The sequence below is a fragment of the Lygodium microphyllum genome, chromosome 13 (genome assembly GCF_053477565.2).
Source record: "Lygodium microphyllum isolate KBCC chromosome 13, Lygodium_microphyllum_v1.1.10, whole genome shotgun sequence".
Classification (NCBI taxonomy): domain Eukaryota; kingdom Viridiplantae; phylum Streptophyta; class Polypodiopsida; order Schizaeales; family Lygodiaceae; genus Lygodium; species Lygodium microphyllum.
The window spans coordinates 22,461,817-22,605,995 of NC_141147.1; the positions used below are offsets into that span (position 1 = coordinate 22,461,817).

Consider the following 144,179-nt stretch of genomic DNA (forward strand, 5'->3'; position numbering starts at 1 on the left):
ACCATTTCTCTGCTCCTCAGAAATTAGAAGAGCAATCAACTCCTCAAAATCAGGAAATCTTTCACGGATGGAAATCGATGTTCAGAACTGTGCATAATCCTTTCCTAGACCATTCAAGGTCACAGAAACTAAATCATCATCTTCCACTGGCGACCCAATGGAAGCAAGTGCATCTGCAATCTTCTTCACCTTCATGTGGTAGTCATTGATGCTCATACTTTCTCTTTGCACATTGTGCAACTCTTGCTTGAGCTGCATTTTCCTGGCTTGTGTATTTGTGCTATACATTTTTGATAGAGTATCCCATGCCTCCTTTGGCGTACTTGCATCCTGAATATGCACAACCATAGAGTCTAAAATACTGATAGACAACCAGTACATAACTTTTCTGGCTCTCTCATGCCATCCTTTAAATGCCTGCATTTGCTGTTGATTGGGAACATAAGGAAGAACTGGTTCTTCTTCATTTCCTGCAACGAATTCCCAATATCCTTTTTCCATAAAGAAATTCATCATTCTAAACTTCCATGCTTGGAAGTTGTTCTTGTCAAGCTTTTCAGTGACAATCTGTGAAAGAGAATCAGACGCCATTACAGAACACTGCAAAAAATTCTGTCACTGCAAAAAACACAGCTTCAGCCTCACAAGGGCAAATATGCAAAACTGATGAAAGTGGTATTTGACCACACAGTCACTTCCTAGTGACGATTTTGCATCAACAGGCAACAAGGATGATTATGTAACTCCCAATGTCTCTGCACACAGGCATACGATGCAATTTCTATGGTAACTTTTCACCGACCTGTAGAATAGTAGTCGCACAGCAAAAACATGGCATTTTCTTGAGTGCGTGTGGAAAACTTCCACCTCCAAAATAGGCCCCGAAATGGCCTCAAATAAAAAAAACAGGGCGTCTCAATCTTGCTACACCGCGAAGGGCTTCTTAATCTGAGACATTGCACTCTTGCACTTTCCGGCTGTGCTACCTGCAAAGACTTGCTCACAAACTCGAAAAATGAAAGCAACGCTGGTCCTTTTACTAGAACACCGCAAATTTGGTTTGCTTTCTTGAGCTCCTTACCATGAACTAGGCTCTGATACCATGTCACGATTGTGGGAGAGAAGGAAGGAGTCTCACTTGTAGCTTTCTTGCTTGCACAATGGGGAAATACACACACAGGTGGAGGCTGAAAACAGTTTTTCTCTTCTTAGTTGTGTAAGCCAAAAGAACTCAAGTACAGAGAAACAGAAGAACCCTATATATGGGTCTCAAACCAAACTCAACTAACTAAGGTGGCATACTAACTGAGCCATGAACTAGAGTAGATAAGGATAGCTATCATCAAGCTATTATTCATGGGCGGTGTACCAACCGCATCTGCAGCTAATAAGTCGATGACATAGATACACAACGGTCGCCCTGGCATATCACGAGTGGAGCTTGATATCTCAACAATCTTGACATGCTTAGCCTATGCCATTACTACATGCTAGTTACATTGTTTGGAGCCTATTGCTATTGGAGCTCGGTCTTGGCTTGACCTTGGATTCCCGGAGCTTACTTGAGCTATTTATTGGCTTGCCAAAGTTGTATCTTGGGATGTAATTGATGTCTTATATGCTTATGGATGCTACATACGAATGCTCTACTGCCTACATGTCCGGGATGTACCATTGATGCTTGATATTGGACACTTGTCATTGGTGCTTGTACATGCTTTGTTCGAGCTTTGTTGCTTGATATTTACGACTTTTGTGCCAGTGGGAGCATCTTTGGATGCTTGACAGCCATTGAGCAGGCAGTCTATGCTCTTTGAGCTTTTGAGATTATTTGGGATCTTTTACCCTTCAAGATGATGCATGGTTCATATGTCTTGGTTCCTCTAGTGCTTATGAGCTGACTCTTTGCTTTGGGTCCCTCTCTTTGTGAGCTGACACCTACTTGTGTCAAGTCTTGATAGTGGCAGGAACACTTTGCCCTATTGACTGGGGTGTGCCTACTCACTGGCAGATGTTTGTATGACATGTTTGGGTGTTGGATTCATGCTTATCGACTGTCATATGCCTATTTTATACTTGCATGATGCCAGCTTTGGTCTTGGCAGTATCTGATTGATTTGAGATTCGATTTTGGCACTGTTAGCTCTCATTTACTGAAATTTGTAATTTATTACAGCAAGGATCTATGTATGGACTGACATGGATTTTTCATGCTGAAATATTATGAAATGATGTACTTTCACTAGTACTTGGTGGGCAGCAGCTTTGGTTACAATTTTCTTGCCATTTTCTCTCGATTTTGGTGATTTTTTGGTCATTTTCTACAGTAAATAGTAAGCAGTTTTAAACTGTCTACAGTCTTCCAACCTGCATTATGGTGAGTTCGTCCACTAAATATGCTATTTTCAAGATCACTAAGCTTGATGGTACGAATTAATCTTATTGGAAGAGCCAGATTTGGTAGGTGTTGGTGCAAAAATCGCAGATCAAACCTTTGAGATTGAGCGGGCATCCGCCTGCAACTATGCCAGATGAGGAATGGCTTGAGCTTGATGAGTTATGCAAGTCCACTATTGTATTATCTCTCACAGAACATGTTCACTATAATGTATTTGAGGAAGAACAAAGAGTGCATGGCAGTTGTGGGATCAAATCAAGAATCTATATGACAAGAAAAGTCCAGCGAGTCAAATGTATTGGATGAAGCAGCTTATGGATCTACGCATGAAGAAGAATGTGACCATGTCTGCTCACTTGAGCCAGTTCCATGCTATACTCAAGAACTTAACTTCGCAGGACATCACTTTTGCAGAGGATGTCACTCCTCTTTTCTTGCTTGGTACTCTTAATGAGTCATGGGATGTATTCCGCACTGCATTATGTTCCTCTACTACTACCTTGAAATTATCTGATGTTGAGAGTGCTCTTTTGCAGGAAGAGGTTAACCGTAAGAATTTGGATGCCTCTCGTGTTTCGTATGCTATGACAGTTAGAGGCAGGAATGATGGATATGGAAAGCATGGCAGTGGCAGTGGCAGTGGCCGTGGACAGGATTCTTAGAAATCTTGGTCCAAGTCTCATGGGAAGTCATGTAGCAAATCCCGTGGCAAGAATGCAGATGTTACTTATCACCATTGTAGGAAAAAGGGCCATATTAGGCCACAATGCCATGAACTGTGCAATGAAAGGCGCAAAGATAAGGGGAAAGACAAAGTGTAGGATAGGCCTTCTGATCGTTGCATAGTGCCTGCAAAATCAAGTGTTAAAATTGAAGAAATCAATGTTATGTAGCCTGAGGATGTTGATGATGATGATTATAATCTTGCAGCTTTTTCTAATGCTTCACAGATGACAGAGATACACTCTATGTATGCACAGTGTTGGCTCTTGGACTCAGGTGCGTCCTTTTATGTGACACCTTGCCGAGAGTGGTTTCATTCATACCGTATACTGTTTCAGGTTCTGTGCGCTTGGGTGATGACAGTTCTCTTGATATTGTGGCCATTGGTGATGTTAGGCTGCAATTTCCTTCTAGCAGCAGTTTTGTTATGTAGGATGTATGTCATGTACCTGCTTTGACACGCAGTCTCATGTCAGCTGGACAACTTGATGACGCAGGATATCATGTATGTTTTGGAGACTTTGCATGGAAGATCACTCATGTCAGACTTGTGATTGCGAGAGGTGCCAAGGCTAGCAGCCTATATCCCTTGATTGTATCAGCTCCTTCCCTTGATCATGTTTTGTCTGTGGGTTCTATCCCACATGTATGGCCATATGTCTTTTAAGGGAACGAAAATGCTTTCTGGTTTGCAGTACTTACCGCCCCTTGATTATGCATGTTTTGATTCATGTGAGCATTGTCTTTATGGCAGGCAGACTAGCTCTACGCATAAAAATTCTGGTAGGCAACGCATGAGTGAGCCCTTGGCATTGGTACATTCGGATGTCTGTGGGTCCATGCCTTGTCAGTCTATGGGTGGTGCCAAGTATTTTGTTACTTTCATAGATGATTTTTCATGGAAAGTTTGGGCTTATCCCATTAAGATGAAATCTGATGTCTTGGTTGTGTTTTAGAGATGGCTTGCATTGGTTTGGATATAGGCTAAAATGCCTAAGGACAGATAATGGGGGTGAGTATGTCTCACGTGCTTTTGAGCAGTTATGTGATGAGAGGGGTATTAAGCGTTAGTTGACCACCCCCTACACTCCCCCTCAGAATGGTTTGGCTGAGCAGATGAATAGAACCATCCAGGAGCGTGTACGTAGTATGCTTAGCCACGCAGGCCTACCACCGAGATTTTGGGCTGAGGTAGTTAGTACAACTCTGCATATCATAAACAGATCACCTTCTAGTGGTTTGGATTTTCAGGTTACCAAGGAGGTATGGACTGGAAAACCTCCCTGTTAACCCCAAGTTGAGATGGCAGAAAATGAAGAAAAAAGTGGAAAAAGCATGGAAGAAGAGCAAAGACATGCAGACAACCTCTAGAAGCTAAGCCGAGACCAAAGCCGCAATTTTAAATGAAAGGTGCCTCAAAAAACTTGGAAAACTCTTGTAAAAGAGTGCTAGGATCCCTCCTGTGCCAATTGTAAAATATTAGATGGGCATAAGCTAGAGGCATAAGGCTAGAAGAGGAAAATGGAAAAAAGACCTTGCCACAATGGCCGGTCATGTAAAAAAGGGGATGGGTGCCCATGGGATTTTAAGGTTTGTATATAAAGTTCAAAAAGTGAATGGAAGCTCATTCTTTTGGTGTGTGGCTAATAAGAGCTCTCTTCTTTTTCTCTTTTTCTCTTCTTCTTGCTTGTGTGTGCTCTTGAGAGAGGGAGTGTGAGAGTGTGAGGGAGTGAGTGTGTGGGAGTGAGGGATCAAGAGGGTGAAGCTCTTCACCATCTCCTCTTCTCTTCTTCTCTTCTCTTCTCTTCTCTTCTCTCGCGCGTGCGGTTATGGAGGATGGAGCTTGGAGATGGAGGAGGCTTGAGGATGCTTGAGCTAGCATCAAGAATCGTGGAGCTACCGAGGTGTGCGAGGGAGAAGTCTACTCACATCGGCATCAAGGTAAGCTCACTACACTCATAGGATTGACGGCGTATCGGCTAGGTGAGAGATAGCCATTAGAGCTCGCTTGAAACACTTGAAGCAATAAGCGGTCCGTGGGTCTTGACGGTTGAGTGTGAGCTCCCACTACATTTTGGTTTTGTTGTGGGGACCAATAGATTCAAGCTTGAGCACTTGCGCGCCTCATATCGAGCATCGAAGTAGGGGATTCATCCCCGAAACGGAGCTTGAGATAGGTAGGAAGTTGGGTGTTTTTGATCTTCAAAACAAGTAAGTATTTTGGGATATTTTGGTTGTTTGATGATTGAAAACATGGAGAATTTATTTCAGTTTTTTGCTTTCGATTTTGGTTGCATTTAGCGTAGGTTAGAATTAGGAAATCGAACCGGAGAAGGGTAGGGTTTACTGTTTCAAAACAGGGCAAAATAGGGCAAAAATCGTGCAAAAATGGGTAAAACGCTCACTAGTGATGCCTAAGATCGGCAAGTGAGTGATTGGGGGCATCAACACCACACTTGGGAAGGGTTATAAGAGCCAAGAGGCCAAGGGAGAGCTCATTTGTGCCATTTCACAAAGAGAGAGAGAGAGAGAGAGAGAGAGAGAGAGAGAGAGAGAGCTCCAACCTGCATCGATTCGATCGCATCACCGACACGCTTACCGGCCCGTTCAGGTATATGAATCTCTCCCTCTACTCCCCTAGATAAGATCTGGAAGTGCATGGCCATTGTGCTTGCTTACATATTGTGAATCGATCAGATTTGTGTTCGTGCTGTTTACGTGCGCCGCACTCGGCTCGTCCAAGTGGCCTTTTCTAGGCAGAGTCCCAGAAGCGGCCCTCGGCTCCTGTCACTCGGCCCACTCGGCCCAAACCCTAGTCGGCCCTTGCCCTCGGCCAGTCCGAGGCAAACCATCCGAGTCCACCCATTCGGCCCGTCTGAGTCAAACTTTTGGCCACGTGGCACATTCGGCCTCAGCCTCCAGCCCGTTCGAGCCTCAAATTCGGCCCTCAGCCACTTTCCACATTCGGCCCTCGGCCCAAGTGCCTCGGCCTGTCCGAATCACCTTGTCTGAATTTTCCATTCGGCTATCTGAATCAAAACTGTCTGAGTCAAACCCTGAAATTCGGCCCTCGGCCCTGTGCCTCGGCCGTCCGAGTGACCTACTCGGACCCTGCAATTTGAACCGGTTGGTCAGAGTGCAACTTTTTATCAAATTTTTTAGAAATTTGATCTGACCCGGCTAATACGCAACAGCACAAACTGTCGAGACCCTTCGGGCACTTAGAACTTGATTCTGGCACACGTAATAGGAAAAAATCATAGAGAGTAGCCGCTTAGCGGCTAGAAGTAGGTAGTTATGAGATCCAAGGACTTAGACGGAACCGCTGAGTTGCAAAACCTGACTAACCGAAAACAAACAAGGCGACATACGAGAAAAACCCTAAACCCTGACAAAACGGCCAGAAAATTGATCTACAAGCCTATCAGGCCCGAAACAAGCGAGAGTGTGTAAGACGCCGAGGAATTTCTTGCTGCACTCACATTGAATTTCCGCACTTGAAGTACACTTAAGAAAGCTGAAATCCTGATTGAGCACAAGTGCACGAGAAACGACACATGCACTGAGGAATCATAAATTGAGGTTTACATTCAATAACTAAAGGAACTCACTCAGATAAACCACTCAAGGAACCCATCAATAGGAGAGGACCCAAGACATAAGCAAACCATCAAAGCGCAGATTAGGACCAAGCAAGGGGTGCTAATGACGTGGATTTAACGAGTCTGCTGAACCTGATCGACAGCTTGGTGGAGCAAGACAACTCGACAATGGCAAAGGAAAGCTCAGACCACTGGTCTAATGAGGAACTCGATTTGAACGTCTTCCCAAATGCTATTCAGCTAGTAAGCAGTTACGACGCACAGCCCGGTATGAGCACCGCGGTAGGACAGTAGATGCTATCATCGCAGATCTAGAAGAGGAGAGAAAGCTAGCCTGCAAAGCATTGCAAGGCATGGCCGAATACAATAGGGATCAGTAGGCTAGAAGCCAAAGGCAAAGTACAAAGTTGCGCGAGATGCAGCGAGTGTTGAACTTAGCAGGAAGAAACTGAACAGATCACGAGAGAGCCCTAGAGGGGGACTTGACGTTGAGCGAGCTTCTCATGAACAACTGCTAGATAACACGGCTGCAGAACAAAGTGCCGCAGCACTAGCGACATCGCTACTTGTAGGACTAGGGGCAAACCAAGGCTCAAAGAGCCAGCCCAAAATACCAATCGTTGCCAAGCAACTCGACAAGTACCAACCCCATGATGACCCATATAGCTTTGTTGAGCAGTTTGAGCAAGTCTGCGAAGCCAACGATGTCAATGACCTAACTCAACGCTCGCAAGCGTTTGGGCTTTGCCTAGGCGGCAAGGGTAGGACGTGGTATACGAGCCTGGATGCTATAGAGCAAGCCAACTTCAATGGCCTCAAGGATCTCTTCATCAAGAGATTTGCCGAGCCCGAATACTCTGATAACCTACTAGTATGCTTGATGAACGTCAAGTAGAAAGAGAAGGAGGACATTCGCGACTACGTAACCCATGTGAGGAGTCTCTTCAAGAGAATTCCTCTGGGCGAGCGACTGACTGAAAGAGCAGTTTCGACTGTATTCATCAGCAAAATTTGAGACGAGGAGTTATATAAGGCTTTGGCAGGCAATTCAAGCTTGCAGCGAGACGCGGTAGCTAGAGTGTTTGAGGAAGCCATCAAAGTCAATGATTAGCTGAAAGAGCGGAGCTCTAGGAGCTCGAACGTAGAGGAGACCAACTCGCGAGGTTCAGAGAGAGTGTCAGCCTCTAGTGAGTGATCAATCCCATCATCCCAAGATAAGGGGAAGGCCACCTAGACAGACAACGGCTTGGCTGATGTCAAGATGGAATTAGCTAAGTTGCAAGACATGTTGAGACGACCAACGCACCCGCACGTCCAATGCGTATACTGTGGCAGAAACCACTTACCGACCGAGTATCAAGACCCTAGGTCAAGACCTTGTGCTAACTGCGGTAGGTTTGGCCATGACGTCGCACATTGTAGATTACCAAGAAGACTTCCGTACTCGCAACCCTATGGCCAGCCTTACCTAGCGAACAGGCCGCAGCCATTCTTTAGAAGGGGAGCCCCATTGGCCCTTCCTGTGCCTAACGATATGAAGCTAGCTATTCCTAGGATGGAAATAAATCCTACGGGCATCCCTAGACCGCCTGGTCCTTATGTGACCCATCCACCAAGCGATGCTCCAGTCCACTACGTGGAGGAGCCAAGTGAGGAAGAAACTTACATATACCCTTACGTCTCGCATGACGATGAGGGCAACACTGTCCTCATGGACTATCGACCCGTGTTGGTGATGGCATTAGGAAGAGGACGAGGTAGAGGCCTAGGAGGGCAGACACAAGATCCAATCATCTGTTAGACTTTTGGTCACCTCGGTCATGTCTCATCACGCTATCCTGAAAGAGAGCAGCAAAACAGAGACAAGGCTGACCAAAGGTGCGCAGAGTGTGGAATCACCCATCTATTCATAGATTGCCCAAAGCGAAAGCCATCTTCTAGCTCAGCCAACGTACCATCTGTTCCGTTGGGGCTGTTTGGTGTCGAAAACCTCGATGGGGAGGCCACACCCATCCCATTGCAGGTCATGACCCGAGCCCAAATGAAGCATGCCGACATCTCTCTGCCAAGACCTAGCAATCTTGACGCAGCCTCGATAGGGAAGAAAAGCCGCAGGCGGAAAAAGAAGAGATTGGAAGCTAAAGTTGCACTAAAAATTGAGAGTGCTACGACTCTGCCTATTGGAATGAAGGTTTCAGACGCATAGGCAGAGATTTCAGCCCCTAAGACGGCCAAAAAGGGAAGCGCTAAGGTAGGGGAATACCCGCATCCGAAGCGACAGTTAGAGGCCATAGAAAAGGTGAAGGAATGGGTGAAGGAGGCTCAAGAGCATCTCAAAGATGCTGAGCCCATCATAGAGGACGAGATCGATGATCTCTCCAGTGTAAGCACCCCAATATCACTGCCTCAACCTAAGTCGGTAGAAGCAACCGCACCACAAACAGTGCCACTAAGACCAAGCCTTGATGCTACAGAGCCGCAGATCAGTCACGACCATTGTCCAGGACAATCCAGGTTAGGGGAGAGATGAGTATCCAATGATCTCTTGACCATGCTAGTGACTACCCCTGTAACACTTAGCCTAGGAGATCTGCTTAGGCAGCATCCTACCCTATGGTAAGATCTTAAGCAGTGGGTCGAAGGGTCACGAGAGCAGGTCATGGCAGACCCTCAAGACCATGACGCAGAAACGCAAATACCGAGTTTGACGCTGCACTCTGTGCCTAAATCCTTGCACGTCAATGCCTTCTCGGAAGGTTCTGAGATGCATGCAGTCTTACCGGTCCTAGCCCTAGGCAACACAACAAGAAAGGAAATCGTAGACACGGGAGCTGGGGTTAGTGTGCTTAGCCACGCAATGCTTTAAACTTAGGGGAACCCGCCTGTCGAAACTGCTAGGTTTAATGTCACACTAGCAAACGGTATGAGAGTAAAGCCATTCAGGGTACTTAAGAATTGGCCAGTAAAGATTGCACACGTCCAGTTCTCTGTTGACTTTATAGTCATGAAGGGAGTGGAATACGATATTCTATTAGGCCGACCCTGGATGCGCAATGCTAGAGCCATCGAAGATTGGGGTAACGGCTTGATCTTCCTTGGCAATAGAATGGATGCTGTAAGGATAGAGATGGATACTTGGAAGACCTCACCGATCGACCTAGACGCCATCTCTGCTATGCCCAAGGGTAACACTTAGGTCAAGGAGTCCTATGGGCCCTTGACCAAGTATATCCCATGCCCAAAGGATGAGCGGGATTGGATGCACGTTCTTGCTGCAATCGACCTGCCATTCTCAGACCATGAGGTGTATGAGAAAACCATGAAAACGATCGGCAAGCCTAGCAACACACTCTCCGTACCAGTGTGCATGATGGCAGGAACCCTTTGGGGAAATCCTAAGCCTGTCAACTTCCAAGTCCCAACTAACAAAAGGGAACTCTAGGAGATGATGGAATACTTGACAGACAAGCTAGCTGGCAATTTAGCTGCAAACTTCAAACCACTACAGGATCTCTTAGGTGAATCCAAGTGGCAATGGACCAGAGTGCATGACTTAAACCTCATGTATAACTGGGCCCTACTCCCTGACCAACGACAAAAGGTGTACCAAGCCCCAGGAGAGGACGAGCAGTCTGATGAAGGGGATTCTAACAATGAATACAAAGATTGCCAATCCTTCAGTGATGGAATTGAGGGTGAAGTACATACCGTAGAATATGACACTGAAGGACAAGAAATAGAGCAAATACGAGCAGACTCCAAGCCGCAGAAAGGAAATATCTTTAGGATAGAGCGAGGGGTCATGCGCAGGGAATGTGACCACGCCTGGTTGGAACACGTAGGAGCAATAGACCTTGAATAAGCAGGCTTAGCCCAGCCAGGGACGACACCGGTCCTTAGGACAGAATCACCATCTGAACTGCGTCCACTAGGGGAGACTATCTCTTCTAGCGAGGATGGAGAGTCTGACTCTGAGTCAGATATTAGTTCAGACAGTGATCCAGAAATCCCTAGGCCGCCCATGACTAGATGCACGAAGGGGGACCTACCCGTCCACCTAAGGCGCAGACGGTTAAGGCAGGAAAAGGTAAAACAACCTAGGGATACGCGAATGAAAGAACAGCAAAAACCGCAGGACCTCCCTGAGCGCTTCACGAAATTCAAAATAGGGGATAGGGTAGTAGTTCTATTAGGTGACAAACGTCAAGGAAAAACCAACAAACCGATCGAGGGACCAGCCAAGGTCAAGGAGGTGAATCTAGCCTAGGAAGGGGAAACACCCCAACCAGTCTTCATTGCCGACGACTTGACTGAGGAAGAAGAAATTAGTATTATCGCTCTCTTGCGAGAGTACATAGACGTATTCGCCTGGTCCTTGGAAGAGCTTAAGGGGGTAGATCCGAGTGTCGTGACAACATACCCATGACGCCAGATGCAACGCCGGTCAAGCAGCGACCGTACCCTATGAATCCAAAACACGCTCATGCTGTCAAAGAGAAAATTGACAAGCTGATGAGAGCGGGATTCATTTACAAAATTGAGCACACAGACTGGGTATCACCCATAGTCATCGTGATGAAAAAGAATGGAAAAATCCGAGTGTGTGTCAATTACAAGAAGGTGAACGCTGCTACGAAGAGAGATAACTATCCATTGCCATACACCAAGCACATGCTTGAGAGGGTGGCAGGGAAGGAAGCCTACAGTTTTCTGGACGGCTTCTCAGGGTACAACCAGGTGCAAGTGCATCCTGCAGAGAGGCACAAGACTGCCTTCGACATTGAGTGGGGCGTCTTTGCTTACATACTCATGCCCTTCGGGTTGACTAACGCCCTTGCCACTTTCCAATGCCTCATGTGTACCATCTTTAAGGACATGCTTTGTAAGGAGTTAGAAGTCTTTGTCGATGACCTGTGTGTCCATTCGACCTGGATCGAACACTTAGACAAACTCCGTGCAGTCTTTGAACGGTGTCACTTATATTGTCTCTCCTTGAACCCCTTAAAGTGCCAGTTTTGGGTAAAGCATGGATGCATCTTAGGGCACATAGTGTCGAAGAAAAGCATTGCCACTGACTTCTCGAAAGTCAGGATTATTGTTGACCTTCCACCCCCAATTAATTACAAGGGAGTTCAATGCTTCTTAGGCCATATGGGGTACTATCGGCGGTTTGTATTGAACTATGCGTTGATCGCCAGACCATTGTACAAGCTGCTGATTGTCTTCGAGTGGACCGAGGCATTCCAACGAGCATACAAAGAATTGAAAAAGGCTCTAACCACAGCACCAATCCTACGAGCCCCAGATTGGACCATTACCTTCCACGTGCACATCGATGCTTCTAAGTTTGCCGTGGGGGCAGTGTTGTGCCAACCTGGTGAGCACAACTTAGATTATCTAGTGAGATTTGCTAGCAGACAACTCACTGAGACGGAAATGAACTACTCGACAACAGAAAGAGAGGGATTAGCCATGGTGTTCGCTGTGAAGAAATTCCAGCATTATCTATTGCCCCACACCCTTCATCTTTTTTGTGGACCATCAAGCCTTGCTCTATCTAGTAAACAAACCTTGTGCTATAGGACACATAGCTCGATGGCTCATTTTGCTCTTGGAATTCGATTTCTCCGTGGTTGTGTAGAAAGGAAAATAGCACAAGGCATCGTTGATGAATTACCCGACGCCCATCTATTCCACCTGTCCAGCGAGAGAGATTTATTTAAGGCTGATCTAACGCCATATTGGGCGGATGACATAGTCCAAGTGCTTGAGCACGGACTACCTGAGTGACCAATAGAAAAAGCTTGACTTAGGCGCTTGATCCTTAAGATCCAGCCCTATCAGCTGATTGCAGGCCAACTCTATAGGCTGGGGCAACACGGATTGCTGCGTAGATGCATATGTGAGCATGAGATGCACGATGTACTCTCAGAGGCACACAACGGCATTGCGGGAGGACACTTTAGCGGAGACACGATAGCACGGAAGGTGCTGTAGTCTCAACTATGGTGGCCCATGCTTTTTCGCGATGCCACGTGATTCTTCAAGCATTGTGATGAGCGCCAGCGGACAAAAGTCCTGATTCGCAAGGATCAGATGGAGTTGATCCCAATTATTACTCGATAACCCTTCAAAAAATGGGGAATTGACTTCATAGGACCCATCAGTCCTGCGGCGCAGTACTCACAAGCCAAGTACATCATTGTGGCCACGGATTACCTCACGAAATGGGCAGAGGCAAGAGCCACACATAAAAACGATGCTAGGAAGACTGCCAAGTTCTTATGGGAGCAAGTGATCTCGTGATTCAGCTGCCCCATCAAACTGGTCAATGACCAAGGCACACACTTCATCAACGAAGTGATAGCGCATCTCCTGTCCACCTTTCTCATTATCCATCATAAATCATCGCCATACTACCCTCAGGCAAACGGTCAGGCAGAATCCACGAATAAGATTCTCGTCAATGTCCTGACCAAAGTAGTCTCAATCTCACGTAGTGACTGGGACAACAAACTTATGAGGACTTTGTGGGCTTACCATACAGCTTATAAAACGAGTGTCGGTCAAACCCCATTTAGGCTGACCTATGGAATAGAAGCAATCCTACCCTTAGAATTCTTTGTTCCTAGCCTGAGAACAGCCCTTCAAGAATGATGGGAAGGGAGGGAGGCATGGATGCAATGCCTAGTTGAGCTTGAACACCTATCAGAGACCCGTCTTCTAGCCACCCATGCACTTATATGTGAGAAGGCCCGTCGCAAGAGTTGGTTTGACAAGTATGTCAAGCAACGCGACTTTGAACAGGGCGACTTAGTGCTCCTCTACTCCGTTAAGGGACATAAACAGAAAATGAAATTTTGAGGCCTTCGACCCTTCAAAGTTCGTGCAATCAGCCGCAGAGGCAATGTCGAACTCGAAACCTTAGATGGTGAGGAAATAGGCTTCTTTAATGGCAGTCGTGTCAAGAAGTACTACCCTCCCACCCATCCTTTGCACGAGCCCCTGATGTTAGAACTGCCTGTCAAAGTACGAGTGGCCACAATTACGGAGATTGATGACGAGGATGAGGAAGCCATAGAGCCCACATACCTCCATATAACGGTCACTGCAAAACAAACCTGCGCTTTCAACGCTCTGATCGATGAGGGAACAGACTTCAATGTCCTAACTCACGATCATTGGACCAAATTTGGCACACCACCACTTCAGCCCACGAATACTAAATTAAGCTCGTATGGGGCCCATTCCTACGCACTCCTTGACAAGTGCAAAGTAGCTATTTCTATTGAGTCTGAGACTGTCACAATGATTTTTTACGTATTGCCAAATGCTAAAGACGCAGGCACGGAGTCGCTGCTAGGGCACACTTTCAAAAAGCAAACTCACTGCAATGTTGATTATGAGTCGCAGCACATCCACCTCGCAATAGGCAATGTTCGCATTGTCACAGCTTTCAGCAAGGGTTACGCGACTTCATCATCATCCGCAAAGCCACCGATAGAATTCTCCATGACCAAATCTACGGAGGGGGTATTGCGCGGCTGCCACCTCCCAGAATTCGGGAATCATGGCCCACAGTAGCAAAGCATCAGGCTCAACAGCCTAGATTTCAATGGAAGCCCAAGCAGCCGCAACCGTCGCCTAGGAATCGACACTTCTATCCTCATAAGAACAAAAGCTCTAACCATAGGAAGCCAAGATGCAGTCATAGAAAGCACCGCATGATCAAGCAAAGATGGGTCCCTAAAGCCCTCTTACATGCACAAGGCTACTACGAGGGAAATACCTGGCTGTGGATCACTAAGGCCCACATAGCCAAAGGCACCATTCATACACTACCCTCAAGCTTGATCAAACTGCGTTCCCTAAACCCTCAAAACCACAAGCCGTAGTGCTCTCCTGAACCACAACCATTCGCCTTATCCACGACTAAGCCCAAGAGAGTCCCAGAAGCCTACTGGCCTGAACCGCAGGCTCCTCACAAGAATCATCACCCGCCGAAGTCAATCCACCTCCCCAACTCCAACCTGAATGCAGCAGCCTGTCCGTCGTGGCTGCTCCTAATCCACTCAACATCCAAGCGGCCCAACCACAAAATCACGAATCCTCCCAACCGCCCATCTTCCTTGTCAAAAGTTCTTTTTCTGTCAAACCTCAACCACATGTCGGCCTTACGCCCTCCTATGAACGAAAATCCTTTTTAGCGCTAGCCGTTGACCTCGCTGAGGACACCGGGGATGACGTGGTGGATTGTATTAAAATACTAGATGACACTTTCGTGTCACTCACGCTAAGCTATGACCGCTTGGACTTAGGTCTGCCAACTGAAGTGCAAAATATGCCTTGCTCTTGGAAAACCTTTGAATTTGCGTTCACAAAAGCTTCTCGCTCCGCTGCTGAGTTGCTTAACAGCGAAATCTCCAAGGAGCAAGCCATCAAACAGTGCCTTATCACGTCATACGATCCATGAACCACTTCTGCTATCGCTGACCAAGAAATTGCGGAGTTATCACAACTCACTGATACTGGATCACCCTTCTTGAGGGAGTGGTATGCTCTTAGGATGCAATGGAAAATTAAAGGATGTCGCATAATGACCAACACTAAGCAATGCCGCACCATCAAAATAATAGAGTATGATCCCACTTACGTCGCGGCCACCTCGTATAGAGTGTTAACCACTCTTCGTGGCTGACCCATGGAAGAACACATCAAAGGACACCCCTACCTCGATCGCTTGTTGACTGAGGAAGAGTTACACATTGCTAGCCGTGTCGACTCTAGTGACTTCCTCACATATGTTCTCACATACACCACGCACGTGGGAATTCAACCCTTTGATTTGGACCGCGAAGCTCAATTGGAATACAATCCAAAATTCTATACTTGGCTCCTTCACAAGCAACTCCTACACCACCATGCCGAAAGCCCTTGACCTTTTGACCTCAATCCTAGGAAGGATTCTTCTCAAGTAGGAAGGGGAGGGGGTAAGGTGAAATAAATCAAATGAGAAAGGGGTAAGGTGAAATGAATCAGATGAGAAATGAATCAAAGGGGATAAATCAAAGTAAAATCAATGAAAAACATAAACATGTATTATGAAAAAACGGATGGGGTAGGAAAATGGGCATGAAAACTTTGAAGTAAACGGCAAACAGTTCAAGTCTAAAAAGAAAAATCTACATTGCTTCTTAATGAATTCATTCAAAAAGCATAGAGTTTTTCTTTTCTAGCAATGAGAAAATTAATATGTGGAAAGCACTAATGAAAGTTACGATTTATGGCAGGAGAATAAAATGCTACAGTCAGCAAGACCGTGCCCATCGACTCTCATTCACAGACAAGGAAAGGGAGCAATACCGCATCCATCTAGAGAACCGCACCTTCAGCCAGCTTAAATTTCAAACCATCCACAACATAGAAGCTGTGGTGGCCAAGGAGGAAGCAGCCAGGAGGGTGGTTGAACAATGCAACCTCACGAAGTATCTTGAAAAGTTCTCGCAGGAGCTGGACCACATGAAGTGCGTGGAGTTCCTCAAAACGTACAACCCAGATCGAGAATGTGGTACTGTGACGGTGGGCAGAGGAGAAGATGCAAAGTAGGTACAGGTCCGCTTAGACCCAGCCTTGGTGGAGAAGGCTTTGGGGTTGAAGCCAAAGACGGAGAGGAAACAGTAAAGGGATGTTTATGCCATGCTTAAAATGAAGAAGGAAGATGTGCTCACAAATGATGGCATAAGCATCCACGATATCCCTGATGCAGAAGCCAGGATGCAAGCCAAGCTGATACATGTGCTCTTCTCCAGTCAGCGCTACAATTCATTGATGCATCGAATTAGCGTACATGTGCTGGAGAGTGTAGCAGCCCATACCCTAGACGAAGTAGACTGGAACGGGTACGTGCGAAAAACAATCGACTAGGCAGCCAAAGCATTGGCTCTAGGAAGTGTGCCAGCAGGAGGAGAATCTCCAGCCTCTAAAGCTGCAGAAAGAAAGAAAGCCTCCTCCAAATCCTCCTTCATTAGGTATGGAGGTGTCTTGACTGCGCTCATCCAGGAGGCAGTGAAGGAAGCACAGGATGTAGAAGAAGGAGAAGGAGAAATGCTAGAGAGGTTGCCTCCTCACCAGGACAAGGATAGGTCCACCGATAGAACTGAGACAGAGGAAGAAGGGGAATGACAAACAAGCAAAAAGACAACCAAGAAGCCCAAGAAGAGGACAATGCAGAGAAAGAAGAAGGATGATGAAGGTAGAAAGAAGGAGAGAGAAGACTTGGAAAGGGAAAAGAAAGAGTCCCTAAAAGAGGCCAAGGAGAGAGAGAGGAAGAAGAGACAGGAGGAAGAGAAGGAAAAAGAATAATTACAAAAAGCAAACAAGGCATCGAAATGGGAAGCAGAGGAGAAGAAAAGAAAGAAAAAAGAAGAAAAAGAGAAAAAGAAGGAAGAGCAGAGAAAAGCAAAGGAGGAAAGGAGAAGAAATGCGGATGAGAAAGAGAAAGAACTAAGAAGGAAGGAGGAAGAGAACCTGGCTGACACCACACGCTGGTCCATCGAGCAACAAAGCCGAGCTGATGAATTGGGGAACTGGAGCCCACAGAGAGAAGAAAGGCCAGGGTCTAGCACATAGGTGCCAGAGATCGTGCCACCTGCAGTCACTGAGGGCAAGGGCAAGGCCCCAATTCATCCAATTCCTACCCTCCTGGTGCCTTCCACTGAACCCACCGCCATCACCCCTAGCATCCTAACCCCTGCCGACGTGTCAAATTTCGTGGCATGGATGCAATACTTCATCAACAAAGAGATGGCCCAGGGACAGAGCATAGGAACCACGGCCACATGACAAAAGAGGCCAGCTACTGATGCAGAATCCAGACAAGATCCTAAAAGGCAGAAGGTAGAAGCCTCAACCTCACCCATTCACACAACGATGACGCCATTGGCTAACTACGATGAGTGCGTCGCCGAGCTACTCTCCCAATTGGAGAAAGCTAAGGAGGAACACAACATAGCCATGGCTGAGTTGGCAGTTGAGAAGGAATCAGTAGCCGCCTTCCAGAGCTGGATAAAAGGAGGATGATAGCCATGCAACAAAGGGAGATCGTAGATCTTAAACAAGAAATGAAGGCTAAGAATGACAGGGAGGAGCACTGGAGACAGCAGCTTGAAAATGAAACACAGGAGCTAGTGAAGATGCAAAGAGAGCACAAGCTCCTAATAGTGCAATACCAGGAGCTTGTTATGAAATCTGCTCAGGTTGATGCGCTTGTGGCTGAGCTGAATGCCAGAGATGAGGAGAGAAAACAAGACATAGAGGAGCAGTAAGAGGAAATTGAGCACCTGATAGATCAACTAAACTCTGAAAAAGAAGAGCAACAGAGGCTGGTTAGGGAGTTGGAGGACCAAGAACAGAAACTCATGATACTAACCCTAAAGCAAGGAGAGAGCATGGAAGAAATGAACAAAAGAGCAGAGGAGTGGGCTGTGCACAATGAAAAGAGGGTGAAGACACTAGCACGTCGCCTTGCTCTGGTAGAGAAGGAGAAAATCATTGCAAAGAGCAAGGCAGAAGCCGCCCAAGTGGCCTTCGGTGCCCAACAAAAAGCCTTCCTTGACACCATCATGGACATCACCCGCTCAGTGCAAGGAGAGTCATTGGAGGTGACGCAAAGAAAGCTCAGCATCACACGCAGAGGCTTACATGCTGGATTGCAGATGCCATCCCTATCTACATAGGTTAGGCTGAGCTTGGACAAGCAACGGAAATACCTATTGCTGGCCGGCTTAACCCCCCAGGAAATCGACGCCCTCAGATTCAAAGAGGAAGCACCATAAGGAGAACGGCAGGGGGAGGAAGTAGAACTTGAGATCGACAAGAACCGATTCAGGGAGGATGTAGTCCCACAACCCCCCTCGCCGTAATCTCAAGAGCCATCACAAGAGGACCCATCTCCGGAAAGACAAGCCGCATTTAGGGAAAGACACAGAAAGCTAGTAGAGAAAGCCAGGAAATAGCTGAGAGCCAAACCAGCCGTGTTGCCGTCCGCACCCCTCCCACCTTGCCCTGATAATATCCCCACGGGATTCCACGCAGAACTGGTGCTGTGGGAGATACAAGAACAAGGAAAGGATCCATTCACCTTTAGTTTTCTCCTACCCAGCAGTCTGCGGAGGGTCTTGTTGCTCAAGGTGATGGATGAGGTGATTGCAATTGGTAGCCAGTTGGGGCAAAGATGACTAGAAGAGCGAGACAAAACCTTGACCTCCTAGGGCACAGAAGTGGCTGATTACTGGCATAACAAAGTTTTGCAGTCCCACACATTGTACAGAGCTACAAAAGCCAACCCTTGTGGAGGAGGCGAGTATATGCGACATCAGCATGCTCGCCTGGATGGCGTTTTGTAACACCCTGCCATTCGACTGGAACAACCCCATCTACATGGCATACCCTCGAAGGGTAGGTGTGGATTTTGATGCCACCCTCCACGAGCGATATGACTTCCCTATTATTTATAACTCTAATGTAGTATCCTTTGAGCATGCCCTTCTCTTTACCTTCGAAAGCCTAAATGATTCTATGACACGCTTTCTTGCGGATTTCTCCTCATGCCCTTACCCCGCCTTTGTAACAACATGTAACTATCTTAGGTTACTTAAGCTACTCCTTAAGCAGTACCCGACTCCACAAGAGCGCGGCCTACCTCCCCTCTTCTTTGACCCTAACGCTATTGACAGCTGCGCCATGGCTCGTCTTATGATGAGGGCTATTCTCCTCCCCTCTTTTTGCCTAGCCCTCCTAGAAGATATGAATGACAGCCAATTCACTAGGTGCAATCACCCTTTCCTCTCCACCACTTCTCTCCATGTCCGCATGAATCTGAAAGGATACATGCAAAGCTACCAGTTTTTGAGCAAATCCATCCGACCCCCTTCCCCTCCTCATTCAGATGAAGACAATTAGGCATGGCTGTCATTCCACAACTACAAAAAAAAAAAAAGAGAATAACATGAAAGGAAAAGCACACAAGGACTCACTTGTAGAAGCACATAAACACCACATAGAGCACTATCACTGCACCTAGGGGTTCTCAAGTTAGGCGTGCCCGGTGGCTTCGGTCGGCCGGCTCCGCTCCTAATCCCCTAGCCCTTTTTGCTTCCCCACTTCATGCTTAGGGCACATCAAGGGCAGGACATACCTAGGGAGCTAACACTCGCCTATGGTTAGACCTGTCATCCTAAGGCACTTGCACTGCACCTCCCTTAACACAAATGGGGTCCTCAAGTGTGGGACATCACCTACGCTTGCTTGTGGTTAGACCCACCTCCCCATTCCACTAGCACAAGCACACTGCACTATAACAGTAAGGTAGACACTCCCCTTAGGAAGAGCACCGCACCTTCTCCTTTCAGGCATCACACAAGCAGCAAACCAGCAACTTCGGAGGCCCCTGTCAACCACTCGCTATCCATCCGGCTTCCCCGACAAACATCAGCTTCCACATGCACCTGAATCTACATGTGGCCCTTCCCTTTACACCATCATTGCCCAAGTGCCTACCACTCTACAAGAACACAGAAGTGCCATGGGACTGGCACCCGTCTCGGAGGGGGATAATCTTAACCCCAAGTCGAGATGGTGGAAAATGGCGAAAAATGAAGGAAAAAGCGAAAAAAGCATGGAAAAAGCAAAGACACGCAGGCGACCTCTAGAAGCTAAGCCGAGACCAAAGGCGCAATTTTAAATGAAAGGCACCTAAAAAAACTTGGAAAACTCTTGTAAAAGAGCGCAACGCTCCCTCCTGTGTCAATTGTAAAATATTAGATGGGTATAGGCTAGAGGATAAGGCTAGAAGAGGGAAATGGAAAAAAGACATTGCCACAATGGCGGGTCATGTAAAAAAGGGGATGGGTACCCATGGGATTTTAGGGTTTGTATATAAAGTTCAAAAAGTGAATGGAAGCTCATTCTTTTGGTGTGTGGCTAACAAGAGCTCTCTTCTTCTTCTCTTCTTCTCTTCTTCTTGCTTGTGTGTGCTCTTGAGAGAGGGAGTGTGAGAATGTGAGGGAGTGAGTGTGTAGGAGTGAGGGATCAAGAGGGTGAAGCTCTTCACCATCTCCTCTTCTCTTCTTCTCTTCTCTTCTCTTCTCTTCTCTTGCACGTGCGGCTATGGAGGATGGAGCTTGGAGATGGAGGAGGCTTGAGGATGCTTGAGCTAGCATCAAGAATCGTGGAGCTACCGAGGTGTGCAAGGGAGAAGGCTACTCACATCGGCATCAAGGTAAGCTCACTACACTCGTAGGATCGACAGCGCGTCGGCTAGGTGAGAGATAGCCATTAGAGCTCGCTTGAAACGCTTGAAGCAATAAGCAGTCCGTGGGTCTTGGCAGTTGAGCGTGAGCTCCCACTACACTCCCTCTTATGCGCATCTCCGTATCTTTGGATGTGAGGCATTTTGCCATGTGCCCAGGGACAAGAGAATTAAGCTAGATCCTAAGAGTATCAAATGCATTTTCCTTGGTTATGGGGATGTAGACGAGATGGGTTACCATCTCTGGGATCCGCAGGCACGGAAAGTCATCTGCAGTCATGATGTAGTCTTCCATGAAGACAAGATGCATAGGCAACCTGAGAGAGTTGTTGAGATCCGCAGGGTCATATTTTAGGAGGAGCCGAGAGCTCCCGCATAACCAGTTGGACAGCCTACAGCTGCAGCAGATGCTCATGGTCAGGGTGTTGGACAGGCAGCTGGGTAGGCAGCAAAGCCTGCTATGAGACGGTCTACTAGAGATAGACGTCCACCTGATAGATTTCAGCCCTCGATGCATTATGTCTTGGTTAGAGATGCAGGAGAGCCTTTCACTTATGATGAGGCTATGCGCAGGGGTGACAGTCACTCTTGGGAGAGGGCTATGTAGTCTGAGATAGAATCCTTGCATAAGAATGAGACTTGGGATTTGGTTTCCTTGCCTAAGGGCAAGAAGGCTTTGCCATGCAAGTGGGTGTACGAGCTGAAAAGTACCCCTGGACACCCCAAGCCGGCATACAAGGCTAGATTGGTAGCAAAAGGTTTTAAGCAGGAGCATGGTGTGGACTTTGATGAGGTCTTTTCTCCTATGGTTAAGATGACCACCCTGCACTTAGTCTTGGCTTTGATTGCTCAGCTTGACTTGGATTTATACCAGATGGATGTCAAGACGGCTTTCTTACATGGGGACTTGCATGATGAGATTTATATGGAGCAGCCTAAGGACTTTGCAGAACCTGGCAGGGTGCACCTAGTGTGCAAATTGAAGAAAAGTCTTTATGGCTTGAAATAGGCACCTAGGGAGTGGTATTATAAGTTTGATGCCTTTATGCAGTCACAGGGCTGTAGCAGGAGTTCTATGGATCAATGTCTTTACACGAAGAAAGCTCGTGATGGTTCTTTATTGATTTTGGTATTCTATGTCGATGATATGCTGATAGTAGGGAAAACTCATGATGAGCTAGATGCTCTAAAGGCTCAGCTCAAGAAGAGCTTTGAGATGAAAGATCTAGGACAGGCTGCTCACATACTTGGTATGCGCATTAGACGCGACAGGCTTAGGGACTCCTCTACTTATCACAGAGAGAGTACATTCATAAAGTCCTTGAGCACTTCCGCATGCAGGATGTAAAGCCTATTGGCTATCCAGTGCCTTCTTATGTGAAGGTATCACAAGCTGATTGTCCACAGATAGATGAGCACAGGGCCGAGATGGCCAAGATTCCCTATGCATCCGCAGTGGGCAGTCTTATGTATGCCATGATAGGCACTCGTCCAGATATTGCCTTTGCAGTTGGTGTTGTGGCACGCTATATGGCTACAACTGGAAAGAAGCATTGGGATGCCATGAAGGGTATCATGAGGTACCTGAAGTGGTAGCCAAGATACAGGAGTCGTGGGGTACACTCACTCTGATTATGCAAGACATGTAGACAGTAGGAAGTCCACTTCCGGCTATGTATTCACATATGCTAGAGGTGTTGTTTCTTGGATGTCCAGGGTGTAGAAATGCGTGGCCCTTTCTACTACAGAGGCCGAGTATGTTGCAGTCACTAAGGCTTGCAAGGAGGCCATTTGGTTGGGTCGTTTGGTTGCTGACCTTAGTATTGATGCTATCCCTACACTGCATTCGGATCCTATGAGTGCTATTTAATTAGCCAAGAATCCGGTCTTCCATGTGAAGACGAAACACATTGAGGTGAGGTATCACTTCATATGTGGGGTCGTTGAGGACAAGTCTGTTGATCTATTCGAGATCTCGATTGATCAGAATCCTACAGATCTGCTCATGAAAAGCCTCCCTACAGAGTGCTTTGCCTTCCTCAGGAGGTTGATGGGTGTGGGATGAGATGACATCTTTCCTCATCCTGTTGTACATGTGTACATGTTGTACTGTCTTTTTTTTCTTTTTCTTTTCACTCCTCACTAGGGCAGATTCGTCTTTAAGTGGGAGGTTGTTGGGGGTAAAGGAGCCTTCGCCTAGCCGCCCGTGTATTACTACACTGACAGTCACCGCCACTGCACACTGCAGATGGCGGGTGCCCGTCACCGTCACTTTATTCTTTATTCTTTTAGTGACAGTTTGAATAAAGGAAGGCCCAATCACACATTGTGACTATTGGAGTTCCCATTTCTTGCGTCTCTCTTTCTTACTCTTGCTCTCCCACCATAGCTCTAGAGTGCAAGCTTCGATCCTTCTCACCTTTCAGCAAAAATATCTAATCATACAAGCTTTATTTTTTTAAGCAAGGCTAAGCCCCTAATTCTTTTTGCAAAGTTAAACATGCTGCTCTGAGAGAGAGAGAGAGAGAGATTTGCCTCCTACAGCACTGCCGATGCACCAAAAATGCCGTCCAAGCCCAGAGCCTGCATGCATACCTCCACCTCCAGCACCTGGAAACCCACCCTATCCTGGGCAACTATCTGGTAGCTATGCTTGCCGACTCAGGGAACTCGCATGATACCCGTTGTGTATTCCTCCATGGCCTGCCCTGCCCCATCGAGCACTCCTGGACTTGCCTCATCTTTGCCTACATCAACTGCGGCTGGCCACGCCATGCCTTCCACCTCTAACACCAGATGCCCTTGCATTGTGGACAGCCTAGTTGATTCATGTATGTGGCTTTGCTCAATGCCTACTTTCGGCTCTAGGATGTTGACATGGGTAGGCAAACACACACTGATATCGTCTAGCATGGATTGGATACATAAAGTAATGTGTATGGCACCCTGGTGGGCTCGTATGGGAAATGCCGCTCCCTCACTGAAGCACACCAAGTTTTCAAGAGCCTACCACTTCAAAATGTGGTTTCCTGGACTGCGCTCATTGCAAGATATATTGAACATGGTCTCAATTAGGAAACACTGGATTCTTACAAACAGATGCAACTTGAAGGATTGCATGCAAATGCTGTCACCCATATGTTTACTACTTGATAGCTTGTGCAACCATAGGGATTGTGGAAATAGGCTGAGAGCTACACGTAGAAATCATTCAAAAAGGCTTGGAGCAAGAGTTCCACGTCAACACCACACTGGTGGTGGATATGTATGCCAAATGCAACTTGCTCAAAGAAGCACGCCAGCTATTTGACAGATTGCATGTTAAAGATGCTGTCTTGTGGTCAGCTCTACTTGCAGGATATGTTGAACATGGCCATTGTGAAGAAGCCCTTAGCTATTTTGATCAGATGCAGCTGGAAGGTGTATCAGGATACTGTCACTTTCATTCTCTACTTGAAAGTTTGTGGGACCATTGGAGCCTTGGAAGTGGGCCGGTGATTACATGCCAAAATTTGACTATGGCAGGATTGGAGAATCTCTCAATGAGCAATGCATTAATTGACATGTATGGAAGATGTGGCTCCATAATTGAAGGGTGAAAAGAATTTGATGGGCTTCTAGCTCAAGATGCAGTTTCCTGGATTGTATTGATCGAAGGATATGCTGAAAATGGGATCGATGAAGAGGTATTGAATTGTTTCTAACAAATGCAATTAGAATGTGTCCCTATGGATCTATTGACCACTGGTTCTTGGTATAAAAGCTTGTGGCACTATAGGGGCATTGGAAGTGGACATAGATCTACATGCTGAAGTATGCAGAAAGGGTTGGGGGACAAAGAGCTTTATGTGGGAAACACACTTGTGGATATGTACATGCAATGTAGATTGCTTTCAAAAGCACAACATGTGTTCAATAGGATAGCAAGTCAAGGCGTAGTGTTATGGACCGCTTTAATTGATGCACATATGGAATGTGGTCATTACACACATGCACATCCATTCCATGGTGGCATGTCTTTTGAGGACCATGGCCATCTTGAACATGACTACCATACAAAATTAGTCTGGTAGTAGACCTCACTATGTGGCTCTTACTCGAGTCTATTCTTATAATTTCTCTGTAGACAAGTGAGTTGAACCAAAAGCAAAGATAGTTTCAAACAAGTCATGTGATCCTTCAGACTCATGTAAGGGTTTTCATTCATTAAGTGTCAGCTTAGATGGTCATTATCTAGTAGTTGGTGATCAGAATGGAAATCTTCATGTATATGATCTATAGTCCCTTCAGATTGTAAACTTCAAGGCAAACAATGGTTATTCCTTTACAGACAAGCGAGTTGAACCAAAAGCAAAGACAATTTCAAACGAGTCAAACGATCCTTCAGACTCATGTAAGGGCTTTCATTCATTAAGTGTTAGCTTAGATGGTCATTATCTAGCAGTTGGTGATCGAAATGGCAATCTTCATTTATATGATCCACAGTCCCTTTAGATTGTAAACTTCAAGATGAATAATGGTTGATCAAATGTGTTTATTTTTTCAGTAAGCATCATAGTTAGAATTAAAGGTGCTAGGAAGACACTACTTAACATCATTATTTGACAGGTGGTTGGTGATATTGTATTGGAACTTGTGGTAATACTTGGTAGGAAGCACATGATGCATAGATTCTTACTTTGAGCTTTGGAGATGTGGCCCTCATGGGTGCTGACATTAATGCCATTCAAATTCCCCTTTTCACATTTGGTAGTAGAGACCTTCTTGTATATATATATGATGTTTGCAAGTATTGTGAGACTTGTACATTCATAGTCTGTCATTCCTTTGTCAACACATGGTGGTCATTTAATTCACTTTCAGAGTTAATGTTTGGAGGCATATATTTTTATTGTCTTGTGCTATTGAAGAGTTTGTCTTATAGAGTACTTCTTTGAGCACGCTTGATTTTTGAATTTAGAAACTTTGATATCATCGAGACATTAAATGATCATTTTGCTTCAATCACTGCAATAAAATTTGCTTTGCGGTGGTTTCAAATTGTTGAGCGCTAGTGCAGACAAGTATGGATTCCTCCTAAAGTCATGGTTTTTACTCTAGATTTTAAGATTCTTAGGTCTATTTTGTCTTGGCCCAATTGTAAAACCACTTGCCTGTAGATTAGTGGTGTTTCACAACATAGAGGCAGAATGGGCATCAAGAGTACATGTTATCATCAAGAAATGGCTTCTCGTGTCATAGTTTATGATATGGACATTGATCCATACAACAAGCTAGCAATCACATTGTTGGATAGGTTGGAAGCTATTATAGTAAAATGATATCTGCAAACATGAGATAGCCTAGTTTCTGTGCTAGTCATTTCATTGTACAAGCTCAAGGCTGATTTTTCCAACCTCCTCATCTAATGCTTGATGCTTATGCTTATCATCAAATGTGCAGGTTAGTGATGAAAGTGGTAACTTTATGGAGAGGGAGGATGATTTAGAGAATGATGAAAGCCTACGTGCAAAGATGGAGGAAACTGAGCGAGATGCGGATTGCTCTTGGTGAGTGTGTACAAGGATACTTAATAAGAAATACATGAGTAAACTAATTCAAAAATTGAAATTGTAGATTGTTGTAGACAATGTAGACAACAAATGGTTGGAGACATGCCAATTTTGGTCAGGGACAGGTTGCCCGAATAGTAGTAGACAAAAAAAGGTAGGCTAGGGGGTAGTTGTTGAAGGAGATCCCAACTAACATGTATCCCTTTGTATCCAACCTTGGCAATGATAGCTCATCAATCCTCCATAGCATCCGAATCCTTGTAAATCCTCCTGGATCATGTGGCATCACAACCTCATATGTCGACTTGTACTCGTTACTCTTCTTCATCTGTGTCGTGCTCATCATCCATTAGGTTCTCCACTACATAAGCATCTGTGGGAGCTCACACTCAACTGCCAAGACCCACAAATCGCTTATTGTTTCAAGCGTTCCAAGCCAAGCACTAATGGCTATCTCTCACATAGCCGACACACCATTCATATCTACGGGTGTAGTGAGCTTACTGCCGTGCCGATCAAGTTACCTCCTCTCCCACACACTCTGGTAGCTCCATGATCCAAGTGCAAGCTTCAAGCAAGCTCCAAGCTCCAAGCTCCATTGCCGTGAGCAAGAGAAGAGAAGAGAAGAGAAGAGAAGATGGAGAGCTTCTCCTCCTCGGTCCCTCACCCTCACACACTCACTCCCTCACACTAACACTCTCACACTCCCTCCCTCAAGCACAAGCTCAAGCAAGAAAGAAGAAGAAGAAGAAGAAGAAGAGAGCCACTTTTGGCCACACACAAGAATGAGCTTCTCATTAACTTTTCAACTTTATATACAAAACCCTAAATCCCTTTTGGGCCTTATCCCCTTTTTTACATGGCTGGCCGTGGCCTAGGCCCTTTTTCCCATTGTCCTTCTATCTTTCTAGCTTTCTTTCCAGCGCCCGTCTACATTTACAAATTGTACGGGTGAGAGCCCGGTGCTCCTTAAATTAAATCATGGTGGGCTTACGCTCTTTTACAAAAGGATTGACTTGCGTTTTTCCTTATGCGCCTTTTTTCCTTATTTAGGACTTTTCTACGCTTCTTGTGTTTCTAGATTTTTCTTGGCGCGCCTTCGTCTTTCGTTTCACTTTGCCTTGGCCTTTGTCTTCCAATTTAGCTTTTTCATATTTTCCACCTTGTTCGTCCGACAGTTAACATTACCCCCCTCCTAGACGAGTGCCAGTCCCATGGCACTCACCGTCGTAGGTAGCAGGCTTTGGCATGCACTGAAGATGTGGGTGGAAGGGATATCGATGGTTGCCGTGGAGGAGTGTTGGTGGTAATGTGGAGGAAGGTCATTGGGGACATGTTGGTGGCCTAGGTGGTTGGTGGTAGAGTTGTTGGAGTTGGTAGTAGGGTTGTTATTTGTTGGGGATTGCACTGATGGCCAACACAAGTGTTGGCTTGTTGGGGATTCTGCACATGACGATTCTTGGCGGGCTTGCAGGATGATAAAGGAGAAGAATTTAGAGTTGGGTGTCGATGAAGAGGAAACGACACTTTTGTTGGAGTCTTCAATACCTGCAATTGAAAAACTCTCACAGGTGGTCTCTCCCTAGGGGTAGTGCTAGTCTTCTCTATTGTGCATAAGACATAGTTCAAATAGTTTGGGAGATAGGTCAAACTCTAAGCAAGCTGAGAGTATTGTCCTACACTTGAGGACCCAAACTACGTATATATTTTGGTGCAGATATTATGTGAGTGCTCGTGCATATTTAGATATTATGTAGTTAGAAGACCGCGGGCTAGTTTCTCATAACAATGTGTGGATGAAGCAAAGTTGTCCATGTTGAGAAGAAGTACACGTAAAGGTGTATGAGATATCCTTTGCGTTGTGACTGCGCGACGTAGCATAATTAAACACAGGGACACCGCAATTTCTGTAGGTGGGAGCTATTGGACTTGCTTAATGAGGACGGTGTACTTTTCATGGCCATTCATGCGGTGCTTACTATAATTGGATTGCAATGGTATTAAGGCAGAGTGCATGAGGGAATCTTGCGAATGGGTCAGGGCGACAGGTCTAACCATAGGTGAGACAAGCTCCCTAGGTATGTCCTGCCCTTGATGTGCCTTGAACAATTGTGGGTGATGCTAAAGGGCTTGGGGACTAGGGACAGAGCCAGCCGACCAAGGTCACTGGTGGACGTACCTAATTTGAGGACCCCTAGGTGTTGTGTTGTGATCGTGGGTGCTTCGTATCTTTTTGTTCTTCTTTTCTTTTCTTTTCTTTTTTCCTTTTTCGTTTTTTTTGTGTTCTTTTTTTTTTTTTTTTTTTTGGATTTGCCTGAGTACAACCATTGCAATATGTTGAGGCTATCAGCCTTTCAATGGGTTGGGAAATGTCAAGCTTCAAAGGCTCAAGAAATGGATATTACAGTGATGATTGTGCCCTAGCCTCATTGTTAGAGAAGCAGTCGTTGAGATGGGGAGACACACTTGAGATATTGCAACCCTCTTTGGAACATGCAATGTTGGTACAATTGGGGTAACAGCTGCCATGAGTGCACGGCGTAGAGTGTAACCCAGAAAGAGGAAGTGGTTAAGATCATGCTTTGGGCCATGCGATGTGTGTACTCGCAAGGGTGATTTTCACTTTCGACAGCATGGCTTTGTCATGGCTCTTTGTGAGGTTGGTGGTCTTGCAGTGACTTGGGCATTTAACATGTTCGCAAGAAGACCTACGTCGTCCTGCATCTAGTTGTGACTTCATGAGAGTATATGCAAGTGGCATGCATCAAGTACAATGAACAGATGCAATCATATCAAGATATTACTTTATCAAAATCCTATGATGCTAATTGCGATGCATATTTTGTTGCTTGTTAAAGACGTGGCATATATTAGCAATAGGTAAGGAAAGTGTATATAGGTGGGGAGCCTGCCCCTTTAACCATTTAAAGACAAAAGTTATGGCAGGATGGCCTTTGTTAAGCTACTTATATATCATAGGGGCTACTCTGTTTGCACGAGGCGGGGCGAGTTCGGGTGGTTGGGCGATTGAGGCTATGCCGATGAGGGGCTCCTATAAGGCTGGGCGGGGAAGATGTTGACCGGGACCCGGATGGTATAGTCCCTAGGCCGCAACTGTTTCCAGAATGCTTTTAAACAATGCATCAAATTCTTGCTTGTCTCGAGCTGCCCTCTCCTTTTTCGAGCACCTGGTGCTCGAGCGTCTGGTGGGAGCTTGCACGACTGGTGTTGCCACACCCTGTGTGCTCCCTTGAGCCCTCGTCCTCTTGGCTTGGGGGGTTTTTTGCTTGCGTCCTGGGCGGTGTAGTTTGGGTTCTCTTTTTGGTATGTACCTCTTTAGAGTAGGCACGTAGTGTTCTGGTAGGGGTGCTAATGCCTTATGCTCTTTTCGACAGTTGAGAGCTTCCTTGCATACCAGCTGCACTATGTGGTCCATGACTGCTATCATAGGGGGACCTGCAAAATGCGAACCAAGGATTAGGCCCTGAGGCAGGATAAAATTATTCGCATGGAAGGGATTATACAGTGGGTTATCAAGCGCAAATGATGAGGAGGGGAGAGGTGAGGCATGCAATGTTTATTGTAGAGGGATGGCCCCCATGATGATGTTCATTTTTCCTCTAGCCATTAGCAAATCTTGGCTTATGCTAAGTTGCGTCTGGTTGTCATGGAATGGGGCATGGCTGATCCTTGGAAGGATAGACCGGAAAGGGGAAAAGGTGTATAGAAAAGGACAGTACCCCGTCTACACCATCAGATCTGGAGGCGAGAATGGTCACAAACTTCTAAATGTATGGTGAGAGGAGGACCTGAGGAGCTCAGCCTATCAAACCCAACTCTTCTCCCTACGCTTGACTATCATTGCTTGTGTGTGTTGATATTATCTATAGAAGGTCACAAAATTCATTGTTTATTTATGTATATATTTATGAATCCATGTCACTTTACGAGGATAAAAACCAATTGTAGAACTCCGGACTGTATTGGAATGTGGCACACACATTCAGTACTCGTGGCAGCTTAATCAATAACAATAGATATTTTGCAACATCGAGGAGCATGGCACCTTGTCTGAGTCTACTGGCAACATGAGATGTAACTCCTCCTCAGTGAGAGCCTTATTAGATAGAGAGTTCTCTTGGCTAGTTCGAGCTAAGTCTGTACCTCAAGTGGCAGCTAGCACTCGAAAGGAAGTTGGTGCCAAATAGGTTGGGTCTCTTTGAGACTGCCATTTGTCCAATTGCTCCTCTGAGATTGTCATAATTTGGGCTCCTAGTTCAGCCATTGCAACACGGTTTCCAAACCAACGTTTTTCAAACTAACTTTGACTCTCTGATTGTCACTTAGTTGCTCTTTCTCTAAGAGATTTGGTTGGCAGAGCACGTCATTGAATGTCACAGTTAAGCGTAGCTTGTCGGCTTCCTCATCAGAGATGAGTCTCATGTGTTCATGTAGGAGCCCGTCATAGTGCTCGTCAAGATGTTCTTGCTCTTCCCAGGATAGGGGAAATGGCAAGTATTCCCCAAGCTGCTTCTTGGGGAATGCACCCATGTCCACAAGGACGTAGACACGTGCGAATACTTTGAGTTTAGCATCCAACTCAGTTAAGCATTTTGCGACACTTCTATGTTCAACGAGGGCTTGCTTGGTTGCTATCTCATGCAAGGTTCTGGGACTTTGCCTAGGCTTTAGCATAGCTGGGGGCTCAGGCCTAGATGAGCAAGATTGGTCAACACTAGGATTGCTTATGCTCTCGGGGTTTCCATGTTTCTCTTGAGGCTTTGTTATTGCGTCATGGTTCTCCTTGGATGTGACAGGCATAAATTTGTCACCCTGTTGTGACAACGTTGTATCCACTCTTGATTGATCAATGCAAATTCTGTTGTCAGTGGATTGAGTGTTTCAAGCAACCATTGATGGTAACGACTGCTCTGATTTTTCAGAGCACATGGATGTGTCTGAGGTTTCACCGCTATTAGGAGAGACATCAATGGGTTCATTGGTGGATGGACTCGATGCTTTATTCCTCAGCTCTCCAGTGGTCTTGGTCTCAATGTTCCTGGGGTCCACAACCACCTGTAACTGCTGTTGTTTTTGCTGTTTTCTCCTCTTTTTCTTGGTTAGTGAAGGTGCATAACTTAATGACTTAGGACCCTGAACTAGGTTAGCCGTTGATGTGCTTGGTTGGGCCTTAGCATTCTTTTTCTCTAGTGTATCCTCATGGGACATAGCTGTAGCCTGCTGAATAGCCTCGCTAGGTTATGAGGATACAACTACATCTCTTTTTGGAGAGTCTAGGTCTTCAGTCAATTCCCTTCTGTTTAACTCCTCTAGCCTAGGCTTTAGGCGCTTTGGAAGTGCTAGAGTTGTCAAGGAAGTTGGTTGCGACACCTCCTCCACAGATGAACTACTAAAGACACGTTCTGCAAGGGGCATTGTCACGGCCAAGGGTTGTGACTATTGTGATCCCTGATTGGAAGTAGTAGTAGCTAGTTCAGTGGACTGGCTACGATTGGTGGATTGCGGTGTCAAGTTCTTAGATCGATTAAAAGTGTCATGCCTTTTGTTGCCCTTTGAGCATTCACTTGTGTAGATCGAGCCTCAATTGTTCTAGTCACAATAGATTGCACAGGCATACCCTTGGGCCGAGAGCTACAGGTGGTGCCATGTCCCACCTCTTGGACATTTAGAAGCTTAAATGGAGATAGAGATTGGGATTGAGAGCTGCCCTTGACGATTGGTGTTGTGCTTCTTGTGTCCGTTTGGGAAAAGAGGGTATAGGAGATCTGGGACTCTTAGGTGGACATTGGCTGAACGATTTGCTCGAGGTTGTTAGATGATTGTGCCATTTGCTTTGTTGAGAAATCAGCCTTCTTATGAGTAGCTTTGTGCCTCTGGTGCTCATTATCCTCTTGGGAAGTCAAAAGCTCCTTGAGCACTAGTGGTCTTTGTGCATGCTCAATGGTTACATCTAACATCTGCTTATTGAGTATGCTAGGCCGAGGCTCTTTCTTTCAAACACTCATGTTTGGTTTCTTTCCCGGAGACCTAGAGTTTCTCTTAGATTTCCTCCTATGCTTTGTTGAGAATCTGCCAATCACACCCTATGTATGCCCCTTTGTATGGAACAACTAGGCTAGGAAGATGCAGTTCATTCTAGGAAGAGAGACAGATCCCATAGGCACAGTGATGAAATGTGCTACCAAGCAATCCTATATAATGATGTACTTGACTATCACTTTCATATGATGATAATGCAATAGTACTTGTCTCTTTCTGTCAAGTCTCTGTGTCATTGTCAGTCCTACACAAGATTGTGTTTATGAGTTCAAGTCTCAATCTTGAAACCTAATTCACTTGTGTAACAGTTGTCTTCTTTGTCAATGTCAACATGAGTAGTATCTTCATCTTCCATCCTCCATAGCTTCCGCCTTTGCCATGCTCTAGATCCTGCATTTCTCACATGGTATCAGAGCCCAGTCGGGCATGGCATAACTCCCTTATCTGCTCTCTCAGTCCCTCTTAACCTCAGGTCAACTCAAGTCCAGCTCATGTTTCCATTTCTTACCTCTATCCTCACTGAAGCTTCCATGGCAGGCATAGCGAGCAACTCCCTGTCAACTTGAAGCTCCTGGATCTCTCTCCATAGGTCATATCTGAACCTGCTCTCTTCTAGACATTTGTTCCTTGACTCCCAAGGCTTCTTTCTATCACTTAAGATCTTGACATTGGCCACTCCATAGCTCAGCATTGCTTAAACTGTCAATCTCTGCTCTGTGTCTGCCATAGCCAGACAGGACATACAGCACTTGGAGCTTCTATATCTTACTCTACAGGCCATCTTAGCCCACGATTCCTTCTGGAGAAACATTCCTCTACTCGTGGCAAAGCTCCCTGATACATCACAGTCCAACATTGCTCATCATCGAGCCCAGCATTGCAAAAATCGTGGAAATCTGTATAAACTGCGCCTGTTCACGGAATTCGTCTCTGTGTGTGCAGTACGGGCCGCGATCTGAACGAGGAGGTTAGGGCTTTGGTACAGCATCACATAAGCTACATTTCCATAAAAAAAGTTTTGAAAATGGTCCACCATAGCTCTTGCAATGTTAGAAAAACCAGGCCCCTGTCTCAAAAACCCTAAAATCCACCATAGCCAAAATCCTTCAAACTCAAAAATTCTTCATTTTCTCTCTCCTGACACTCAACCCAAGCCTCTGCCACTTTGATTCACTGATTTGATTAGTCTCCAACAACATTTGTCCATCAAATCAAGGAGGGGAGATCTCTGAAGCACTTAAAGACCCATTGAAGATTTGAAGACCTCTCATAGACTTGAGCTCCAAAGCTTCAACTTCACTTCAAGTTCCAAGTTTCTCAAGTTAACCAAAGTCAGTGCCACACATCAAGGAGGGGACTCAAACAACGGGTTCATCAAGCAAAGGATCGGCATCAAGAATCACCATCTTCAACTCTAGTATCCCTTGATACTTAAGAGTGTTGATTTAACACTATCTTCACTTGTGTTTTTTGACACATTGAAGATCAATTTGGTTGCCACTTACTCACAGATTTAAAGCAGATTCTTGGTCATATCTATGATAACCAAGAAGATTTATATGTGGATACACTTTATGAAAAGTAACATGACTTATCTACACTACATAGAAGATTTTTGTGATCTACTTAGACACGGAGTTGCTCATACTAAAGTACAATCAATGATTCCATCTAAAGTTTTTGAAGACACTCCAGTTACCTTGGCCATCATGAAGAATGAGATGTCTTTTCTTGAGGGGGACAAAGACATGGACATGAAGACTAAAGTTGCAAGCAAAGTCAAAGAAGAACTAGACCAAGAAGACCATAAGATCAAAGAGCAAAGGAAGAAGGACAATAAGAAGATTAGCCATGAAGACCAAAAGACCACATCATTCAAAGCTGAAGAACCAAAGATAAAAGACAAGAAGATTTTCCATGCTGACAAAGAGAAATCATATGCTGAAAAAGACCACAAGGGCCTATCGGTCCTTGTCTCTCATTTTCTGTTTTAAAAGCATTGTACCTGCCTTAATGTTCCTTTCATAAGCTTGGAAAAAACTCCTCATGTAGCCTTGTACTACAACCTCTGTACACTTTGTGAGGCCCCTGTTACAGTCTCTGGATGTCCACCATGTTTATGGTACCCACACTTAGCCTTTTCTGCGACAGCCTCTGGTGTTTTGCCATGTTTATGGTATGCCCACACTTTGCAGGTGCTGCTCTCACTAAAGCCTCTACATACTTTGTACTTTCAGGTTGTGATTGAGGAGGGGTGTTGAGAATCTGCCAATCACACCCTATGTATGCCACTTTGTATGGAACAACTAGGCTAGGAAGATGCAGTTCATTCTAGGAAGAGAGACAGATCCCATAGGCATAGTGATGAAATGTGCTACCAAGCAATCCTATATAATGATGTACTTGACTATCACTTTCATATGATGATAATGCAATAGTACTTGTCTCTTTCTGTCAAGTCTCTGTGTCATTGTCAGTCCTACACAAGATTGTGTTTATGAGTTCAAGTCTCAATCTTGAAACCTACTTCACTTGTGTAACAGTTGTCTTCTTTGTCAATGTCAACATGAGTAGTATCTTCATCTTCCATCCTCCATAGCTTCCGCCTTTGCCATGCTCTAGATCCCGCATTTCTCACATGCTTCGTTGCTTTTGATGCAATTTGGCCTTCAGCTGATAGAGTGGTTTAACAGGGGGTTTTGGTACCCAAATCCATCGGTTACCTACAAAATACCCTTGAGCACGTAGCAATGCTTTGGATATCCATCTCGGCGTTGTATTGGCTCTCCATCGATGCCTTCATCTATAAGGCTTAGGCTTCTTTTGGGGTCTTCTACGATATTTATAAGTTCAAAGCCTGTCCTTGGCATTGGTTCCCGATCTTCTTGTTTCAAGCATGGCCTCACTCACTGGTTCTCGTTGTTCAACCTGTGCTTGTATCAACTCTTCCAACAAGTCCTTGCTCTTGTTAGTAGGCTTGAGTGTTATGTCAGCACCTTCCATGCCTTTCCCTCGAGGTTCAATGAGGTCACCCTTGCTAAAGGTTGTGACTATCCTCACACCTGGTAGTGTCAGGTGTATCCTCTGTGCTACATAGTCGGCCTCACACTTGGTCGCCCTTTTGAAGGGTCTTCCTAGGAGGGTTTCCTTCCCATAATTAGCACTATTTGGAGGAACATGAAATAGGATAGGCAAGCTTTCAGTTTCAATTGTCGCAAGGATTTTGCACTTGCCTATGAGTGCTTGTGGGTGTCCCCCGTAAGGGCTAAGAGTTGCATTAGTTGGTGTGAGCTTTGGTTGGCCTGGTAGGGTCCATGATTCATATGTCAAGATATTAAAATCTGCTACTTCATCAATCAGAGCATCGATAGTATGCTCTCTTTTCGTGGTGAGTTTGACCCTAAGATAAGCAGGTGGTACTATGTCTTCATCTTTCGGGTCTTGGCTTGTAAATTTAAGCCTTTTGACAAATGCCCTTGAGTCCCCAACTACACGACTAGATGTGGATTCTCCATTGATGTCTTGGATCATTAGTGTAGTGCTATTCAAGGAGCATCTATTGTCAGGATTGTTATATCTAGTCATTCTCACTGTTGTAGCTTGATGTTGTTGCTTTCCACTTTGACTAGATGCAGTCCAAATGCAACACGTATGTGTTTTTGCAGTGTGGCCTTTTTGCCCTTGTTGGCTAGATTGGCTCATTGAGGTTCTAGGGTCTTTATTTGTCTCTGTTCGGGTATGGGCTTTTGGTTGCTCTTTTGTAAGTGATAATCCATGCTCGTGTAGAGCCATTGCTACACTAGGGTCTAATTTGAAGGACCTGTCACGGCGTGCATTTTCTCTCCAACCTACTTGGGGGAGGTGCGGAGGGGGTAGAGCCCCCTTTGTGAGGGTCCCTGGGGAGGGGGGGCAATCCCCCCCGGCCCGCAGGGCCATTACAATAAATTCCATGCGTGCTTTGAAGGACTGACTTTGAACTACTTGCTCTAAATTTCAGCCGAGTGATAGATCTATGATATGGTTTCGGCTCTATATGGTCTCTCGGTCAGTTTTAGGGTCTACAGGTTAAATTTTGGACAAATCCAAATTTGGTCCAACAGGTCCAAATTGCAAGGGTCGAACGCTCGATTCGGCTCATCCAAGGGCCAAGGGCTGAATGAGAAAGCGCCGAATGTAACTGGTTCGAATGTCAAATTCGGCCAGTCTGAGTGTGGTTGTCTGAGAGTCCAGTGGCCGAGTGGGCCGAGGATCGAGTCAGGTGGGCCGAGGGTTGAATGGTAAATTCGACCGGGCCAAATGTCAACTTGTTTGTGGGGTTGAGCTGAGTTGGTAGGGTGGAGGGCCGAATTTCAAAGTTGGTCCGAATGGTCAATTCGGACAGGCCGAGCGATGGGTGTCCGAGTTGAGTGGGCCGAGGGCCGAATTTTGACGCATCCGAGTCGAGTGGCCCGAGTCAGGTGGTCCGAGTGGTAGTGGGCTAAGGGCCGATTTTGGGACTCATCCCAGGAATAATCGTCACTTGGACTAGCCAAACGCGGTGCGACTCTGGCTGGTGCAACGATAAATCGCTTGAATCACATGATTCAGGTCATGGCCTATCACACACACCTCCAGATCAAAGCTATGGATGGAGGGGAAGAGTTGTATATACCTGGAATAGCCAATAAACTCCAAAATTCAAATCAGAAACCGAATCAAACCCTCATGCCGTGTTATGACAGCAGAAACCCCGATACTTGTTTTTCTTTTTTTTCTTTGTTTTTTCCTACCCTAATGCACCCAAGTCACAAAGCAAATAATTACCCTACTCCAACATGCTTTTCCAAATCCAAAAACCCAAAAACCTACTTGCTAAGGAGATCAAATACCTCTTCAAACTCCCTTGCTTCCTACCTATCTACCTCAAGCACCGGTTCGGGGAAAACCCTTACTTTGATGCTCGATTCGAAGCATGCAAGTGCTCAAGGCTTGAATCCGTTGGTCACAGCAACGAAACCAAAATGTGGAAGCTCATGCTCAACCTTCAAGACCCACGGACCGCTTATTGTTTCGAGCGTTCCAAGCCAAGCACTAATGGCTACCTCTCACATAGCCGACACGCCATTCATATCTATGGGTGTAGTGAGCTTACCTCTGTGCCGATCGAGTTATCTCCTCTCCTGTGCACTCCAATAGCTCCATGATCCAAGTGCAAGCTTCAAGTAAGCTCCATCCTCAAGCTCCAAGCTCTAAGCTCCATTGCCACGAGCAAGACAAGAGAAGAGAAGAGAAGAGAAGAAGAGAGGAGAAGATGGAGAGCTTCTCCTCCTCGGTCCCTCACCCTCACACACTCACTCCCTCACATTCTCACACTCTCTCCCTCAAGCACAAGCTCAAGCAAGCAAGAAGAAGAAGAAGAAGAAGAAGAAGAAGAAAAAGAAGAAGAAGAGAGCCACTTTTGGCCACACACAAGAATGAGCTTCTCATTCACTTTTCAACTTTATATACAAAACCCTAAATCACTTTTGGGCCTTATTCCCTTTTCTACATGGCCGGCCTTGGCCTAGGCCCTTTTTCCCATTGTCCTTCTATCTTCCTAGCTTCCGTTCCACCACCCGTCTACATTTACAAATTGCACGAGTGAGAGCCCGGTGCTCCTCAAATTAAATCATGATGCACTTGTGCCCTTTTACAAAAGTATTGACTTGCGCTTTTCTTTGTGCACCTTTTTTCCTTATTTAGGACTTTTTTGCGCTTCTTGTGTTTCTAGATTTTTCTTGGCATACCTTCATCTTCCGTTTCACTTTGCCTTGGCCTTTGTCTTTTGCTTTAGCTTTTCCAAATTTTCCACCTTGTTCGTCTGACGGTTAACAGCGTCTTCTGCATCTCTTCTCTTGCATATCCTGATCCTCTTTCCTATCCGTGGTACCCTCATCTTAGTCTCAAACACCTTTGTCAAAGCATATGCCACATGCAATACTTTACATCCATCAAATTCAATCTTATCATGTCCAGAAAACTGTCCTATAGGACCACCCTGCAGAAAACTGCTCGTATCTCTTGAACCATAACTCGGATTACCAAGCTTTAAAAAGAAAAAATGTAGCCCATTGGCAATCTACAACTTTTCGAAAGACACCTGGACCAAATTGTGAAGATTTCAGCCCCTAAAATTTTCGGTGCAATGTACAATTGTTCATTATAGCATGCAGTCCCAGCTAGACATCCACCTTCTCGACTCTATATCTCCTACATATGAACTTAGTTGTCAACCAAACTTTGAAGGACCCTTCCCAAGGTATAAAAGGCCATTCTGGATTCATCGATCACCAATAATCCTCTCCCAATTAAAATAGTTTTAAACATCTTCAATTCACCCTTGTCTGTCCATTACAGTCTCTTATAGCCATATCGCCCTCCTGGGTTAAATATCCACTGGATAGTCAACCAATAAGATATACATACATGGAAGACATCCCCTTTGACTTTAAATTACTTGTATATCACATGAAATATGTCAATATCCATTATCCATGTCATTAATCCACTTAATTTTCTTAGGTCGTATTTCGTTGCATCCCGAATGGTGATATCCTCTATAACCAGTATCAATGTCTCTCTTGTATCTTCTATGATCTATTTAACCTTGACATTATTTGCATTGTCTTTGTCAGTATCCCAACCTACTGTAAATCCCCATGATGGTGTGGCTACAGATTCAACAGTTGTATGGGATCTGTTGAATACCTACATATCGCGATCCTCTTTCCTATCCTTGGTACCCTCATCTCAGTCTCAAACATCTCTGTCAAAGCATATGTCACATGCAATACTTTACGTCCATCATATTCAATCTTATCCTATCTAGAAAACTATCCTATAGGACTACCCTGCAGAAAACTTCTTGTATCTCTTAAACCATAACTTGGATTAGCAAGATTTAAAAAGAAAAAATGTAGCCCCCACTGGCAATCTACAACTTTTCTGAAGATACATGGACCAAATTGTGAAGATTTCATCCCCTAAAATTTTCTACGCAACTTGCAATTGTTCATTACAACATGCAATCCCAGCCAAACATCGATCTTCCCGACTCTATATCTCCTACATATGAACTCAGATGTCAACTAAACTTTGTAGGACCCTTCCCAAGGTATAAGAGGTCATTCCAGATGCATTGGTCACCAATAATCCTCTCCCAATTAAAATAGTTTTAAACATCTTCAATTCAGCCCTGGCTGTCTATTGCAGTCTCCTATAGCCATATCACCCTCCTGGCTCAAACATCCACTGGATAGTCGACCAATAAGGTATACATACATGGAAGAAATCCCCTTTGACTTTAAATAACTTGTATATCACATGAAATATGTCCATATCAAATATCCATGTCATTAATCCACTTAATTTTCTTAGGCCGTATTTCTTTGCATCCCGAATGGTGATATCCTCTGTAACCAGTATCAATGTCTCTCTTGTATCTTCTATGATCTATTTACCCTTGACATTATTTGCATTGTCTTTGTCAATATCCCAACCTATTGTAAATCCCCATGATGGTGTGGCTGCAGATTCAACAGCTGTATGGGATCGGTTGAATACCTACATATCTTGATCCTCTTTTCTATCCTTGGTACGCTCATCTCAGTCTCAAGCATCTCTGTCAAAGCATGTCACATGCAATACTTTACATCCATCAAATTCAATCTTATCATGTCCAAAAAACTGTCCTATAGGACCACCTTGCAGAAAACTGCTCATATCTCTTGAACCATAACTCAGATTACTAAGATTTAAAAAGAAAAAATGTAGCCCATTGGCAATCTACAACTTTTCTGAGGACACCTGGACCAAATTGTGAAGATTTCAGCCACTAAAATTTTCTGCGCAATGTGCAATTGTTCATTACAGCATGCAGTCCCAGCCAAACATCGACCTTCCCAACTCTGTATCTCCTACATATGAACTCAGATGTCAAGTAAACTTTGTAGGACCCTTCCCAAGGTATAAGAGGCCATTCCAGATGCATTGGTCAACAATAATCCTCTCCCAATTAAAATAGTTTTAAACATCTTCAGTTCAGCCATGCCTGCCCATTGTAGTTTCCTATAGCCATAATGCTCTCCTGGGTTACACATCCACTGGATAGTCGACCAATAAGGTATACATACATGGAAGACATCCCCTTTGACTTTAAATAACTTGTATATCACATGAAATATGTCAATATCAAATATCCATGTCATTAATCCACTTAATTTTCTTAGGCCGTATTTCTTTGCATCCCCACTGGTAATATCCTTTGTAACCAGTATCAATGTCTCTCTTGTATCTTCTATGATCTATTTACCCTTGACATTATCTGCATTGTCTTTCTCAGTATCCCAACCTACTGCAAATCCCTATGATGGTGTGGCCGTAGATTAAACAGCTGTATGGGATCAGTTGAATGCCTGCATATCATGATCCTCTTTCCTATCCTTGGTACCCTCATCTCAATCTCAAACATCTCTGTCAAAGCATATGTCACATGCAATACTTTACATCCATTTGATTCAATATTATCCTGTCCAAAAAATTGTCCTATAGGACCACCCTGTAGAAAACTACTCATATCTCTTGAACCATAACTCGGATTACCAAGCTTTAAAAAGAAAAAATGTAGCCCCACTGCAATACACAACTTTTCTAAGACACTTGGACCAAATTGTGAAGATTTCAGCCCCTAAAATTTTATGCGCAACCTGTAACTGTTCATTACTGCATGCAGTCCCAGCCAAACATCGACCTTTTCGATTATGTATCTCCTACATGTGAACTTAGATGTCAACCAAACTTTGTAGGACCCTTCCCAAGGTATAAAAGGCCATTCTAGATGCATCAGTCACCAATAATCCTCTCCCAATTAAAAGAATTTTAAACATCTTTAGTTCAGCCCTGCCTGTCCATCATAGTCTCCTATAGCCATATCGCCCCCCTGGGTTAAGCATCCACTAGATAGTCGACCAATAAGGTATACATACATGCAAGACAACCCCTTTGATTTTAAATAAATTGTATATCACATGGAATATGTCAATATCAAAGATCCACATCATTAATCCACTTAATTTGCTTAGGCCATATTTCTTTGCATCGTGAATGGCGATATCTTTTGTAACCTGTATCAACGTCTCTCTTGTATATTCTATGATCTATTTACCCTTGACATTATTTGCATTGTCTTTGTCAGTATCCCAACCTACTGTAAATCCCCATGATGGTGTGGCCGTAGATTCAACAACTGTATGGGATCGGTTGAATGCCAGAGCTTGCTTCTTTCTCTTTTTGAGATTTGCAAGTTTTGTGCTCATGCATGTTAGATGTATCAGCACCACCACAGAGGTTGGGAAGATATTGGCATCTCTCTTTTGGATATAGAAATTTGGGCATCAATTATCTCTTGATTTGAAGCTACAACATTGACATATGATGTGTTCTACACCAGTCTTCTTACTTCTCGTAGCCTGAAGACTCTCATTTGAGAGAAGCTTGTCCCATTGATGTGTGTTGGGTCTGGGGCTGATTGTTGTAGCCTTGTACCTTCAACCATTGTAGTCACATTGTTCTTTCTCTCTTTTGCATTCTCTCTTTGTCTCCTCCTCTCCATGATCACTTTCCTCTTGTTTTGCGCACTCTCACAAGTTCATACCATCCAACTCATTGGATGGGGGTAGAGAGGGTAGGATTGGCACTTGCTCAGAAGATGCCATCAATGCCAATTAGGGATTGGAAGCCCTTGAAGAATATAGCAGGAAAAAGTGATAGGATGGTGGTCGGTCTGAATCATCTCGAACCACACAATCCCGCAAAGCATACACATCGGCCATTTATGTCCTTTAATTAAGTACTTGAAAGAAAGTAAATAAGATGCTGCCACTGGAGTGAAAGCAACCAATAAGAGGCATCCTCAGAGTAATCTGAGTCCTTCGGGCCATGACACAAAAGAAAGCCGACTTGGGCAAGGTAGATGGGGAGTATCCCATGCCAAAAGAAACACACAATGCTGAGCAGAGAGATGGAGCAGTAAATGCAAAGGGAAACAAGTCTTCAACCTATAAATGTCGCCGGGTTGGTCAAGAACTAGGAGTGCCTCGAAATGGAGTCCTTGCAATAAATGCAAATTTGTCCTATTGCTAGCATGATAGAGAGCCCGCCCAAACTACTGAGGTGCTGCCTAGGTCTGGAAAGACTAACCCAATGTGAAATGTAAAAATAACGATAATCCATCTATCTAAAAAAATAGGCCGCCCACAAAGTGTGCTGCCCAAACTGCTAAGGTGGTGCCCAGTGAGAAGCCTACTAGCCAAGTGCAAAAACACAACACAAAATTGGTTGGAGTGCTGAACCTATTTCCTAGAAGGTTGTTGTTTTGCTAGGCTGTAGGAGGAGACCCTTGTTCTGAAAACATGGCATAAGAAGATGGTTTTCTTGTACAAACACAAGTTTGTCGAGCCTAGTTTGAGGTCACTCTGGATAGCGTTGTCGGAGTGTGTAAGGTTAAAGGTCTATCGCAGGGCTAAAATATAGAGGGTATAGAGATTTTGAGTCCTAGAATAGGATGAAAGAAAGAGAATATAAATATTAGATGAGTCCAAAGACAATAATCAAGGCACAATCCAAAGATCTTGTATCACATGTAGCTCAACAACGCAATGTCATTACATCCATATAATATGCCCAAATCCTGGGCATGAAAACACTTGGGATGCTAGCCCATAACACACTCTGAGACTATGACTTAGATATACTCTAACTTTCATCAATATCTCTACTCCAAAATCAATGACATATGCCTCATATATCCATGCATATAACAAAATCCCTATAGTAAATGTTGGGTGTCATCACTCGAAAGTGCTATCATCCATGAGAAAGCATCAATACATCTGTTGACCCATTATGGGCCTTCAAAATCCATTTTAGCCCTTTCAAACAGATTTATTACAGCAGCATTAAAACATACATATGCTACCCAAAAATCACTCCCAAGCATGTACTTTGGTTATGGCAATCATCTATCAACCATAGAGCACCAATAGCATTCAATGGGAGTCTTTGAACACCATAAATCAATCTGGAAAACCCTATGGACAATGGATACCCCACTGTATACATAGTTTAGACAATAATAAACTATCATAATCTCTCACTTTGAAGCCTCTATGAAATCTCTGGGAGTACTACCATGCATATAACAAAATCCCTGTAGTAAATGATGGATATCATTACCCGGAAGTGCTATTATCCATTAAAAAACATCAATATCTCTATCAACCCATTATGGACCTTCAAAATCCATTTCATCCTTTTTAGAAAAATTCATTACAACAACATTAAAACATACACATTCCTCCCAAAAATCACTCCAAAGCATGTACTTTGGTTCTGGCAATCATCTATCAACCATAGAGCATTAGTATTATTCAATGAGTCTTTGAAGACCATAAATCAATCTAGAAAACCCTATGGACAGTATATATACTCTGCTATACACCTAGTTTAGACAACAGTAAACTATCACAAGCTCTCACTTTGAAGCCTCTATGCAATCTGTAGGAGTATCTGTGATCTGTATGTAATGTCTATGTTTACCCTTTGTATGAAAGATGAGCTATCCCAGCTCAAAGCTTCTAGATTTCTTTTTGTTTTATTTTCTTAATCACGAAGTATATACATATGTTCTGTTAGATATGCTCAATGCCCCACCCTCATAAGGTGCCACCAATGATCCATGGTGCTCAAAGTTGTAAGGCCCCCATTATGAGGAGAAGCCAAATGTGAGCTTGGACATTGGTTGAGTCCTGATTGTATATTAGATGAGGTCTATGTGACCGGATGGTAAAAAGGTAACCATTGTGGGTCTAATCTTTGGGTTGGACGACTAAGTAGTTAAGTTGGTAGCAACTCGAGGTACATTGCATCGAGTTGCGGGGTAAGGGACTTAAAAGGGGCCCCTGGTAGTGCCCCCGGCCTGACAGTAAAGGGAAATTTCCCTAGAATATTCCCTGGCCAACTAGTGGAGGCTCATATGGTAGGTCGGTCATGCTGACCTAACCACCTTCACGGGCTATAAAAGATAAACCCCTTCACAGCCATCGATCATCTATCTTTCAACTAGTCAGAGTTGTTCCAGCTAGCCTTAAGCTCTTCACCTATCTTTTGTCTAGATCACCATCTAAGCTTCACTGTGGAAGCGTACAGGTGGATAGAGCCATCTCTGTATCAAATTTTTGGAGCTAAATAAATTTTCTAATTCTCCTCTTATCTGTTGCTCTCTTATCTGTTGTGTACTCTCTATCTCTATCTCTTTCTCAGATTCTGTTCGCTGCACCGTATAATTTTTATATGTTCAACATATGGGTGAGCAAAACATGTCTTCAGCATGTGTATGAGATGATAGAAATGTATGATATTGATCATAGTAGGTTCAATTCGCAAAAGGGTTCTCCCCAAGACATCTAGGACTACATGCTCCTCCCACAATGGCGCTGTCCTGTTTTTTTTTTCTTTTGAATACACTACTGCGTTTCAAATAAAACTGCTTGTTTTTTTCTCTAAAGTTAGGCTATTGAGACTTAGTTAAGTCTCCCTTGTCCACTTAATTCCAATCTCATGCATGAAAACTCTAGTTCTTAACTTACTTGAGTCCTTCCCCAATATAGCATGATCAACATTTGTCAATTTTGGTACGGGCAATCTATTGCAGTGTCTTCTAGAACTTGTCTTGCACAATCCCATATGTAGACCACTGACATACTCAAAACACAACGGCCAATACACTTTCATACCAAAGCCATAAATCCCTTTGACAGCGTAGGCATCGTCCAATGAGTATGAAGGGTCCATTGGATCAAACATAGGTGTGTATTGCAGTCTAGCTCAAAATGCAGCAAGGAAGGTGGCAGAAATAGGTTACCTTACACTGTAGAATGGTAAAAACAAGGTCTTTAGCACCTAGAGATGTCACCTAGCTAGTTGTAACATGAACATCAAGCTCCTCTTCATAGAGTTTGGCTCCCACACTATCGGGGGTAGTGTGTTTAACCACAAACCGTGGGGGTTTTTGAGAATGAGCAAGATAGAAGATAAGATAGAAGTAAAATCACCAAGTGATTATAGGATATCTTTGGTTTAGAGAACGAATTGCCACACTTTTGAAAGTCTAAAATACAAGTTTTGCCACATATTCTATACCATGAAAGTATACATTAGCTCTTAAAATCATCTATGGTTTAATCTATCAATCTTTCGATCACTTGACTCAAGAAATGAGTTCCACAATCCAACTCCAACTCTTTTGGCAGACCAAATCGATGGATTATCTATTCATGAAGAAAGCTATTAGTCTCATTTGCATCATTCTTCCTCGCCGCTCATGCTTTTAACCATTTTGTAAAATAGTCCATCGCTACTATGATATACCTCTTTTGTGTAGAGGACGATGGAATAATTGGATCTACAAAGTCAATGCCCCACTTCCCGAATGGTAATAAAGCCATAATAGGAGTCAATGGGTACTTTCAATTCTCTTCACTATCATGTCTCTAACAAATATTGCATCTCTTTACACATGCAAATGCATCTTGGAAGATGGATGGCCATCAATATTGGGCTCTTAAGGCTTTCTATGGAGCAAAGTGCCCTCCACAAGAGGAGTCATGACACTCTTCCAAGATGAAAGGAACTTCATCAGGTATAGTACATCGATGATAAATATCATCTACCCTTTGCCAATATAGAGTTCATGCAATTAAGGCAAACTTTAAGGTTTGGCGTTTAGTTTTCCTTTTCTTGGTCTTAGATAAAGAGGCTCCAATCTCTCTTGTGGATAGATAATGCATTATCATAGCACACTAGGATGGAATGGAGGTTGTGTCTATTTTAAACAAACCCTCAAGATTTCTAACTTTAGCCAATTGGCTCCCTAAAGTCTGTAAAACATTCTACAATGTCTTGTAACCTTGATGGTTTACTCTTAAAATATAGTAATTGAATTCTTACAAAGTGATTAACCACTTTTCTAGGAAATCGAGAAATTGCAACTTGTTCAATAATAATCTCAACCCTTCTGCCTTTGTATAAAATACTACTTTCTTCTTGTACAACATATAGTGTCTAAATTTGTTTGTGGCAAAGATCATCCTGAGGCACAATTTTTTCATATATGTGTAATTAATTTTGGACACACTCAATTTGTGCGAGTGGTCAACATAATGAGATGGTACCATTTCTCATCCCATATTTGAGCTAAGCAATAGCTGATACTATACATTATGGCTACTGAAAACACATAGAACATCTTACCTCTTTTAGATGCTTTCAAGACTAGAGATTTAGCCAATTCTTGATTTACATCCTTGAAAGATATTTTGCATGTATCACTCCAAAAAAAAAAGTTGAATGATAATAAATTTATCAATGATAATTTCCTTTTAGCTAGTGCATTAATGAATCATCAGTAATATCCAATTGAAAATAGGAAACTGTGCACTTCCTTAGGGTTTTGCAATGGACTCATAATAACAATGACTTATATTTTCTGGACCAGTCATGATTCCGGTTGAACTAACTACATAGTCCAATAGTAATCCATAGGGTACTCCAAAATGCACATTTAGAGCAATGCAAAACTACTTGTAGAGCTCAAATCATTTTCTCAAAATTATGAACTATCTATCCCTAGTGGTAGTTGCCCCAAATCATCACTGAAAACTTTTAGCTCTTCTAGGAAAATGCCATCAAAGGTTTTGTCGATCGTGCATTGCCAAGAACCCAATTCATTACATAATTTGAGGGCTATAGCATGATATGTAAAGGCTTCAAACATAATTATAAACACCGTCTTAACTTATCCTCCTCTGTGATTGATGGCTATTTGATTATAGCTAGAAAAACAATCCAAAAAGGAGTATATATCCCTAATTCCTAGTTGATTTAAGATTTAATCAATTAATGGAAATGGATAATAATCCTTAACTACTTGTTTGTGAGCTCTCTGAAATCAACACAAAGTGGGATTTAATTGTTATTATTCTTCCTAAAATAACCACCAATGTACACCACTCTATGTGTTGTATGGGAAATATCAAGCTAGCCTTACGTAATTTTTATAACTCGTTGAATAACCCATGCCTTAACTCAAAAGGGATGCACCTCACTTTTTGCATTGAGAGGTCGACATTTCTCTTTTAGAAAAATAGTATGCATGGCTAAATTGGGGGAATATCTCTCAATTTATCATAACTCTAGGTGAATATATCATGGAATTCTTGGATTAAGGACACATAGTCCTTCCTTTCTTCCATGTTGAGTAGAGATCCTAATTCGATCGGTCATGAATCATTCAATGAACCAAGGTCTATTTCTATCAAATTCATATATTTGATTCAATCTTGATCTTCTATAGGCTCATTTAGAGTTACTTGGTGAACATCTTCCTTAGTAGACTCCTCTCTTGATTCATCACTTGATGAAGTTGCACTCTAGAAGGCCCCTCTAGCGCATCCAATTCCATTGAGGATCTCTAATCTAGTGAAGCCTGAATTATTCTGCCCTAGTGAAGGCTGAATTATTAAATCTCCTTGAAGTTGAGTTTATTTATCTAGTGGCTAATAGTGAATGGGTTTCACCCATTGTGGCAATACCCAAGAAGAACAGAAGACTGCAAATATATGTGGACTTTCGAAAGCTAAATTCCAAGATGAAGAAGGATCGTTTCCCTATCCCTTTCACAGACCAACTATTGGACACAGTGGTGGCAGGCCATGAGCTCTATTCCCTCTTGGATGGATTCAACGGATACAATTAAGTCTAACTTGCAGAAGAAGATCAATCCAAAATGACCTTCACAACAGAATGGGGAACCTGTGCTTTTACAGAGTGATTAATGTGAATGAGAAGAGGGATAGATTATTGAAGGGATATCAAGAGCTTAAAGCTTTGATAGCTACCTAGAAAAAGGAGCTTAAATTAGCAAATACCACCCTAGAATAGAGCATCATCAAAATTCAGCAACTTAACTATCAGTTGGTTCAGTCACGTTCTTCTTCATAGAGTCCTACTATACGTCCAATTCCTTCTTTGTCCCCTACGGACTTGGAAATTCTTCAACGAGCGACAAGCCACATTATGCCCTTTGTTCCCTGCTAAAGTGGAAAGGCTTCAATCCAGGATGGACTTATTATGGTCTTCATTTGAGTAATTCTAGGAGTATGTTCCTCCAGATCACTCATTCTTTGTGCACTATTAGCTACAAAAGTTAGCCTTCTATATTAAGCTCTCAACGATGGATCTAGCTCTTCTAGAGGATGGATGAAGTGGAGCTTGGTCTTTTGACTTATTGAGACTGAAGTAGTCCAAATGGTTTTTGAAGACTTTGTGACTTCGGATACAATGCTGATATATTATATGTATTTACGAGGTGATCTGTTGATTCCAAATGATGAAGATCTAGCTTGCTATGTTGGGGATGGGGTCTTACAAGTTGCCTTGTACGTCAAACATTTGGAGTTGCTAATAGATGAAATGTTTCAGTGTTATTTCTTCAAAGTGGCTGATTGCCCTGACACTTCATGGCATACAATGATTGATTTTGTGATCCTGAACCAAAGATAGAATAAAGCCTCTATTCATGTGCAGAACATTAACCAATAGAGGGTGTGGATCTTTTAGCCTATCTTTCCAAATAACATCCCTTTGATTCATCTTTCTTTGATGCTTACCATCGATGATATGCTTTAGGTCCATTTGGTCCTAGCTTATCTTATTATCAACAAATGGCCCATCGATATGATGCTTATTTTTCCCTTTATAAGTCCAACTCAACAATCATTTTACCTCTCCTTTTTCAACCTCAGGGTGCCCCTTAAATTTTGTTTTTTACTTATTTTTCTTTCATTGAATCAAGTTTTTTTCCCTTCTCCGTCTTGTCCTTCACCATCTATACATATTCCTTCTACTTTTCCTGCCTATCAATTAACACATTTCTTAATCGATTCACCTAAAATCTCAGCTAATCCCTCTTTATCTCATTCCTCATTTTATAAATTTTCCTATCCATATCTTCATCCTCTTTTACCCGTTCCTTTTCCATCTCCTACCACTTCTATTTCTCAGTCCCCTCAGTTGGTTAGTGGATATGCAGGGTTTGATCAGAAGATTCCTAGACAAAGAGGATGGAGCTTAACTGATTCTCTTACAAGACCGCAGATTAATTATCCATTAATTCCAAGGGAGTGAATGACTGCCAGTCAAGCGTATCAAAATTATCTCCTTTTTGCTCAATAATATTCACAATCTACAGATCCTTCAATGAGATTGATGGCTCACTTTGCTTGGTACCTAGCATATATGCACAGGCATTCACATAATGATCCAAAGGCCATTCCAAATTTATGCATGAATGTCAATGTGAACATTGATTCCCAATAATTGGATGTACTATATTTTCATGCCCTTTGTCTGCCTAGCAGATACCTTGTCTTGCCAGAAAGGATGTGTTGTCTTCAATTTTTCCAGAATCCTCTAAAAACTTTTGTAGATGAATCCTTATCCATGGATCGTTTTCATAATCATCAAGCCTTCAAGAGGGATCATCTTCATTGATATCTTTGGGTGTATATTTCATGATTCATAATGATATATCTCTCTTTTGGAGGTGCCATTTAGATGGTTGTTTTGTGTTTGTGTTGTGTTAATTTCTATATGTGATGAGTTAGTGGTGGCTGAATATTGGATTTGTTTGAGAGATATATTTTCAGAGATTTTCAGTGATGGTGATGGTGGATGGAAAGCTTAAGAAGTGAAGATGCAGAACCTCTTATATCCTTTATGAATTTGTCATGATTTGCTTATGTTTATAAGACATGTTATTGGATAAAGGGTTTTCCTTTTGTAATATTTTTTATTAGATATAGGTTTTTGAGGGCTGAATAGTTGATTTTTGATGGATTTTGAATGATGTTTAGTAGCTTTGGAAGTGTTTAAGAGTGTTTTGGATTAGGTTGATTATGTTTTGTAAGCTTATGATATTTTCCAGTAGAGATATGAGGCTATGTGATGTTTTGATAGGTTCTGTTGAGGTTCCGATTGGTTCTGATAGCTTCTGTTTTGTTCTGTTTATCTTCTATATGAAGCATGGAGTAATGATTGATGAAGTTTGAGGTTTTTTGAAAGATCATTGAATGATTTTTGATAGTTTGGAATGATTTTAACATGAGCTATGTGGTTTGATGTTTTCTGTTGGCCTTCTGTAACCCTCTGTTGAGTTTCTGTAGAGCCTATGTTCATGTTCTATTATGTTTTGTATACCTCTGTAAGTGTTCCTGGAATGTATGTGAGACTTTGGAAAATTTTTCTAGCCTTGGAAATTGGTGAATGTAATTTCAAAAGAGCTCAAGTAAGTGGAAGAAGCAACTGTTGAAGACTCAAAAGAAGATTGGAGTGAAGTGACAGTGATAAGCTATGAAGAGTCACTGTAGTGGCTTTGGTGAGCTTTCATATCAGACACACCTTTTGGAAGGGGAATCCAAGACCAAAGAAGGATTATTATGAGTAATTATTGAGTATTTTAGTAAGGAGATGTACTATTGATTGCTTGAGAGAGAGAGAGAGAGAGAGAGAGAGAGAGAGAGAGAGAGAGAGGAAGATAGCCAATTGAATGCAAAATAATGTATCTATTTATGAGAGATTGTGAGAGAAAGGCATGATATCTTTGAAGATGAATCATATGTTATATTTTTCCATTCAAAGTGGAGTATTGTTTTGTGTTTTTTATGTCTATCAATGAATTCTATAAAGAATATGAAGAGAATGATGGATTTTGTTAAAGTTAAAGTAGTGGGAGAATTGTTTATATGAAGCTGCGTGAAGATTTCTTGTTCTTGGTGTTGTTTTCTTTGTTGAAATCATATAAAAGATGGTGGTTGATGATACAAGATAGATTTCCTTGCAGTAGAAACCCTATTTCCTTGGTGTCCTTTTTGTGGGGCTCCACCAGACTTGGGGTAACCCGCTTATTGAGAATGCTAGATTTAATATCACATTGGCTAATAGAATGAAAGTAAAGACATTTGGAGTATTATAGAATTGGCCATCGAAGATCGCGGGAGTCTAGTTCTCCATAGACTTCATATGAAAGAAGTGGACTATGAAATCCTGTTAGACTGACCTTGGATGCGCAATGCACACAAGTCATAGAAGACTAGGGCAATGGTCTGATCTTCCTAGGCAATAAAACAAAAGTAGTAAGGGTAGAGATGGATACTTGGAAGACTATGCTAGTCGACTTAGATGCCATCTCAACCATGTTGAAGGGTGATCCGTAAGTTAGAAAATCATATGGGATGCTCTCACTAAGTATATCCCTTGTCCTGAGGATTAGCGAGATTGGATGCACATGCTAGCCATGATCAATTTTCCATTCTCGGATAACGAGGAGTACGAGCAAGCCACTACGGCAATTGGTAAGCCTAGTGACACACCCTGAGTACCTGTCTACATGATGGCTAGGAGCTCGCATAGACAACTCGACCTTGTCATATTCTACATACCAAAAAACAAGCGAGAACTCCTTGAGATCTTAGAGCATCTAATAAAAAAGCTAGCTACCAACCCAACATTCAATCTCAAGCCACTCAAGGATCTCTTGGATGAACCTAAGTGATGGTGGACTAGGGTACACAACTTGAACTTAATGTATAATTGGGCCTTAGTCACCAATGAAAAGGAAATGCCCTATCAAGACTTAGGAGATGATAAGTAGTCAGATGAGGATAGTTCTAACAATGAATACGAGGACTACTACTCCTTCAGTGAGATGAGAGTAAAGGAGAGATCGATACAATAGAATAGGACACTGAGAGACATGTAATCGAGCAAATATGGGTAGACTCCAAACCTCAAAAGAAAAACACTTTTAGAATCGAGAGAGGAGTCATGCACATGGATTGTGATTGCACATGGCTGCAGCATATAGGAGCAATTGGCTATGAGCAAGTAGGCCTGATCCAACTGAGTGCCGCACCATTATTCAGGACAGATTCACCCTCTGAGCTATGCCCACCAAGAGAGACCCCCTCTTTTAGCGAAGGCAGAGAGTTTGATTTTGAGTCGAAAGTAAGCTTAGATAGTGATCCTAAAATACCTCGACTGCCTAAGACTAGATGCACCAAAGGAGACTTACCAGTCCACCTAAGGCCCCGAAGGTTGAAGGAAAAATGAAAGAATCAACTTAAGGAATTGCAAAAGCTAAGGAGAAAAGAAAGCCACAAGACCTCCCAAAACGATTCACAAAGTTTAGGAAAGGCGATAGGATAGTAATCTTGCTAGGAGCCAAACGACAATGGCAAGCGAGTGAACCAATAGAAGGGCCAATTTCAAGGAGGTTAATCTAGCTAAGGAAGGGGAGATGCCTCAACATATCTTTATAGCCAATGACTTGACTGAGGAGGAGGAAGCCAGTCTTATTGGTCTCTTACGAGAGTATATAGATATCTTTGTTTGTTCCCTTGATGTATCCTATGAATCCCAAGCACGCTCATGTTGTTAGAGAACAAATCGATAAACTATTGAGAGCAAGATTCATTTACAAGATTGAGCACATGGACTGGGTCTCACCCATAGTGATCATATTGAAGAAAAATGGAAAGATCAGAGTGTGTGTCAACTATAAGAAAGTCAATGTTGCTACCAAGAGAGACAATTATCCATTGTCGTACACTGAGCATATGCTCGAGCGAGTAGCTAGTAAAGAGGCTTGCACTTTTCTAGATGGCTTCTCAAGGTACAATCAGGTGCAAGTGCATCCTAACAATAGGCACAAGACTGCATTCAATAGTGAGTGAGGGATCTTTGCCTACATAGTCATGCCCTTTGGGTTGACAAATACACCAGCCACATTCCAAAGGCTCATGTGTGCCATACTCAAAGACATGCTTAGAAAAGAGTTAGTATTCATTGTTGATGATTTGCGTGTTCACTCTAATTGTGGAAGGAACACCTAGACAAGCTCCAAGCGATCTTTGAACGATGTCTATTGTATCTTGTTGAACCCCTTGAAGTGCTAGTTTTGGGTAAAACATGGATGCATCCTAGGGCACGTGTTGTCAAAGAACGGCATTGCCACAGACTTTTTGAAAGTTAGGGTTATTGTCAATCTACCACCACCATCTGATTACAAGGGAGTTTAGTGCTTCTTAGGCCATATGGGGTATTATTAGAGATTTGTACTGAACTATGCATTGATTGCTAGACCTCTATACAAGTTGCTGATAATATTTGAATGGACTGAGGAATGGACCGAGGAATGCTAGCACACATACGAGGAATTGAAGAAGACTCTAACCACATCACTAATCCTACGAGCCCCTGATTGCACCATAACCTTCCACGCTCTCATTGACTCTTCCAAGTTTACTGTGGGAGTTGTGTTGTGCCAGCCTGGTGAACACAATCTAGACTATCCAATGAGCTTTGCTAGCAAACAACTCGCGGATACAAAAATGAGCTAATTGAAGATAGAGAGAGAGGGTTTAGCCATGGTGTTTGCTGTATGTTGGGGGTAAAGGCGCCTCTGCCTAGCCGCCCGTGTATTACTACACTGATAGTCACCACCACTGCACACTGCAGGTGGTGGGTGCCCATCACCATCACTTTATTATTTATTCTTTTAGTGAAAGTTTGAATAAAGAAAGGCCCGGTCACACATTGTGACTGTTGGAGTTCCCATTTCCTGTCTCTCTCTTTCTTGCTCTTGCTTTCCCGCCATAGCTGTTGAGTCCAACCTTCGATCCGTTGCTCCCTTTCAATTGGTATCAGAGCTTGGCTTGTCAACTGTTGATCTTGGTTTGTGGCACTGTCAGCTTCCCATCGACTCCCCACTTGCATTGGGTCTCCTTCCCGGCAGGAGCCATATCCGACTCCTTCGAGTGCCCATCACTCCTCGGCTTTCCGAGCACCTTCCCGGCATTGTTGGTCACCTTCAGGGCATTACATCAAAGGTATTTGATCATTTTCTTCATGGTTTACTTTAGTTCTCATGTCTCACAGACTGTAAACAAGATTGGGGCAGCCACCATTGAAGCTAGCTCCCTTGCTTCATATCTCACTTGCCTTTGAACAAGACTTGCTGGAGTTTGTTTGAGGTCTTCCTTGGCTTTAATTGGAGCCCTTCGAAGCTTGGCCATCATTTTTTGCAACCCCAGGACCAGCATTTACAGTTGGTAGAATCACGCAGCCCTCCCATATGTGTCTTCAGCATTGACAGCCACAACAACAACTCTCCCCCTCCATTGGCACTTGGAAAGGCTCCATTTCCGGCATATGAACATGCTTTGATGCTTGATTTTGATGGTTGATGTGTTCGCATAGCATTTGGACTGATTTAACACTATTTTGGGAATGTCATAATAGTCCATAGGCAATTTATGATAGTGTTACATTGACATTTGATGCTACCGCTTGTTTGGCATTGTCATTTGATGCCCGGTTGGTCCCGTTTGATGCCCGAATGTTAGCGGAATGTATGCCTATTGTTTGGAAACCCTGATTTTGGTGCTGAAATTCTTAGTTTTGAATAGTAAATCACTCCTTTACACAGTTGGGCTGAAGTCATTTTACTCATGTATACTTATGCCTATGCTTCTCGGGCTATGTTTCGGACATATATGGTGATGTATTGACACTTGGGGCTCGACATAGAGGTTGGTTTTGATTTGGGATCATTGGTTGAGCTTGAGCTCGCTTTGCAAAGCATTTGGATGCTCCGTCTTGGATGTACTTATGGCATGTATGTTGCTTATGTCTGACCGGTCTTGACATGCTTAGCCTATGCCATTACTACATGCTAGTTACATTGTTTGGAGCCTATTTCTACTGGAGCTCAATCTTGTCTTGACCTTGGATTCTCGGAGCTTGCTTGAGCTATTTATTGGCTTGCCAGATTTGTATCTTGGGATGTACTTGATGTCTTACATGCTTATGGATGCTACATATGGATGCTCTACCACCTACATGTTCGGGATGTACTATTGATGTATTATCTTGGACTTATGTCATTGGCACTGTGTCTTGCCTTGGCTTGAGCTCTTGAGCTCGTACATACGACTTTTGTGCCAGTGGGAGCATTCTTGAATGCTTATCAGACATTGAGCAGGTGGTACTTTTATGCATTGAGCCGTTACATGCTATTGAGCAGTTACACACACTTGAGACTTTGGGACTTCTTACCTTTTGGGATGATACATCATATGTCTTGGTTCACTGTATGCTTATGAGCTAAGTCTTAGTTTTGGATCTGTATCTCTGTGAACTAACACCTACTTAAGTCAAGTTTTGGTAGTGGTAGGAACACTTTGCCCCGTTGCCTGGGGGGTGTGCCTACTCACTGGCAGATGTTTGTATGACATACTTGGGTGCTGGATTCATGCTCATCGATCATCATATACTTATGCTATGCCCTCATGATGCTGGCTTTGGCCTTGGCAGTATCTGATTGCCTTGGGATCCGATTTTGGCACTATTAGCTCTCTTTTACTGAAATCTGAAATTTATTACAACAAGCATATCTGTATGGATTGACATGGATTTTTCATGCTGAAACACTTTGAAATGATGTACTTTCACTAGTACTTGGTGGGTAGTAGCTTTGATTCCACTTTCTTTGCCATTTTTCCTCGATTTTGGTGATTTTTTTGTCATTTTCTGTAGTAAACAACAAGCAGTTTTGAACTGTCTACATTCTTCTAGCCTACATTATGGCGAGTTCATCCCCACTAATCATGCTATTTTCAACATCACTAAGCTTGATGGTACGAAATACTCTTATTGGAAGAGCCACATTTGAAAGGTGTTGGTGCAGAAATCGCAGATCAAACCTTTGAGGTTAAGCGGGCATCCGCCTGCAACTATGCCATGCAAGTCCACTATTGTATTGTCTCTCAAAGAATAGGTTCACTATAATGTCTTTGAGGAAGAACAGGTTCATTATATGTTTTTTAAGGGAATGAAAATGCTTTCTAGTTTGTAGCACTTACCGCCCCTTGATTATGCATGTTTTGATTCATGTGAGCATTGTCTTTATGGCAGGCAGACTAGGTCTACGCATAAGAAGTCTGGTAGGCCACGCATGAGTGAGCCCTTGGCATTGGTACATTCGGATGTCTGTGGGCCCATGTCTTGTCAGTCTATGGGTGGTGTAAAACATTTTGTTACGTTCATAGATGATTTTTCACAAAAAGTTTGGGCTTATCCCATTAAGCTGAAATTCGATGTCTTGGCTGTGTTTCAGAGAGATGGCTTACATTGGTTGAGAACCAGTCTGGGTATAGGCTAAAATGCCTAATGCGATAGATAATGGGGGTAAGTATGTCTCACGTGCTTTTGAGCAGTTATGTGATGAGAGGGGTATTAAGCGTCAGTTGACCGCCCCCTACACCCCCCCATAATGGTTTGCCTGAGCGGATGAATAGAACCATCCAGGAGTGTGCATGCAGTATGCTTAGCCATGCAGGCCTACCACAAAGATTTTGGGATGAGGCAGTTAGTACAACTGTGCATATCATAAACAAATCACCCTCTAGTGGTTTGGATTTCCAGGTTGCAGAGGAGGTATGGATTGGAAAACCTATCTCTTATGTGCATCTTCGTGTCTTTGGATGTGAGGCATTTTGCCATGTGCCCAGGAACAAGAGAAGTAAGATGGATCCCAAGAGTGTCAAATGCATTTTCCTTGGTTATGGGGATGCAGGCGAGATGGGTTATCGTCTCTGGGATCCGTAGGCGCAGAAAGTCATCTGTAGTCATTATGTAGTCTTCCATGAAGACAAAATGCATAGGTAGCCTGAGAGAGTTGTTGAGATCCACATGGTCATATTTCAGGAGGAGCTGAGAGCTCCTGCACAGCCAGTTGGATAGCCTACAACTGTAGCAGATGCTCATGGTCAGGGTATTGGACAGGCAGTTGGGTAGGCAGCAGAGCCTACCATGAGATGGTCTACTAGAGACAGACATCCATTTGATAGATTTCAGCCCTCGATGCATTATGTCTTCGTTACAGATGCAAGAAAGCCTTTCACTTATGATGAGGCTATGCACAGGGGTGACAGTCACTCCTGGGAGAGGGCTATGCAGTCAGAGATAGACTCCCTGCATAAGAATGACACTTGGGATTTGGTTTCCTTGCCTATAGGCAAGAAGGCTTTTCCATGCAAGTGGGTGTACAAGCTAAAAAGTACCCTTGGACACCCCAAGCTGGCATACAAGGCTAGATTGGTAGCAAAGGGTTTTAAGCAGGAGCATGGTGTGGACTTTGACAAGGTCTTTGTTCCTGTGGTTAAGATGACCACCCTGTGCTTAGTCTTAGCTTTGGTTGCTCAGCTTGACTTGGATTTATACCAAATGGATGTTAAGACAGCTTTCTTACATGGGGACTTGCATGATGAGATTTATATGGAGCAATCTAAGGGCTTTGCAGAACTTGGCAGGCAGCACCTAGTGTGCAAATTGAAGAAAAGTCTTTATGACTTGAAACAGGCCCCTAGGGAGTGGTATCATAAGTTTGATGCCTTTATGCAATCACAGGGCTATAGCAGGAGTGCTATGGATCCGTGTCTTTACACGAAGAAAGCCCGTGATGGTTCTTTATTGATTTTGGTACTCTATGTGGATGATATGCTGATAACAGGGAAAGCTCATGATGAGCTAGATGCTCTTAAGGCTCAGCTCAAGAAGAGATTTGAGATGAAAGATCTGGGACAGGCCGCTCACATACTTGGTATGTGCATTAGACGCGACAGGCATCAGGGACTCCTTTCTTCCCTTCTTCTCTCCTTCTTGCTTGCTTGTGTATGCTTGAGAGAGAGAGTGTGTGAGAGTGTGAGGGAGTGAGTGTGTGAGTGTGTGAGGGTGAGGAATCTTGGAGAAGAAGCTCTCCATCATCTCCTCTCTTCTTCTTCTCTTCTCTTCTCTCGTGCGCAACTATGGAGGATGGATAACTTGAGGATGCTTGAGCTTGCATCATGAATCGTAGAGCTACCGGCTTGTAGGAGGAGGCTACTCATTCAGGCATCAAGGTAAGCTCAGTATACCTCGGTAGGATCGAAGGTGCGTTAGCTAGGTGAAAGATAGCCATTTGTGCTCGCTTGAAATGATTGAAGCAATAAGTGGTCCGTGGGTCTTGGCAGTTGAGCGTGAGCTCCCTCTACAACTTTGGATGATATTTCTTCAGAGGAGCTAAAAGTCTTTATTGATGACTTGGGGGGGCAGCCATCACAAGGGAGAGACACCTGATCAGGGTTTTTCATTGCTCTCAACCTAAGGAAATGCATCTTTGGAGTGCCCTATGGATTGCTATTGGGCCACATGTGGTTAGCTCAGCTGGTATTGTGACTAATCTTGAAAGATAAAGGTTACCATCACTATGAGTTTGCTATGTACTCCTAAAGAAGTGCATAACCTTTTATTTTCAGTTGGGTATTATCAACGATTTATTAATGCATTGGTTGAGACAATATTGCCATTAATGAATCTATTATCCTTTAACTCTTTGTTTGTTTGGAGTGATTTGTGTCAATTATCCTTTGAGGATATGAAACAAGAATTTGTAAAAGCACTAATCCTGAAAGCATCTAAAAGGGGTGAGATACTTTATATATTTTCAGCAACTATGATATATAGTATTTGTTATTTAGCCTTGATTTGGGAGAAGTGGTACCATCTGATATTTGCAAGTTGCACAAATTGGAAGTGTCTGATATTAATTATATCTACATGGAGAAAATGTGCCTTGGGATGATCTTTGCAGTGAAGAAATTCAGGCACTACATCTTGTATAAAAATAAAGTATTTTATACAAAGAAAAAGGGATTAATGCTATTGTTGAATAAGTTATAGCCACCTCATCACCTATAGTGAAGTGGCTGATTACTTTGCAAGAGTTCAACTATGAAATTAGGAGTAAGCTACCAAAGTTATAGGGTATCATTGAATGTCTTGTGGATTTCGGGGAGCCGAAGGAAGTCTTGGCTGAAGGAAGTGACCTCGAGGGTCTATTCAAAATTAATATGGTCTCCATTCCATCTTGGTATGTTGCCATAATGCACTATCTATCCCAGGAGAGGTTAGAGCCACTTTATTGATGGTGGTTGAAAAGAAGAAAATTAGATAGCAAGCCTTGAAATTTGCCTTGATCATCATAGAAACACTATATCGGCAATGGATCAATGATGTTTATTTTGCTGATGTATCATGCTTGATGAGGTTTTGTTTATTTTGGAAGAGTGTCATGACTCCGCTTATGGAGGGCACTTTGCTAGACGGTTGATTGCACAAAAAGCTTTGAGAGATAGATATTGGTGTGACTGTCCATTTTTCAGGATGCATTTGTGTAAATCAAGATATGTGATATATCTTAGAGACATCACAATAGGGAGAATAGACACCCACTAACTCCTATTATAGCTATACTATCATTTAAGAAGTGAGGCATTGATTTCGTTGGATCTATACATCATTCGTCAATTATAGGAAATCATTATATCATTGTGGTGATAGACTATTTCATGAAGTGGTCTGAAGCCCGTGCTACGATTAAGGATAATGCCAAGGAAACAACTAGTTTTATTTTGGAATATATTGTTTATCTTTTTGGTCCACCTAAGGAGCTTCTTTCTGATCCTGGGACACATTTTTTGAATAAAGTGATTGAAGCTTTGATGGAAGCTTTGAAGATTAAACATAATAAGATGACACCTTCCAATTCCAAGCTAATGGACAAGTAGAGAGTACTAATGCAGCTTGTGGGGATTTTATCCAAGACTGTATCTGAAGGTAAGTGTGATTGGAATAAAAAGCTGTATGTGGGTATTTGGACTTATAATATGACATGAAAAAGAGCTATGTGTTACATCTATTTTAAATTAGTATATGGGAAAGAGTGTGATTTACCTTTAGAGATTGAGCTGCCTACAATAAGCTTCGCTTTAAACCATTCTTTGGGTGAAGAGAAAGCATTGTAAGAAAGGCTCACTTCCCTTGCACATCTTGAAAATATTCGATTGCAAGCCTTGTTATATTAGGAAGTAGGGAAGAAGTAGATGAACATAATTCATGGTCTTTGGGCTAATATGTATAAATTTGCTAAGGGTCAATTGGTCCTATATTATGATGCTCATCGTGAGCTCTTCCCAGGCAAGTTGGAATCCAAATGGGATGTTCCTTATACGATTGTTCAGATAGGAAAGAATGATTCTACAACCCTTTTAGTAGATTTATGAGAGGTAGAGTTTAAAACTAAAGTAAATTTCAATAAACTGAAGCCCTACAATGTATAAGGACTAACGTTGGACTTGTGCCTTTGCAGGTCCTTTAGGAATCAGCTTAAATTTGTAGAGGATACCAAGACTATTGGTGGACGGGGAAAGTCATTCGTTATCTTAAGCATCTATATTTAGACCAGCATTGACACCAAGGCAAAGTAATTTAGTGGAGTAATGGTTATCACATTACTGAGTGACAAGATGGATCTTTCATGTGGGATATTAAAGTCTATTGTCACCACTGTCATAGAGTTCTTACTGTTCAAGATTCAGAGGGAGAGAGAAACAAAGACATGGAGTTGTAATAGAGAGTCATGAACTCCCATCCTTCTCTTCTTCTCATTATTCCATAATGCTTACTTAAGTCTAGTCACACATAACTGAAAAACACACTAGGTCACTAACTGACCGTACCACACTAACTGTGGTTGAGTCTGACCAACTCAATTATTACAACACACATGAAGAGTGGCAGCTAAGACCACAACTATCTAGATAAAGTCGGTCATGTCGGTGATACTAATCACAAGCTTGATTCTCAACACTCCCCCTCAAGCTCAAGCTAATTGCTATACTCCAAGTAGCTCCTTGAAATGCACAAACTTCTCTTTACCAAGTGGTTTGGTAAATATATTTGCTACCATGTCTTCTGTCTTCACATGGAGTAGATCAATCTTTCCAGTAAGTACCATCTCCCTGATAAAATGGTAATGAACTTTTGTGTGTTTGGATCTAGCATGATAGACAGGGTTGCTAGTTAGTATCACACTACTGAGATTATCACAATGTAATGTGACTTTGCTGTCCAACTGAATACCTAAATCATGTAGCAGTTTGACAAGCCAAACTGCTTTGCATGCTGCTAAGGCTACACCCCTGTATTTGGCCTTCGTACTAGATAAAGCAACAGTTGGTTGCTTCTTACTACTCCAAGTGATCATACTACTACCCATGATGAAGGTATAACCATCGATTGATCTCCTATCATAGACATAACCAGCCCAATCAACATCCGTATAACCTGTCAAGTCGAATGATTTTCCATGCTCATAAAATAGCCCATAATTAGCAGTGCCCTTCATATACCGCATAATCCTCACGACTGCATCTAAGTGTGGCTTACGAGGTTTCTGTATAAACTGGCTAATCAGTCCCACTGCATAACTCAAGTCAGGATGGGTAATAGTAAAGTAAATCGGGATTCCCACCATCTGTTTGTACATAGTGACATTCTCGATCTCAGTCCCAACATCAACTACAAGTTTGACATTTTGATCCAATGGTGTTTCCATGGCTTTACACTCCATCATGCCATATTTCAACAACATATCATGAGCATACTATTTTTGCAATAGCCATATATCTTGACGCGTAGACACAACCTCAATCCCGAGAAAGTACTTCAGCTCACCAAGATCCTTGACTTTGAATTTAGCCTATAACATTGCTTTAATTTCAGCAATCCCATGATTATCATCCCCAGTGATGATCAAATCATCAACATAAACCACAAGAAAAACATAACCATGCTTTGTCTTCTTTGTAAATAGGTTGTGATCTGCATGACCTATTTGAAAACCAAGCTATTGCAAATAAGTTTTGATGCGAGTATTCCATGCTCTCGGTGCCTGTTTCATCCCATACAAGGCCTTTTTCAGCTTACACACATTTGTTAGATAGTCAGGGTATACATAACCCTCAGGCTGCTCCATATACACCTCTTCAAGAAAGTCACCATCCAAGAGTGCATTTTTGACACCCTTAGAAGTCGCTAATGCAATGACTATTTTCACCATTTCCATCTTGGCAACCGGGCTAAAAGTTTCCTCATAATCTAGGCCATACTACTATGCATATCCCTTTGTAACCAGCCGGGCTTTATACCTTTCCAATGAACCATCTGACTTGTATTTCACTTTGTAAACCCATTTGCAGCCAATGGGTACTTTGCATTTAGGTAGATGGACCAATTCCCATGTCTCATTTTCAGCCAATGTTGCATATTCGTCATCCATGGTGGCGGCACACCAATTCTCATATGTAATTGCCTCACCAAACTTCGTATGCTCTCTGTAGCTTGACACTTTAGTTATATATGCATAATATCTAGTTGAATACCCAATGTGTGTTAGCCTATCAACTAGTTTTCTTACCCTTTCAGACCTCCACTGTGCACTCTGGGCTTACCTCTCATGAGGTAGCACATATATGCTTTGCCTTGCACCAGGCATCATAATTGATGGTATGCCCAATTCATTGTCAAGACTATCACTTGTTGCCAGGTGACTCATATCCAGCTATAAGTGGTCCAGTCACATCTTCAAACATCTTTTCTTTGCCTTTATCCAATCTCCCCCTCACTGACATATCCCTATCAGTGGATGTAATAGCACGACTATGGAGTCGTCCTGCCCAAGGTCTAATAGTAGATGGACCATCATGTGTCGGTCCACTCATAGATGTACTAGCTAAAGGATAATTCTCAGCATAAGTAGGGCTGGCTGGTCCATCAAAGACCACTACATTTGGATTACCGTACCATGAGGCTAGCTCATAAGAAACTACATCCTTGTTGCTGGATTAGGGTTTCTCAAGTGGACGGATCATAGCATTTGTAAGCCTTTCTCTCCTGTGCATAGCCAAGAAAAACACTTTTGATAGCTTTTGGGTCTAACCTCTTTCTCTTTTCATCAGTCACATGTATGTAGGCAATGCAATCAAATACTTTTAGGTGGCTAATGTCGAGCTTGTGTCCATACAGTTTCTCATACGGAGTCAAATCATAAACCCCATCTGTAGGTGTTTGGTTTAGCACATAAAGTGCAGTAACCACTACTTCAGCCCAATAAACATTTAGCAAATTCTTTTCATTAAGCATTGCCCTAGTAGCTTTCAGAAGCACCTAATTTTTTCTCTTTGCCACATGGTTTTGCTGAGGTGTGTAACTCCATGTGAACTGCCTTTTTATGCCATATTTAGCAAGGTACATGTCAAACTCTCTAGATACATATTCTCCACCTCCATCAGATCTCAGACATGAGAAATAATAGCCAAGTTCATTTTCAACATGCTTCTTAAATTCCTTAAAGACATCGAGAACCTCATCCTTATGCTTTAGAATGTATAGCCATGTGTATTGTTGAAATCACCAATGAAGGATACATAATACCTGGCACCACCAAAAGACACATTATGGGCAGGACCCCATACATTTGAATGTATCAATTGCAAAGGCCAAGAACTGTGTTTGACATGTCTCATGAATGGGAAGAGCATACATGTCCAAGATCATTGTACTTGAACTTCAGTAAGCGAAGTATAACCTCTTTCTAGTGCATATTTTTTAGCTTCTGTACATTAATGTGACCAATGCATTTGTGCCAGATTTCTACATCTCAAAAACTACTCCATTATCATGGGAAAACATGGCTGCCTTCAATTCTGGGATAGATGCATCCAAGGTAAACATTTCTCCATATCTCTTGCCTTTGGCAAACAATTTATAGCCATTGCCATACTCTTCAATAAAACAACCATTCTTGTTGAATCTGACTTGCAAATTTTGTTCTGCCATTTGTCCACAGCCATTTGTCCAACTGACAGTAAATTCTTGGTAATAGAAGGTACATGTAGTACATCATGTAGGCTCTTCTTTCTGCCATCAAGCATGAGTAACGAAACCACACCTGTAAACTAAATATCATGCTATGTATCATCACTAGTACATACAAATCCATGAGACCCTGCTACTAAATCATCAAACCATTTGCCATGAGGAGTCATATGAGTGGATACTCCTGAGTCTATGTACCATTCTCTTCTTTGCCTTACTTAGGCATATTCTTTGATACATGCTGCATAGCAAACAATCTATCTCCTTGGTCATCGTGAGTACCACTGGAAGATGCATAATGTCCATGTTTCCTACCTTTTGACTTCATATTAGCTTGCTTTTTATGGCAATCCTTCATGATATGCCCATATCTTCTGCAATAATGATAGTCTTTATCCCTATTAGACTGCTCATGTAACTACTAGGAGCAACCTTTGCCTCTAGGTGATCTCCCCCTTGCCTCTAAAGGCTCTAGATCCTCGTTGTCCTTGCGTATTTGAGCCGTGCCAAGCATTTTGCTACTTATTTCCATGTGTATTTTGAGTGTCTCCTCAACCCTGAAAAGCTCCGTAAGCTTTACCACCTCTAGCTCATTGATTGGAGTAAAAGACAGTGTATTTGCCTTGAGATGTGCTTAAACCTGTATTTAAGCCAAGCTTCGCTTCTTCATGTAGCAACAGTGCAAGTAACTCATTCCAATTAAGGGGTTCTACTCTCACATAAATGGACATATCAAATGCCTTATACTCGCCTAACCCATTCATTGTCACTACAATCATATCATCATCTGAAACAGGAGATCCAATAGTAGCCAGTTGGTCAGCTATGGTCTTTATTTCCATCGTGTATGCTTGAATTCTCCTGCCATTCCAAGACATGATGTTGAATTGCTGCTTCAACTGTATCTTCCTTGCATGTGTGACATTACCATAATTCTTCATGAGTGCATCCCAAGCATCCTTCGAGGAATGGCAAATTGGTAATCTGCATAGCCATCGTATCAGAAATGCACAAAGAAAACCAATGCAGTACTTTACTAGCTCTTTCCAACCACTGTCGATGAGGTTTAGCTTCAGCCCTCGTACATAAATCCCAACAGCCTCTACCAATCAAAAAAAAAATCATCATGAACTTCCATAGAGCAAAGTTTTTGTTATCAAGGTTCTCCCACAATTTGAGTGATATTGTCAGCGCCTTGAGCATTTGCCATATTTGCAATTAAGCTTTTCAATGCCATATGCAATATGTAAAAATGCTTGACTCCCTGCAGTCCAGGAATGGACTTTCTGTAGTTCAAGAACAGTCTTCCTGCAATTCAAGAACAATTTCATGTAGTGCAAGACTAGTTTCATGTAGTTCTTCAGGTATCGTTTCTTGACAACCTGCTTGAATAGACTTTCACTTTTTAAGTGTTAATCAACTCCTAAACATCATCACATTTAGCAATAAATATATCGTGTTGTAAACTATATTCCAACAATGAAAAAAACACAGTCAATTATGCATAAACCAAGCTCAAATCAGTTCAAAACATTCTATGGTAGTGGCAAAACATCTAGATGTAGTGGCATTTCAAATAGACAGCATATGTCTGCATTGTAGACATGTAGGTGTTCATGACAATCAATGATAGAAAACAATTTGTGTATAACCAACAGTGTTTTCTCTATTAAAAAAAGAGTATTCAAACCTCAAAACAACCCCAAAACATCTCATATAGTTGCCACTCTATGCAAGAGTTAATACATGTCTAACTGGTCAAAATAGATTGCATGTATGTCAAGTAAAGATGATAGGTATCCTTCTTACAAACAATAACTAGTCAATACCATGGTATAACCAACAACAAATAAATCCAAACTTTAGGCTTTCAGCACTCACAATATCCCGAAAAGCATCTACTAAAGTGGTATGATCCAACATTTGTCAGTAGTAAATAAGTGTCATAGATACTTCAGCCCTGTAGGTATATTGTTTCAAAATTTAGGATAGTAACCAGTTCACTATTTCTAGTCTGCAAATAAGCTCCAAAAGTGAGCATTTAATACTCCAATATTATGACCATGTATACATAAGTGTTGCTATACCACTTGCCAAGCATCTAGGATGATTGTCTGGATCATTCTTAAGCCTTTCTTGATCAAACAATGCCCTGTTTTAGTATTGGAAATTCCAAGACATGTTTCAACTTGCATTTAAGATAGATTTTAGCTTGATATTACCATTTAAATCTGAGTGTTGAACTCTTCAAATCCATGCCAAAATGCATGAGGCTAAAGGCATATACATTGCCAAGCATTAGTAGACATCAGTAGAGGTTAATATAGCTCCCAATGAGGTAGATGTATGTTGTCCTTGTATAATTAATAGTAGACATGCTCTGTTTTCCAACCAATGTTTGATTTGAACATCCCACAAATAAGTTGAGAACCAAGGTACCAATGCTATGAATATTTCTTCAATCCCTAACAAGTTGTTTATCAATAGTAGAGTGTGTTTATGGCTATTAATGTCTAAGTTGGATTAGGAGAAGATGACCAACAAACTAGCACAATCTATGCAAGTCACGTTTTTTACCTTGCTGTTGTTTTTTCCCTCAATGCTCATGCAACAGAGATCATTCAAGCGGCAGAGAACCCCTCTAGGAAGCCTCAATAGGCTGTAAATTGATAAACCATAAGAAACATACCTTCCAACTGATCCAATGGGCTGCCAACACATAAACTTTTGCAGGTCATAGTGTAGCTCCTGACTTCAAGCTCTAGCTCTTGCAATGTTGATGCCAATGCCATTGCCAATCCCTCAAGCTTCAAGCTTTGATACCATGTTCAAGATTCAGAGGGAGAGAGAGACAAAGAAATGGAGGTGATAGAGAGTCGTGAACTCCCATTGTTATCTTCTTCTCATTATTCCATAATGCTTACTTAAGTTCAGTCACACATAACTAAAAAACACACTAGGTCACTAGCTGGCCATACCACTAACTGTGGTTGAGTTTGATCGACTGAGTTATTACAACACACATGGAGAGTGACAGCTAAGATGACACCTATCTAGATAAGGTCGTTCATGTCGGTGATACTGATCATGAGCTTGATTCTCAACACTGACTAGCATCCCTATTGAGTTTAATGAAGAAGGAGGGATTGTCCTTGTCTTATATCCCCTCTCTTGATTAGACTTTGATTATCATAAGTATGAGTACAGTGATTGCCATGGTAGGCTATACCAATGAAGCCATGGTTTATACATTATATTTTGATGGAGCTTCTCGAGGATCTGCTAAGCATGAGAGCGTTGGGGTTGTCATTAAAGACCCCCATCGTCGAGTGGTTCTAAAAATGGGAGAGTATTTAGACATTGATTTTATGAATAACATGGTGGAATACAAGGCCTTGCTGATGGGGTTGAATCGGACATGGTGGTATTCGCCGGTTATTGGTGAAAGGTGACTCACAATTAGTGATCAACCAATTGAATGGAACCTATAGTGTGAGGGATCCCATTCTAAGGATGTACCATCATGCAACCTTGGACACCCTTGACAATGGAATTTCTTTGCAGACTCCCTAACCAATTTTGCCTTTGTTGAAGATGTCTTTCTTAACTATGATCTTGAAAGGCCTTTACAATTGCCTCCTAATATTAGTCTAGGACTACTGTGGGGATTGCTTGCTGACATGTCCTATTTTGGCTATTGATTGGTTAGTATGGGTACGAGTCAGATAGCGCGATTAACTATCTTTCTATTTTGTTCAATGGTATATTTGTTGGACACCCCTTACCATTTATGCAGGGGGTTAGCTAATAATTTGATGCATTTAGTGTAGGGCCTAAATGGCCATCTCCTTGGTCTAGTTTTGTGCTTCAGTATAGTTTATGTGGATATCAAGGGTTTTTTTTTTAGCAGCAATAGATTGCTTTTGTTAAGCCAAGAGGGCCCTTTGTTTGTGCAGAGAATTATTTGATTTTGTTAGGCTAAGAGGGCCCTTTATTTTGTAGTGAAATGGTTTATATTGTTAAGCTAAGAGAGCCATTTGTTTGTTTGGTTCAGATGTGATTAATGATTTATTTTAAAAGTAATGCATTTAAAAAAATCATCAGAGCACCTACAGAAAGCCTCTTGCTATGTCGAAGCTTTTTGTGGCCAAGTTCGGGTGATGTCTTTCCTTTATGAGTTATTTTCCTTTGTGATGTATGTGCTTACATATGTGGGTTATTTTTCTTTTATGGGGCACTGATATTCAAGGCATGAAGTCCTAAGGTTAGATTAGATGTGTTTGGGGAGGTTTGAGTATTTTTCCGCCTCTTGTAAAGACATTGTCGAGCACTCTAAGAGTTGTTTTGAGGGTAGTCCTAGTGACCCTATTCTATTAGCTTACTAGGTAGCAATTTCTAGGATTCCCTGTTAGTTGTGAGGTATCTAGGGAAGCCTACCAAATAAAAGATAAGAAACAATGGATATATCTTAAATATATAAGATACAAAGGTATGTAAAAAGGGATTCTAACCCCTGAAATAAGAAAATAAAGAAAGAAAAATTCCTAGCACAAATGATTATTGCCTTGTGAAGGCTTGATAGGTTACTGGGGATGAGTTTGACCCATGGCCGATGCCTTATCTTCCTAGAGGTGGCATTTATTCTTAAAAAAATAAGGATGGTTGGAGTAAAAACAAAAGTGAGCAGAAGAAAAAAGATTTGGTATTGCCAGAGCGAGATCTTGGTAGGTTCTTGGGTACCAAGATAAGACCTAAGATTAATGTCATGTTCTCCTTGGGTCAAATACACTCAGCTCCCTTCTTTTTACCATGTTCGAGTATAAATTATTGAAGGAAAAATGTGGTAAAATGAAAAATCTGTGACTTTTCATAGGAGTCCTTGCCTAGTAGGAGTTCCTAGTCTAGTTGTCCTAGGTCAGGTAGGCAGGTTAGACCACTACTTAGGATGACTCCTTTGATAGCTTTTTAAAGCCATTCTATGTTGGAGCAGTTGGATATTAGCGACTAACCCTAGATCTATGTCAGGCTATGCTTGGCCTATCCCTTGTGGAATTCATGCCTTAATTTTGTCAAGGGATAGGATGAAAGCTATGTTTGTGCTCTGGTGTGTATTTTTATTTGTAGCAACTTGATGCTCTTTATGGTTTCTATATATGAAAATCAGTTTGTGGGTTTGACAGACTGAGTTGCCCTATCTCGTGGTCACCAATGAGAGTTGATTTTAAAGTTGAAATCCAAGTGCAAAGATAGCTCAAGACCCATAAAAGAGACATTTTTGGTGCAAAATAGAACGAGCATGGACCTAAGGAGCTAGAGTTTTTCTAGATGCATTTTGATGCCAAGAATCTAATGTAAGTGTCTGTTCTTGATCAGAGCCCATTTGACCTCCATTTAATGGGTGCAAGGTTTAGCGTTATGAAGTAGCTACTAGATCCAGAAGTTGGAAAGCACATGACAAAGGCCAAGGTGATAGATTTCAATGTCAGAAAGCTGCCATTCAGTCGAATGGTGATTTTGAGGTTGTTTCCCCTTTGTTTAGGCTAGAACCACTTGCAAACAAATGTGAAGATGTGAATTTGAATTAGATAATTTAATGGTTTAGGTGTAAACATGATTAAAAGAGAGCAAAAGCTCAAAAATATATCGAGATGGGGAGGGGTGTTTTTTTTTTGCACCCCTTATTTTTTTTAATTTAAAAAAAATCATGCATCTTCGCATTAGTCCACCATCTTGAGGCATGAGATCTCTCAAATCTTCACTCTCCAATGCACCAGAATGTATGAGAAATGATGTCATGAATAAAAGTATTCAATTTTTCTCTTTCTCTCTCCTATTTCTCTCTTCTCCTTGTTCTTATTCATATGGCTACATATGAGAGAGAGAGAGAGAGAGAGAGAGAGAGAGAGAGAGAGAGAGAGAGAGAGAGAGAGAGAGAGAGAGAGAGAGAGAGAGAGAGATGATTTGATGAATCAAGGATGGACGATAGTTCAAAAGTATAATATCACATGGTTGAGAAAGAGCCTTTATGGCCTTAAATAAGCACCTAGGGAATGGTACTACAAGTTTGATACTTTTATGCATTCACAAGGATATAGGCACAATGCTATGGATCCATGTTTATACACAAAGAAGGCTCATGATGGCAGCCTTATGTTTTTGGTACTCTATGTGGATGATATGCTCAATGCTGGGAGAGCTCATGATGAGCTAGATGCCTTGAAAACTTAGCTCAAGAAGAGATTTGAGATGAAGGATATGGGATATGCCTTGCATTTTCTTGGGATGTACATTACACACAATCACTCTAAGGGGCTCCTTTATCCTATCACAGAAGGAGTATATCCAAAAATTCATTGAGCGATGTCATATGCAAGACAGTAAGCCTATTGGCTATCCTCTACCTTCTCATATGAAGGTTAGTTAGGATTTTTCACTGTTTGATAAGTAGAAGGCTGAGATGGCCAAGATCCCTTATACCCCCATCGTGGGCAGTTTGATGTATACCACGATTACCACTCATCTTGACATAGCATTTACAGTGGGAGTTGTAGCCTGCTATATGGCTACACCTAGTAAATGGCATTAAGATGCCATCAAGGGTATCATGAGATACCTGAAGGGCACAACAACTATGTGAATATGTTATTGTGTCCACTATATAGGAGTCGTGGGGTACATTGACTTTGAATATAAAGGACATGTAGATATTAGGAAGTCCACATATAGCTATGTCTTCACCTTTGCTAGAAGTGTTGTTTCCTGGATGTTTAAGGTGTAGAAATACATTGCCCTCTTTTTTATTGAGGTCGAGTATGTTGTAACCATTGAGGCTTACAAGAAGGCTCTCTGGTTAGGCCGACCTTGGTATTATTGATGTGGTCTCTACATTGGATTCGGATTCTATGAGTGCTATCCAACTAGCCAAGAATTCGGTCTTCCATGCAAAGATGAAACACATTGAGGTATGCTATCACTTCATTAGAGAGGTTGTTGAGGACAGGTTTGCTGACCTTGTTAAGATCTCAACCACATATTAACTAACCAAAATCATGCAAATCTGCTCATGAAAAATCTCTTAGCATAGCATTTTGCCTTCCTTAGGAAGTTGATGTGCATTGGATGAGATGATATCTTTTCTCATCCTGTTGTACTTATTCACATTTATACTTTATCACTTTTTTCTTGTTCTCTCCTCAATAGGGGTACATTTGCCTTTAAGTGGGAGGTTGTTGGGGGTAAAGGCACCTGTGCCTAGCCGCCCATGTATTACTACATTGACAGTACTCAGACACGTGTACACTGCAAATGGTAGATGCCCATTATTATCACTTCATTTTTTATTCTTTCAGTGATATTTGAATAAAGGAAAGGCCATTACACATTGTGACAGTTGGAGTTCCCACATCTTGTGTGTGTGTGTGTCTCTCTTGCTCTTGCTCTTTCCACCATTGCTCTTGCTTCCACTCACATGCTTCCACTCTAGGCTCACTCCCTTCACTACCTAGTATCACAAATCCTTATATATATTTTTGAGTAGCTCACGATGGTGGACACATATAACAGATTGCTATCTACTCTCAAAGAAGATGATCAAGTAAGTGGAGGCAAGACAATTGAAAATGGAATAAAGAAGAGGATGGACAAAAGTATAAAGAAAGATGTAAATCATTTTTGCATGTTGCACCATGCATCCATGGAGAAGTGGCTCACTAGATACAAGACTGGTACAATTAAATAAGAGGTAACAAGGTTAGAGTTTTGACATAGTACACATCAATGGTCTATTTAATACTTTGATGTCCTAGAAGAGGAACTCCCATGGTTCATGCTGCGAGGCTGCTACATAAACCATTAATTGAAGTGTCACATGAAGGTGAGATAGTGACACAAGAGGAGTGTGAGTTCTTTATGGGATATATTTGAAAGGTAAGCATGCACTTATATCCTTATTTTCTTCATCAATGAGTGATAACTGGCTTTGTCTTGAATCCATAGTATAGAGTTGTGGCGTCATGGCACAGTTTAAATAAGAAACTTAATGCTAAGCCATAGATTCAAAGTGGTAGAGATGGAATCTTTTAGTGGACTATCGCAAGTTTTTCACCATCATATCTGATATTCAACGGTTCAAATTTGTTTTGAAAGTAGTGGGGACCATTGTTTCTTAAGGGCCATCTGGATTCATGGAGATGGATTTGAGAAGAAGTGGAATGATGTGTGAGACATGTTTGTCTTGTTGAAACATTGCGAGGAAGTGGGAGTCCTTTTTTCAAAAATAGCTATGAAGATTACAAATATTGTTTGATGATGATTGATTCTTGACTATCGCACAACACGGGTAATCTTTTATTGTAACCTACAACAACCTCTATAATTGTATGTTGTCTATGTAGTAACTTGGACAACTTGATTATATGAGGGAAGAATTGTTCGCTGCATGGAGGAAGAGGGTATGCAACAAGTAGAGAAGAAAGGTATGCAAGAAGTGCAGGGCAATAAGGGATTGCAACAAGTGCATGAGATAGGTTTAGGACATCTAGCATAACAAGTGGAGGAGATAGGCATGCAAAAATTCTTTGAGAAGAATGAAGTAAACTCCTCTTCTTGTGGAAACCTTTGCATAGATCCTTCGGTATATATTGAGAGCTATACCAAGATGAATTTATAGAGCCCTATATGAGTTTTTGTTCACGAGAGTGTCTTGTTATAGTCCTCGTTTATCACCCATGTTGGTACTTCATTACATTACATGTTTTTATCTTTTGCACTAATATATATATATATATATATATATATATATATATATATATGTATGTATGTATGTATGCTTTTTATTATGCTTCTATTTTCCAACACATTGGACTAACTAACATTTCTGTTGTTTGTGCAAGTCATCACACTTGATTGTGGGGGCATCATGAGTTGATAGTATATAGATGAGGAGTTTAATGACATTTTTTCATATATTCTTCGAATCAAGTGGTTTGTTTCAAAGAGAGAGTGCTCACTTCTTTATCATTTTCAACATCATCATGTTCTACCTTGGTATACTACGAGGACATAGGTGTTATGACCTCTTCTCGTCGATAGAATGTTTTAGGGTTATCTACATTGTCCATGCCCATAAGAAATACCTTCCCTAGTATGCCTAGATTTGCTTGACCATTTATAGGTCACACTCATGAGGATACACTTGCTACATAGGGTATTTCTATATATACTTCATCATACACTCTTGGATTCAATAAGGCTTATATTATTAGGATTGTTCCACTAGGTTTCTACTGCTAAGGTGATGCACAATTAATAAGACAGAGGATTAATTGGAGGGTAGAATTGTGCATCACATTAGCATTAGTGGTTGGTCTATCTATTTGAAAGATTTTGTAATCTCAAGTTATTTTATTACTGGATATTCACTCTTTTCCATATTGCTTTATAGTATTGATGTGGTTCTAATATTGTTTTAAAATGTTCTTTGGTGCAATATTCCATTATAGATTGGCAATCCAGTAGGCTTGAAAAAACATATTAGGAAATGTAGCATGGTATGACCACTCTCATTGATAAGTTTGATGTGTGTGGTGCATCGATAGGACATGCCTGTTTTGATAGTCTAGCAAATGTATATTTTTCACTACATTACGTATAACTTTGCATTAATGATTGATTGTGTTATCAAAACCCTTTTGAGGAGTTGTTGCATTACAATGAGCTGCCTCGCAGTCCCTTGCTAGATATTTTTGGAGTGTGACTACCTCATGCACTCCCTTATTTTTTTCATCGTGTTCTATCCTCTCCCCTCCATAATGTGAGGCCTTATGTTTATGCTGTTGTTTCTTTTTGGGTCATCATCACTTATGAGATGATGATAATGATGTTCATTGTATGTGGCTTATATATTGTATGTTGACTAATGTTTATTTTGTGTGTGTCTTATGGTTGATCTACCCATTATCTACAATATGATTATACATACATTTTTTGCTATTGACAATGGTCGACATGTACACATTGTACAAATTTCTATCAACATGTCTTGTATTTTCTTTTATTCAAGTGTTTGCAATGTGTTGAGTAATGTAGTCTCTAGAATTTTAGTAATTGGGACACTCAACTATAATCATGGGAAGACTTGGTTGTTAGTCCAATGTTGCTAAAGGGTGGCAAAGTTGTAAAGCCCTACCACCACTTGTTTTTTTCCTATAACAAACATCATTATTAGCATTAGTATTCTATACTATAACCATTGATATATCGAATGCATTTTTTCTCAACTAATTACATCATTGTGGACTGTGCATGGGCATGGATTCAAACCCCTGTATTATTATTGGAGAGTGTGTGATTTTAAATCACCTTTGACTATCTACAATAAAAAGGTAAATTGTTTTATGTATATGAATTTAAAATTTGACCAATTGACTAACTAAATGATAATTGCAAAGGTGAAAATTTATTTTGGCAATGCGCTTTCATCTCATGATCCTGTGTTGAGGGAGAAAGCATAGTCTCTTGCTACAAATCATGAGATGAAGCCATTGTTTCTTAATTGTTCAACTACTAGCCCCTTTAGTCTATGTACTAAGATGTTTATTATTGGAGAAGGAATGGCTTTATTATTGAAGCATCAAGAGATGGAACTCCATATTCGGGATTTTGGGAGTTTCCCATCAATATGGGAAAACCAAATCAAAATGGATTTCATGAATTTTTGGAATTTCATTAATTTGGAATTTGGTGCAATTGAACATATTATTGCTTATGGTTGTTTCCAAGAGGTTGAAAAAAACTCAAAAAGGTGGTGTTAATAAACACCTTAGATTTAATCTCCTTGAAAATATTCAAGGAAAATCTTCAGTCGATGGATTCTTATAGACTTTCTTTGGCCTTCAATATGACCTTTAGGGGAATTTTAAAAATTTTGGGAGATTTTGTACCTTTCTTCATCCAAGAGAAGACAATGCTATCTATTGTTTCCCATCGTTTAGGATCTTTTTTGTTGCACATCCAATATTTATCCCAACAATTAAAATACACCTTTTGCATCTGTAGCATTTTGACGACTATAAACTGGTGCCCAATATTGTATATGTACCTTGTTGAAGTTTTTGGAATTTCTATTTGTATTGACCTCACTTTATGCAACACCAAGCCATATTGGATATATTCAATCTGAAGGTCTAACAAGCACAAAGTCATCTTTCTTAACATCAAGCATTGGTTCAAATGCATGTTTGGGTTGTTTGCTCAGAGGACCACAATAGTGATCATTCAACTCTTCCAATCCAATAAAGGCATCTGCATTATCTACATCTATATTGGTTACATCACTTTGTGTTCTTGGCCAAAAATCTATGAAAAATAAAGACATTTGGAGTTTAAAGAGCGTAGATCATATGTTTCCAATAATCAATCACTGGTGTTATAAACTTTGTGAACTCTACTTTAGGTCCTTGTACATTTGACCATCTTTCCCAATACTTCAAATAATCTTTAAATCCACTTACTACTTCTTGATGATTCTTAATGTACTCAAACATGGGCAGCAACATTGGAACAACCTTCGGAAGAGTAGGCTTTCCTGGAAGGTCTCTCTTCCATAATTCAATGCCACCTTCTCTTGATAACCAGTCTGGGGACTTTGGATGCATCTTGTATTGCATGATAGCTGTATCTCCTTGCATATAAAACCAAAATTGAAGAGGTTTTGAGTGACCAACAAGTATATTTTAGAATCACATAAGTATCCCTCAATGTATCTCTTAAAGTCATGCACATGTGTCAATGCGAAAGGTGTAGGACTTGTCATCTAGCATGATTGAAAATGTTGCATAAGATGAGGAAAAGTGAAGGTCATACTTGTCCTTAGCTTCTCTGAAAATTTGCTGAACATTGCATTGATGTCTTCATGTGTATGAGCCACCATGAGAAACCCAAGCTAGATCATCTTGAATGTTCCTCATGCAACAAGCAATGATCGATATGCAAAGAGATAGCGATTTTTATTTTCTGATCCACAATTATCAAGTTGAAGTAGTAAGTTCTCTGGCAATCATTTGAAATGATGATGGCCATCCTGCGGTGTATTATCTTCCATGCATGATTTATTTTGTGCAACACCTTGATGGTGATTTAGTGCTTTTTTCGAGTTGAGGGCATTTAGTAGCACAGAGGTTGATCTTGACATTCCATCTACTTGTAGATCACCATTTGCACGCCTATGTAGTCGCTCCAAGTTCCTAAAGCACAATGACAATGAGGCAATTGTGAAGTTAGGATCGTGAGGCCATAGACCAAGTGAGAAATGCCCATATCTACCTTCTCCATGTCCATGTGTAATCATGCCTATTAAAAAACAGGTAGTTGAGTAGATATTTCAGTCTCTTTTGATCGAAGCCTTAACCTAGGGATAGCTGTCTTTTGCTGGTCCATATTATCATGTATGATGCATAAGTTTTTATATGGATCTAATGCTGAGGCCAAGCGCCAACTATAGTATATGTTCTAACAACTTTGTTGTTGTAGCATGTGACATTGACGCTTCTTTAGAAGCACATTTCACTCTTGAAGAAACTTTGTTGCTGCAAGTTGCTCTTTGATCTCTGAGCAAATACTACATTTGGAGAACTCACTTTTCTTTGCTAAGGTTACATGCTTGAACTCTGTGTTCCAAATATGATTGAAGGTGGACAAGGACATTTTCTTACATCCAATACCACTCAATGTTGTATTTACTTCTGCCCATATATCTACCTGCCTGTAAACATCTGGGATGACCAATTGTGTCTCCCTTCTTGCATTGTTTTGCTCTTGTGTGGCATTTGATCTGCATTCTTCTTAACAAAGTCTTTAAGGATGGCTCTTCCCATCTTTGTGTGATCCCAAGTTGCTCTTATCACCCCCTTGTTTCCATGCATTGCCCTCCTCACGCCATGCTCAAATTGTATTTTATACCTGTAAAAAGATGTATTTGGGATTCCATGAATCTCATACCATGCCCTTACACATACCACTTGTCCATTGAAGATGAAGTTGTACTTACTTGTTCCTAAGTAATCAATCCTGCATGATGATTCAAACTTGTCATAAACATAGTTTGTGCGGTCTTCAAATTGCAATCCCCAAAAGTATTTATGTAATTGTTGCATTTCTTCTCTATTAGCAAATTGGAAACACTTTTCTTAGCAACAATCAATCATGGAAACTTGTGAAATGGAGTTCATAAAAGTCATCAAGTTTGCACCTTTAGGGGCAATAATTCGAGGCTTTGTATTGACCATACAATATAATCTCTTCTAAACAAAATTTTATTTTTTCGTAGAAACATAATCTTCATTAGTATCTTCCATGTTTTTGGCACAAGCATTTGTAGAGATAAATTGCATGTATGATTGTTGTTGTAGCAGCAATGCTCCATCATCAAAGGTGACTTGTTTAATAGGCCATCTTTCCAAAGTGACACAGTGGAAGTTGTCATCTATGTATGTTCCTGTGGTTTGATCAAGGGCTTTATCTACCACCACAACAACATCCTCTTCTCCTAGCAATTCAAAGTTTATCACACCATATGGAAAAGCCAATAATATAACCCCTGTCCCAACACATAGAGTGTTGCCTTTTGTCCATAACATCACTCTACATTCTCTCCACCTTTCATGAATGCTAAGCACATCAATATCCTTGGAAGGTAGGACATGGTTTGATTCATAATCATCTCCTCCGTCATCATGAATTGTTATTGAGTTTGAAACAACCACCACATCTTTCTTTCCCCATTTTGCAAAACCACCTACAGCTTCATGAACCTTTTGTTAGATATGATCAATGCCCCACCCTCATTAGGTGCCACCAATGATCCATGGTGCTCAAAGTTGTAAGGCCCCCATTATGAGGAGAAGCCAAATGTGAGCTCGGACATTGGTTGAGTCCTGACTTGTATATCAGATGAGGTCTATGTGACCGGATGGCAAAAAGGTGACCATTGTGGGTCTAATCTTTGGGTTAGACGGAGTGGTTAAGCTGGTAACAACTCGAGGCGTATTGCATCGAGTTGCGGGGTAAGGGAGTTAAAAGGGGTCCCTATTGTGGGGTCTGGGGGCCACGAAAGCGGCCCCGTTGGGGGGTCCCAGGGGGGACCAGCGCCCCCCCTGGCAGGGGTCCGAGGACAACACCCCCGGCCCGATGGTAAAGGGAATATTCTGTGGAATAATACCTGGCTGACTAGTGGAGGCTCATATGGTAGGTCAGTCAGGCCGACCTAGTAGCCTTCGTAGGCTATAAAAGTTAAACCCCTTCACAGCCATCCATCACTCATCTTTCACCCAGTCAGAGTTGTTGTTCCAGCTAGCCTTAAGCTCTTCACCTATCTTCTATCTAGATCGCCATCTAAGCTTCACACAGTGGAAGCGCACGGGTGGACAGAGCCATCTTTGAATCAGTTGTTTGGAGTTAAAGATTTTACTAATTCTCCTCTTATCTGTTGTGTACTCTCTATCTCTTTCTCAGATTCTGTTCTTGCTGCACCGTATAATATTTTACATGGTATCAGAGCCCAGGGGGCTCTAGAGATCGGAGAGTGTGCAAGAGGCAAAGGCTTCAACAGTAAAGAGAAACTATGTCGACTTCCAGAAGCGGTTCGGGCGCATCAAGAAGTGGTGCAGGAGGTGGTGCTGCTGTACCGGCTATTCAAACACTGAGGATTCGTCTACCAACCTTCAGCGAAGGCAAGTTAGATGGTACAAACTACACCTTGTGGAAGTTCAAAATTACAACTATCCTTGATTCTTATGAGCTTCTGGAGACTGTGCTGGGGACTGACGCAGAACCACAGCCTACCCCCGACCCATCAAATCCTAGTGTGATGATTCCTCTGAATGCAGATCTTCTATGAGCTTGGAAATGAAGGAATGCAAATGCATTGTGTGCCTTAGTTACAAGCTGGTCTGACAGTGTTCTGACTTTGATTCAGCATACAACCAAAGCATCAGAGGCTTGGAATATACTAAGGAGTTAGTATGAAACACAAAACCAAACCAGGATTCAAAACTTGGAGAATCAACTAGCAGCGGAGAAGTTTGATGAAGGAGAGACGGTTGAAGCATTCATCACTCGGATTAAGAATTTGCGCGACCAGATGGCTGGCGCTGGGATACAAAAGACTAGCAAAGAGCTAGCTCGGAGGTGCCTTTGTCCACAAAAGTTTGATGGACTAGTAACTGCCCTTAATACTCAGGTGAGACCTCAAGCTTTGACTTTTGAGGAGTTTTGTGCATTATTAATGGAGGAGAAGTTGAGGCTGAAAGCCCGAGAAAGAAGCAACAATGGAGATGCTGCATTCTCTGCCAATGCAAAAGGCAAATGTGTTTCCTCCACCAAAAATGATGGTGACAAAAAGAAGAAGGGAGGCAAGAAGAAGTTTCAATGAGAGTGCTTCTACTGTAAGAAGAAAGGACATGCAATTGCAGATTATCGTGTCAACAAGGCAGATGAAAAGAATGGTACCCTTAAAAGTAAAGGGAAAGAGGCAGCCAATACGGCTGAAGCAGAGTTGGAATTATTCATGGCGACCATTGAGGAAGTGTGCTCCTCGGCGCAAGAAGAATCTACCACTGACTCATGGGTGTTGGATAGTGGGGCCTCCCGTCACATGACCAACAAGAAAGGTCTATACAGTTATATGCAGCCTCTACAAGAATCCATCACTGTGACGGTTGGAAATGATGCTAAATGCCCTGCTGCGAGCAGAGATACTATTTCTTTTGTTGCTGCAAATGGTGAAGTCAAAAAACTTTCAAATGTGTTGTATGTTCTCGAAATCAGGAGAAATCTCTTATCAATTGTTGCCATAACTGATCTTGGTCATAAGTGAGGTTCAAGAAGACAAGTGCAGAAATTATTGACAGTGCTGGCAAAATTGTTGGCAAAGGAGAAAGAAGGAGCAACCTATATGAGCTAAGTGCTCTTACAGCCACCGCTGGAGTGGGCACAAGTAAGCTTTGGCATGAAAGGTTTGGACATATCGGATTTGCAGTGTTGAAGGAGATGCAAAAGCAAGGTATGGTTGCTCACCTACCTACAATAACTGAATTGAAGGAACCATGTGAAGCTTGTATGATGGGCAAGCAACAGAGAAAGGCATTTTCACAAGAAAGCAAGAATAGAGCACAGGCTCCTCTAGAGTTGGTGCATGCTGACTTGTGTGGTAAGATGCCTACACAGGCCTTGGGGGGATCTTTTTATTTTATGTTGATTGTCGATGACTACAGTAGGAAGATGTGGGTGTACTTCCCTCGTGATAAGGCTCAAGCTTTTGGTAAGTTTAAAGAATGGCTAAAACTTGTTGAGAATGAAACAAGGAAAAGTGTGAAGAAATTTAGAACAGATGGTGGTGGTGAGTTCAACTCAAAGGAGTTTGAAGGCTTTTGCAAGAGCAAAGGGATCAAGTGTCAATTGACGATGCCTCACACACCTCAGTAGAATGGTGTTGTGGAACGTAGGAATCACACCATTGTGGAGATGGCAAGATGCATGCTTAAGGGCAAGGGATTGCCAAACCATTTTTGGGCTGAAGCTGTTAATACTGCAATCTACATTCTAAATCGGAGCTACACAAAGGCTCTCAAGGGAAAAACACCCCATGAGGCTTACACTGGTAAGAAACCATCTGTCTCACATTTCAGAATTTTTGGATGTGAATATTTGTTAGATATGATCAATGCCCTACCCTCATTAGGTGCTACCAATGATCCATGGTGCTCAAAGTTGTAAGGCCCCCATTATGAGGAGAAGCCAAATGTGAGCCCGGACATTGATTGAGTCCTGACTTGTATATCAGATGAGGTCTATGTGACCGGATGGCAAAAATGTGACCGCTGTGGGTCTAATCTTTGGGTTAGACGGAGTGGTTAAGCTGGTAGCAACTCGAGGCGCATTGCATCGAGTTGTGGTGTAAGGGAGTTAAAAGGGGCCCCTATTCCTTGGCCGACTAGTGGAGGCTCATATAGTAGGTCGGTCAGCAGGCTGACCTAACGACCTTTGCAGGCTATAAAAGCTAAACCCTTTCGCAGCCATCTCTCACTCATCTTTTACCCAGTCAGAGTTGTTGTTCCAGCTAGCCTTAAGCTCTTCACCTATCTTCTGTCTAGATCGCCATCTAAGCTTCACACAGTGGAAGCGCACGGGTGGACAGAGCCATCTTTGAATCAGTTGTTTGGAGTTAAAGATTTTACTGATTCTCCTCTTATCTGTTGTGTACTCTCTAGCTTTTTCTCAGATTCTGTTCGCTGCGCCGTGTAATATTTTACATGGTATCAGAGCCCATGGGGCTCTAAAGATCGGAGAGTGTCCAAGAGGCAAAGGCTTCAACAGCAAAGAGAAACTATGTCGACTTCCAGAAGCGGTTCCGGTGCATCAGGAAGCGGTGCAGGAGGTGGTGTTGCTGTACTGGCTATTCAAACACTGAGGATTCGTCCACCAACCTTCAGCAAAGGCAAGTTAGATGGTACAAACTACACCTTGTGGAAGTTCAAAATTACAACTATCCTTGATTCTTATGAGCTTTTGGAGACTGTGCTAGGGACTGACACAGAACCATAGCCTACCCCTGACCCATCAAATCCTAGTGTGATGATTCCTCCGAATGCAGATCTTCTACGAGCTTGGAAACGAAGGAATGCAGATGCATTGTGTGCCTTAGTTACAAGCTATTCTGACTTTGATTCAGCATACAACCAAAGCGTCAAAGACTTGGAATGTACTAAGGAGTCAGTATGAAACATGAAACCAAATGAGGATTCAAAACTTGGAGAATCAACTAGCAGCGGAGAAGTTTACTGAAGGAGAGATGATTGAAGCATTCATCACTCGGATTAAGAATCTACACGACTAGATGGCTGGCGTTGGGATACAAAAGACTAGCGAAGAGCTAGCTCAGAGGTGTCTTCGAATTTGTCCACAAATGTTTGATGGACTAGTAACTGCCCTTAATACTCAGGTGAGACCTCAAGCTTTGAATTTTGAGGAGTTTTGTGCATTATTAATGGAGGAGGAGTTGAGGCTGAAAGCTCGAGAAGGAAGCAACAATGGAGATACTACATTCTCTGCCAATGCAAAAGGCAAAGGTGGTTCCTCGACCAAAAATGATGGTGACAAAAAGAAGAAGGGCGGAAAGAAGAAGTTTCAAGGAGAGTGCTTCTACTGCAAGAAGAAAGGACATGCAATTGCAGATTGTCGTGTCAAGAAGGTAGATGAAAAGAATGATACCCTTAAAAGTAAAGGAAAAGAGACAGCCAATACGGCTAAAGCAGAGCTGGAATTATTCATGGCGACCATTGAGGAAGTGTGCTCCTCGACGCAATAAGAATCTACCACTGACTCATGGGTGTTGGATAGTGGGACCTCCCGTCACATGACCAATAAGAAAGGTCTATACAGTTCTATGCAGCCTCTACAAGAATCCATCACTGTGACGGTTGGAAATGATGTTAAATGCCCTGCTGTGGGTACATGTACTATTTCTTTTGTTGCTGCAAATGGTGAAGTCAAAAAGCTTTCAAATGTGTTGTATGTTTCCAAAATCAGGAGAAATCTATTATCAGTTGCTGCCAAAACTGATCTTGGTCATGAAGTGAGGTTCAAGAAGACAGGTGCATAAATTATTGATAGTGCTGGCACAATTGTTGGCAAAGGAGAAAGAAGGAACAACCTGTATGAGCTAAGTGCTCTTACAGCCACCACTGGAGTGGGCACAAGTAAGCTTTGGCATGAAAGGTTTGGACACATCGGATTCGCAGTATTGAAGGAGATGCAAAAGCAAGGTATGGTTGCTCACCTACCTACAATAACTAAATTGAAGGAACCATGTGAAGCTTGTATCATGGGCAAGCAACAAAGAAAGGAATTTCCACAAGAAAGCGAGAATAGAGCACAGGCTCCTCTAGAGTTGGTGCATGCTGACTTGTGTGGTAAGATGCCTACATAGGCCTTGGGGGGATCTTCTTATTTTATGTTGATTGTCAATGACTACATCAGGAAGATGTGGATGTACTTCCTTCGTGATAAGGCTCAAGCTTTTGGTAAGTTTAAAGAATGGCTAAAACTTGTTGAGAATGAAATAGGGAAAAGTGTGAAGAAATTTAGAACAGATGGTGGTGGTGAGTTCAACTCAAAGGAGTTTGAAGGCTTTTTCAAGAGCAAAGGGATCAAGCGTCAATTGGCGACGCCTCACACACCTCAGCAGAACGGTGTTGTGGAACGCAGGAATCGCACCATTGGGGAGATGGCAAGATGCATGCTAAAGGGCAAGGGACTGCCTAACCATTTTTGGGCTGAAGCTGTTAATACTGCAGTCTACATTCTAAATTGGAGCTACACAAAGGCTCTCAAGGGAAAAACACCTCATGAGGCTTACACTGGTAAGAAACCATCTGTCTCACATTTTAGAATTTTTGGGTGTGAATGTTATACACATGTTCCACATAAGAAGAGAAACAAGTTAAAACCAAAAAGCAGAAAATGTATCTTCTTGGGTTATAGTGATGAGCAGAAGGCTTACAAATTATATGACCAAGAGGCAAAGAAGATCATCACGAGCCGTGATGTGGTGTTCAAGGAGGAGCCGCATACAGTGGAGGAGGAGAAGGCAAGTTCTTCCACTTTATCATCAAGCAAAGTAGTCCACTATGAACCTGTCCCGAGAGCTATCCCTATCCTTAAGGAGGAGGAAGCATCATCTTTAGATGATGAGGAAAAAGTTCACCAACCTGACATCACCCAATCGGAAAAGCCATTGCCGCGCTGGGTGAAGCAGCTCTATGACCACAATAATCCTATGCCTGCATCTGTTAAGGAGAAGGCAGACGGACCAAGGAGGTCTCAAAGAATAGAGGAGCAAAGGAGGCTTCTGCTCACATAGTCAATATGGCCTTGATGGTTGAGATTATGAGAGAAGTAAAGGAGCCAACTGACTTAGAAGAAGCACTTGCAGATCCATCATGGAAGGCTGCTATGCAGGTGGAGTATGACATCATAATGAAGAATGACACTTGGAAGCTAGTGGATTGACCAGCAAAGCGAAAGGTTATTGGCACCAAGTGGATCTGGAAGGTAAAGTACAAGGCTGATGGTACCTTAGAAAAGTACAAAGCTAGACTAGTTGCCCAAGGATTTTCACAAGTTGAAGGGTTTGATTTTCAAGAGTCATTTTCCCCAACTGCCAGAATGACCACTATTCGCACAGTACTTGCAGTGGCTGCCCACAAGAAGTGGCCCGTGTACCAAATGGATGTTATGTTAGCGTTCCTAAATGGTGACCTCAAGGAGGAGGTGTACGTGGCTCAGCCACCACGGTTTGAGGCCCCCCATGCTGAGAACAAAGTGTGTAAGCTGAAGAAGGCATTGTATGGGCTGAAACAAGCCCCCAGAGCATGGTACCAGCGGATAGATAGGTTCTTTTTAAACCTAAACTTCAAAAGATGTGCCTCAGATGCTAACTTGTATGTTTACAGGGATGGTAAAAAGTCTGTAGTGATTGTCCTATATGTGGACGACCTTCTTATTACAGGTGACTATGAAGATATGATCAACCAAACTCGAAAGGCTTTGACATCTGAGTTTGAAATGACAGACTTGGGCTTGCTGCACTATTGTTTGGGGATTGAAGTCTGATCTTTATATCAGTTATTTGGAGTTAAAGAGTTTACTGATTCTCCTCTTATCTGTTGTGTACTCTCTATCTCTTTCTCAGATTCTGTTCGCTGCGCCGTATAATATTTTACACCTTCATTGCGTCAATTGTTGGGAATGGCAAATATGCTGCTACATTTAAACATTTATCAATAGCCACTGAAATATTTCCATCTTCAAGTGTTTCTCCATGGCATGTCTCATTTGGATGTAGTATTGCATGCACTCTAACAAGTGCAACAATCTCATGATCAACTAGAAAATTCATAGTTTCTCCAAAATAGAATTTGTTATTCATGATACCTGTACAAGTGAGAAAATGGAGATTTTATCATTTGCATGTTGTCACCTCTCAGAAAGAGGAAAATAGTAATGAAATTGCTAAATACAATGAAGTATCAAATTTCATTGAAATGAAAAAAGCACTTAAACATTAGATAGAATGAGTCCAACTTCCATAATAGAAAGTATTTGTAACGTGTCGACCTATTATCTTCAAGACACGTCTTAGCAGTCCACCGGAAAGGATGTCTAGAAAGCTCCACCCGGCACTCCCATGGAATGTTACGGGGTTTGCGATCTAGGACTTTCCGCATCTGCCACGTAGTGGAAGTATTTTGGCCATTCCCACTTAGGACCGAACTAAATTAGGGTTTTCCCTATTGGTCATTTCCTAACGACAACTAGTATCGAACCCAAGCAAACTACTTTACACAGAAACGCCAGGTCCAAAGCGGATTCATGCTGCACTTGGTTCAAGGAGAATGGGAAACGAGAGGGATGCAAAGCTCAACCTCTTTGCCATAAGGCATAGTCCCATTCCATTCCCCTAAAATAGCGTAAATTGGGATCATTTATAAATTAGACTCTAGGTCAACACTCTTCCTGTTCATGTCCTTTGAACGATCCTCCTGCTGTCCATCGTGATTTGAGAAAAGTTCTCGGCAAACCGGGACCACCCATCCATAGGACCGACCTATGGCCACATCCACCGCACTTTTCTCAGTTTTTTTAGTTATTTAATTACTAACACATTTAGTTGAACATGTATTAATCAGCTTCCTTAATTAACCCGTTAGGCACTGGTTCCTTTACGTAATCATAGCACTTGACATAGAAAAGCAATGTCAAACAAGTTCCTTTTCAACAGGTTATCATATTTATCTTTTGAAATACATAAATTCCAGCCCGTAGGCTTATCCATAATCCGCCGAAGGCTATCCAGCAATCCACAGGGATTACTAATCCAAGATTCTGCCCGTAAACTAGTATGTGGGTCTTGAGATCCAATCTCGAGTCACGTTGGCCTCTTGTGCAGGGCCCGAAAGGCGAGGGATTTACGGCCAGAGCCCCCTTTGGCACCCAAGCGTCCTCGTGCTCCAAGTAGCGCTCAATGGAGAGACCTCTCACGGCAGGTTCGGTCCACCTTCCCGGCGTGGTTAACAACCCCCTTGGTTAGGGTCAGGCAGGCAGTCGGGGGTAACTGAAGCTACCCCTCCCTTCAGGCCTTCAACCTGAAGCATTAGATATCCATTTATCCTTTAATTCCTTGAGTAAACAAAGCAAAACAGTGCTCTTAAAATTGTTACAAGCACAAAAAATTCCATTGGTCGTTATTTTTGGCCAACTGCTAAGGAGTGAATCCTTCTTTCCAAATGCATCCAGCACTCGATCCGGGATCAATTGTGACTTAGCAAGATCCCCTATATCCTGGGCTAGGGCATACCCTATTAACCTAACTTGATCAATACCTTAAATTCATATGTTATCCCGATTTATTGATTGGTCTTTTGCTTCCAAGCAATTATCTTTACCTAAGAAAGGTACTATATCAGGACAATTATTCATCCTCTTGCAAGATAACTTGCATAAGAATCTGTCAATATCATTCCGAGGAATTGGCCATTTCCTTGTGATCAATTCACAAGATCGCGTGACTCTACTACTTGTTGCACAAGTGTTGCATCAAGCTATGGGACTATTTACCCATCGAATGGAGTCACGAAATAATCTGTTCCTGATTACATTAGGCTGACATTGTCAGTCCTAGGGTTCCAAGTTCCATTTCTTTAGTGAGATATTCTTAGGGAAAAACCCTAGATCACTTCTCGCAATGTTCTAATGTCCCTACATTCCGTGAATGTGGGCAAGTCTTTAGGGTATAGGAGTTTCAACTTTGGCAATACGAGCGACTAGGTCACGTGTGAAATCCTAGTTAGTTCTTTGGAATATGTTGCATTGAATTAACTCTTTCTAAACGAGTCCCTTCGCGGTTTTTTAAGGTGTTAGCTTGTCTATTCTTGAAGATAATTACGCTACTATTTTCGTAACCACATGATTCATTGCCTACGTATAAGTTGAATTACAATCCTAACTTTTTGAATTAAAATCAAAACATATGATAAGTTATAGCATAATTCTATTTGATCTCTTTATAACATGCATTCATGCTTCTAAATTTTAGGGTTTTTGTGTTTGAACCATGCAACCTTTTCTAAGAATTACGTAGTTGAAAATGATATTTATACTAATTGACTAGAGTTATGCAACTCAAGAATCATTTCATGCCTTGCAATTTCCTACGGATTATTAGCACTTTCCATAATGACTCATTGTGAAGAAGATATGTCTTAATAATGAGACATGCAATTTATACTCCCAGGCCTAATCGAAGTGCACTATCTTAATTCCGTTTGGTAAAGATGGGCATTAATCAATCTAATTAATGCATAAAGCCACTTGCTAGAAATGCATAGAAATCTAATGCATTCTTTATTTTGTTTGTTTTATTGAAAAATATACTAATGACTCAACTCTTCCGCCGTGAGCTATTTCTTTTAGATTAACCAAAGTATTTAAGACAAAAAATGCATCCTATCTCCAAAAATCATCCACGCACGATTGCATTATAATGACGTAAATAAAAATTAGGAAGAAAAACCTGGACTTGTGGTGAGATGTCCACGTGGATGTTAGGAGACAATCCTCCTACGGCCGTGCCTTGTGTTTTCTTAGGAGCCATTGCGAATGCGGCCTTTCCGTCTTGGATGCAGATTTATGACCTTGGCCGTCTCCTTTGCATGCGTAGCTCCCCTTTGTGATAGCTTGCACCGTCTTTCGGAAATGGTTTTTAGAAGGTTTCCTCCTTGAAGTAGGGATTTCACGATTAGGACCTTACAACCATCAAGAATGACGTTTGTGGAAATGCTAAGAAAAAGTTCTCAATTTTGAGGATATAAGAGACTGCTTGAGAAGGGCAATAGGAAGGGATTTTAAGAGCCCACAAGTACATATGAATTTGAGTGGGGATTTCCCCACAGAAAGGGTCTTTAAACCCTGGCCTAAAGTGGGCAAAAGGGCTTGATTTCAATGGGGAACTGGGCTTTTAAACCCCACTTGAGAGTGCAATAAGAAGGCTCATGAAAAGGGCTTTGGATCCCGAGGGGGAAAAAAACTCTTGATGGAAAAGAGTGGAGGGAAAAAGAGTGTATAAGACCTTTGAAGGGGATTTTGTGGTGGGGGAAAAGGGGCTTAAAGAGCCCTTAGGAGGGAACTTTTGTGTGGGGGGAAAAGGAAAGGGTATGAAAGGGGGCTTAGGAGGCCCACCCTTGGAAGCTTCCAAGAAGCTTCTAAAGCTTCTGGAGCTTCTAGAATCCCACGTGGAAGGAGCCCGAATGAAACTTGATCGGCGGCAACGTCAACGTCTCCACTTCTCCTCTCCCTCTCACGGCGGTGTCGGCAGTCTCTCCTTCCTTCATGACTGCAATGCTTCAACGGCAACGTCAATTCTCTCCCTCGGCAGTCTGACAGCGTCTTCCTCTTGTTCTACGGCAGCCACTCTACCCCCTGGTTATGCCCCATACCATTTATATAGGTGAGGGGAGGGGGATCCTCCCTCCCCCATGCGTCAATACCCATGGGTTCTCCCCCCTGCAAGCTTTAGCAAGGAGCTTAGTGGCTCTTGCTAAACCCTTCTCCTCCAGCACGGCAGTCGACTGGAGGAGAGAGGGATTATTAAAAAAAATTTCCATTAATGAATTTCCTCATGACTTATAGAGGCGGTTCCCGCGTGTTTTTGGAAGATCAGAATATTACAGTATTAATGGAAACATCATAAAGAAAGGGGATAGATTTGACCATATGGCCAAAAACAAACTTTCTTATGAACTATGACCTAAAGTAAATAAGAAAAGTTTCTTCTATTATTTTTAGTTGCCCTTGGTTTTACTTTATTTTATTAGCTACTCTTTGAGTAAGCAAAAACTTCTTTGTGTGTTCTCATTGGGAAAAGATATAATAGATGTTCAAAACTTGTACTATATCTATTTAACATGAGAACAATGATTAAAATTATTTATAATGTGTATAGGAAAAGATTTAGCCACTTGGGAAAAAATCTATTGTATGTATTCCATACCATAGCAAATATAAAAATTATTTGTGATCCCCATTATAGGAGAAAACATAGTCAAATGATTGAAACCTTTGTTGTATGTATTTCACATGATAAAAAGGATAAAAGTTCATTGTGGTCTCCATAGAAAAATATTCAGCTAGATGGTCAAAACCTCAAGCAAAATACATACAATAAGAATAAAAGTTCATTGTGATCTTTATGAAAAAAGATTTAGCCAGATGGTTAAAACCTCTATTGCAACTATTTTAAACAAGACTTAGGATTAAAATTCTTTGTGATGTCCACAAGAAAAGATTTAGCCATATGATCAAAACATGTATTGTATGTAACCTAGATGATAGCAAGGATAATAATTGTTTGTGAAGTCCATAGAACAAGATTTAGCCAAATGGTCAAAGCCTTTATCGTATGTCAACAATGATAAATAATCTCTGTGATCTCCATTAGAAAATATTTGATCAAATGATCAAAATGTTTATTTCATATATTCCACATGACAACAAGGATAAATATATTTTATAAGAAACTTTGATCTCGTGCTTAAATGTTGAAACCACAATCACCTCTAAAGAATAGGAGAATTCATTCCCTGTGACACAAAGTTATAAAGATTGAGAAAATTTCAGCATCAATTAGAAGCTATTTGAGAAGGAATGATATAATTTTTTATCATGGTTAAATATTTATAAATCTTATACTACCTACTTGTTGATAATAGTAAAACGTATCATATTACATTTTATTTTTAAGTTATACTATTTTAGTCTAAATCATGTTATATTAGTATATCGTACTATGTGCATATTATGAAATATGGTATTATATATATATATATATATATATATATATATATATATATATAAAATTTAGTAATAACTAATAAATATAATTAAAATATATTAAATTATATTTTGTAAGATTATGTATATTTAATGTATCTAATATGTAATGTGTAATATCATTGAGGATTTTGAAGCCACCTTGATAGTTCGAGAGTAGAATCTCTAGCAGGGTAGGATAGAGAGTATGTAGGCAAAATCTGTAGCTATGGAAATAGGGGCAATATCCCAATGGTAGGTTCTTAAGGAGGGGTGAGGGGGAAGGAGCGGGTCTAGGAGAAATGCCCCTGGTGAGAGTTTGAGGGCAACGTCCTCCTCGGTGGAGGTTTGGGAGCAATGCCCCCAGTCGGGGTTTAGGGATAGCGCCCCTTGAAAGGATTTGGAGGCAATGCTCTCAATGGGGGTTTTGAGGGGTAGCACCCCTTGTAAGGATTTGGGGGCAATGCTCCCAATGGGGGTTTCGAGGGGTAGTGCCCCTTGGTGGGGGTTTGCGGGCAACACCCCTAGTAGGGGGTTGGGGGTAGTGCCCCTGATGGGGGTTTGGGGGCAACGTCCCCAACAGGGCGTCAAAGGAGCAGCGCCCCTTAGTGGGGATTTGGGGGCAATGCCCATAGTGGGGGTCTGTGGGCAACACCCCCGATGGGGGTTTGGGGGCAACGCCCCCAATGACGGGGCCCGAGGGCTACCGATAGACCTCAGAAGGTGACGGTATACCCATTACATGATTTTTGAAAAAATTGCGACTTGAAATATTTAATAAAATTAAAAAATAGATACAAAAATAAGATCTAAATCTACTCATATTCCGTAACAAGTTATGGCTATTCGAATAGCATGATACATTAAATGATCCCTTTTATGAGGTCGATCTTTACAATAATCATGATGTTTTTCAAAATGAGTTTCTCTTCCCCTCCCTCTCTCTTCCACGCAACTCTCTAACGTGAGTGTTTTCTCTGTTGCATTTTTACAGTTGCAGGTTTTGCATTTTTGATCCTCTGCGTTTTTATCTCTACTCCTGTCGCCCCTCTCTTACTGCAGGTTTTGCGGCTCTAATCTTTGGTGGTTCTATCCCCCTGCTCTTCTTTGACTACTCTCCACTGTTTCATTTTCTCAAACTAAAATAGATTTTGCAGTGGAAATTCTGGTTCAAATCAGGGTATTATGACCAAAACTACCTACGTCTTCAAATCAGAAATCTTGCTCCAAGGCTTCAGCAATTCAATAGGGCAATGAATGATCGCCACTCCACAATGTGTCTGCTCTACTTCACGGGTGATTTTTGTTACGTTGACACACATTATTGACTTCTACTAATTACAACATGTTTTCAACTCTTCCCTACTTCATTTCTGATTTTGAGTTAAACTACATTGATTTTGATCATTTCAATCCATACAATTGCTACAAATCACACTACTACTCTTTTGTATGATTAGTATTGAATAATGTTAAGATCAAACGCCAAAAGCATTTTCTAAATAAGAATCATGTATAAAAATTAAATGCAATCTTTATTTATGTAGCAATGAGATTAGGCACTCACTATTGAGAATTCAATGTCTTCTTCTTCTTCTCGATTGCTTGATTGCTCTCCTGGAGTGGCTGTCTTTTTTGTTGTTCACTACCTTGCAAATGATAGCTTCTTTGCTGTGAATATGAAAAACATGATTTCTTGCATTGTTGAAAATACTGTTTTTGCTGTGAATATGAAATATATGATTTGTGTAATGTTGAAAAAACTCTCTTAGATGTGAATATGGAATAAGTGGTTTGTGCAATGCTTTTATCAATGAGTGCTTTCAAAATACTAACCTTTCTTTATATTTTGTGATGCTATATACCTTAAGGTTTCGCCTCAAGGCTAAATCTAGCCTTATATTTCTTGTATCCTTCAGTAATATTAGAGCATTTTATCAAGTTCTTATACATCATATTATACTTTACTATATAGAACTTTCCATTATACTGTATTTTCATAGTAAAAGCATTACCATCAGATATTATAGTTACATTCTTTATAATTTTGCAGTAAGCATATGGCTATACAATACTTACCAATACTCAATATGATTTTGCTATAGGATGTATTTTGATATTCTAACAACACATATCATGATCTTTCATCAATATGTAGATTAGACCATATGGTCAAAAACTTTCTTACAATATAAGTACTTTTTGTTATTTTATTCAATACAATCTGAGATTTGGCCATGAGGTCAAATCTTTTCTTATAATATAAGATGTAATTTATGTTATTTTTCCCAATATACAATGAGATTTCACCATGCGGCAAAATCTTTTCCTTAAGCTATCTCTTGGCCAAAATAAGGACTCTTGTAGTATCACAATATCTTGCAACAAATCAACCACTTTGTTCATTGTACTACAAGAATGGCATTTTTCCATTTGGTCAAATACTTTCTTATATTATCAACTCTTACTTCCAAAAGGAAATGCTAGTTTCTACTTAGAATTCCTTACTTTCTATAATTTGGCCATGTGGTCAAATCTTGTCTTGCAACAAACAAACCACTTTTTTGGAAATTGATCCTGAAAATTTAAGACTAAAGCTATGGTGGGTTTTCGATCACACAAATTTTGGGTATGCTAGATTTGGCTGTATGGAAAAATCTTCTAAGAAAAACATCTTCTATATTATCTCCAAAAAGAAAGACCATGTTTTACTTGGAACTCCTTGATTACCTACTATATTTATAGGAAGTTTCGCCTTGTGGTCAAAACTTGTCGTGCAATAAACAAACCACTTTGTTTCCATAAACCATTTCTTTCATTTCAGATTTTTATAACTTCCTATCTACATTTTCATATATAAATATCATATCATTTTGCCACAAATTAGCCACTTTTTCCATTCCAGTACAATGGTCAAATCTTTCATTTTGTTATGAATGCTAGCATCCAAAAATCCCCCATTCTTGTTTCGTTCGGCCATATGATCAAATCTAATCTCATATCTCTTGCAAACTATGAGACCACTTTTTCATTCCACTATAAAATAATATTTGGCTATATAGTCAAATCCAATTTCACAACATGTTGCAACAAATGAATCCCTTTCTTCATATGGTTATGAAACTAGATTTGGCCATATGGTTAAAACCAGTTTATAGAAATCATCTTATCTTGTAGGTTTCACTATGAGGTCAAATCTCCACCTTTCAAGTGTTTTTCACATTACCTTATATTGATATCTATGGGATTTGCTACATAGCCATATTTGTTTATATGTGAATCTCATATCACAATAAACTGCATCCTCTCTTTAACTAGCCTTCAAAAACCAAATGGTAAAAAACCATGGCAAAGTTTCTAATCTTATATATAAGTCTTATGACTAAATAGAATTTGACCACATGGCTAAAACCAATGACAATGTTTTTACAATATAGCTCCTTAAGGGAAACTTATTGTGCACTAATTAAAATGTTAACTTTGGGCCAAATGGAATCGTGAGATTGCTACATAACCACATTGATATATGGGTGGATCTCATATTGGAATAAATCTCATTCTTTGATTAAATAGGATTTGACTTCATAGCAAAAAATCTTAGCAAAGTTTCTAGAGTATGATCCTTGCATAGGAAACTTACATGGAGAAGAAATCCAATGTTAACTTAGGGACAAAAATCATCCATGACATTTTCTACATAATCACAATGATATTTCACTATATCTCATACCACACTCACACTCAACATTTCATTATCACTTGACCATTTGGTTAAGTCCATGGTCAAGTCTCACTATTAATAGAATTTGATCTTCTCATCGAAGTCCATGGCAAAGTTTTTACTATATGATTCTTGCAAGAGAAACAAAATTAATGCTAACTTAGGGCCTGAATAATCCATGAAATTTGATACATGAGCACGTATATTTATGGTTGGATATCTCATACCATACTTAATCTCAAATTTCAATATTTCATTTTATGGAAGAGTCCCTTTGGAGTACATTTGTCTTGTATTTCATAAAATCTTGTGTTGTGTTTTCAATTTTCAACCTAGAAATCTTATACATTTATTTGGGTTTTGTGAATTTTGAATATTTTTAAGTCCACTTTTGTCTGACAACTTTTTCTCTTTGTAGAACTATTCAATGGCAAAGAAAGATAGCACATCCAAAAAGGAGACCCAAACCATTAATGGAGCTAGTGGTGATTTTGTGTATCCATGGTATGTGGATGTTTATGATAGTCAAGGAAAAATAGCTGACAATGTTCTCTTATTTACGTTAAAGAGTGATATTGCATTTTTTCAACAAGATGGTGTCTGTGAGAGAGAAGAATATGTCTTGTGTGTCTTACTCACCTCCCAACCAAATATACCCTCTTTCCACCTTCTAATTGGGTCTCTAGGGCCTGTTTTCATGGTGCACCCGACCGGTGTTCCCAAATAGACAAATTCTGCCCAATTTAGTAAGAAATCTAAGGGTATCCCCTAAGCTTTGGACCTTGGCACTTCTTGCCCTTGTCCGGGACACACTAATTAATTGCCGTCTTGGGCTACTTGCCCGGCTGAAGGTTATTATGTCTAACGTTCTCTCCCCCTTTCAAAAATCATTGTCCTCAATGATTAGTGATGGAAAGTGTCGTCGAATCAAAGCTTCTGATTCCCATATAGCATCAGTAACTGGTAGACCCTTCTAGGCAACTAGATACTCATGGAGAGTACAATTACACAACCATTTCTCTCTCCGATCTAGTATCTTATCTGGTCCATGGTCAACAACTGAATCCTGTTCCTGCAAAGGTACTGTACCATCAATTAGATTATCATCACGTGAGATATACTTTCTTAATTTGCTAACATGAAACACTGGATGAACATGGCATCCAGGAGGAGGTTCCAATCGGTAACCTACATCACTTAGCTTCTGAATAAATTTCCACGGTCCACAATATCTTGAAGATAACTTTGGACATTTTGCTAGTCGATAAACTAGACGACTTGGCTGGTACTTGGAGAAATTTTTTTTCTCCTAATTCAAAGAGCCTACTTGACCTTTTCTTATTTGCAAAATTCTTATGAGGTTTATTTCAAAAGGAGACAGACCTGTCGCCTTATGAGGTTTGTTGTTATACGCAAATTCTAACAATGACAAATGCGTATCCCAATCTGTTTGTTTATTAGATACGTATGCTCTCAGCATGTCTTCTAGTATCTGATTGAGTCTTTCTATTTGACCATCTGTTTCTAGGTGATCAACACTTGACATGTTTAAAGACACTTTTAAACGACCAAAGACATGATGCCAAAAATGACCAGTAAACCTGACATCCCTATCAGACACAATGAACGTAGGTAGACCATGCAACCTAAACACATGATCAATAAACAAATCTGCGACTTGTGGAGCTTCCACACTTTCGCGAGTGGCTATAAAATGAGCCATTTTACTGAAGCGATCCACTATCACTAGGATAGTGTCTTTTTGTCTCTAGGTTCTAGGTAAGCCGACAATGAAGTCCATGGAAATACTTTTCCAATCAGATTCTGGAATTTGTAATGGCATTAGCAGACTTGGTGGCTTCACCCTTTCTGCTTTATTAACTTGACATTGAACGCATTGTTGGACATATTGGCAGACATCCTTGGCCAACTTTGGCCACCAAAATGTCCTTCTAACAAGCTATATGGTCTTATCAATACCAAGATGTCCTGCACAAGGCACATCATGGTTATCAAACAAAACTTTCTTTCATAGTTCTCGTGCACTAGGAACACAGATCTTGCCTTTTCGTTTAAGAAACCCATTCTCAATTGAAAAGTTCTTAAATGAACTTGCCTTATCAGAAATAATAGTTAGGTAATGAAATAGAAGTATCTGGTCCATCCCTAATCAAAGAGTCTTGTTCTATGGCCTAATAACTTTTTGCTATATAAGAGTCCTCTAACTGTGCTTCCTTTATTTCTTGAAGCAATGAGCTTTCTAAAATTGTAAAGCTCATTTGATACATTATACGAGATAATGCATCAGTAACAACATTATCCTTACCCTTCTTGTATAGAATTTCCATATGAAATTCTTGTATCATTTCATTCCATCGATCTTGGCGCCCTCAAAGATCTGGTTGACTACAAAAATACTTAAGGGTATGGTGATCTGTATGAACTTTAAAATCTACACCATATAAATAGTGCCACCAAACTTTAAGGCAATGAACAATAGCATAAAGCTCTTGTTCATGAACTGGCCAATTCTATTGCCGCTTCTTGCTTTCAAAAGCTATAGGCCTGCCTTCTTGGCTAAGGACTGCACCTATCATGATGCTACTTACATCTGTTTCTAAAACAAATGGTTTCTTAGGATCAACTATCTTGAGAACAGGGGCAGTAGAAACTGCTTGTTTTATAGCCTCAAAACTTTCTTGTTGCACTGATGTCCACATAGGGCACCATATCTTGGAATAAATTTGTCATAGGAGCAGCTATATGCGAGTATGCGTATATAAATCTCCTACAGAATCCTGACAATCCCAAAAAGGAACGAAGAGCTGTTTCATTTTGGGGTGTCCGCCAACTAAGTATCACAACAACCTTCTTAAGGTCCATCTTGATCCCATCGGCATATACAATATGTCTGGGTTAGCATAGAGTTTTGCTTCCTGCAAAGTTTCAAAAATTGTCACCAAATGTGACTCATGTTCATGGATACTCTTACTATACACAAGCACATCGTCAATAAAATCTGCAATGAACTTGCCCATGTATGGTCTTAGTAAATCATTCATTAACATCATAAAAGTAGTAGGAGCATTTGTTAAACCAAAAGGCATAATCAAATACGCATATTGACCAAATCTTGTTCTAAAAGCAGTTTTAGAAATATATTCATCTGTTACTCTAATATGGTGATAACCACTTTTTAAATCAATCTTACTAAAGATAGAAGCACCACCTAGAGCATCCAAGAGATCGTCAATACGAGGCATAGGATATCTATGCTTGACATTTATTTTATTTAAAGCCCTGTAGTCTACACACATTCGAAAAGAACCATCTTTCTTTTTTACAAGTAAAATAGGGGCTGCAAAGGGTGAAAAGCTAGGTCTCTGCGAATCAATAATCGTCGGCCCCCATGCTCAAATTGATAAATATGAGAAGAGAAGTCAGTGATAGGTCTCTTCTTTGCATGCCAATGCTTGCTCAACATTAGGTCAAATCTTGCAAGCCGTGTAATTTCAAAATCCAATATGTCCTCATAGTACTGGATATATACAGGGAGGTCAACAACTCGCTAATCCCATGTCTCTGTACCCATCCCATTAGCTAGCTCTACCGAATAAATATATTCTGAAGGGGTAGTCTTGAGCTTCAGCTTCTTGACGAGATTAGAGCTAATAACATTATGTGAAGAGTCCGTATCAAATAAAATACGCCTAGGGCATCCTGCCACTATGCCTTTCATTACAATGAGCTCAGTGTTAGCAAATTGGTACCCCTTTTGTGCCTCAGGCGATAACACTGCATCTGGCATAGTTGGTACTTTCTTTGTTATTGTGACGGCTAGGATCCGTTCATGATAACCAGAGTCATGTGGAGGTGACTCATATAGGTCATCTCTCGCCTTATCCACATCTTGCATTGGATTAAGCACCATTTGAGCACTGACTCTTGCCTTCTTGGGACAAGCCTTAAATTTATGCTGCCCCAGGCATTTCTAATAGATTCCTTCTCTCATTACTTTCTCCCTTTGCTATGGAGTGAGCATGGATTTATCGTAGGCTCTCTCAGCCATAGTAGATACCTTCCTCTTGATACCTGTCACTGTCTTGATCATATGCACTTCTCTAGTGTCCTTCACACGAGGAGCACTAGGTGCAACTGCAAGAGTAAAGACAGGGCGTGCACCTCTAGTCCAAGGAAATCTCTGGGCCTTTCCATCTTCAAGGACTAATGCAAGCTCCATTGCCTCATTCAAGGTTTTACATCTCTCCTTCCTGACAAGTGGCCTTAAGGCCCATGATAAATTTATGCACTTGCAAAAAGTCAGGAATACGTTTAGGGACCTTTAACAGAATCTCTCTATACTTGTCTACATATTCCTGGACAGAGTAGCTCTTCTGAGCTATGAAGAACCGCGCATCTAGAGCCCTTGTCCGCTCATCTGGAGAAGGGACAAAATTATTATAAAACAATAATGCAATCCAAGTAGACGGCTCTACATGATCGTGCTCAATTTTCTGCCACCAACGATGAGCGGCATCCATGAGATTATATGTAGCTTGCTGTATCTTTAAAGCATCCTCATGAATATGGCATAACTTAAAACACTGCTCCCATTTAGAGAGCCATTGTTCCACCGCATATGCAGTCCTTTGTGCTGGCGTGCCATTGAACTTAGGCGGCTTAAGGTCTTTGAGCTGCCACTTAGCTTCTGGCAAAGGAGGAACGACTACAGAGGATTCATGTACAACTTGTGTGCTAGGCATACATGCATCAGGTAAACTCTCATCTAAAGCTCTCTTGCCTTTATCCAAAGCATTTTGAGTTAGAATTTTCATTTGTTCAAGCAAAACTTGCATAGTGCCTTCCAAACTAGAAAGACGATTACGCACATCATTAGATGAAGAGGGCAACTCGTCATCATGCATAAGAGGTTCTTCCTCTACATCAATGTCATTCAAAGGCATATCTTCAGTGCCTGACATGATTGATTAATTGATGTTTTTTAAATAAAAAATTAATAATTCAAACCAACAAAAGTAAGGCAAGCGTAAATACAATGTACTTTCAAAAAACTGTTATGTTTCCGCACAAGTACTATCCACAAGAAGCATGCATGTCAAAAGCAATCCTCTTTGTACATTTCGAACAAAAGTGCAAAGCTGAATAAGTCACCAAATCCTCTTTGAAACCATGCATAAACATCAAAAAGCACAGAATCCACACTCTCAAGCATACATAGACGCACTCAAAGTAATGAATTTTAAGCTCCAAAAGGTAGAGATAATGTGTATCTGGGCACCATGAAAGCAATTTGAAATGTCATCGCCAATCAAAACCAGAAGTCAAATATGCTGAAATTCGATGCAAGAAAACCACAGGAACTGACAAGTACTTGAATCGGAGTCCGTTGGAGCCCAAAAATCCCAATTTTTGCCCATCTCAAGAGGTCACTTTGGTGTGAAATTTCCGAAGTGCTCCCAAGCTCAATTGGCAATGATAATACTTCAAAATCTTGTCTTCAAATCATTCTCGAAGCTCATGAAATCGGTTTGCAATTTGGATGTCGTACCAAGAAGTTATAGATCTCAAAAAATGTGCTCAGAAAGAGGAGATAAACACCCTTTTTTTTTACAAGGGGATGGAGGGCTCACAAGCTTGGTAAAAATGGGATTCTATCCCACATGCAGAGTGCCACAAGGAATTTACTAAGGATAAAAGGTGAAAGGGAAATAGTCATTCTTTCAAGTAAAAGAGAGAGAGCTCTCTTGTGTGATGAAGTGTGCCTTAGCCTTGGTGGTGCTATTGGCGTGATTTTGGGTTGCCGCTGGGCCTTGTGGTGGGTGCCGCCAAAAAGAGACGTTGCGTTGTCTTCTGTGGCGTGTTGTCTTCCCGTTGCCTACTCCTGTGCGCTCTCGCAACTACCGCACGATCTCACCTGTGTGTTGTTAAAAAAAAACCCCAAATCTTTTTTTTGGAAACCTGCACGCTCTGATACCAAATGTGAGAGAGAAAAAGATTTCTTGTGTGTCTTACTTACCTCCCAACCAAATATACCCTCTTTCCACCTTCTAATTGGGTCTCTAGGGCCTGTTTTCATGGTGCACCCAACCGGTGTTCCCAAATAGACAAGTCCTGCCCAATTTAGTAAGAAATCTGAGGGTATCCCCCGAGCTTCGAACCTTGGCACTTCTTGCCCTTGTCCGGGACACACTAATTAATGGACGTCTTGGGCTACTTGCTCGGCCGAAGGTTATTATGTCTGATTGTGTCATAGAGAAGATAACAGATGGATGTGCTGGGAAAGAGGGAATACCATGTAATCTTGTTAAGATCAAGGGGAAAAATGTAGTATAAAAACTTGAACCTTTGTCATTTCACTTTGCCCGTATTAAAGAGGACGAAGAATAATCTTTGAAAACAATGGGACGGACCTTATTTGAGAAGGTAAAGGACATAGAAGACATTATATTAGCATTCTAAGCTGTCCAAAATAGTGAGCTGCTTTCCTTTTCAAGAAAAGGTGATCGCCCCAACAAAAGAATGAAGCTCCAAGATAAACAAATAGACTTGAGATCTTCACCTTCTCCTCAAGAAGAAAATAATTCACCGAATCCCACAAGCTCAAAGTCAAAATCACCTCAACAAAGTTCCTTATCACAAGCTCTTATTGCTATTATGGTTGCTAACACTACTGAGAATGATGCCACTTTACCTTCCATGCTAGAAGTTACACCTGCAAAGCCAATAATTTCTCTTGAGGTCAAGGGAGTAGAAAGAACATTTGATTTTCCTAAGATAGTTAAGAAGAAGGGAAAGAATGAAGAATCCAGATTTTACATGTTTGAAAAATTCTTTCCATTTGGTCCAACAACACAATTTCCTATTCTCGTTGATAGGTATTATGATGCACCTCCTTTGTATACTTATAGGTCACTGTGTTGGGATTAGTGTTGGGATTATGTAGAGAAGCTAACCACGTCTTTCATAAAGAATCCCATGAATCCAGCAACAGTAGCATATATTATGTCTTTTGTACAAGACAACAATGAGAAGAGACCCATGCATCGTGATGAGGTGGATGCTAATAAGTTGTACACTTATAGTTATTGGATTATATCGGGGCTTCACTCAATTCATGGAGCAAAGATATATATTCATAGTAATACTACATGTTGTCTGGCAACCAAGCATTTATACACCACAAGAAATGCTAGAATAATGTGCATTGAGATTTCATGAATGACAAATATGGAATCACATAATGTTATGAAAAATGCCCCTTATGTTGAGCAACTTCAACAATTAAGAGATCAGTGACTAGCATTTGGTTCTCCACCAAAACCCAACAAGGGCTTTCTAAGACAAGCTCTCAAAGAGTACCATGGCAAGTAATCACATATAAGCTTACATTCTCTTTTTGTGAAGATTAGTGTGATGCTCTTTCTTTTGTTCTATGCTCACTATTTTTATCTTTTTTTTGTAGAGATTTGTGGCATACATTGGAGAAAATTGTGCATCTAGAGATTGCCATATGATTGTTAGCTCCCAAGAAATATTTGATAGTTGGATCAAAATCATGAAGAGATACTCTAGAGGTGAGTTTATATCCCAAGAGGAGAGTTCGAGAAAAAAGGGAAGGCAACCTTCTCCTGCTGCATTTCGTTGCCTTATGGGTTTAAAGGATGGAGACATCCTTACACTAAAAGAGGAGATTAATGAAGGTCATATTCTTTTTCTTAGAAACAAATGGGATAAGGAAGATATGATTGACATGGAAACAAGGGCTAAGCAAATCAAGCAAGATAGGGTCCTAAAGGATGAATTTGTCACTCTTTTCAATGCTTCAGTTCCAGAAAGTAGTGCTGTGATGAAGACTTGGGAAGAGCTTGTTGATGATTATGATATCAATGATGAAGTCTACACAAATATTTTAGGTATTTGCAATGATTGGGTATCAAAGAAGCTCACACGTGGAGTTGATGCAGGGTCCCTACCAAATGGAGCAAAATATATTGTGAACTTCGTGATTGGAAAAAAGCAAAATCCTCTTCAATCCTCCACTACTTTCCCTTGGCATGTATATGTTGTTGGATGCAATCTAGAAACCTTTGATCTTATACATAATGTTTACAGAGATCCAATTACCATTGGGGTTGTTGTTCTAGATGCAGCACATGGGGTTGTTGTATTTGATGTATACACAAGTGGACTTGTATCTAAGGTGACATTGGTAAATTATATGAAGACTATTGCAGTGGTTTGCAACACTCAAGAGCAAAGAGAGGTTGAAGCACAATTGTGGAGGGTCCATGAGAGTGCCAAATAAAATTCAAACTCCTAAGAGGTTCCTCCTACTGAAGTTCAAGTTCTTGAAGTACCACTCGAGGGCATAGAAGAATCAAGCCAAGATATAGCAAGTCTAATTATGAAAGAGAAATTAAATGCTACTTCAGGTGTTTAAACTCCATTCCTTCTCCTTTCATCAAGGAAGACAGATTGATGTAATTTTGATTTTTTTCTTGAGAAGTTACTTCCATTAGCATTTGCAAGATTTTCTTTCTTTGGTGATATTACTTAAAGAAACTATATCTTTAGTTTTTAAATTTTTTACAAAAGGTACCGAGCATGTTTGGTTTACAAAATCTATTTAAGTAAATATTTTGCTAAAATAGTATTAAAGAGCTCATTAAAATTTATCATCCTTTGTAAGGATAACTGTTTAATTGTAATGATCTAGTGTGTAAGAATACTTATCATAATGAAAAGTTTGAGCTAGCTATGAAAAATTTATTTAAGTCTATTTTAGATCTTACTTCAATTAAACTCTTATATGTGTTGTGTAATGATCTTGTCATGTTAGTTTTGGTTAGATTTGTCCACATGGTCGAATCTCTTATCTCTTATAGCCTCTTTTACTACATCACTAGTGTATGTTTATGCATGTACCTTAGGATAAGAGAGCCAACAATATATTGCACACCCCAAAAAAGATTCATTGCACCTCCCAAAGGAGTTTTACCTAAGTATCAAATATTGCAACAAAGATTTCACTCCAATGTATCTTTTGAGATGTGTATATGGAATATTAAGGTAAAATTCTTGTTACAATTCATGAGTTTAAATATCTATGGAATATAACTAGTTCAAAAATAAAATGGTTAGTCCTTAAGAAGAAACCATAAAAACTTATCCAAGTAGAGTATAGCTTATCTCAATTAAATTATCATGTGTCACTTATATGCGACATAGTTTTGGTGACATGGTCAAAAGTATCGTGTTTAAATTTTCTTTTAATAATTATGACTAATAAACACCTTCTTTGTACATGCCATTTTGAAGGCCTTTTTAGAAACTGAGTATGCTTAATATTATAATGATAATATAATTTTTGCAACTAATTACAAGAATCTATTGTTAGTATCTCAAGTATACTTATAATTAGCGATAAAAAGTGGGTATGAAAAAATAACTTTATTAGAATAGATTTTACTTCAAAGAAATCATCATATATATTTTTTCCACCTCATGATATTACATTTGGTTAGATTTGTCCACATGGTCAAATGTCTCTTTTCTTAAGACATCATTTATTAAGTAGTACCTATGTATGTATTTGTCAATGTGAAGTTAAATTGCTTTAGTGTTCTATGCCAGTTTATAGCTCAACTATTAAGTAGAATGATAAGGAAGTAAATGAATCTAATGTGCATCTTTTTCTTCTTTGTAACTTCAACTAAGATATCTATGGTTGGATATCTAAGTGATTCAACAACAATAGAGCACGATGATGTGATTGATGTGTCCTTGATAAGAAATGCAACACAATTATGTGTAATACTTGATCTCAATGGTCTTCTTTTACAACAATGCTTTGCTAAGTCTAAAAGGTTTCAAAGCTTTCAAATGGGAAAGCAATGGCTTGTTCTTCGACCATGATGTATGGAGTTTCTTGAAGCCTTATTTGCACGATTCCAAGTGGGAGTTTGGTTAACAGCTTTACATAAGAATTTCACGGTAATTATTAAGTGCTTGGAGATCCATGCAAAAAGGAAGTATCCTTTCTTCATGATTTGGGGCCAATAACAATATCATAGACATCGACTCAAAATCATATATAGGCTAGATAATATAGGAGTAGAAGCAATGTTCAAGCCTCTGAAGTATGTATGGGATCAATATGGAGATGTTTGTCAGCATACCAAGACTATTCTCATAGATGATAGTCCTTACAAAGGATATCTAAATCCTGTTGAGAATGCCTCATGTCATCCATCTCTTACATTGAACAACTCACAATTATCCATGTTGAAGCATACTCCTTTAGTCTCTACATTGAAAGATATGGAAGCAATACAACTTGCTCATGAGTTAGGATATCACAAGCATTTCATAAATGGTAGTGCAGCTAAACGTTTTATACAAAATCTACAAAAGTTGTATTTTTCCAATATACATGATGTAACAAGGCGGTGACTCTATATGGACTAATTTTGACTTTCATAATAAATATATCACTTACATTAAAGGCTTTTGCATGGCTAAGAAATATATGCTTGTTAGAAATTTAAAGTGTTTTATGTAGTTACCTTAGTGTTTCTAAACACCACCAATATTAATGAGAGAATCTACTCAATGTTTTTTATTCTTTCAATAACATTAGTTAATTGTGTTGAAATTTCTTATAAAGTGGTTTAAATCCTATTTTGTACTTTATGACCGTCTATTATACGAACATACTCAACAAATGCCTCAAGTCATTTGTCACTTACATTGAACAACTCACAATTATACAAGTTTGAAACAGACTCCTTTAATCTCTACTTTGAAAGATATGGAAGCAATGCAACTTGCTCATGAGTTAGGATATCACAAACATTTCATAAATGGTAGTGCAGCTATCTACAAAAGTTGTATTTTTCCAATATACATGATGCAACAAGGCAGTGACTCTACATGGACTAATTTTGACTTCCATAGTAAATATATCCCTTACATTAAGGGCTTTTGCATGGCTATGAAATATATGCTTGTTAGAAATTTAAAGTGTTTTATGTAGTTACCTTGGTGTTTTTAAAAGCCACCAATATCAATGAGAGAATCTACTTAATGTTTTTTAGTCTTTCAATAACGTTAGCTAGTTGTGTTGAAATTTCTTATAAAGTGGTTTAAGTCCAATTTTGTACTTTATGTCTTAGCTAACAAATAAGTATTAATTAATAATAAAATTTATGTCTATTTCTTTGGAGACAGAAACCATTGGTCAGATAGAAATTTTGAACAAAAGATATTTATATATCATGTATATACATACAAAAAATACAAATGGGATGAGCAATTATTTAACATACTTGTGTCTATTGGTTTACAAAAAAAAAAGAACTATCATATCATAGGTTATCCAAACTTATTACTATATGGTATTAGATCAAGTTATTAAACCACACCTAGTTAGTGATGACTCTTTTAAGGTCATAGTTTATGAAACTTATACATGTCACTTTAAATTATGCTATATCTAAAAGAAAAAACTCATATTATAATATCTTTAAATCCATAACATTATAAATTTTGGCCATGATAACATATTTTCATATAATGTTTAAGGCTCTTGTATTCTAAATTCTCTCTGCACTCCTTCAAACCTTTGTACTCTTACATTAAACTTGGAAATTTCTTGGGTATATACTAGTTAAGCCTCCTTGATGTTTCCACCACCATACAAGATCATCTTTTGTTAGTATGCTAGAAAAGATAGAGGTGAAATCCAAATCTCCTAATAGCCACATAGTTGACATTCATCATTTAAGCTCTCAAGATGTGTGATCTCACATTTGTAACATACAAAGTGTCCTTTAGAGATAAACATAAACATAGTGCTCTCTTTCATTCACAAAAGTAAGACATTCATTAAAAGTGGGACTTGGAAAATTCCCGAAATCTCTTATATGTTGTTGGTGAGAGCTACCAGCTGGTAGGATAACTTTGGGATAGCAGTTGCCTTCTTTGGTGATCAAGCTAATTTTGATGAAGCTAAATGGAGATCACTCGGTCTAATTTGTGATGTAACCTTGAGATTTTTCTGGTTAAGAAGGAATGCATGTCTCTTCAAACAATGTTTTAATCCAAAAACACATTTGACCACATGTATTCCCATGCTTCCTCTTTATCCACATCTTATGATGTGCAATCCACACCCAATACATTGGAAACTAGATGCTTGTCTATCCCAGCTTCTTAAACAAGAGCTACTGTCAGTTCTTTACCCTTTGAAGTTCCAACATTGGATCTATAGACTATTTTGGGAAAAAGTTATATTCTCAAGCACGAGGCCTCGATGCATTTTTACATGTTGTAAACACTTTTTACTCTTTTGGTAATATATGACCACGCATTACAAAAAATAAATAAAGAGGTGAAATTTTGACATTTTCGACACATTTTTGACATTTTTACATGTTGAAATAGAAGGTCTTAGAGGACCTCTCCTTTTCTTTTTAAAGAGTTTGGAAGGGCATATAATTATTTTTCTAAAATTCTTACCTTTCTTTTGAAAGGTAATATATGTATCACCCTTCTCTAGAAGGGCAAAACCCCCTTTGAAGGGTGTTGCAACCTTCAAATTTTATGCCCGATAGGGATAGTTTTTTAGGATGGCTTTAGGAGAGAGAGGCTTGACAATGGAATCTTGCCCGATGTGGTTTTGTTTTGGCAATGGGCTTTCATCTCACGATCTTGTGCAGTACTGGATTAATGCGGAATGGATAATGGATTTACTTCGAAGGAGGATGTACTTTTAACACTATGCTGTATACTGCTAGCGCATTAGGCGCCGCCTGGTACATGCGGGGAGCGGGGTTCCGCAGAGGGCAGGATTGCCAGGGCGATAGGAGGACACAGGGAAGGTGGTGAAGGGCTGCTGCGGTGGGATGCGACCGGCCAGCTGATTGTAGGAGACGTTGAAGGAGGCCAGGCCTTGGAAGTGCGTCGCGAAGGCGACAGGGATGTTGCCGGACAGTTGGTTGTCCTGCAGCGACAGGAAGTGGAGGGAGGTACTGAGATTGGCCAGCTCTGTCGGGATGGCCCCGGAGAGGTTGTTGTAGGAGAGGTCCAGGCTCTGCAGGTTGGCGAGGGAGCCGAGCTCGGCTGGGATGACCCCCGTTAGGGCGTTGTATGAGAGATCCAGGCTCTGCAGCTGGTTGGCGTGGGAGCCGAGCTCGGCTGGGATGGCCCCGAAGAGGTTGTTGTATGAGAGGTCCAGGCTCTGCAGGTTGGCGAGGGAGCCGAGCTCGGATGGGATGACCCCCGTTAGGGCGTTGTATGAGAGGTCCAGGCTCTGCAGGTTGGGGTGGGAGCCGAGCTCGGCTGGGATGGCCCCGGAGAGGTTGTTGTATGAGAGGTCCAGGCTCTGCAGGTTGGCGAGGGAGCCGAGCTCGGATGGGATGACCCCCGTTAGGGCGTTGTATGAGAGATTCAGGCTCTGCAGGTTGGCGATGGAGCCGAGCTCGGGCGGGATGGTGCCTGTGAGGGCGTTGTGTGAGAGGTCGATGAGAGGAGTGACCTCGTTGGAGTTGTCGTCGGCTCCCTGAAGCTTCTTGAGGTTGGCCACCCACTGCGGGAAGGGACCCGACAGGCCGCAGGAGCTGAGGTGGAGCTCCCGGAGCTTGGGCAGGGTGGAGAGGCCCGATATGGCCGCCGACGAGGCGCTGCTGATGTCGCCCAGCGGGTTGCCGTCCAGGCGCACGACCTGCAGGCTGTGGAGGTTGCTCATGTCCTCGGGCAGGCCCCCGATTGCGTTGTGGTCCAGGTACAGGACGAAGAGGTTGGTGAGGTTGGTGGTGAAGGCGGCCGGGACCACGCCCGAGAGGTTGTTGAGGGCCAGGTCGGCGGTGAAGAGGTTGGAGAGGAGGCCGAAGGAGGGCGGGATGGACCCGCTGATGAGGTTGTTGGCGATGCGGATGTGCTGCAGGCTGGCCATGCCCCCGATGGCGCTGGGCAGCGGGCCGCTGAGCATGTTGTGGGACAGGTCGAGCACCCGGAGGCTGGTCAACTGGTCGAAGGACTCCGGGATGCCACCCGAGAGCGCGTTGTAGGACAGGTCGAGCTCCCGGAGGCCGCTGAGCTGCCCCAAGGACTCCGGGATGGCTCCCGTGAGGCCCCCCCCGCTGCCGCTGTCGGTCATCATGTTGGCTAGCGACAGCTGCTGGAGCTTGGTGAGCTTGCCCAGAGACGGAGGGATGCTACCCTGGAAGCTGTTCTCCTGCAGCTTGAGCAGCTGCAGCTCCGACAGGGAGCCCAGCAGGGGCGACAGCACCCCCTGCAGCCTGCCCCCCGAGAGGTCCAGCTGCACCACGCGGCCGCTGCTGGCCTCGCAGGTGACGCCCTCCCAGGAGCAGCAGTCGGACATGGACGCCGTCCACGCCGCCAGCTTCTGAGACGGGTCCTTGGCCACGGCCCCCTTGACGGCCAGAAGAGCCGCCCGGTCCTGCGCCACGCAGGCAGCTGCGGCCACCGAGGTGCCGGTTACGCAGTGCTGTATGATGAGCATGCTGAGGGCGATCGAGAATATCAAGGAAGCGACAGGAGTAGAGTTGCGAGGGCTACAGGTAATTATAACGCGGTGAACGTGGGAAGCCATCATCAATGGTATCCTATGCAGCAGCAGGAGGAGGAGGAGGCAAAGAAGCTAATAGTAAGACGACAGGCGGGTTGGTAATGTTTATGCAAGAAGAATACGCCCCGCCATTTATCATATCGAGTGTTGGGACGGCATTTCCCTGTCTGACGAGGTCTGATCAGGAAAGACCTTCGATTCTCACACCACGTAAAGTCTTTGATTGCAATTTGTCAAACTACAGAAGAAAAGCCTGCGAGTCGACTTTGCCACGGCCCAGTCAGCCCACGATCAGTGGCATCTCCAGACCGAACCTTCTCAAGTTCGCCTTGGCGAGCACTAGCAAGCCCGGCCGGCCTGCTGACTGCTGAGTCCTGACCGAGCTTCAGATCGTCTTGGTAGACGAGTTCCACCTCCCCAGCTTCCGTCACACCACGGTCCAATTTTGTCGTTTAGCTCCTTCTAAATTGCTCTACTGCTGCTTAGCGTAAAGGGGTCATTACAGTGTCTTTTAACAGTCTTCCATTGTAAATTTTTTCTTCCAACTGAGTTTGTTAAATGTTTTTTAATAATTAAACTGTTCATATCATATAGAGTTTAAATTAAAAATATCGAGTCATTTTGATGTTTTTTGGATCCGGTTATGAGGAGATAGATAGAAACCTTTAAAAATCATCATTTTTACATCTCTCATACCAAAGGCAAAGATAATATAGCGGCTAATTCACTCTCATATATGTGGGGATGCATCATATCATCTATCTCAAAACCACATAGTGATTAGGCTAAGGAGCTCTAGGAGGCCTATTTGCTAAATGAAGAATTTAGCCATATGTTTCAGAAATTACAGCATCAATTAATGGGTGATAACTCCCAGTACAAGCTTTAAAATGGTCTCATATGGACCCATGGCAAGATTCTCATCCCCCACACCTTTCATTTCAAGAGAATGAAAAAAATAATACAAAAATACTCAGATAATTTTGTAGAAAGAAAACTCATTAAAATGAATTGAGTTTGATCTCACTTGATACATTACATGAATTCGTAGGCCTTATATAATAGCTGTTATATGGATGGTAGACAAATGGCATGCAAATCTCAATAGATACTCTCGATTGATATTTGAAATATTATATAACTCCAACACATTATGAGCTATATGGATGATATAATACAAGAGTTATATGGATAGCAGCCAAATGGCATGGAGACCTTAATAGACACATAGGATCAACACTTTAGAGGATTTCAGAACTTTGAGTTCTAGTAGACCCATTGTTGGGGGTAAAGGCGTCTTTGCCTAGCCGCCCGTGTATTACTACACTGACAATCACCGCCACTGCACACTGCAGGTGGTGGGCACACGTCACCATCACTTTATTCTTTATTCTTTTAGTGACAGTTTGAATAAAGGAAGACCCGGTCACACATTGTGACTGTTGGAGTTCCCATTTCTAGTCTCTCCCTTTCTTGCTCTTGCTCTCCCGCCATAGCTCTCGAGTCCAACCTTCGATCCATCGCTCCCTTTCAACTGGTATCAGAGCTTTGCTTTCCGACTCTTGAGCTTGGTTCGTGGCAGTCTCAACATCCCATCAACTCCCTACTTGCATTGTGTCTCCTTCTCGGCAGCCATATCCGACTCCTTCGAGCTCCCGTCACTCCCCGGCTTCTTGAGCACCTTCCCGGCATTGTTGGGTACCTTTAGGGCATTACATCAAAGGTATTTGATCATTTTCTTTAGGGTTTACTTTAGTTCTTAGGTCTCACATGCTGTAAACAAGATTGGGGCAACCACCATTGAATCTCCCTTGCTTCATATCTCACTTGCCTTTGAACAAGACTTGCTGGAGCTTGTTTGAAGCCTTCCTTCGCTTTAACCGAACCCCTCCGAAGCTTGGCCACCATTTTTTGCAGCCACAAGACCAGCATTTACAATTGGCAGAATCACGCAGCCCTCCCATATGTGTCTTCAGCATTGACAGTCACAACATCAGATCTCCCCCTCCATTGGCACTTGGAAAGGCTCCATTTCGGGCATATGAACATGCTTTGATGCTTGGTTTTGATGGTTGATGTGTTGGCATACCATTGGACTGATTTAACACTGTTTTGGGACTCTCATAACAGTCCACACGCAGTTTATGATAGTGTTACACTGACATTTGATGCTATAGCTTGTTTGGCATTGTCATTTGATGCCCGGTTGGTCCCGTTTGATGCCCGGGTGTTAGGGGAATGTATGCCTATTGTTTGGAAACCATTTGGAGCTAATTTTGGTGCTGAAATTCTCAGTTTTGGATAGTAAATCATTGCTGTACATAGTTGGACTGAAGTCATTTTACTCATGTATACTTATGCATATGCTTTTCGGGCTATGTTTCAGACATATATGGTGATGTATTGACACTTGGGGCTCGACATAGAGCTTGGTTTTGATTTGGGATCATTGGTTGAGATTGAGCTCACTTTGCAAAGCATCTGGATGCTCTGTCTTGGATGTACTTATGGCATGTATGTTGCTTATGTCTGACCTGGTCTTGACATGCTTAGCCTATGCCATTACTACATGCTAGTTACATTGTTTGGAGCCTATTGCTATTGGAGCTCGGTCTTGGCTTGACCTTGGATTCTCGGAGCTTACTTGAGCTATTTATTGGCTTGCGAGATTTGTATCTTGGGATGTACTTGATGCCTTACATGCTTATGGATGCTACATGCGGATGCTCTACCGCCTACATGTTCGGGATGTACTATTGATGTATTGTCTTGGACTTATTTCATTGGCACTGTGTCTTGTCTTGGCTTGAGCTCTTGAGCTCGTACATACGACTTTTGTGCCAGTGGGAGCATTCTTGAATGCTTATCAGACATTGAGCAGGTCGTACTTTTATGCATTGAGCCATTATATGCTATTGAGCAATTACAAACACTTGAGACTTTGGGACTTCTTACCTTTTGGGATGATACATCATATGTCTTGGTTCATTGTATGCTTATGAGCTAAGTCTCAGTTTTGGATCCGTATCTTTGTGAACTGACACCTACTTATGTCAAGTTTTGGTAGTGGTAGGAACACTTTGCCCGTTGCCTGGGGGATGTACCTACTCACTGGCAGATGTTTATCTGACATACTTGGGTGTTGGATTCATGCTTATCGACGACCATCATATGCTTATGCTATGTCCGCATGATGCTGGCTTTGTGCATGAAGAAGAATGTGACCATGTCTGCTCCAGTTCCATGCTATACTCAAGAACTTAACTTTGCAGGACATCACTTTTGCAGAGGATGTCACTCCTCTTTTCTTGCTTGGTACTCTTAATGAGTCATGGGATGTATTCCGCATTGCATTATGTTCCTCTACTACTACCTTGAAATTATCTGATATTGAGAGTGCTCTTTTGCAGGAAGAGGTTAACCGTAAGAATTTGGATGCCTCTCGTGTTTCGTATGCTATGACAGTTAGAGGTAGGAATGATGGATATGGAAAGCATGGCAGTGGCAGTGGCAGTGGCCGTGGACGGGATTCTTAGAAATCTTGGTCCAAGTCTCGTGGGAAGTCATGTAGCAAATCCCATGGCAAGAATGCAGATGTTACTTGTCACCATTGTAGGAAAGAGGGCCATATTAGGCCACAATGCCATGAACTGCGCAATGAAAGGCGCAAAGATAAGGGGAAAGACAAAGTGTAGGATAGGCCTTCTGATCGTAGCATAGTGCCTGCAAAATCAAGTGTTAAAATTGAAGAAATAAATGTTATGTAGCATGAGGATGTTGATGATGATGATTATATTCTTGCAGCTTTTTCTAATGCTTCACAGATGACAGAGATACACTCTATGTATACACAATGTTGGCTCTTAGACTCAGGTGCGTCCTTTTATGTGACACCTTGCCGAGAGTGGTTTCATTTATACCGTATACTGTTTCAGGTTCTGTGCGCTTGGGTGATGACAGTTCTCTTGATATTGTGGGCATTGGTGATGTTAGGCTGCGGTTTCCTTCTGGCAGCAGTTTTGTTATGTAGGATGTACGTCATGTACCTGCTTTGACACGCAGTCTCATGTCAGCTGGACAACTTGATGACGCAGGATATCATGTATGTTTTGGAGACTCTGCATGGAAGATCACTCATGGCAGACTTGTGATTGCGAGAGGTGCCAAGGCTAGTAGCCTATATCCCTTGATTGTATCAGCTCCTTCCCTTGATCATGTTTTGTCTGTGGGTTCTATCCCACATGTATCTCTTTGGCATGCCCATTTGGGCCATATGTCTTTTAAGGGAACGAAAATGCTTTCTGGTTTGCAATACTTACCGCCCCTTGATTATGCATGTTTTGATTCATGTGAGCATTGTCTTTATGGTAGGCAGACTAGGTCTACGCCTAAAAATTCTGGTAGGCCACGCATGAGTGAGCCCTTGGCATTGGTACATTCGGATGTCTATGGGTCCATGCCTTGTCAGTCTATGGGTGGTGCCAAGTATTTTGTTACTTTCATACATGATTTTTCACGGAAAGTTTGGGCTTATCCCATTAAGCTGAAATCTGATGTCTTGGTTGTGTTTTAGAGATGGCTTGCATTGGTTTGGGTATACTACAAGATATAGACCTTATAGCGACGTTTAAAGCGACGAAAATACAAACAACAAAATTTGCCCCCGTCGTCGCAAAAAGCGTCGTTATTGACGACGCCATGGAATCGTCGCTATTTGCGTCGCTATATGCGTCGCAAATAGCGACGCATATAGCGACGGTAACAGAGAAAAAAAAAATTTTGTGGCAGGGCAGCAAGCTGCCCTGCCACATATAGCACTGTGTGCTGTATGAGAGCCATACAAAATAGTTTCTGCACTGCTGCATACAAAGCGTTTGCAAACAAAAAGAATCTATACTGAAATCATAAAACTGATAGATGAAATAAATACATGATATCGCATAAAATGCGATTGGTACAATCATAAAACAATATCACTAATACATAGAAAATGTCTACATAGATCGGGCGACTAAAAACTAAAGGTATGTGAGCGCTAAGGATCCGAGGGCGAGCTACAAATCGTCGTCCCCCGAAAGCTCGTCCCTCTGCAAAGGAGCATCAAACGGATTCTGCAGAAAAAGAAACAACATATCAATCCACCATACAATAATGCATTCAAATATCTCATGGTAACTACGGACATGAAAGATGAGAGACTTACTGGGCCGCCGCGTCTCTACAATCGGTCGATCAATGATCTGAGACCGTGCCTCTCTGCATATTGAGTCTCAAGGCCTTGCGGATCACGATTTGTAATGGAGTGCTGCAAAGAAAACAAAATGCTAACTGTTAGAAACATGATTGTCAGTACAAATAATATCTCAAAAAAACAAATAAGCAAAACAAAAGAGAAACTTACAAAGTCCTCCAAATATGTCCTGTGGCCGCCACTCCCAAGATGATGTACCGATCCGGCCTCGATTCGTGCCCTCGCCGCCTCCCGCTGCTGACTCCAACGTCCTGGCGAATTTGTAGCCTCCTCCCTCAGTCGGCGCCAGTCCTCTGCATCTAACCACTCGGGCTTTGGAGCCCCACTCTTGATTGCCTTGCGTGCGTCGGATCGTCTATGTGACATGTATGCACTCATGCAATCCATCATCCAGCCCGTAGAGAATCTATCCACTGCGGCTGGCACCGGGAACTCCTCGTGCAAGGATGCTACTATGTACTCCTTGCTCCCCTCCGGTATGTTCCTCCAATGATCCAGGACGTTGTGCCGAAAAACTTGTTGGCACAACTCCCTCATGCGAGCTATCACCCTCCTCCCCTCATCATTCATGATGATAGCTCCTGACCTGCCATCCACTAGGTATCCATAATCCCTAGGAGTGTGCCTCGTATGGGCCCTCTCCCATCTCCGTCCACGCTCCTGGGCATATCCAGGAGACCCCTGAACATCCGGTGTACCGACGGGGGTACCCTCTCCCGGAGTGCCACTGAAAGGGGTGTCACCAGAGGGGGTGCCACCAAAAGGAGTGCCACCAGAGGGGGTGCCACCAAAAGGAGTGCCACCAAAAGGCGTGACATCTGCCGACGGCTGCGCAAAAGCCGGAGTAACTGGAGTGGACGTCCCCACAGGTGTGACAAATCCTGGAGGTGACCGAGCTCTAGCTGAACAACGAGACGGAGACACCGTGTCCGTGTCTCCACAGCAGCACCCCCCTGATCCTCCTGCAGTCGCAGTCCCTCCCTCTGGCCCAAGTCGCGAGCGTCGAGATCGTCTGCTCGAAGCTGAAGCATCTGATCGCACTGAAGCTGATCTAGCAGAGCGCCCTGACGAAGAACGAGACAGCTCCTAATCTGCTATCTCTCTGAATCTCGCGAGCTGATCTGGAGACATACGTGCCATCATCTCCTGAAACTCCTCATCGCTCATCCCTCGACTCATCCTGAAAATATCGATACCTGCAGAGATAATAAATAATGTTAGAATAATCAATTGAAACTATACAAAGCGCATTAATATAAATCATTTTTGAAAAAATCCATCTTAAAATGCATATCTTATCTACCTTTATGGAAGATCTAAACAACGAATTGAGTAATACAATTCTCCAAGAATGAAGTATTCTATGGTCCCATGTTAATCTCCTGACATAACTCTGCATACACTGGAAGGTCGATAGACATGTCACCACAAAAGAACGAGTCTGCCTCGTTCTCAAAAAATTCTACGACTTCTGTATTTCCATCATTGTTAGCCGATGCGGGCTCCAAGCTTGCGGTGGCCTCCACCCCTTGTAATTTCGATCCCTCTATTTGCATATATTCTTCATCTATGCCTGGAACATCGCTTTGATCATATACTCTCGCACCTCTAGGAGTTGAAGGTATAACATACCACCATCGAGGTTGTCGGGGATTTGGATAGAAGATTACCTGTTCACAAACACTTACAAACCGTCTTCAAACCATTGTGACATAAAGCATGTCGTATTACAATTAGCAAGCAAATGACTAGAAGATTACCTGTTCACAATGTGCCAGCAACACAAAGGTGTCGCGCAAATCCATCCATTTTTTTTCGGAATCTATTTCGAGAAATCCAGATGGACCTCGTCGAACCGTTGCGCCAGCTCCTCCAAGTACCACTTTGAACCACTGCACATCGAATATTATCATGGAGAAGCTACGGTAATCCACTGTAATAATACTTTGCAAATTCCCAAAATACTATTTCTCATCCACAACCGTGTTCGGATCCGTTGCTCGTCGCCGGCTCTCTTGCTCAAACCTTGCCATGACACCACAGTCCATTGTGGAGCGCATTTTGTCAATACGCTCCACCCGAAAATGCCGTCCGCGCGACCACGCTGCACTATATATTTTGTATTGCACATTGAAACACTCAAATTAGATGTAGCAAACAAATTCAGATACGACACATTCTAAACCCCTCATTACCTTTGGACTACATCCCCTCGAGAACTCCCACTCCTCCATTGAGACCTCTACCCCTTCGCTGGATGCTGCGATCAAGGCTCCATGCAACCATCGTGTTGACATAAACCGCGGCATCTCCTCCATGCCTTCGGGATATCGAATCGGTCGGTGACGCATACTACGTCGGAATTCAGCTCGCGCTTCCTCTCGATCTTGCCTTGCAATCTGGTACTTGGCGAGCCACGTCTCCATGGAGGCATGGTGCAACATACAAAAGCGATTCACTTTCTCTTCCATTGAGGCATCCATTCTTTTTTCTACTCCATTTCCAACCACCACATCTCCAGTCAGCCTGTCATCGTCCTTGAGCGTCCATAGCATTTCATTGTCTGGTTCCACCGTTGGTAGCCATTGTGAGATATGCACTAATGCCTCTGACACCAACCAACCCTCCACCATGCTACCTTCCGGACGAGCTCGTTGTCGCACAAAGCCTTTCAGGGTTTTTATGAAGTGCTCCAAGAAGAACATCCATCGCGTATGGACAGGTCCGGCAATCTCCACTTCGTCCACAAGATGCACAAGAAGGTGAACTTGTATCGTGAGCATGCTAGTGGGCAGGTATTTCTCAAAGAGACAGACCGTCTCAACTGCTCCCCGCCTTGCGGATTCAATAGAGGACGTCTTAATCTCTTTCTGTGAGATCCATTGCACCAAAGTCGACAACTTGTAAATGGCCCCGCGAATTTCTGGAGTTAGGCATCCCGCGATCGCGATCGGTAGGACAAACTGCCACAAATGAGAAAGCATTAAGAATAATGGTCACTTTTCAAATTTCAAAATGTCCATGCTAATTAAAATCCATTCTGTTCACAAACCTAACATATCTTATGCCAATCATGGGATTTTAGCCCAGACATTTGGTCATCTTTAGAAAATGCGGACCTGAGAGAACGCATCATACCCGTCGGAGTGCGGATAGACTTGATTACTTGCTTCACAATGCGCTCTTCTTTGGTAGACAAAACCCAGGGAGCGCGAGGAAGCTGCACTCCCCCTTCAGCACTCGACTGCGGCCAAAGCGCCTCCATCTTACCTACCTCCTTTAAATCCATTCGTGACCCTATAGTGTCTCTCTTTCCTGTGATGTGGTCCCATAGCAAGCTGCCCACATTTTTGAAAATATGCATGGGATCCAACAAGTGGTTGACTTGTAAGTGGGTCCAATATGGCAACTCGTAGAAAACTGAGAACCGTCGCATTCCATTTGGATGTGATTCCGGGTTTACCATTTTCAGCTCGTACCAGCTTGCAGCGTTCATACGTGCTGGAGGTCGTCCAAGAAAACCTTCCCTGAGTTCATGATCCTCCGGCAAGAAAGTGGCGTGTCCTTGATATACCATCTTCTTCATGGTTCGTGACCTTCTGGAGTCTAACTGTGGCCCACACAATGGACATGCATGATAACCTGAGGTAACGAGACCTGCAAGGCGATCCACGACCTAGTGAATACTTGATTGAATGAAATAAAATATAGATATTACCGGCGTGAACAAAGGTCTGCTCACCTGAGCACTCTCCCAATCCCGGAAAGTCATGCATCGTCCACATGAGAATGGCTCGAATGTTGGCTGACCGCCGACCATCGCGCCTGCTCATATCTTGCACCGTGACCCCCTCCTCCCACAAAATCTTAAGCTCATCGACTAATGGACGAAGATACACGTCCATATTTTTTACTTTGTAGTGGCCCGGGACGAGCAAGCTAAGGATGAGATGTCCTTTCTTCGTAGAAAGCCATGGAGGAATGTTGTAGTTGACAAGCACTATAGGCCACACACTGTAAGAAGTCGAGCGCAGACCGAATGGGTTCACACCATCCATGGCGAGACCGAGCCGAAGATTCCTTGGCTCTCGCGCAAAGCCTGGGAAGGTAGAGTCAATGTGGCTCCATGCGCGCGAATCTGCTGATATTCGTTGCACTCCATCCGTAGACCTATTCTGCACATGCCATGTTGTCAAGCTTGCCATGGCAGACGTGCGAAACATGTGGTTTATGCGGGGGATGAGCGGAAAGTGTCTGAGGACTTTTTGAGGGATGGTCTGCCCTTGCAAGTCCTGTCGATACCTGTGAGCACCACACTTTGGACATGTCTCCATAGTCTCGTATTCATCTCGAAACAATATGCAGTCGTTGATACATGCATGGATGTTATTGTAGTCCATGCCAAGCTTCCGTAAAACATGTCGTGCATCATCACGAGACTCAGGCATGGTGTTTGCAGGTGGCAATATATGATATTTCAATAACCTGAAAAAATCATAAAACACCTTGAAAAATCCATCCATATTTACAATAATACTGTTTTAAAAAAAAACAATGAAGTCTGTATGCAAGGTACCTGAATAACTCAGTCACACTCGTATCGCTCCAACCGTATTTTGCTTGCACACTTAAGAGTGCAAGCAATGTCTTCAACCGAGATACTCGGCACCCATCATATAATGGTATGGATGCTTCCTCTCTAAGCGGGTCAGATGTCTCAACATCCATGGGAATCAATGCATCGATCATTGCCTCCATCTCAGGCTCCAAGATTGTAGGCAAGTCGGGAAGGTTGTATGTCTCCTCTGGCATTGACGATATAGATGGGCCTTGCGAGTGGTCTATTGGCTCCTGCCATCCATCCATCTCACGTCCACGAACTCTTCTAATTGGCCGCAAAGGGTGCACTCCCCCTTGGGTCGAGACATCACCCCCCTGGACACAAAATTTGCCAACAAGACCCAATCTTATTGTGTATGGTTTTCAATTAGCTTGAGAGTACAATGCATGAAAAATGCTAACTTGAAAATACCGTTTGCTGAAAATCTGCAATCGCCTGATCAATAATCTCAGGTTGAAACTCGCCAAATCGTCGTACGTGTTCTATAGACAATCGGCGTTTTCGTCTAATTGCCAGCTTGCATTGAGAGCAAGGACATGGGACACGCTGATTAAGATACAACTCGCGGTCTTGAACAATAGGACCTTCTTCGTTTGCCATCTTATCTACATTACAGCAAACGAGGCTTAAATGGATAGCTTTTTGGAGATGTACGTCAACTTGCAAGTTGACCATAAACCTTGCATTGTATATAGTAGTCGAGAGATTTTCCGATGTTATATCTCGGCCTTGTATCATGCTCAACGATTTGTTTGTCCCGGTAGATAATTTTTTGTTATATCTCGGCTTTGAGTATAAGTAATCCATTTTAAAATTAATGCGCGCCATCTATGAAATTTTACAACTATAGTAATAAAATTTATTTCAATCAATTCTACTCATAGTCATAAGACCTGAGAGAAATTATCCTATACTCAATTTAAGGGATCTCCACTTCTATAACAATAATTTTGGGTTAATTTTGATGAAGTACGTGGCCGTATGCAAAGCACATTGCATACCATTATCGATACGTATATTATCTTAAATTTCATTCCCTTCCCTCTCCCTCTCCCTCTCCCTCTCTTCCTCTCTTTCTCTCACCCTCTCCCTCACCCTCTCGTTCTCTTTCTCTCCCTCTCTCATTTCCTCCCTCCTCCTCCCTCTCCCTCTCCCTCCCTCTTTCTCCCTCTTTCTCCCTCTCCCTCTCCCTCGCTCCCTCGCTCCCTCTCCCTCCCCCTCCCTCTTTCTCTCCCTCTCTCATTTCCTTCCCCTCCCCCTCCCTCTCCCTCTCCCTCTCCCTCTCCCTCTCCCTCTCTTTCTCTTTTTCTCCCTCTCCCTCTCTATCTCTCTTTCTCTCTCATTTCCTAAACAAGCAAAAAATAAAGTGATTTAAACATCCTCCAAGCAAAAGGGAGAGGGAGAGATACAATGCACTCTCCCTCTCTTTCTCTTTCTATCCCTCTCTCATTTCCTTCCCCTTCCTCTCCCTCTCACTCTCTTTCTCTCTCATTTCCTCTCCTAAACAAGCAAAAAATAAAGTGATTCAAACATTAAACAAGCAAAAGGGAGAGGGAGGGAGAGAGAGAATGCACTCTCCCTCCTTCTCCCTCTCTTTCTCTTTCTCTCCCTCTCCTATTTCCTCCCCCTCCCTCTCCCTCTCCCTCTATTTCTCTTTCTCTTTCTCTTTCTTTCCCTTTCCCTCTCCCTCTCCCTCTCTTTCTCTCTTACTCTCTCGTTTCCTCTCCTAAACAAGCAAAGAAGAAAGTAATTTAAACATTAAACAAGCAAAAGGGAGAGAGAGAGAGAGAATGCACTCTCACTCTCTTTCTCTCCCTCTCCCTCTCTTTCTCTCCCTCTCTCTCCCTCTCCCTCTCCTTCTCTTTCTTTTCCTCTCCTAAATAAACAAAAGATAACGATTTAAACCTTCAACAAGTAAAAGAAAGAGAGAGGGAGACTCACCAATGAGATATGGCGAGCGTGGGCGGCTTCTCTTTGCAACGAGGGCTCCTCCTCTCCTTCGCGAACAACGACAGTGGCGGTGGCGGTGGCGGCGGCGGCGGCAGCAAGTCTCTTCCTCCTCTTCTTTCACAAAGCCTTGGCTCTCTCCCTCGCTCTCGCTCTCAAAAGGCGAAGAAAACAAAATGAAAACGGCGCTCTGGTCTCGGCCGCGCTTTTTTTCCCTGCGGCGTCGCTATTGGCGTCGCTATTACGACGCCAATAGCGACGCCGATAAACGCCGTCGCTAATCGGCGTCGCTATTGCCCCAGTCCCTTGTAGTGGTATAGGCTAAAATGCCTAAGGACAGATAATGGGGGTGAGTATGTCTCACGTACTTTTGAGCAGTTATGTGATGAGAGGGGTATTAAGCGTTAGTTGACCGCCCCTACACTCCCCCCCAGAATGGTTTGGCTGAGCGGATGAATAGAACCGTCCAGGAGCGTGTAGGTAGTATGCTTAGCCATGCAGGCCTACCACATAGATTTTGGGCTGAGGCAGTTAGTACAGCTATACATATCATAAACAGATCACCTTCTAGTAGTTTGGATTTTCAGGTTACCGAGGAGGTATGGACTAGAAAACCTCCCTGTTAACCCCAAGTCGAGATGGCGGAAAATGAAGAAAAAAGTGGAAAAAGCATGGAAGAAGAGCAAAGACATGCAGGCAACCTCTAGAAGCTAAGCCGAGACCAAAGGCGCAATTTTAAATGAAAGGCGCCTCAAAAAACTTGAAAAACTCTTGTAAAAGAGCGTTAGGCTCCCTTCTGTGCCAATTGTAAAATATTAGATGGGCATAAGCTAGAGGCATAAGGCTAGAAGAGGGAAATGGAAAAAAGAGCTTGCCACAATGGCCGGTCATGTAAAAAAGGGGATGGGTGCCCATGGGATTTTAGGGTTTGTATATAAAGTTCAAAAAGTGAATGGAAGCTCATTATTTTGGTGTATGGCTAACAAGAGCTCTCTTCTTCTTCTCTTTTTCTCTTCTTCTTGCTTGTGTGTGCTCTTGAGAGAGGGAGTGTGAGAGTGTGAGGGAGTGAGTGTGTGGGAGTGAGGGATCAAGAGGGTGAAGCTCTTTACCATCTCCTCTTCTCTTCTTCTCTTCTCTTCTCTCACGCGTGCGGCTATGGAGGATGGAGCTTGGAGATGGAGGAGGCTTGAGGATGCTTGAGCTAGCATCAAGAATCATGGAGCTACCGAGGTGTGCGAGGGAGAAGTCTACTCACATCGGCATCAAGGTAAGCTCACTACACTCATAGGATCGACGGCGCGTCGGCTAGGTGAGAGATAGCCATTAGAGCTCGCTTGAAACGCTTGAACCAATAAGCGGTCCGTGGGTCTTGGTGGTTGAGCGTGAGCTCCCACTACATTTTGGTTTCATTGTCGAGACCAACAGATTCAAGCTTGAGCACTTGCATGCCTCATATCGAGCATCGAAGTAGGGATTCATCCCCAAAACGGAGCTTGAGATAGGTAGGAAGTTGGGTGTTTTTTATCTTCAAAACAAGTAAGTATTTTGGGATATTTTGGTTGTTTGATGATTGGAAAACATGGAGAATTTATTTCAATTTTTTGCCTTCGATTTTTGTTGCATTTAGCATAGGTTAGAATTAGGAAATCGAACCGGAGAAGGGTAGGGTTTACTGTTTCAAAACAGGGCAAAACAGGGCAAAAATCGTGCAAAAATGGGTAAAACGCTCGCTAGTGATGCCTAAGATTGGCAAGTGAGTGATTGGGGGCATCAATATCACACTTGGGAAGGGGTATAAGAGCCAAGAGGCCAAGGGAGAGCTCATTTGTGCCATTTTAGAGAGAGAGAGAGAGCTCCAGCCCGCATCGATTCGATCGCATCACCGACGTGCTTACCAGCCCGTTCAGGTATATGAATCTCTCCTTCTACTCCCCTAGATAAGATCTAGAAGTGCATGGCCATTGTGCTTGCTTACATATTGTGAATCGATCAGATTTGTGTTCGCGCTGTTTACGCACGCCGCACTCGGCCCGTCCAAGTGGCCTTTTCTGGGCAGAGTCCCAGAATCGGCCCTCGGTTCCTGTCACTCGGTCCACTCAGCCCAAACCCTAGTCGGCCCTCGCCCTCGGACGGTCCGAGGCAAACCGTCCGAGTCCACCCATTTGGCCCGTCCGAGTCAAACTTTTGGCCACGTGGCACATTCGGCCTCAAATTCGGTCCTCGGCCCTCGGCCACTTTCCACATTCAGCCACTATCCACATTCGGCCCTCGGCCACTTTCCACATTCGGCCCTCGGTCCAAGTGCCTCGGCCTATCCGAATCACCTTGTCCGAATTCGCCATTCGACCGTCCGAATCAAAACCGTCCGAGTCAAACCCTGAAATTCGGCCCTCGGCCCGTCCGAGTGACCTACTCGGACCCTACAATTTGGACCGGTTGGTCAGAGTGCAACTTTTTATCAAATTTTTTAGAAATTTGATCTGACCGGACTAATACGCAGCAGTGCAAACTGTTGAGACCCTTCGAGCACTCAGAACTTGATTCTAGCACACGTAATAGGAAAAAATCGTAGTGTTCAGCCGCTTAGCAGCTAGAAGTAGGTAGTTGTGAGACCCAAGGACTTAGACGCGAACCGCTGAGTTGCAAAACCTGATAACCGAAAAAAACAAGGCGACATATAAGAAAAACCCTAAACCCTGACAAAATGGCCAGAAAATTGATCTACAAGCCTATCAGGCCCGAAACAAGCGAGAGTGTGTAAGACGCCGAGGAATTTCTTGCTGCACTCACATTGAATTTCTGCACTTGAAGTACACTTAAGAAAGCTGAAAGCCTGATTGAGCACAAGTGCACGAGAAACGACACATGTAGCACTGAGTAATCATAAATTGAGGTTTATATTCAATAACTAAAGGAACTCACTCAGATAAACCACTCAAGGAACCCACCAATAGGAGAGGACCCAAGACATAGACAAACCATCAAAGTGCATATTAGGACCAAGCAAGGGGCACTGATGACGTGGATTTAACGAGTCTACTGAACCTGATTGATAGCTTGGTGGAGCAAGACAACTCGACAATGACAGAGGAAAGCTCAGACCACTGGTCTAATGAGGAACTCGATTTGAACGTCTTCCCAGATGCTATTCAGCTAGTAAGCAGTTACGACGCACACGCCCGGTATGAGCACTGCGGTAGGACATCAGATACTATCATCGCAGATCTAGAAGAGGAGAGAAAGCTAGCCCGCAAAGCATTGCAAGGCATGGCTGAATACAATAGGGATCAGCATGCTAGAAGCTAAAGGCAAAGTACAGAGTTGCGCGAGGTGCAGCGAGTGTTGAACTTAGCAGGAAGGAACTGAACAGATCACGAGAGAGCCCTAGAGGGGGACTTGACATTGAGCGAGGTTCTCATAAAGCAACTGCTAGATAATATGGCTGCAGAACAAAGTGCCGCGGCACTAGCGACATCGCTACTCGTAGGACTAGGGGCGAACCAAGGCTCAAAGAGCCAGTCCAAAATACCAATCATTGCCAAGCAACTCGACAAGTACCAACCCCATGACGATCCATATAGCTTTGTTGAGCAGTTTGAGAAAGTCTGCGAAGCCAACAACCTCAACGACCTAACTCAATGCTCGCAAGCGTTTGGGCTTTGCCTAGGCGGCAAGGGTAGGACGTGGTATACGAGCCTGGATGCTGTAGAGCAAGCCAACTTCAATGGCCTCAAGGATCTCTTCATCAAGAGATTTGCCGAGCCCGAATACTCTGATAACCTACTAGTATGCTTGATGAACGTCAAGCAGAAAGAGAAGGAGGACATTCATGACTATGTAACCCATGTGAGGAGTCTCTTCAAGAGAATCCCTCTAGGCGAGCGACCGACTGAAAGAGCAGTTTCGACTGTATTCATCAGCGGAATTTGAGACGAGGAGTTATATAAGGCTTTGGCAGGCAATTCAAGCTTGCAGCAAGACGGGATAGCTAGAGTGTTTGAGGAAGCCATCAGAGTCGATGATTAGCTGAAAGAACGGAGCTCTAGGAGCTCGAACGTAGAGGAGACCAACTTGCGAGGTTCAGAGAGAGTGTCAGCCTCTAGTGAGCGATCAATCCCATCATCCCAAGATAAGGGGAAGGCCACCGAGACAGACCACGGCTTGGCTGATGTCAAGATGGAATTAGCCAAGTTGCAAGACATGTTGAGACGACCAATACACCTGCACGTCCAATGCGTATACTGTGGCAGAAACCACTTATCGGCTGAGTGTCAAGACCCTAGGTCAAGAACTTGTGCTAACTGTGGTAGGTTTGGCCATGACGTCGTGCATTGTAGATTACCAAGAAGACTTCCGTACTCGCAACCCTACGGCCAGCCTTACCTAGCGAATAGGACGTAGCCATTCTTTGGAAGGGGAGTCCCATTGGCCCTTCCCGCACCTAATGATATGAAGCCAGCTATTCCTAGGATGGAAATAAATCCTACGGGCATCCCTAGACCGCGTGGTCCTTATGTGACCCATCCACCAAGCGATGCTCCAGTCCACTACGTGGAGGATCCAAGTGAGGAAGAAACTTACATATACCCTTACATCTCGCATGACGACGAGGGCAACACTGTCCTCATGGACTATCGATCCGTGCCGGTGATGGCATTAGGAAGAGGACGAGGTAGAGGCCTAGGAGGGCAGACACAAGATCCAATCATCTGTTGGACTTTTGGTCACCCCGGTCATGTCTCATCACGCTATCCTGAAAGAGAGCAGCAAAACAGAGACAAGGCTGACCAAAGGCACGCAGAGTGTGGAATCACCCATCTCTTCATAGATTGCCCAAAGTGAAAGTCATCTTCTAGCTCAGCCAACGTACCATCTGTTCCATTGGGGCTATTTGGTGTCGAAAACCTCGATGGGGAGGCCACACCCGGCCGTCCCATTACGGGTCATGACCCGAGCCCAAACGAAGCATGCTGATATCTCTCTGCCAGGACCTAGCAATCTTGATGCAGCCTCGATAGGGAAAAAAAGCCGTAGGCAGAAAAAGAAGAGATCAGAAGCTAAAGTCGCACTAAAAATTGAGAGTGCTATGACTCTGCCTGCTAGAAATAAAGTTTCAAACGCATAGGAAGAGACTTCAGCCCCTAAGACGGCCAAAAAGGGAAGCGCTAAGGTAGGGGAATACCCACATCCGAAGCGACAGTTAGAGGCCATAGAAAAGGTGAAGGAATGGGTGAAGGAGGCTCAAGAGCATCTCAAGGACGTTGAGCCCATCATAGAGGACGAGATCGATGATCTTTCCAGTGTAAGCACCCCAATATCACCGCCTCAACCTAAGTCGGTAGAAGCAACCGCACCACAAGCAGTGCCGCTAAGAGCAAGACTTGATGCTACAAAGCCGCAGATCAGTCACGACCATTGTCCAGGACAATCTAGGTTAGGGGAGAGACGAGTATCCAACGATCTCCTGACCATGCTAGTGACTACCCCTGTAACACTTAGCCTAGGAGATCTGCTTAGGCAGCATCCTACCCTATGGCAAGATCTTAAGCAGTGGATCGAAGGGTCACGAGAGCAGGTCATGGTAGACCCTCAAGACCATGACACAGAAACGCAAATACCGAGTTTGACGCTGCACTCTGTGCCTAAATCCTTGCACGTCAATGCCTTCTGGGAAGGTTTTGAGATGCATGCAGTCTTACCGGTCCTAGCCCTCGGTCCTAGCCCTCGGTCCTAGCCCTTGGTCCTAGCCCTAGGCAACACAACAAGAAAGGAAATCGTAGACATGGGAGCTGGGATTAGTGTGCTTAGCTACACAGTGCTTTAAACTTAGGGGAATCCGCCTGTCGAAACTACTAGGTTTAATGTCACACTAGCAAACAGTATGAGAGTAAAGCCATTTGGGGTACTTAAGAATTGGTCAGTAAAGATTGCACACGTCCAGTTCTCTGTTGACTTTATAGTCATGAAGGAAGTGGAATACGATATCCTATTAGGCCGAACCTGGATGCGCAACGCTAGAGTCATCGAAGATTGGGGTAACGGCTTGATCTTCCTTGGCAATAGAATGGATGTTGTAAGGATAGAGATGGATACTTGGAAGACCTCACCGATCGACCTAGATGCCATCTCTGCTATGCTCAAGGGTAACACTCAGGTCAAGGAGTCCTATGGGCCCTTGACCAAGTATATCCCATGCCCAAAGGATGAGCGGGATTGGATGCACGTTCTTGCTGGAATCGACCTGCCATTCTCAGACCATGAGGTGTATGAGAAAACCATGAAAAGGATCGGCAAGCCTAGCAACACACTCTCCGTACCAGTCTGCATGATGGCAGGAACCCTTCGGGGAAAGCCTAACCCTGTCAACTTCCAAGTCCCAACTAACAAAAGGGAACTCTAAGAGATGCTGGAATACTTGACAGACAAGCTAGCTGGCAATTTAGCTACAAACTTCAAACCACTACAATATCTCTTAGGTGAATCCAAGTGTCAATGGACCAGAGTGCATGACTTAAACCTCATGTATAACTGGGCCCTACTCCCTGACCAACGACAAAAGGTGTACCAAGCCCCAGGAGAGGACGAGCAGTCTGATGAAGGGGATTCTAACAACGAATACGAATACTCCCAATCCTTCAGTGATGGAACTGAGGGTGAACTAGATACCGTAGAATACGACACTGAAGGACAAGAAATAGAGCAAATACGAGCAGACTCCAAGCCGCAGAAAGGAAATATCTTTAGGATAGAGAGAGGGGTCATGCGCAGGGAATGTGACCACGCCTGGTTGGAACACGTAGGAGCAATAGACCTTGAATAAGCAGGCTTAGCCCAGCCAGGGATGACACCGGTCCTTAGGACAGAATCATCATCTGAACTGTGTCCACCAGGGGAGACTATCTCTTCTAGCGAGGATGGGGAGTCCGATTCTGAGTCAGAGATTAGTTCAGACAATGATCCAAAAATCCCTAGGCCGCCCACGACTAGATGCACAAAGGGGGATCTACCTGTCCACCTGAGGCGCAGATGGTTAAGGCAGGAAAATGTAAAACAACCCAGGGATACGCGAACGGAAGAACAGCGAAAACTGCAGGACCTCCCTGAGCGCTTCACGAAATTCAAAATAGGGGATAGGGTAGTAGTTCTATTAGGTGCCAAACGTCAAGGACAAACCAATGAACCGATCGAGGGACCAGCCAAGGTCAAGGAGGTGAATCTGGCCCAGGAAGGGGAAACACCCCGACCAGTCTTCATTGCCGACGACTTGACTGAGGAAGAAGAAATTAGTATTGTCGCTCTCTTGCGAGAGTACATAGACGTATTCGCCTGGTCCTTGGAAGAGCTTAAGGGGGTAGATCCGAGTGTCGTGACTCATAACATACCCATGATGCCAGACACAATGCCGGTCAAGCAGCGACCGTACCCTATGAATCCAAAACACACTCATGCTGTCAAAGAGAAAATTGACAAGCTGATGAGAGCGGGATTCATTTACGAAATTGAGCACACAGACTGGGTATCACCCATAGTCGTCGTGATGAAAAAGAATGGAAAAATCCAAGTGTGTGTCAATTACAAGAAGGTGAACGCTGCTACGAAGAGGGATAACTATCCATTGCCGTACACCGAGCACATGCTTGAGAGGGTGGCAGGCAAGGAAGCCTACAGTTTTCTGGACAGCTTCTCAAGGTACAACCAGGTGCAAGTGCATCCTGCGGAGAGGCACAAGACTGCCTTCGACACTGAGTGGGGCATCTTTGCTTACATACTCATGCCCTTCGGGTTGACTAATGCCCTTGCCACTTTCCCATGCCTCATGTGTACCATCTTTAAGGACATGCTTTATAAGGAGTTAGAAGTCTTTGTCGATGACCTGTGTGTCCATTCGACCTGGATCGAACACTTAGACAAACTCCGTGCAGTCTTTGAACGGTGTCACTTATATTGTCTCTCCTTGAACCCCTTAAAGTGCCAGCTTTGGGTAAAGCACGGATGCATCTTAGGGCACGTAGTGTCGAAGAAAAGCATTGCCACTGACTTCTCGAAAGTTAGGGTTATTGTTGACCTTCCACCCCCAATTAATTACAAGGGAGTTCAATGCTTCTTAGGCCATATGGGGTACTATCGGCGGTTTCTATTGAACTATGCGTTGATCGCTAGACCATTGTACAAGCTACTGATTGTCTTTGAGTGGACCGAGGCATTCCAATGAGCATACGAAGAATTGAAAAAGGCTCTAACCACAGCACCAATCCTACGAGCCCCAGATTGGACCATTACCTTCCACGTGCACATTGATGCTTCTAAGTTTTCCGTGGGGGCAGTGTTGTGCCAACCTGGTGAGCACAACTTAGATTATCTAGTGAGCTTTGCTAGCAGACAAATCACTGAGACGGAAATGAACTACTCGACAACAGAAAGAGAGGGATTAGCCATGGTGTTCACTGTGAAGAAATTCCAGCATTATCTATTGCCCACACCCTTCATCTTTTTCGTGGACCATCAAGCCCTGCTCTATCTAGTAAACAAACCTTGTGCTACAGGACACATAGCTTGATGGCTCCTTTTGCTCTTGGAATTCGATTTCTCCGTGGTTGTGCAGAAAGGAAAATAGCACAAGGCATCGTTGATGAATTACCCGACGCCCATCTATTCCACCTGTCCAGCGAGAGAGATTTATTTAAGGCTGATCTAACGCCATATTGGGCGGATGACATAGTCCAAGTGCTTGAGTACGGACTACCTTAGTGACCAATAGAAAAAGCTTGACTACCTGAGCCCTATCACCTAAGCCCTATGAGTTGATTGCAGGCCAACTCTATAGGCTGGGGCAACACGGATTGCTGCGTAGATGCATATGTGAGCATGAGATGCACGATGTACTCTCGGAGGCACACAATGGCATTGCGAGAGGACACTTTAGCGGAGACATGACAGCACGGAAGGTGCTGCAGTCTCAACTATGGTGGCCCATGCTTTTCCGCGATGCCACGTGATTCGTCAAGCATTGTGATGAGTGCCAGCAGACAAAAGTCCTGATTCGCAAGGATCAGATGGAGTTGACCCCAATTATTGCTCGACGACCCTTCAAAAAATGGGGAATCGACTTCATAGGACCCATCAGTCTTGCGGCGCAGTACTCACAAGCCAAGTACATCATTGTGGCCACGGATTACCTCATGAAATGGGCAGAGGCAAGAGCCACACGTAAAAATGATGCTAGGAAGACTGCCAAGTTCTTATGGGAGCAAGTGATCTCGTGATTCAGCTGCCCCATCAAACTGGTCAATGACCAAGGCACGCACTTCATCAATGAAGTGATAGCGCATCTCCTGTCCACCTTTCTCATTATCCATCATAAATCATCGCCATACTACCCTTAGGCAAACGGTCAGGCAGAATCCACGAATAAGATTCTTGTCAATGTCCTGACCAAAGTAGTCTCAGTCTCACGTAGCGACTGGGACAACAAACTTATGACGACTTTGTGGGCTTACCGTACAACTTATAAAACGGCTGTCGGTCAAACCCCGTTTAGGCTGACCTATGGAATAGAAGCAATCCTACCCTTAGAATTCTTTGTTCCTAGCCTAAGAATAGCCCTTCAAGAACGATGGGAAGGGAAGGAGGCATGGACGCAATGCCTAGTTGAGCTTGAACGCCTATCAGAGACCCGTCTTCTAGCCATCCATGCACTTATATGTGAGAAGGCCCATCACAAGAGTTGGTTTGACAAGCATGTCAAGCAGCGCGACTTTGAATAGGGCGACTTAGTGCTCCTCTACTCCGTTAAGGGACATAAACAGAAAATGAAATTTTGAGGCCTTGGACCCTTCAAAGTTCGTGTAATCAGCCGCACAAGCAATGTCGAACTCGAAACCTTAGATGGTGAGGGAATAGGCTTCTTTAATGGCAGTCGTGTCAAGAAATACTACCCTCCCACCCATCCTTTGCACGAGCCCCCGATGTTAGAACCACCTGTCAAAGTACGAGTGGCCACAATCACAGAGATTGATGACGAGGATGAGGAAGCCATAGAGCCTGCATACCTCCATATAATGGTCACTGCAAAACAAACCTGCGCTTTCAACGATCTGATCGATGAGGGAGCAGACTTCAATGTCCTAACTCACGATCATTGGACCAAATTTGGCACACCACCACTTCAGCCCACGAATGCTAAATTAAGCCCATATATGGCCGCTACTTTGCACTCCTCGGCAAGTGCAAAGTAGCCTTTTCTATTGAGTCTGAGAGTGTTGCAATGATTTTTTACGTATTGCCAAATGCTAAAGACGCAGGCACGGAGTTGCTGCTAGGGCACACTTTCAAAAAGCAGACTCACTACAATGTTGATTATGAGTCACAGCACATCCACCTCACAATAGGCAATGTTCGCATTGTCATAGCTTTCAGCAAGGGTTGTGCGACTTCATCACCGTCCGCAAAGCCACCGATAGAATTCTCCATGACCAAATCTACGGAGGGGGTAGTACGCGGCTGCCACCTCCCAGAATTCGAAAATCACAGCCCACAGTAGCAAAGCATCAAGCTCAACAGCCTAGATTTCAATGGAAGCCCAAGTAGCAACAACCGCCGCTCTAGGACTCGACACTTCTATCCTCATAAGAACAGAAACTCTAACCATAGGAAGCCAAGATGCAGTCACAGAAAGCGCCGCATGATCAAGCAAAGATGGGTCCCTAAAGCCCTCTTACATGCGCAAGGCTACTATGAGGGAAATACCTGGCTATGGATCACTAAGGCCCACATGGCCAAAGGCACCATTCATACACTACCCTCAAGCTTGATCAAACCACATTCCCTAAATCCTCAAAATCACAAGCCGCAATGCTCTCCTGAACCACAACCATTTGCCTCATCCATGACTAAGCCTAAGAGAGTCCCAGAAGCCTACTGGCCCGAACTGCAGGCTCCGTCACAAGAGTCATCACCCGTCGAAGTCAATCCACCTCCCCAACTCCAACCTGAATGCAACAGCTTGTCCGTCGTGGCTGCTCCTAATCCACTCAACATCCAAGTGGCCCAACCACAAAATCACAAACCCTCCCAACCGCCCATCTTCCTTGTCAAAAGTTCTTGTTCTACCAAACCTCAACCACATGTCGGCCTTACGCCCTCCTATGAACGAAAATCCTTTTTAGCGCTAGTTGTTGACCTCGCTGAGGACACCGGGGATGACGTGGTGGATTGTATTAAAAGACTAGATGACACTTTCATGTCACTCGCGCTAAGCTATGACCGCTTGGACTTAGGTCTGCCAACTGAAGTGCAAAATATGCCTTGCTCTTGGAAAACCTTTGAATTCGCATTCACAAAAGCTTCTCTCTCCGTTGCTGAGTTGCTTAACAGCGAAATCTCCAAGGAGCAAGCCATCAAACAGTGCCTTATCATGTCATACGATCCATGAACCACTTCTGCTATCACTGACCAAGAAATCGCGGAGTTATCACAACTCACTGATACTGGATCACCCTTCTTGAGGCAGTGGTATGCTCTTAAGTTGCAATGGAAAGTTAAAGGATGTTGCATAATGACCAACGCTAAGCAATGCTGCACCATCAAAATAGTAGAGTATGATTCCACTTACGTTACGCCCACCTCGTATAGAGTGTTAACCACTCTTCATGGCCGACCCATGGAAGAACACATCAAAGGGCACCCCTACCTTGATCTCTTGTTGACTGAGGAAGAGTTACACATTACTAGCCGTGTCGACTCTGGTGACTTCCTCACAGATGTTCTCACATACACCATGCACGTGGGAATTCAACCCTTTGATTCGGACCGCAAAGCTCAATTGGAATACAATCCAAAATTCTATACTTGGCTCCTTCACAAGTAACTCCTACACCACCATGCTGAAAGCCCTTGACCTTTTGACCCTCAATCCTAGGAAGGATTCTTCTCAAGTAGGAAAGGGAGGGGGTAAGGTGAAATAAATCAGATGAGAAAGGGGTAAGGTGAAATGAATTTGATGAGAAATGAATCAAAGGGGATAAATCAAAGTAAAATCAATGAAAAACATAAACATGTATTATGAAAAAACGGATGGGGTAGGAAAATGGACATGAAAACTTTGAAGTAAACGGCAAACAGTCCAAGTCTAAAAAGGAAAATCTACATTGCTTCTTAATGAATTCATTCAAAAAGCATAGAGTTTTTCTTTTCTAGCAATCATCAAATTAATATGTTGAAAGCACTAATGAAAGTTACGATTTATGGCAGGAGAATAAAATGCTGCAATCAGCAAGACCGCGCCCATCGACTCTCATTCACAGACGAGGAAAGGGAGCAATACCGCATCCATCTAGAGAACTGCGCCTTCAGCCAGCTTAAATTTCAAACCATCCACAACATAGAAGCTGTGGTGGCCAAGGAGGAAGCAGCCAGGAGGGTGGTTGAACAATGCAACCTCACGAAGTATCTTGAAAAGTTCTCGCAGGAGCCGGACCACCTAAAGTGCATGGAGTTCCTCAAAACGTACAACCCAGATCGAGAATGTGGTACTGTGACGGTGGGCAGAGGAGAAGATGCAAAGTAGGTACAGGTCTGCTTAGACCCATCCTTGGTGGAGAAGGCTTTGGGGTTGGAGCCAAAGATGGAGAGGAAACAGAAAAGGGATTTTTATGCCATGCTTAAAATGAAGAAGGAAGATGTGCTCACAAATGATGGCATAAGCATCCAGGATATCCCTGACGCAGAAGCCAGGATGCAAGCCAAGATGATACATGTGCTCTTCTCTAGCCAGCACTACAATTCATTGATGCATCAAATTAGCATACCTGTGCTAGAGAGTGTAGCAACCCATACCCTAGACGAAGTAGATTGGAACGGGCACGTGCGAAAAACGATCGACTAGGCAGCCAAAGCATTGGCCCTAGGAAGTGTGCCAGCAGGAGGAGAATCTCCAGCCTCTAAAGCTACAGAAAGAAAGAAAGCCTCCTCCAAAGCCTCCTTCATTAGGTATGGAGGTGTCTTGACTGCGCTCATCTAGGAGGCAGTGAAGGAAGCACAGGATGCAGAAGAAGGAGAAGGAGAAATGCCAGAGAGGTTGCCTCCTCACTAGGACAAGGATAGGTCCACCGATAGAACTGAGACAGAAGAAGAAGGGGAAGGACAGACAAGCAAAAAGACAACCAAGAAGAAGACAATGCAGAGAAAGAAGAAGGATGACGAAGGTAGAAAGAAGGAGAGAGAAGACTTGGAAAGGGAAAAGAAAGAGTCCCTAAAAGAGGCCAAGGAGAGAGATAGGAAGAAGAGACAGGAGGAAGAGAAGGAAAAAGAAGAATTACAGAAAGCAAAGAAGGCATCGAAACAGGAAGCAGAGGAGAAGAAAAGAAAGGAAAAAGAAGAAAAAGAGAAAAAGAAGAAAGAGCAGAGAAAAGCGGAGGAGGAAAGGAGAAGAAATGCGGATGAGAAAGAGAAAGAAGAAGGAAGGAGGAAGAGGACCTGGCTGAAGCCACACGCTGGTCCATCGAGCAACAAAGCCGAGCTGATGAATTGGGGAACTGGAGCCCACAGAGAGAAGAAAGGCCAGGGTCTAGCACACAGGTGCCAAAGATCGTGCCACATGCAGTCACTGAGGGCAAGGGCAAGGCCCCAATTCATCCAATTCCTACCCTCCTGGTGCCTTCCACTGAACCCACCGCCATCACCCCTAGTATCCCGACCCTTGCCGATGTGTCAAATTTTGTAGCATGGATGCAATACTTCATCAACAAAGAGATGGCCCAGGGACAGAGCATAGGAACCACGGCCACATGACAAAAGAGGCCAGCTACTGATGCGGAATCCAAACAAGATCCTAAAAGGCAGAAGGTAGAAGCCTCAACCTCACCCATTCACACAACGATGATGCCATTGGCTAACTACGATGAGTATGTCGCCGAGCTACTCTCCCAATTGGAGATAAAATGAGGATGATAGCCATGCAACAAAGGGAGATCGTAGATCTTAAACAAGAAATGAAGGCTAAGGATGACAGGGAGGAGCACTGGAGACAACAGCTTGAAAACGAAACACAGGAGCTAGTGAAGATGCAAAGAGAGCACAAGCTCCTGATAGTGCAATACCAGGAGCTTGTTACGAAATCTGCTCAGGTTGATGCACTTGTGGCTTAGCTGAATGCCAGAGATGAGGAGAGAAAACAAGACATAGAGGAGCAGCAAGAGGAAATTGAGCGCCTAACAGATCAACTAAACTCTGAAAAAGAAGAGCAACAGAGGCTGGTTAGGGAGTTGGAGGACCAAGAACAGAAACTCATGATACTAACCCTAAACCAAGGAGAGAGCATGGAAGAAATGAACAAAAGAGCAGAGGAGTGGGCTGTGCACAATGAAAAGAGGGTGAAGACACTAGCACGGCGCCTTGCTCTGGTAGAGAAGGAGAAAATCATTGCAGAGAGCAAGGCAGAAGCCGCCCAAGTGGACTTCGGTGCCCAACAAAAAGCCTTCCTCGACACCATCATGGATACCACCTGCTCAGTGCAAGGAGAGTTGTTGGAGGTGACACAAAGAAAGCTCAGCATCACACGCAGAGCCTTACATACTGGATTGCAGATGCCACCCCTACCTGCATAGGTTAGGCTGAGCTTGGACGAGCAATGGAAATACCTATTGCTGGCCGGCTTAACCCCCCAGGAAATCGACGCCCTCAGATTCAAAGAGAAAGCACCACAAGGAGAACGGCAGGGGGAGGAAGTAGAACTTGAGATCGACATGAACCAATTCAGGGAGGATGTAGTCCCACAACCCCCCTCGCCGTAGTCTCAAGAGCCATCACAAGAGGACCCATCTGCGGAAAGACAAGCCGCATCTAGGGAAAGACACAGAAAGCTAGTAGAGAAAGCCAGGAAATAGCTGAGAGCCAAACCAGCCGTGTTGCCGTCCGCACCCCTCCCACCTTGCCGTGATAATATCCCCACGGGATTCCACGCAGAACTAGTACTGTGGTAGATACAAGAACAAGGAAAGGATCCATTCACCATTAGTTTTCTCCTACCCAATAGTCTGCGGAGGGTCTTGCTGCTCAAGGTGATGGATGAGGTGATCGCGATAGGTAGCCGGTTGGGGCAAAGATGACTAGAAGAGCGAGACAAAACCCTGACCTCCTGGGGCACAGAAGTGGCTAATTACTGGCATAACAAAGTTTTGCAGTCCCACACATTGTACAGGGCTACAAAAGCCAACCCTTGTGGAGGAGGCGAGTATGCGACATCAGCATGCTCGCCTGGATGGCGTTTTGTAACACCCTGCCATTTGAGCGGAACAACCCCATCTACATGGCATACCCTCGAAGGGTAGGTGTGGATTTTGATGCCACCCTCCACGGGCGATACGACTTCCCTATTATTTATAACTCTAATGTAGTATCCTTCGAGCATGCCCTTCTCTTTACCTCCGAAAGCCTAGATGATTCTATGACACGCTTTCTTGCGGATTTCTCCTCATGCCCTTACCCCGCCTTTGTAACAACATGTAATTATCTTAGGTTACTTAAGCTACTCCTTAAGCAGGACCCGACTCCACAAGAGTGCAGCCTACCTCCCCTCTTCTTTGACCCTAACGCTATTGATAGCTCCGCCATGGCTCGTCTTATGATGAGGGCTAGTCTCCTCCCCTCTTTTTGCCTAGCCCTCCTAGAAGATATGAATGACAGCCAATTCACTAGGTGCAATCACCCTTTCCTCTCCACCACTTCTCTCCACGTCCACATGAATCTGAAAGGATACACGCAGAGCTACCAGTTTTTGAGCAAATCCATCCGACCCCCTTTCCCTCCTCATTCAGTTGAAGACAATTAGGCATGGCTGTCATTCCACAACTATTAAAAAAAAAAGAGAATAACATGAAAGGAAAAGCACACAAGCACTTCCTTGTAGAAGCACATAAACACCACATAGAGCACTATCACTGCACCTAGGGGTTCTCAAGTTAGGCGTGCCCTGTGGCTTCGGTCAGCCGGCTCCGCTCCTAATCCCCTAGCCCTTTTTGCTTCCCCACTTCATGCTTAGGGCACATCAAGGGCAAGACATACCTAGGGAGCTAACACTCGCCTATGGTTAGAGACCTGTCACCCTAAGCCACTTGCACTGCACCTCCCTTAACACAAATGGGGTCCTCAAGTGTGGGACATCACACAAGCTTGCTTGCGGTTAGACCCACCTCCCCATTCCACTAGCACGAGCACACTGCACTACAACAGTAAGGTAGACACTCCCCTTAGGAAGAGCACCGCACCTTCTCCTTTCAGGCATCACACAAGCAGCAAACCAGCAACTTCGGAGGCCCCCGTAAACCACTCGCTATCCATCCGGCTTCCCCGACAAACATCAGCTTCCACATGCACTTGAATCTACATATAGCCCTTCCCTTCACACCATCATTGCCCAAGTGCCTACCACTGTACAACAACACAGAAGTGCCATGGGACTGGCACCCGTCTCAGAGGGGAATAATGTTAACCCCAAGTCGAGATGGTAGAAAATGGCGAAAAATGAAGGAAAAAGCGAAAAAAGCATGGAAAAAGCAAAGACACGCAGGCGACCTTTAGAAGCTAAGCTGAGACCAAAGACGCAATTTTAAATGAAAGGCACCTAAAAAAACTTGGAAAACTCTTGTAAAAGAGTGCAATGCTCCCTCCTATGCCAATTGTAAAATATAAGATGGGTATAGGCTAGAGGCATAAGGCTAGAAGAGGGAAATGGAAAAAAGACCTTGCCACAATGGCCGGTCATGTAAAAAAGGGGATGGGTGCCCATGGGATTTTAGGGTTTGTATATAAAGTTAAAAAAGTGAATGGAAGCTTATTCTTTTGGTGTGTGGCTAACAAGAGCTCTCTTCTTCTTCTCTTCTTCTCTTCTTCTTGCTTGTGTGTGCTCTTGAGAGAGGGAGTGTGAGAGTGTGAGGGAGTGAGTGTGTGGGAGTGAGGAATCAAGAGGGTGAAGCTCTTCACCATCTCCTCTTCTCTTCTTCTCTTCTCTTCTCTTCTCTTCTCTCGCACATGCGGCTATGGAGGATGGAGCTTGGAGATGGAGGAGGCTTGAGGATGCTTGAGCTAGCATCAAGAATTGTGGAGCTACCGAGGTGTGAGAGGGAGAAGGCTACTCACATCGGCATCAAGGTAAGCTCACTACACTCGTAGGATCGAGGGTGCGTTGGCTAGGTGAGAGATAGCCATTAGAGCTCGCTTGAAACGCTTGAAGCAATAAGCAGTCCGTGGGTCTTGGCAGTTGAGCGTGAGCTCCCACTACACTTCCTCTTATGCGCATCTCCGTGTCTTTGGATGTGAGGCATTTTGCCATGTGCCTAGGGACAAGAGAAGTAAGCTAGATCCTAAGAGTGTCAAATGCATTTTCCTTGGTTATGGGGATGTAGACGAGATGGGTTACCATCTCTGGGATCCGCAGGCACGGAAAGTCATCCGCAGTCATGATGTAGTCTTCTATGAAGATAAGATGCATAGGCAACCTGAGAGAGTTGTTGAGATCCGCAGGGTCATATTTCGGGAGGAGCCGAGAGCTCCCGCAAAACCAGTTGGACAGCCTACAGCTACAACAGATGCTCATGGTTAGGGTGTTGGACAGGCAGTTGGGCAGGCAGCAAAGCCTTCTATGAGACGGTCTACTAGAGATAGACGTTTACCTGATAGATTTCAGCCCTCGATGCATTATGTCTTGGTTAGAGATGTAGGAGAGCCTTTCACTTATGATGAGGCTATGCGCAGGGGTGACAGTCACTCCTGGGAGAGGGCTATGTAGTCTGAGATAGAATCCTTGCATAAGAATGAGACTTGGGATTTGGTTTCCTTGCCTAAGGGCAAGAAGGCTTTGCCATGCAAGTGGGTGTACGAGCTGAAAAGTACCCCTGGACACCCCAAGCCGGCATACAAGGCTATATTGGTAGCAAAGGGTTTTAAGCAGGAGTATGGTGTGGACTTTGATGAGGTCTTTTCTCCTATGGTTAAGATGACCACCTTGCGCTTAGTCTTGGCTTTGGTTGCTCAGCTTGACTTGGATTTATACCAGATGGATGTCAAGACGGCTTTCTTACATGGGGACTTGCATGATGAGATTTATATGGAGCAGCCTAAGGGCTTTGCAGAACCTGGCAGGGTGCACCTAGTGTGCAAATTGAAGAAAAGTCTTTATGGCTTGAAACACGCACCTAGGGAGTGGTATCATAAGTTTGATGCCTTTATGCAGTCACAGGGCTGTAGCAGGAGTGCTATGGATCTGTGTCTTTACACGAAGAAAGCTCGTGATGGTTCTTTATTGATTTTGGTACTCTATGTCGATGATATGCTGATAGTAGGGAAAGCTCATGATGAGCTAGATGCTCTTAAGGCTTAGCTCAAGAAGAGCTTTGAGATGAAAGATCTAGGACAGGCCACTCACATACTTGGTATTCGCATTAGATGCGACAGGCATTAGGGACTCCTCTACTTGTCACAGAGAGAGTACATTCACAAAGTCCTTGAGTGCTTCCGCATGCAGGACGTAAAGCCTATTGGCTGTCCATTGCCTTCTTATGTGAAGGTATCACTGGCTGATTGTCCACAGATAGATGAGCAGAGGGCCGAGATGGTCAAGATTCCCTATGCATCCGCAGTGGGCAGTCTTATGTATGCCATGATAGGCACTCGTCTAGATATTGCCTTTGCAGTTTGGTGTTGTGGCATGCTATATGGCTACACCTAGCAAGAAGCATTGGGATGCCATGAAGGGTATCATGAGGTACCTAAAGTGGTAGCCAAGATACAGGAGTCGTGGGGTACACTGACTCTAATTATGCAAGATATGCAGATAGTAGGAAGTCCACTTCTGGCTATGTATTCACATATGTTGGAGGTGTTGTTTCTTGGATGTACAGGGTGTAGAAATGCATGGCCCTTTCTACTACAGAGGCCGAGTATGTTGCAGCCACTAAGGCTTGCAAGGAGGCCATTTGGTTGGGTCGTTTGGTTGCTGACCTTAGTATTGATGCTATCCCTACATTGCATTCGGATTCTATGAGTGCTATTCAATTAGCCAAGAATCCGGTCTTCCATGCGAAGACGAAATACATTGAGGTGAGGTATCACTTCATACATGGGGTCATTGAGGACAAGTCTGTTGATCTATTCGAGATCTCAATTGATCAAAATCCTACAGATCTGCTCATGAAAAGCCTCTCTACAGAGTGCTTTGCCTTCCTCAGGAGGTTGATGGGTGTGGGATGAGATGACATATTTCCTCATCCTGTTGTACATGTGTACATGTTGTACTATCTTTTTTTTCTTTTTCTTTTCACTCCTCACTAGGGCAGATTCATCTTTAAGTGGGAGGTTGTTGGGGGTAAAGGAGCCTTCGCCTAGCCTCCCATGTATTACTACACTGACAGTCACCGCCACTGCACACTGCAGGTGGCGGGTGCCCGTCATCGTCACTTTATTATTTATTCTTTTAGTGATAGTTTGAATAAAGGAAGGCCCAGTAACACATTGTGACTGTTGGAGTTCCCATTTCTTGCGTCTCTCTTTCTTACTCTTGCTCTCCCGCCATAGCTCTGGAGTGCAAGCTTCGATCCTTCTCACCTTTTAGCAAAAATATCTAATCATACGAGCTTGATTTTTTTTAGCAAGGCTAAGCCCCTAATTCTTTTTACAAAGTTAAATGTGCTGCTCTGAGAGAGAGAGAGAGAGAGAGAGAGAGAGAGAGAGATTTGCCTCCTACAGCATTGCCGATGCACCAAAAATGCCATCCAAGCCTAGAGCCTGCATGCATACCTCCACCTCTAGCACTTGGAAACCCACCCTGTCCTGGGAAACTATATGGTAGCTATGCTTGCCAACTCAGGGAACCCGCATGATACCTGTTGTGTATTCCTCCATGGCCTACCCTGCCCCACCGAGCACTCCTGGACTTGCCTCATCTCTGCCTACATCAACTGCGGCTGGCCACACCATGCCTTCCACCTCTAATACCAGATGCCCTTGCATTGTTGTAACGTGTCCGCTAGACTCATTCCGGACACGTCTTAGCAGTCCATCGGGAAGGATGTCTAGAAAGCTCCGCCGGGCACTCCCATGGAATGTTACGGGACTTGCGATCTAGGTCTTCCCGCGTCTGCCACGTAGCGGAAGTATCCTGGCCGTTCCTACTTAGGATCGACCTGAATTTGGGTTTCCCTGTTTGGTCATTAGCTATCAACAACTAGCGTCAGACCTGATCGAACTACTTTACGCAGAACGCCTGGTCTGAAGCGAATTCATGCTGCACTTGGTTCAAGGAGAATGGGAAACGAGAGGGATGCAAGGCTCGACCTCTCTGCCAAAAGGCATAGTCCCATTCCGTTCCCCTAAAATAGCTTGAATCGGGTAATTGGTATTTCCAAGTCATTGTTCTCCTTTCTTGTTTCGGTGAAGACGATCATCCTCTGTCCGTTGAAGACCTTGAGAAAAGTTCCCGGCTAACCGGGACCACCCATCCATAGGACAGACCCATGGTCCATCCTCCGCACTTTCCTCGGTTTGTTTTAGTTATGTAATTACCTACCACATTAGTTTGACATATACAAACAGCTTCCTTGATTAGCCCTGTTAAGCACTGGTTCCTTCACGTAATCTTATCACAGGACATAAAGAAAACAATGTCAAACAACTCCTTTATTATCATTATATCCTTTTATCTTTGAAATACAAGGAGTTCCCGCCCGTAGGCGCTTTCATAATCCGCCCGAAGGCTATCCAGTAATCCTTCCTGTGATTACTATCCCAAGTTTCCGCCCGTAGACTAGTATGCGGGCCTCGAGATCCAATCCTGAGTCACGTTAGTCTCTTGTGCAGGACCCGAAAGGCGAGGGATTTACAGCCAGAGCCCCCCCTGGCACCCAAGCGTCCTCCTGCTCCAAGCAGAACTCAACGAAGAGACCTCTCACGGTGGGTTCGGTCCACGTTCCCGGCGCGGTTCACAACCCCCTTGGCTAGGATTAGGCAGGCAGTCGAGGGTAACTGAAGCTGCCTCTACCTTCAGGCTTCAATTTTAGATATGTTTTCCTCCTTTAGTTCATTGAGCAAACAATGCAAACAGTGCTTTTCTAACTGTTACAAGCACAAACAAATTCCAATGGTCGTTTTGGCTGGCAAACCGTTAAGGAGTAACTTCTTTTTCCTCCGAATGCAACCCGCATTCGATCCGGAATCAATTGCAATTTGGCAAGATTCCTATCATTCTTAGGGTCAGGGTCATACCCTATCCATACTTTAGGTTTAGTTGTGGTAGGTTCCAGCGACCATGTCGCTTTAGTTTATAGTCTGGTCCTTTGCTTCAAGGCAAATACTTAACTTTCCTTTTCCTTGGCAATTTATTCCCAAGAAAAGGAGTAACAGGATGATTAGTCATCCTTTTGTAAGTTATTTTTTTCAATCACTTGCCAACCTCATTTTCGAGAGATGACAAAAATTCTCTTGTGGACAAATATCAAGACTATACAATGTTGCGGCTCTGTGCACAGGTATTGCATCTATTCCACGGAATCCTTCTATCCATTGCTTAGCGTTTCCCGATCACGGAGTTTACCTCCATCGAGTAACAGGATTTTAGGGTCTCCCAACCCATTCCTAATTAGGTTGGCCCTGGTTCTAGAATATGCAACTCTATCGGAGTTCCATCATTAAGACGAATGATCCTTAGGATGAACATCCAATTACTTCGACATTTTTGTGAAGATGTGTAGGATCTTTAGGTTCACGGTTTTTGTCTAAAACTAGGTCGAATTATTATTGCACTAAACCCTAGTCAACACTTAGGATTCCTATCATATCGATTCAGTCATGACTATACGAATCCTTGTGGTTTATATTACTTAGTCAATTCAATTACGCTTGTCCCTAGACAAGGATGATCCTTCTCAAGGGTAATAATCTAAATCTAACGGAGAGCAATAGATACAATTCCACCACTACGCGTAAGCACACGATTAATTTCCTCTACGTGTCACATGGTTCATGATAACCTATCTTTCCTTGGTGCACGATAATCTGGCTACTAACTTTTCCTAGGACCTACTAGGTCTTACATCAAAAGTCGTACCTACAACCTTGTTGTCTACACTTTGGCATCCTATGCTTTTACTCCTAATTGCGGCTCTTAATGAATGACATTTTTCTCATGACGACTACGCAATTCACAACATTCTCCTAGCTACGAAGTAGTCGATGAAGCTCAAGCAAAACTAGTGTTAATTTATTCCATCTTATAACTACTTTGCAAGTCATACATTCACTTTTAGCACCCTGTTAATTCTTTCCGAATGATACCTTATGGCGCTAACCTTTTCCTATGAAATCATTACGAGAGGTATGTTACCTAATGTGAAGTATACGCCTAATCTACCATATCTAGGATGACAAATAATGCACATATAAATTCCGTTTCCTTGCTTAGGATTAGATTCCTTACCTTGATAAGGTACCAACTACATGCATCTAACCCTCTAATCGTTCAATCTTTCATAATGTTCAAAAGATGCATTTCTTTCAATTTCCATATGCATATTAAACGTAAAGTGCAATTTCCTTTCTAAGCACGCCCAATCATTTCCTTATGCGGAATTAACACGGAAGAACCTGGACTTGTGGAGTCGGGGTGATGTCCACTTGCACATTCGGAGTCGAGCCTCCCGCGGTCGCATCTTGGGATCTTTTTGGAGCCATCGTAGTCGTAAATTCGACTTCCGATCTGCCCTTGTGGTCTACGGGTGATGGTCCTCGAAATTCGGCCTTCCGACTCTACCTTTATCCTTGTAAGCGGAAGAGTTCCTCTTCGGGATGGTGTTTGCAATGAAAGCTTAGGAGTCCTCAAGAACTCGAATCGGCACGGAATTCGGACGGCTTGCAGCTTAATCTTCTTGCTGGAATTACTCGATGGATCTTGCGGTGGTCTTTAAGGCTCCACCGTCTCCTCTTAGAAGTCCCGGGGAGGGATGTTAATGGACCTTCTTCGAAATTGTGATGGAAAGGTATTTCGGGACGGTGGTGGGAAAGGCCTTTGGAAATGGGTGGAAAAGTGCCTTTTGGGCCAGGTGGTGGGAAAAGGGGTTATGGAGGCCTCCTTTTTACAAATGGTGGAAGAGGACCGTGTGAAAGGGGGTTAATGAGGCCCCCTTTTGGAAGCTTCTAAAGAAGCTTCCAAAGAAGCTTCTGAGCTTCTTCAGCTCACGTGGCTAAGGGGGGAATCATGGACGACGTGGCGGACAGGATGGCGGCAACGACGGCAGTCTGGCGGCCTGGCGGCCTGCACTGGCGGACTGGGGCGGAGCAATCGGCTGGCGGTCTTCTACATGGCAGACCTCTCGTCCTCTCCTCCACGGCCCGACAGGCTTCCCTCTCTCCCAGTCTCCTCTCCTCCCACAGCTCTTCCAGCACAGCCCCTCTCTTCACTCCTCCTACGCAGCTCCTTCCTTCATGTCGGCAGCGGCAACCTCCATCCACGGCCGGCCCCTTCACACGGCGGCCC

The 144,179-nt window shown here is 42.9% G+C and overlaps 1 protein-coding gene across 1 annotated transcript; it reads right to left on the minus strand.

The window, feature by feature from the left end:
* Positions 1–107,045: 107,045 nt before the first annotated feature.
* Positions 107,046–108,867, minus strand: LOC148026414 (uncharacterized). The gene has a single exon (XM_087690298.1). The coding sequence runs from the start codon at positions 108,864–108,866 to the stop codon at positions 107,046–107,048; it is 1,821 nt and encodes a 606-aa protein (XP_087546424.1). The 5' UTR covers position 108,867.
* Positions 108,868–144,179: the final 35,312 nt, after the last annotated feature.

What these genes read in the sequence shown, in the direction of transcription:
- LOC148026414 (XM_087690298.1), bottom strand. Translation starts at nt 108,866, where the DNA reads ATGGCTTCCCACGTTCACCGCGTTATAATTACCTGTAGCCCTCGCAAC.